At 33.5% G+C, this 109003-nt stretch overlaps 3 protein-coding genes across 4 annotated transcripts; 1 reads left to right on the forward strand and 2 right to left on the reverse strand.

Annotated features, from left to right (window-relative positions):
• Positions 1–282: 282 nt before the first annotated feature.
• Hs3st-B (Heparan sulfate 3-O sulfotransferase-B) lies at positions 283–6626 on the reverse strand. Its single transcript, XM_072525069.1, has 4 exons — positions 6365–6626; positions 6148–6307; positions 5412–5583; positions 283–4499 (listed from the first exon to the last, which is right to left on the reverse strand). Exons 2-4 carry the CDS (start codon positions 6268–6270, stop codon positions 3754–3756), a joined length of 1041 nt encoding a protein of 346 aa, XP_072381170.1. The 5' UTR covers positions 6271–6307; positions 6365–6626; the 3' UTR covers positions 283–3753.
• A 299-nt stretch (positions 6627–6925) lies between these two features.
• On the forward strand, positions 6926–61268 carry Fs(2)Ket (Importin subunit beta Fs(2)Ket). 2 transcript variants are annotated; one of them, XM_072525071.1, is made up of 10 exons: positions 6926–7327; positions 30160–30401; positions 35713–36356; positions 38817–39114; positions 41090–41348; positions 44484–44680; positions 44929–45118; positions 48422–49021; positions 56087–56264; positions 60812–61268. In XM_072525071.1, coding segments are annotated over exons 1-10 (2664 nt in total). In that variant the 5' UTR covers positions 6926–7272; the 3' UTR covers positions 60813–61268. The 2 variants fall into 2 exon arrangements, with proteins under 2 accessions (XP_072381172.1, XP_072381171.1); XM_072525070.1 differs by lacking the exon at positions 60812–61268 and having other exon boundaries at positions 56087–56268.
• An 8308-nt stretch (positions 61269–69576) lies between these two features.
• LOC140436344 (facilitated trehalose transporter Tret1-like) lies at positions 69577–104921 on the reverse strand. The gene is made up of 4 exons (XM_072525072.1): positions 104592–104921; positions 76588–76749; positions 74983–75192; positions 69577–74901 (listed from the first exon to the last, which is right to left on the reverse strand). Exons 1-4 carry the CDS (start codon positions 104653–104655, stop codon positions 73928–73930), a joined length of 1410 nt encoding a protein of 469 aa, XP_072381173.1. The 5' UTR covers positions 104656–104921; the 3' UTR covers positions 69577–73927.
• Between the last annotated feature and the right edge of the window lie 4082 nt (positions 104922–109003).

A 109003-nucleotide genomic window follows, 5' to 3' on the forward strand; every position in this document is an offset into this window, starting at 1 on the left:
CTTCCACCACAACCTATTTTAACGCGATGGGGAACATGGTTAGAAGCAGCTAATTTTTATGCAGATCATTTTGTTAAAATAAAGAACATAATTGATACGTTAACAGATGAAAGTTCCCAATATCTTTTGGATTCTAAACAAACTTTTCAGAGTAACTAGCTTCAACAAGAACTTTCATTTATAAAATCAAATTTTAGTTTTGTTCAAAAAACAATTACTCAGTTAGAATCACCAAAACTGTCATTGTTCGAAAGTACAGCATTAATAAAAGAATTTGCGTCATGTTGTCGGAACGTTAGAGGTAATATTGGAAAAGATATTTTAAAAAAATTTGAAGCTACTATGGAAAAAAATAAAGGTTACCATATTCTTCCTGAAGTAGTCAGTGTTCTAGCTGGAAATATTTCGGAAACAATTAATTTAGAACCAAATGTTTTGGTTAGTTTGAAAAATGCTCCCGTTACATCAGTTGATGTTGAACGAAGTTTTTCCATATATAAATATATGTACTCAGACAGAAGCCACAAGTTTTTGTTAGAAAATTTTGAACACCACTTGGTCATTTATTGTTACCATAATTCTAAATAAGTTTATTCATACTTAAAAATGATGTAGTTACTTAAAATAAATGTAAATATTAATGAATAGTAGGAAATATTTAGTTATGTACACTTTTTTTTTAAATAAAATTGTTACTATTTTACGATTTTTTTATTTATTTGTATGCATATTTTGTAAAATATTTGCATATTTTCGGGTAAACACGTGCATATTTATGCGCATATTTTCTACATTTTTATTTGCATATTTGCCGAAGTCTATATATATCTATATCTCATTCTACCCAACAGCTCAGTATCTCAGACTAAACCATTAGTTGGTAAAAAGGAAGATACGTACATCAACATTTTTAACCACAAATACTATGTAAGGAAGGTATGGGAAGTCATGTCAGTACAATACATTTTTTTAACAATCTAAAATAAAATAATTTAAAGAAAAAACGCTTAAATAAATAATTAGAATCAGCAGCAATATGACAGCTACGAAAAATAACTTTCTTTTTATATTTTTTCTCAAATCAGTAAACAAAAGTTACGTCAATCCGAGTTACTTTTCGAGTAAAAAAAAATAATAATTTCATGAAATTTTCGTATTCACTCTACAATTATGACGTACTAGAATATAAAAATAATAAAATGTATCTCGAAAACGATAACTCGTTAAACAAAATTTTGACTAGAACATTTTGGTATAGTGTATGAAAATTTTTCAAGTGACAAATATAATAAAACAAAAATAATCACTTACACCATTTTTCGTCCAGCAAAATAGTATCTCAGTACCTAATATTATTAACATAAGTAGTAAAAATCTAAATTTTTTAAACAACATCTATAAGAGTTGTTAGAAAGAATGGTACGGGGTTGTACCTCGTCCTTTTTTGTTGTAAATGTATATAAGTTATTTCAGTTTTTCGCTATTTTTGAATGTAAATTTTTCAGGAATGTAATGGAAAAGATAAATCATTTCTAATAGATAGATAGTTGATGACTTCTTCATGATATATGAATATTGTTTACTGCTGTTATGAAGAGCAGGTTAGATGAAAAATACATTATTGGCTGATATGGTTACCCAAGATATTTGTCCACTTTAAAACCATATTTTCCGATGATTTTTCCTTGGAAAATATCTTGTACTAGGTGGTATTATAGGTACTCCTCTCATTATGTACACCGATACGGCAATTCTGTTCCTTTATAACATTAAGTAGCTGTTCTTTTCGACAGGTGCATGTAAAATCGTCGGTCCAGGCTACGTAAGTACCACGTTCGTTAAGTAATGTTAAGGCGGGGTCCCACCAGTCGCGCTATTCTGCGCTGCGCCGCTCTGCTTCGAGCAGCGCGGAGCAGAACTACACAGAGCGGCGCAACTTTGCGCATGTGATTCTAGAGGAACAAATAAGTTCCAGTTTTTATTTACGCGCGCACGATAGAAACAAAATTAGCAATAGCAAGTGCTGCTGTTATAGTAATTAACCATTTTTTATAAGAAAAACAAAAGACCCAGAGGAAACGTCGTTATTGGGTTACACCAGTATTTAAAAGTAGACAAGTTTATAATGGAAATAATCTTTTAAGTGATTTAGTTGCAGGACAGTTTCAAATTTTTTATTCGTATGTCGTTACACGATTTCGAGTACCTGTTTACAATGATTGAACCAGTAATAAGAAAGAGATGAAACAAAGCATTTATCAATGTTTACTGAAATTAAAATGTAAAATTAGCTTTGCCTGTGTCCATTGACTTTTTCATTTTCACCTTTTCTCTTCTATATGAAGACAACAAAGACGTCATCTTTGTTTTAGCTTCAGCGACGGAACAACCGATATTGTCTGCAATAAATACCCATGCATCATATTTCTTACTTTTTATATGATAATTATTTCTTTTCGGATTCCACAATTCCGGTTTGTCTCTGTATGCCTAAATAAGTTTTTCAACTTCTTCATGATTCCACTCAAAACTCATTGCGGAGATAGTACAGAAACACAATAATCTGTAAAAATGGTCTTCAATCACAAACACCGTTCCAACTAAACGCGCACTTTTCTTTGATCTACACTACTTTACCGACAACCAACGGATAATGTTCGTTCTTGTTTGAACTTGCACGGCGCAGCGCTACTTGTCGTTCCCACTAGTCGCTCAAGCTCGCTCCGCGCACAAATGAACCAAAACAAACAGCGCGGCGCAGCGCAGCGCGACTGGTGGGACCCCGCCTTTAGAGACGCTTGTGCGAAATGAAAACCCTAACAATAGACTTAAGAGCGTAGGCGCAAAATTTTGGGCCAATACTTTTTAAATGCATTTATTTTTTTCGAATCCTGAGAAAACTAATAAGTATTTTTGAAAACTTTAAACGCGAAATAAAAGATTACATTATCACCGAAGGCTGAAAGTTCCTGAAAATTTCTATGTTTATATTAGTAAGTTAAGGCGAGTACAGGTGAAAAAGAAGAGAAAATTAAGTGTGATTTTTAATTTCAAATATCTCATTCAAAAGAAACTTTTTGTTTATTCTAAGAGACTTTCGGTCCTCGCTAATAACGTAATCTTTCATTCTGCGTTTAAATTTTTCAAAAATATTTATTAGTTTTCTCAGGATTCGAAAAAAATGAATACATTTAAAATACATTGGCCCGAAATTTTGCGCCTACGTTCTTAAGCTACATAGTTACACGCACATTACATTTTTTTATAGTCTTCGGAAGACTTCTTCATTGATAACTGTATCTACGTACGATATTTATGGCGCAGTCGTCCATACAACCACATCTCAAATGAATTTTAATTTTCTCTACTTTATGAATAAATTGTAGCAAAATACTAAAAATAACTCATATACTCTCCTAACCTTGCAGACAATTTATTAAGTCTGGATATCGATATCGATAGTAGCCTACACTCCAATTTAAAGAAGACAAATCATTGCTAGATCAAACCCATAAATTAAGGAGTTAAACAACAAAATAACATCCACCAAAAACATACATCAAAGCAGGTTCTTATTTGTCCAAAAAACAATCCCCTCTCCCAAAAAAGAACCCTAATGATGATGATGTAAATCAATAAGGTTAACAATTTAATTTCAACAATTCATTTTTTTTTAATTTAATCGGCGCTGATCTCGATTCTTCTACTACGATTTCTAAAAGAAAAAAAGTTAGTAGGTAACGCCGCCCTATTTCAAGCCCAACCGAAATTAATCCCCGTCATTTGGTAAAAGTGATTATTAAACGGGCGATAGAAATCCCTGAGCCGCTGCAGTACAACGGGATTAACGTAGGGGTGGCTGCGCCCTTTAGTCTTACCTAGGCAGTGAGGAGCCGAGTGCCCTTCGCTTTTAAACAGGCACGGAAAACCTTTGGTAGAGTTGAAATAAAAGTGTTTCTCGGTAACGACTCGTTTGAGACCCAGGAAGTCCTGTGCACGACGCAGCTCGATGGCCGGATCCAGAACGAGGCGTTCACCGCTGACGAAGAGAAACTGAGAGAGGGGGAAGAATTTTAACCACCTCGTGAGATACCTCGAATAGATTCCTAGTTTGATCGGACCCCAAGAAGTATCTATGATACTTCCGATGGATCCGTTAACAAAAACCAACTGTTCGAAAGGCTTCATATCAATTTTTTTCGAAATAGCTTGAGCATAATCAGATATGGCCCTTGTAACGGGATCTCTTACAACTACAAGTAACTTAGTGGATGGATTCATTAGTTGAACTCGATGGGGGGCTTCTCTGGTGATAAAATACGATGGGGTTTTTTCGATGGTGAGCTGTCCCTCCAGAGTGGCGGGCATGTGCGTTCGGTACCATTGGAAGCCCCTCACATAGTTCTTGTCGAAGAAATGGACTTCGCTGCCGGCCGCTCGCACATCCGGGTGAACTCGGATGAATTCCAGAAGGGCTCGAGTGCCTCCCTTCTTCACACCTACATCAAAAATTAAATTCTTTCGTTTATTGGTCAAAAAATTTTACCATCGCCATTATTAAATATGTTATAATATAATAACTTTGTTTTCAAAGGACAAAAAATAGGGAATAGCAAAATACAGCGAACTCTCTCTTGTAAGCTACATTAATGTCGATAATTAATTTTCAATTAGTGTTCTTGTAGCTTATTAAGTGTGTAAAGAAGCGTTATTTTAGACTTCTCAAAAAGTCATAAATTCGCCCTTCATAAACTTGTCAATAACCTTCATAAAATCATATTCGTCCCTCAACTACAGTAGATTTGGAATCAAAAAATCTCTAGAGTGTATTTTCAAACAAGTTCTAATCCCTTGATCCCATAGTATTCATAATTTCTTATTGTTATACTATTCCATAGGTAATTTTTTTACATGAAACCCTTGAAAAAAAGAGGGTAATTACTTTTTCCAATTACCAGTGATCTCTTTGCCTACTATAATATTGGTGAAATATTAAACTTGGTCACAATTGTGAGCATCTTTCGAAGCCTTCCCTTCAGCACACCCTTCTTCTCTCAGGCTATAAATTTTGTTGGGTACTTGAAGCTTTAAAAAATTATTCTGTCTCGTCCCCATTAAAAATGTTCTTCAGTCAGAAATCACTATTAAATCTGCAGCAGCTGCAAAATATCTTAACTCATCTACTAGAAACTCATCATATTAACACTTAGTTCCTGTGTAACTTCTAATGCGCTCTGTTGAATAATTTTAGCAAAATGTGTCCTTTAAAGGAAGATTTAAATGTACAGGTTCATATAATCTAATGATTTTTGTTTTAAAAACTGTCCATATAGAGGACATGTCTGTTGAGAGAGAGGGGGAGAGAGAGTTCACTGTACTAATAGATAAGGGTTACATAAAATCAGACTTACCAATAATTAAAGCACTTGGTAATTGTCTTTCTGGTCTTAGACCCTGTTCTCTAAAAAATTTGTATTTTGGAGATATGTCGGTTTCATTGCCTTCTAGTAAAGATACTACACGAACAGAGGCAGTGTAATGAACTAAGGGTATTTCATTTACTATCACTGGATGTGTTTGCCACTAAAATGTTTATAGAATTTAACAATTTTAATAAAAAAAATTCATTCACTTAAATCACAAGAGATACAGGTGATTTCAACTTTAAAGTATGACAGGGAGAAGCAATTCAAGGTGTTGCAGATTAGTTGAACATGTCTAATAAAATTCTGTGAGTTTGTATGGTAAATATAATAAATATATTTATTATATCAGTTATGAACATTATATTATTTTGTTAAACATACTGGTAATAGATCCTGTTTTGTTGATTTTAAGAGATTAATCACTAAAGCATTACTTTGATTAAAATATTGTCCATATATATGTATGCATATGAGATAATGGATTTAGTAGTTATATAAACATTCATTTTACAAGATAAAATAAACAAAACATTCCAGTTATTATAAATAATAATCTGATCTTCAGTAACATTCAAAGGGTCTTTGAGATGGATAGAATTATTTAAATGATGAAGAAGTTTTCCAAAAATCACTGATTTCTCAATAAATATATGATAAAATACTTTTCCTCAAAAATCTTAATAAAAGGTATCAATATATCAACATATTCGTCTCCACTTACCTTAGGTATTGCTTTGGATAGACTGGATATTACACAGGAATTAAACACAAAAGATACATACAAAGATATAGTAGCTAACAGTAACAAAGACAAAATTATTTTCTTGGAAATCAGAACTTCCATTTTTCTAAATTAATAAACATGACAGTAGATATCACATCTGAAAAAGTAATCATTAATGAATATTTCTATATTACATAAAAATCATTTTATTTACTTTGGGAAGTTTTCATTAACGTGCAGGAATTCGCGTTACATATTTTAGACCTGTTGTACATATGTAAAATTAATCCTTTTTAATGCGTTTTAAGATATTGAAAAGTATTAGAAATGAATTATTCATTTTAAAGCAATTCGAATTTGTTTATTATATACAAATTTGACAGTCTTAACGATTTTGAAGTGTTGAAGCACGAAGCACCGTTGAAGTCACATCTAATCTTCTTTTCTTTGAGAGTAATTTGAAATTGTCCCAGACATAAAACTTTAAGATATAATCACTACATAGGAAAGCTGTACACTAACACAAAAAAGAAGAATATGTAGAGATAGAGATAGAGCAAGTTGGGGAAAAAAATAAAAAGTTACATTTATATCTTCACATTTCCTTATTTGAAATTTCATTGTATAATTTATGTAAGTTACTCTTAAATTTACTTCATTGTATAAAATATTTGTAAAAAATAAATAAAAGTAATTTTCATTTCCCAATAATTTAAAACAACTGTCTAACATAGTCCCCCTTCAGTACTAGAGCACGACCAACCAACATAGCTTCTTTCGTGACGTAATAATGTCATCAATTTCACCTTCCCGCTAAAGCAAATACTATTTTTTGTTAATTCAAGTACTTATTGTATCCTCGCTAGTAAAAACAATTTAAATTTTAATGTTGTCCGAATTTAATACTTAATCAAATATTTAAATTAATGTGTTTTAAAGATTTCAATTTACAAAATAATTTTTTAAAGTGACAGTTGACACGTCAATTTGACAGAAGGCAGTAAATTTGTCTAGACTGCCGTGAAATTACATGTGGTGTAGAACCGTTTTGTGAAGCCGGTTAATTTTCTAGAACAAATAAATACAATTCTTGGCTTTTAGAAGGCGCAAAATAGTTTCAAAATGCATCAGGAGGCCATACAACTCATCCAGGTGCTAGAAAAAACAGTTTCACCGGGTAAGTGCCGTGTCCATTTCCTCCATTGATGTACCCTTAGGAATCTTTTTGTTTAATTATATTTGACAAGTATTGCTTACTGTGTGTACGCATCGGCGAGGATTTACTATCAGAAATTATTGTTAGGCCATGATTTATGGTTTGCATTGTCGTTTTTCGAAAATATCTCACATATAAATATACTGAGAATAATAGGTGGGCCCCAGGTTGACAGCAACAAGTTGTGGTTTACGATATTGGTGATATTTCAGCTTTGTGATGGTTTTTGATGTATTGGTTGTGAAACAGGACTGAAATATGCTTTTTTTGACATCAGTTATGTTTGTATCAGCTTGAAGGTGTAGTCCTATTGAAATAAAGTATTACTAGTTGCACAATTTTGATTAAAATTATAAAATAATACTTTAGAACACTTAAACCAGTAACTGGTTCCCACAGTTCATATTTTAACTGTTTATTTAACAGGAATACATAGGCTCTAGCTAATTGAAATATTACTAAATTGTATAAAGAGCCAAAACAAATTTTGTCAACAACTCTCATAGATTAACTGTTTATATCCTATTTTACACTTATTAGTAAAGCCTTTCAATTACAAATTAGTTAATTAAGACTTTCTTTACCACGAAACAATTTTTTTATGAGTACATGTTTGATCTATTAAAATAAAGTCATAAAAATATCAAGTTAAGTCTAATGTGGCATGGTCCCATTGTCATCATTGTTTCTGCTGTGTGTTTTGACATCTGGAACTGATTTTGTAACATTATTTTTAATATAATAGAGGGTTTTGTCAATAATTCTCATAGACAAACTGTTGTTATGCCACTAGGTATTTTATACATTTATTAGTAAAACCCTTTGGGTACAAAATAGTTATTTAAGACTGCCTTTATAATAAATAATCCTTTTCTTCTAAATTATTTGTTGTATCTAATAAAACAGCAAGAAATAAGGACATAGAAGCATCAACTCAGTCTAATGTTCATCATTCTGTTTTTCATCATTGTTTCTGCTATCTATTTCAGCAGCTGAACTGATTGTGTAGCAATATTTTTAATAGAATAAAGGATTTTAGTAGTGAAATATTTTTATGTTCGATATTTTTGTCGAAAATTTGTATAAACATTTTATAATAACATATTAACCATTACTTTAATAATTAAAATTGATGTTATTGTTAGTTTTTTTTCTGTAATTATGTGACCTAACAAAGGAAATGCATCAAAGTCGACAAAATATTGGTTTACAGTATTGTTTGTCACAGAATTATATGGAAAACTCTTGCCAAACAATGTTTTTAGGTTTAGAAATATATGACAATGGTTAGGGGGCAAGCCTATAAAAAGGGGCAAATGTGGGCACTAAATTAATTAATTTTAGCTATTCCAATTGAAGATTTATGAGCAGATGCATTTGGTAGATGGAATTTTTATTTTTTATTTACAAAATATGATTATTTGTCCTTGATTTTGTTGCCTGCTTGTGCTCCCTTTTTAAAGTAGTTGACTAAAATAGTTTATGAGAATCTGAAAACACAGTTGCCATAAACTTTCATATTATGAAAGTTGTTTTTATCTTCTTTGATACATGAAAACTTTTGTCTGTCATTTTAAATGTTACATTTGTTGTAAAAACAACCTATTTATAATATTGTAATCGTAATATAGTTATTTTATCAACTTGTACCTGCAACTTGTCAGCTCTAGTGTTAATGTGTTTGCATCCCTCTCTTTGCATAATAAGGACCGGGTGTGTTGTTGAAATGTGTGTCAGCCATGTATGCGCTAATGGGAACTGGTGTTCTGTGTTAAAATGTATACCAGTTTGTTTCTCTCAATTTTATGTATCTCTGTTACTGCCTCCTAGCACTCACTGTAAAGCTAATGATATTTGTATAGCTCTTTTTATTATTATCAGAATTGCGATAATTATCAATGTTGAATCAGCCCTTAAGTTCACTATAAAAAATCGAAGGAAAAATACATATTAAGTGTTTTATTGCTTCAGTGGTCTTTAATAAATATTTTGAAGCAATTATTTGTTCAACTAGCCTCTCTTAAATGTGGAAAGTTTGGTTATAAAGTTACCCTCTCCACATTAATACACTTTTTGCCAAGAAACGATTAGAAAAAATCCTGTAGATAGCAGTGAAAATGTGCAAAAGTATCATGAGTAACGAAATTTGAATTTTTGGCACTAACATCATATTTTAAATGAACATTTGGAAAATCTTAATTTAAAATTTATGCATACTATGCCTGTTATCTCTTACTCTTGGACTCTACATTCATTAAATATGATTTCTCACACTTTTTCAATTAAATTTCCAACAGTAGAACATAATTTTCTACAGTGGTGGTGTGTGATATTTGAGTTTGGGGAATACAAAAACTAATACCTATCTATTTATCACACAAATTTGAAAATGTGGGATGTTGAAAAATTGAAAAATCCCTTTTGGGATGTGGTGACACCATCAGGCCTTTACAGTTTTTGCATGATTTCTCTCCATCCTTCTCTGCCCTGGGCTAGTTGTTCGGCTTCATGTAACCCTTAATACAGGTTCTTGACAATGACCTGATATTTTAATTTTTACAGTCTCAGTAGACATCTTTTTTTATTTTCTTGTGAAACTCTGTTTTAACATGAAAGTTTATGCTGATACTTAAAATAAGACAATACATTTTGTACACATGAACATAAAAGAAATTTATATATATATATATATATATATATATATATATATATATATATATATATATATATATATATATATATACAGTAGACTCCCTCTATAACAAGAACTGAAATGACAGCCTAATTACCTCGTTATAAGCCGATCTCGTTATATCAGACAATGCATAATACTATGCATACATATGAATATGTAGTTTTCTAAAACATTAACTTAGCAATATAAGAAGCTTATAAATATTGTTTTAAATATGACGTTTTTGAAAAAAAGTTGTTCAGTTTTATCGTCAATGGAATACGTTAAAACAAAAAAGAGTTGTTTACTTTTATTGTCAATGATATACGTTAAAACAAAAAATCTGTACTTACATTTTTTCTAACTAAATAATGTATAAAGCGTATTTTGAAGGATAACATAAACCATTGCTTCTGCAATTGTAAAAAGTCTGTCATTTTTGACTGCTTTAAATTGTCCAGTATCATTCTATTTATCATATTTTCTAAAGATGTGAAACAGTTGTATTTATTGTAAAGAAGTTTATTGCGGGTGGCAGTTAAGTTTATTGCGGGGTAGTTAAAAAGGGTATTTATTTGTAACCACGGCCGGATCAAAAACGTAAAAAAACACGTTTTTAGATCTTATTTTCTCCCGTTATTACCAAATTTGCCTCCCTATAGAGGGTTATAGTTCAATAGAAATTTCACGGGACATATAATGTACCTCGTTATAAGCGAAACCTCGTAATAACCGTGTTCGTTATAGAGGGAGTATACTGTATATATATATATATATATATGTATATATACCTACGTTTTTTCTTAAAAACAAAATCGTCTCTACAATCTTTTACAGAGAGAAATTTGATTTGGTAATAACCCTTCATGGAAATTATTTGTATCATCATGGATCAAGGTTTTTATTTCTTGCTAGTACAGCTAGAGCATTTAGTTAATCATCTTGCTTATCAATCTATACCATATTGTTTCTTAAACTGTTTTTTATATGCAAAAATTTAATAATAATTCTCTGATTCTACTGTGGTCATTAGATTTGTTATAGTAATTTTTAATATTTTTAAAGGTTTACACAAATATTTTGCAGATATTTTTTTTTTAATGTAAATTTGGAATACACTTTGAAAACCACTTATAATATTCACACCTTCATATATTTGGAATATCAACAACAAATGGATCAATTTGATCTTTTTTGGAGAGTTGTTTATTTGTGTAAGTGTTATAACTTCTGTCTCTAATACAGCATACATTATTTTTGTCCATTATGTTTTTATATTTAGTTGACAAACTCATATTTAATGACTCACTTTCGAAGCCAATAAATTCACCTTCCGCCACTACTATATTTGCTCTTTATCTGGTTACCCTCATTATATGATCAAAGTACTCCAGTTACCTTTTTCACTGTTTCCATTATTTTCTGTTCTTTAGGTATTCTTGATTTCTTTATTTATAACACAATCTATCAGTGGTACATGAAAAATTCTTCACTAGCACCACCTTTTGAACATTTCTAATTTACATAGGCCTGATTTTTTCTAATATAATCTAATGTAATTTATAATATATTATAATCTAATGTTATATCTGTATTGGTTAGTAAATTCTTCATTTTCAAAGAAGATGACTTGTGCTATTTCTATATAGAGATGGACTGAATAATATAAATGAACTATTTTCTGACAATTGAAACCACATTCCACAAATAAAGAGTGTAACTGAGCCAGATATATTAAAAGAAGAAATAGAAAATGCAATAAAAAAATGCTAAAAATGGAAAAGCAAAGAAGCCCGACGAAATTGCTACAAAATTGTTAAAACTCATGAACAACAACTCGATTAATTTTAACTGTTTAAACAATTAATAATTTTATTTGCTAAAACTTTTGTTAAAAACTTTGATTTTTACCTCCTATAAAAATTTGGTTGATTTGGTTGCGGCAGCCACTAGAACTAGTCCGCTCTACCCCGGAGCCTGAGCAAGTGAGGATTCTGAAGGGAAATGGATGTGGCTGCATTCAGTCTCCGCTCACTTGTCGTGTCAACCAGACCCAGTGTTGCCAAAATGCATGATTAATCGTGAGATTACACGAATTCGGTAAAAGTCTCATGATTTCACGAATTATATGGGAATTTCCACGATTTTTACCCACTTTAGAGGAATAAGTAGTTTTATACATAATTTTGTAAAGAAATTATTTAGAGACAGAAAAACCCTGTTAACAAACCCGTTATATAACCCCGTTTGCAAACAAATTATTCTATCGGCAAATTTAAATCAACAGTAACCCGTTGATTTTTAAAACAGTATATTTTACTTAGTACGACGCTGACGTTAGTTAATGTTTGTCTGGGTGTGAGTGAGGACTTAGTGTCAAAAATGTTCACCAGTTCTTTGCTGTGGTAGTTTTGTGATTCAAAATGGCGAAAAGTATGCCGGGCGCTTCAAAGTGTGAAAAACAAGAAATATTCCTGCCTCCAAACATAGTTTTCAAAAAGTCCTATGGTTAATAAGGGGCGAACAAAGAGAAAGCGTTGCAAAATATGCTTCGAAAACAAAATTAGAAAGCAGTCAACATAATCACTGCGAAAAATGTCATGATCGACCCGGATTTTGTGTTGAATGCTGAATGCTTACCCCAAGAGTTTTCTGCAGACCATAAAATGAACCTTATTATAATTTTTACCTTCTTTTATAAATTTCAATTAAACACAAAAAAAATATCATACCACGTTAGAGAAGCTGATTGACTGAAATTTGTGGGGAGTGAATGTATGAAGTATAGCACAGATGCCATAGAAAATATATCTATGATGGAATTAGCTCTTCTGTCAACATTCTTCTTCTTCTTCTTCTGGTTCCTATCCGTTTCGGATGTTGGAAATCATATTGGCAATCATGACCTTGCTCGCTGCGGCTCGAAACAGCTCCGTTGAGGTTTTCTTAAACCATGTTCTTAAATTCCGCAGCCATGATATTCTCCTTCTACCGGGTCCTCGCTTACCTTTGACTTTACCTTGCAATATAGACTGCAGCAGGGAGTAACGGTGCTGATTTCTCATAACGTGTCCCAGATATTGCAATTTTATGCGTTTGATCGTAAACACAATCTCTGGTTCCTTCTTCATTTTTTCTAGAATCTGTCAACATAGAACAGAATATTTATTCTACCGAACAGAAAGAGAGAGGGCACCAATTATTTTTTGAAGAAAAAATAGTAAAAAAGAAACTAAAGGTTAAGGAATTAATAAATTAATAAAGAAATTAAAATAAAATAATTATTTAAATATAAAATCCACAAGGAATCTACGTTCCTGTATTTGGTTGTATACCATATATTAAAAAATTAATTAAAATCCTTTGTAAAAGGTATATATTGCCTTTAAATATATACCTTTAAATATATACCTTTTACAAAGGATTTTAATTAATTATTTAAATATAAATTAATAAAGATGTAATGTTTAGAACGTTACAATAGATCTCGTTTTTTCCCATTCTTATGTCCTAATAAGAATCTTTTATTGAATTCGGAAATTCTCACGATTTCTCACCAGACCTATTAACTGGCTGATATAACTGGCTACTCATAAGATGTTGGCTGCCGCAGACAGGCTGCCAAGTGCGCGGGGACCCTTGTTAATTAAAGCAACAGTGATTTAAAAAAAAAAGAACTACCTTGGCTCCTAAGGGTCCTACCTAGACCATTTGTTTTAGTTTTAAAAGTTGTATTTTTTAACCAGCTTTCCAAATATTTTTAGCCATTTAATTTAAATTAAATTCTACCATGTTATTGTAAATGTTTTAGTCCGGTAAAATAAGGATGCAACCTCGGAATGAAAGATAATAAGCTGAAAATTTGCATACGTCTTTATTTTGATGGTATAAAACTTACCTCAAAAGTCTCATATAATCACGTGTCCGCGACTTAAGATATTTAAGGTCAAAGGTCACGAAAATGAGTTTTCTGCAAATATCTCGTTTCCCTTACACTTTATGACATTTAAGGTGGTAAGAAAAATTGTAGAATGGAAAATTCTCTTCAATTTTTGTCTAAAGTACTTTTATGTACCTTCAACCCTTCTTAAGATAGAGCGCAAAGAGTGGGGGACCGCTTATCTGTGTATACAGTAACGCGAAGTCAGCCAGTAGGATTCAATAAATAATAAGTTATATAGTTAATTATTCACTTAAAATACTATTATTATCATTAAATTTTTATTATTTATTATTTAATAAACTATATTTATAGATATTAATTATAAAATATATATTTTTTATATAATATTTATTTTATTTTTAACAAACATACAATATTAAATGAAATATTTCAAATGAACTTTAATGATATTTTTAACAGCTGTATATACGATAAATTAAGATCAAGTGCAGAATTCAACAATAATCATTTTTATATTTAATTAAATACTGAAAAAATCATATTTATTATTTTTTTAAATTATATATTTATTTATTAATCCAATAATCGATTTATTAAAGTTACAAATATAATATATATTCTTTTATTATGTATGGTTAATATTTTTGTATTAATTTTCTTCTTCATCGTCTTCTTCTTCTTCTTCCTCTGACTGCTCAATATCAGATTCATCATCATCATCCTCGTTTATTAAAGTATCGGAATAAAAATATTCAAGAATATCAGGTGCATATTCACTTTCTTCATTGAAATCATCTGAAGTTGATGAAGCGTTTAGACATGATTGTCCATTACACTGCCCACAAATTAAAGTACATTGCAATCCTGATTTCCTGCATCCGCAATTAGAACCACAACCTTTCTTGCAATTGCAAAATATTGTATTCAGCAGTTCTTCTGGTGCTGGCGGTAATAATGTTGTTATTGGTTCCAGAAATTCATTTTGCATTACCCAGCCGAATTCTTGGGGTTCTAAATCATTTCCCAACCAAATTTGGATCTGATAATAGACACGAATGATATGCTGACGAGCTGCTGCACTTGAAGGTGGAAGACTTGATAACTGCACTGGTTTGTTGAGTCTTGTTGATTTGATGAACTGGGTGTATCGAAAAGAGTCTATATCGTCTTCTGATGTTGGAGCATTATACGCTGCTAAGAAAATACGTACTCCATTTTCAAATAATTCTTGTACAGAGCAGTTTTTTTGTTGAAATAGTTGAGGTGACTGATGTAAATGGTGATTTTTTTTCGAACATTTTAATAAACGGTATTTTACCTTTCCTATAAATCGCAGAAGTCGTATCACATCCACTAAACGCGTGTAAAAATAAGATGTGTTTCTTAGATTGAGGGTATTTATAATTAATATCTATAAATATAGTTTATTAAATAATAAATAATAAAAATTTAATGATAATAATAGTATTTTAAGTGAATAATTAACTATATAACTTATTATTTATTGAATCCTACTGGCTGACTTCGCGTTACCGTATACACAGGTAAGCGGTCCCCCACTCTTTGCGCTCTATCTTAAGAAGGGTTGAAGGTACATAAAAGTACTTGAGACAAAAATTGAAGAGAATTTTCCATTCTACAATTTTTCTTACCACCTTAAATGTCATAAAGTGTAAGGGAAACGAGATATTTGCAGAAAACTCATTTTCGTGACCTTTGACCTTTAATATCTTAAGTCGCGGACACGTGATTATATGAGACTTTTGAGGTAAGTTTTATACCATCAAAATAAAGACGTATGCAAATTTTCAGCTTATTATCTTTTATTCCGAGGTTTGCCCCCTTTTTTGCCTTATTTTACTGGATTATTTATATGCTTAAAAAGTGGTATTTATTATTAAATCATTTTGTGTACATAATTGTAATTTTTTTAAACTTTTTTTCCATAGGTTATTAGTATACGTCTTAAAGAAGAAAATAAGTCATAGATTATTGAGATCCATTCAGTCAAATTCCCTTAACTTTCATCCCTAAATGAAAGTCATTTTGTAGTATCCCCTACTACACATTTTTTTAAGCCCTTTTTTCTATTCGGATTGCCGAATACAGGCCTCTCCTAATTCTCGCCATTCATCTCTGTTGTTTCCACATTGTAAGACGTTTCCACATTGGCCTTGCAGTTCTTTTAATATCGTCGCTTCATCTCATTTGCGGTCTTTCTCGTGGTCTTTTGGCTTCATATGGCCGCCAATTCCCGATTTCTTTATTCCATCGGCCATCCGTAAGACGTTCGTTATGTCCAGTCCATTTCAGTTTAGCTGCAGCTTTACTACACATATCAACTGTCAAACCCGTGTATACAGTTTTGTCGGGTAAAAAACTAACTTAATTAGACTACTAATAGAGCAAGTATGTTTAACTCTCATCTTCGATTAAATATGTCATGTCGCTATGTCTAGAAAGACATATTAATGTTGAGTCATAAATGAACGTTTCAAAATATTCGGTCAAAGGTCATCATAATAAGTCTACGAGATGAATTTGTTTAAATTGTTTAAAATGTAAATATAAATTTATAAAGTTGAATGTAACGAAATTGTAAGAAGCTATTTTTGCAAACAAATTATCATGCGAATGTTTCATGTTTAGAAAACATCATTAATAAGAATCAATTTAAATTTAGACCCACAAAAAACCCGTATTTTACATTAATCACGAGATGTGGTACGACAAAATGATATAAACCATTGTAATGAATCAATGCAAATCAGGACGTTCAACTTTATCAACGTTAATTGTACTTTTATTGAGTTCGCTATTTCGTTTAACAATAATAATCATAAAGATTACTTTTTTCGGGGTTCTTGGTACAGTAGAATGTCACGAATGCGGCACTATTAAAAACCAGGATTGCCGGATTATTGGAATGTTCATAAAGGGAATAGGTACAATGCTGCCGTCCTAACATGAAAGGTCCTATCTGCAAAATTTAGGTTTTGAGAAAATCAAGTTTTTGTTTCTTTTCATTGTATAACGCTTGGTAATTTAAAGAAGTCTTTATGTTTTATTTTATATATTATGTCAGAGAATAGAATTTAATTGCTAGTCAGAATTTTGTTTTATTCTTTCCAGATTAGTCGATTTTTGATTAAATTGCCACTTAGGACAATTTAGCTTAGTGTATCTGAAGTACGTTTTTTTGTATTACTTACTAAAATTGTCCTAAATAAAACTAAAATTCAAATTAACTCAACACTTTTAATTTTATTATACTAAGTTTTATAAAATAATAGAACAAAAAATAGTATTCCTCAAGAATGGAGATCAAGGGAATGGGAATTAATTTATGAAACACAACACTAAAATTAACAACCAAAGTGATAACAAATAAACTGAATGAAATTATAACACAGCCAGAAGAACCACAAGGATTTAGGTCGGGAAGATTATGCATCGACGCTATATTTATAATGAGGCAAATGCAAGAGAAATCATTAGAATACAACAAACCGGCATATCTATGTTTCGTGAACCTTAAGAAGGCATTTGACTGGGTTAAACTAAAAGACGTTATCCACTTACTGTACGCAAGAGAGATACCTCCAGGAATAATCAAAACGATCAAAAATATCTACCAAAAAAACACAATAAAAGTAGAAGAACTAACCGACCCTATTGTAACTGGCAATGGGATAAGGCAGGGATATTCTATGAGTCCTTTATTATTTAACCTGATTATGGATGAAATAACTAAAAAAGGATACCAAATGGTAGAAAAACAACTTAAAATAATCTACTATGTAGACGACGCAATACTGATCTCTCAAAGTGAAGATGATTTACAACTTAAGCTGCACCAATTTAATATAATCGCCAGAAAAATGTTAATTTACCCAAAAAAGACAAAATGCATGCTTACAACAGCAAATTTACTAAGATGTAAATTGGAGCTGGAAGGTAAGATAATAGGAGAAGTGATGGAGTTTAAATATCTAGGCATCACATTATCTAGCTACGGAAAGCTCGAAACTGAAAAGGAAGTTCAAGTGAATAGAGCAAACAGTGCCGCATGCTGCCTGAATGAAACAATATGAAGAAATAAAAATATCGGAAAAGAAATGAACGACAAAATTTACAAAACAGTCATCAGACCAATAATGGCATACGCAGCAGAAACAAGACATGACACAGAGAGGACAAAGAGGATGTTAGAAACAGAAGAGATGAAAACACTTAGAAACATTGATGGCAAAACACTATGTGATAGAGCTAAGATAAGATACAGAGTACAGAGATACAATGTATATGCAAGGTGAGGTACATCAGACAAAGTAAGAACTGTGTAAGAAATAGAAGAGTAGAATGGAACGATCATACAAGCCGAATGACAACAAATAGAGTAGTAAATACGGCAAGAGACGGTTCCCCAATAAGAAGACAATCAGTTGGAAGACCACGAAATCGATGAGATCAGTAGGAAGACCACGAAAACAATGAAACGGCAACTTACTGGAGGTACATTGAAAAACAGACAGAGTCATGTCTATATAAAAAGAAGAAGAAGTTTTAAAACTTAGTACACAATTTACATCCTAATATATGTAACATAAATGATAATAGTTAGATTCGAAACTAGAATCCGACTCATTTCCATTTATATTATTGTCGAATTTATTGGACGTCCCAGGTGCATAATCTGGATCATTCTCGCTTTTGGCTAAATACCATACGTTTACACCTATCGCTGTTCTGGCTACTACATGCTGCATTGCTACAACCAGAAAATATAGACGCACGTGCGTCTATATATTTTGCTACTACTACAAACAATAATTACGATCAGTTATTGCTTATACCTAAGGTAACATTATTAAACTTACCCTTCATCCATTTCTCACAATATATTTACTTAAAATACCAAAAAGCATGAGAGTATTCCCAATGTCTGACAATAAAAAATTTTTGTTTCCCCTTTCCTTAAAATCCCCTTTTTAATTAATTATTTGAAGTTATGTTACACACATGCTTATATCATACTAGGCAAAAATTGTCCTAAATGATGCCGCTCAGTATAAAATACTAGCTTAAATAGTCCTAACTGCATTTTTAAAGTCAAAACGGACAATTTTTCTTAGTATATGTGAGATAGGACAATTTATATTAGTAAACATGGCTTTTTAGTCAGTTAGGACAAACCATTTAGGTATATAATAAGGCACTTAAGACGCTTATAGGACAATTTCATTTTGTACATACATAGATAATATGTTTACGAATGCCGTGAGCCAATAAAGTCATTTTACCAAATTTTGCAGATAGGACTTTTCATGTTAGGACGGCAGAATGGATATCGTTGTTTATGTTCTACAAGTTTTTTATAATTGTAACATTGCGTTGCACAAATGTTTTTGTGCAACTAGTCGTTGTTTAAAAATCTTTTCTCGCGCGTTTCGAGGAATTATAATATCTTAACAGATATGTATATATACGATACAGATACGAGAAGGCAGGGAGAATACCAGTAGAGTGGCTCAAATCGGAGTTCGTACCATTGCCCAAAAAACCAGGAGCAAAAGTTTGTGAAGACTATAGGACCATAAACCTAATAAGCGATCTGCTGAAGCTGTTTTTAAAAGTCATCCACAAAAGCATTTACCGGAAATGCGAGGAACAAATTGCGCCCAATCAGTTTGGATTTATGAACGCCGTTGCTACGAGGGAAGGTTTATTTAGCGTACAGGTATTGTTTTAGAAATGTAGAGATGTCAGCTGTGATGTTTTTGCATGCCTGATTGACTGCAAGAAAGCTTTCGATAGATTCGGGCTTGAACAACTGATGTAAGTGTTGAAGAAGACAGGAATTGACTCAAGAGACCTAAAAATAATAGCTAACCTGTATTGGAATCAATCAGCGGTGCTCCGAATAGATGGAGAATATACAGATCAGGTCAAAATCTTAAAGGGAGTCAGACAGGGGTGCATAATTTCACCGCTGATATTCAATCTGTAAATCATAAGAAGTACTACAGAGGATGAACACAACCGTGGATTTGGTCAACATTGTGAAGGGCCGTAAGCTGCAGTACTTGGGACATATAATGAGAAATCAAGGCAGATATGAGCTACTCCAATGCATTTTGCAAGGTAAAATTGAAGGAAAAAGGGCCCCAGGACGAAGAAGAATATCCTGGCTTGCTAACCTGGGAGCATGGTAATAGACAGACCTCAACACAGCTATTCCGTATAGCAACCAACAAAGTCATCATAGCCAGAATGATCGCCAACGTTTGAAACGGACAGGCACCCTAAGAAGAAGAACAGATACGTCGTTTTTTTCGGCTCATCTTATGCAGATATTGAAACAATTAAATGTATCTGGTTTTGCTTTCACAGTTGTCGTAGTTGGTGGCTCCAGTATTTCTACTATTCTATCTTCTGCTTGTCTTCTTCTTCTTCATGTGCCATCTCCTCTAAGAAGGTTGGCAACCATCATGGCAATTCGCACTTTCGATACCGCTGCTCTAAAGAGGTCAGCAGAAGTGCAGTTAAACCAAGCTCTCGAATTGTTTAACCAGGAGATGCGTCTTCTTCCGCGACTCCTTCTACCCTGTATTCTTCCTTGTATTATTAATTGCAGCAAGCTATAACGCTCGTCCTTCATTGCAATTTTCTGACTTTAATTGTATTTAAAACCTCTTTATCTTTTCCCATTCTTCTCAACACCTCGACATTCGTGACTCTATCCACCCAACTTATTCTTAATATCCTTCTGTAGGCCCATAACTCGAAGGCTTCTAATCTGTCCTTCTGCTTGTACTGGTTCACATATATCATGTGTCATAATTTGCTCGGTTTCTTCGGTTTCGTCAAACCAAGAATTTAAACCTTTTTCACTTGTCCCGAATTCTTTCTGAATTTTGAAACCAATCGGCAATAGGTAGATTATCTTCAGAATCACATTTTTCTGTTTCGTGTGATAGAGCATTCAATGTAGACTGTAGTTTTTTCCATATTGGTATATATGAGATTCACTTACCTTTTTGAATGAGGCCGATCTTATATACTAAAACGCTAAGCCCTTTTCTTGTCCACCACTTTACTCAAAAACCATATTAGATAATTAAAATATTTTTTCGGAATATTATTAGTATTACGTATGAGATTGTCAAGATATACTTTTGGTACAAAAATTCACTTCCGGTTTTGAGATGACCGGAAGTTAAAATTTACTTTAAGTTTTAGACCCCACAATGTATATATGGATCGAAAGGTCTCGTCGAGACGAATCTAAATATGTACTTCCGGTTGCGATCCGACACCGGAAGTGACCCGAAACGCGCATAAAACGTCAAGATAGAGCAAATCTGACACCGGATTCGTGATCAGCATACAAAATTAACTGCTAAATGATATCCATGTCGACATTTGATGAACTAAAAATTGCATTCCGGTTTTGAGGTCGACTTCCGGTTTCGTTTTTATTGGTCAAATCAATAGAGAATTCAACGTAGAGTTCAAAAATGTAAGTTCACGAAATTATCATTTATAGTTTTTGAGTTATTGATAAAAATATTTTTACTTCCGGTCATTGTATATATTGTATATTTTTCTCGCAAAATAAAAATTTCATTTAAAAAACTCAATGTCGAGTTGGTCCGCTAGTATCTACTACTAGACTGCGAACTGCGGAACTTTGGGTATGCTCGATACACACTTGATGCTGGTAGGAATCTTAGCTTCTTGGGATGTTAGCGCGAACACTCGTTGGTCCAGATAGTCCAGAGTGCCATCCATACGGATAAATACATTTGCACGAAAGTCAACTAAGGTGGTTGATTTGTTCTTAGGACCTCCTGTTTCTACCTGATCGTCTACTGAAATGTAGGAGTCAACATCAGTTCCAAACTCTCTATGGTTTACATTACGACTCCTTGGTCCATAGGCTGCAAGACATTCATGCAGTTGGCTGGTAAGAAAACTAGGTTGATATTGGTCAAATTAAGTTTGAAATGGGCTGCACAGTTGTCAACTAAGAGAAGTTTTTTTTTTGAAGAGAGTTCCTTGTCCCACTTTCTCAATTCTTCTTCAAAAATAGCAGAAATCATCCACGCTTTTTTGTTTTGTGTGTAGTTTACAGGCAGTGTTTTTATGTTTTTGAAACATCTAGGATGTAAACTTTTCCCAATAACCAAAAGCTTTCTTTTCTCTGTATCTGTCATGTTTACACACACAAAAACCGTGACTCTTTGTTTTAAAAGCTTTCCACCAACACATTTTTGATTTTTGAAATTTAAATTGTCTATCGTTAATTTTTAAAAGACACCAGTTTCATCGCCATTGAAGATATCTTCATCCTTGTATGGTTGCCTTAGTTGTGGCCATGTGTCACGTTCTCGTCCATACATTTTGCCTCTCGCAACAATTTTCGCGAAGGAAATTTAGTGCCGGGCTTTAAACCGATCTAGCCAGCCGTTAGAGCATGTTCGGAATTTTATGATTGACTTTGTCGATGATATTGAAAAACAAAGAGCGCGTCACAGTAAGTGTCCTAGTTGCTAGTAGAAAAACGTCACACCATGGTGAATTTTTCGGTCTTGAAAGTGAATTCGTCAATCTAGAGGACAAAACGTTTCCGTGGGGATATTTACGTTGAAAGAAAAAGTTTTTTTTTTGGTGTCTCAAATTTAAAAAACCGACACATCACATTTAAAAAATCTGCGGAGAGAGAGAGCTGGATATATCGATTTGTTCCCAATGGGTTGACGAACTAAACCAACTTTTGAATGGCTGTGACCCAATGAACATAGTCAACATGGACCAAATCGAGTTTTTTTTTTATAAATCTCTTCTCGATCGTACTGTGACGTCTTAGCAAAGATAGAACTGTTCTTCGGCAACGGACGGATTTCAAAAGTTGAAACTACTGACCATACAGAAATTTGCGAAATCACGCTGTTTCAAAGGAATAAAGTCACTGCCTTTGAACTTATCGATCAAAAATAAAATCATGGATAGCGATAGAGTTTTTCAATGAATGACTGACTATAGTTAACGGTGACATCAAAACGGAAAATTGCAAAATTTGACAGTTTTTGACAGTTCCTCCGTTTATAATAACTCACCACCATTAGACTACGTAAAAATGTTTTTTTTTTCGAGCAATCACGACATGGAGATTGCAGTCGAGATATTTACAATTTCTCTACAACAACCACTTTAGTTCTAAATCCTTAAAGATTGTCAATTTCTAAGTACATATTAATTTATTGATAGTAAAACGGATTTAATGTATTTGCACTTGATAATTTTTATAAAACATATCGTCACAATGTTTCAACAATTCTACGATAAATCAAAAATTATGAAAGCTACTTTTTAATTATCGTTAAAAAAATAAGTGACAAGGAGATACATAATAATTGAGTCTATTTATGTATACGAATGCATTACCCACATTTAATTTGAATCTTTGCGATCGTAGATGTCGTCAGTTATCATCTAACAAATTCACGACATCTTTGTCATAACCTTTTTTAGAACTTTTTATTTTTTCAGCACGATTTGTACTGTTTACAGTCACTCGACAATTGTGTATAAGCGGAAAATGGAATAAACTCGCAAAAATTTTCGGGCAATAAATTATAACTTTGGTACATTTTTAGCGATGGATCGAAATACTTTAAAGTCCTAGGTACCTCCAAACGATTATGTTTTTCTATTCGGCATTCGACACTCATTCAGTCCGATACTAAATCCGTGTCTAAATTATTTGTGTCCATACGACCATCTTATTCGGCCACCAGTTTGTGACCATTGAAGACAAACTAACGGGTTTCAAAATAAAAATACTTTTTGAATGTAACATAATGACGGTATTAGAGGTATGAGTTTCGCCAGGTAGGAGATCGTATGATTTCTTTTGTTACTTTTTGAATGCTTTCAAATTTTTGCCCTACTGGCAAAAACAGACTAATAGTTACATCGCTGTGGACTCCTATATTTAACCTTCTTCTTTTTGTAGTGTTTCGGATGTTGGCGATTATTAATCTGTACTTAGCACATTGTTGCTCTGAAAAGATATGTGGTAGTTGTGTTGAACTGTGATTGTGTTGTGTTAAAATTTTTCGGCATCCATTACGGAATCTCTTGTTCATCATTTCCCATCATACAACCTATCCTCGGACATGAAATCCCTAATCCTCTTAACATCCATGATTCTATTCAATGTCTTCTGAAAAGAGGAGTGACACTATCCGATACTTAAACAAAATATCCAATTCAATGTATGTGTATGCCATATCTACGTCCTGTTATAACAATTCCGTAAACCAAACCTTCACACAACTCCGCACATAAATACACAAATACTCTACAATCATCATCCATACATACACTTATTATTATTCACTCTCACAAGCTCACAAACCAATTAACATACAAACACCAAAACAAGAAACAAACCAATAACTATAAAACACACCAAACACAAAACAGTGGCACCTCGTACCCTCCTTAAGAGTCGCAATTCACATTACAAGGACAGGAGGAGATTGGTTTTCTGTGGTTTCCCAAACTCATTGCACAAGGATACCTGATCATAGGGGAGGACACAGCCACATCTATCCTCCATTCGTTTACACCAAACAAACAAAAGGCCAACAATCTGAAAAGGACCGTTTTTCCAATGAAATTTGTACTTAGTAGCGGGCTTGGTCCAATCGGCACCCACAAAGGCAGGAGATCCTTCTGACATTACTGCTTTGTAGCCACCACGTAACCTGGGAGAGGGGCAACATGCACAGATTGACGTTTCCCTTAACAAACCCCATCCTTGGAAGAGGCAACAGAGCCTAATCGAAGTAAAAACGTGATCATCCATCATCATTATTTAATCAACTTGATTCCTTATTACGTTTCCTGGTTGATCTTGCGAAGAGACCCAGGTATACAAGTGTCTTGCTGGTAGTCTGAAGTATTGCATTAGTAGTAACTATTAGTGTATGAACTTCTGGCTAATCAATGGTGATTGACCATATTCCTGATTCTATCATTTAGTAATAAAGTACATAAAAACTTCAATTATATAAGGAGACGTGTTTACCATTTTATTGCTGCATGAAAAGAGAGAGATATCAATCATAACAGGCTTGCCAAGTCTTTCACTACACAATTACCTAAATTTAATAAAATAAAATTTATGTCTAAACTTCTTCCCCACAAATATTTAACCTGTTAAGAGATGAATCTGCAGTATGTTGAATAAGTATATTCTTATAGAAAATTCCTCCTCCTAATTGGCGCCGTTTTTACTTAATGATAAAAATCTCATATTTTATTAAAATAAATTTTGTAAAAGAATCTGCCGTATGGTTCTCAATATTTCGTGCTGTTTACCCAAATTGTCACTAAATAGCAAATATGTAATGCCATTACAAATTTCACCAGTCGACATCTCTATGATAAACAGATTTCCTTTGTCAGTATTTTGATTACTCCTGTGTACGCATATACAGTGCTAGTCAAAAGTCCGTTCCTCATCTCGTATCTTTTGAACGGTTATTGTTATAATAGTGAAATTTGGAGGGAGGTAATAATCAGAGATAATTTTAAATGGGACCTTATGACAAGTGATACCTCGTTTGAAAGGTATTGAAAATACCTATTCAGTCATAATAATTTTGTTTGAGTTTAAGTTCATTTTGATGAATAAATTAAATAAATACTAAAATTGTAACTTCTCAGTTAATTAATAAATTTTTAACAAGCAGTTCTTATACCTGGGTCTCTTACTATAAGAACTGGTTTACTATATGAACTGGTGCTGGTGCACATTTTGTGCTCCATCTACTTCCTGACAGTAATGCATCCTATTTCTAAACTCTTGCAGTACTCGTTCAACTGTGTCAGGGGAAATTGCTCTACATACTTCAACAATTCGTTGTTTCAAAATGTCAACATTGTCGGGTGCTGTAGCGTAAACTTTAGATTTCAGGTATACCCATAGAAAATAATCTAATGGTGGGAAGTCCGGAGACCGAGCTGGCTATTCTATCGTACCTCGTCGTCCAATCCATCTACCACGATATTCCTCATCTTAGTAACGTCTTACTGTACCATAATGGTGTGCAGTAGTACCATCTTGTTAAAACGTTATTTCCAAGTTGCCGAATTCATCTGGATTATCCTCCAGAATTTCAAGTATTAACGGTTCAATAGGGATGTTCACTAATTTTTAAATATTGTTAAATTCAATAGGTTATAACATATATAAAAACATAGCAAACATAAAATTGTTTAAAAATATATATTTCTTAAGATAAATCAATTCTTAATTTCAATTCTGATGGAGGCTAGAAAAACGGCTCCTCGCAGCTAGGCTACGGTGTGTGACGTCAGCAGTCGTATCGACAACTGTTTTGTATACGTATTTACGAAGTGTGACCAGTTCTTTAAGTATTTAATCACTGATAATGAAGCCAAATAAGTGGTGTTTTGTTCCTGGGTGTCTAAATACATCTAAAAACAATTCTGAGAAGATTTTTATTACAGTTCCAAACAATTTAACACCATATTCACTTAAAATGGTCAAACCACAGGTTTTTATATTTGCATTTATTTTTTTTTTTAACTTGCATAATAACTGCCTTTTCTAGTTTTTTCCCTCTCTTTGTAGCAAACACCACTTATTTGGCTTCATTATCACTGTATAAATACTTAAAGAACTGGTTACACTTCGTAAATACGTATACACAACAAGTTGTCGATACGACTGCTGACGTCACACACCGTAGCCTCGCTGTTTTTCTAGCCTCCATCAAAATTAAAATTAAGAATTGATTTATCTTAAAAAATATATATTTTTAAATTCATGTTTGCTATATTTTTATATATTTTAAAATCTATTGAATTTAATTGAATTTAACTATATTTAAAAATTAGTGAACATCCCTATTGCATTTTGTAACATCTCCAGATACACTTCACCGGTTAAGTTAGTATTGCGAAAAACAGGCCCAACTATGTGTTCCCCAAAATACGTGCCCAAACATTTTTTTTTTTTTAATTGAGTATGTTTCACGAAAGACGTGAGGATTTGTGTCACTCCAATATCTCACATTGTGTGTATTAACATTTCCATTGAGAGAAAAAGTACTTTCGTCACTAAAACAAATTGTTTTTGTGTAATCGGGCTGATGGTTAATTTTATTGGACATATTTTCACAGAATTCTAGTTTTCGTTCGGGCTCATCATCTGAAAGTTGGTGCACAATTTTTAATTTGTATGGATGAAATTTGTTTTCAGCCAACACTCGGTGTACTGTCTTTTGACTGATTCCATAAATAGATGCAATTTGGGCTGTAGAAGAAGTAGGGTGCACTACCATTTTTGAAATTATGTCAATTTTTTTGTCATCACTAATTGTTGGTCGACCAGATCGTTTGACATCTTGAACACTATCTGTTTGTTTAAACTTCCGAAGAAGAAGATTCCTCAAATAAGCTTTCGATGTAGGACGATCAGGGTACCTCTCATTAAAAAGACGTTCCGCTGCATGGAAATTATTTCCACATTCACCAATTATTAACACAGCTGCTACTTTGTCGGCTACAGTACGTACCATTCTGCCTTTGTAAATATTTAAACGTCTCGTTAAACAATAATTAAACTAAATATTAACTAAGAACAACTTAAATAAACTTCAATTGACTAAACTAAGCAGAAACAGAATATTCTAAAAATTTAGGTATAAATAAATTGCAAACTAAAAATAACTAGAGAATTGACTAAGCTAAGCAGATACAGAAACTAAATATTGAACTATAAACGCTTTTGCAAACTATAAACAAATAAAGAATTGACAAACGTAAACTTTTTTGACAAATAACCAAAGGCGGACGTTAGAATTTTTATTAATTAAATGCCAAACTAAAATTTTAGTATTTATTTAATTTATTCGTCAAAATCATCATAAATCCAAACCAAATTAGTATAATTGAATAGGTATATTAAAATAATTGTAGTTTCGCATTTAATTAATAAATATTCTAACGTTCGCCTCTGGTTAATTGTCAAAAAAGTTGACGTTGACTTAAAAACAATTAGAGAATCGAAAAACGTCAACTTTTTCACAAGTAACCAGAGGCGGAGGTTTTAATATTTATTAATTAAATGCAAAACTACAATTTTAGTATTTATTTAATTTATTCATCAAAATAAGCTTAAGCTCAAACAGAATTAGTACGGTTAAATAGGTATTTTCAATACCTTTCAAACGGGTAGGTATCACTTGCCATAAGGTCCTATTTAAAATTATCTGTCACAGTGGCGCTGTAACGTCATCTGTCACTATTACGTCACTTGTTATGACTATATAGTTATAGTTAAGAAGCCTACGTCTGTTTATTACCTCCCTCCAAATTTCGCTATTATAAGTATAACTGTTGAAAAGGTACGGGGCGGAGGGGACGGACTTTTGACTAGTACCGTATATTATAATGCCTAAATAACCCACAGCTGTCAATATGTATAGTAATACCATTGAAAATTACACACAAATCTTGAAGCCGATTTTAAACAGAAGACTTTTATAGACATTGAAGAGAATAAGCTTTATAATCAGTTCAAAATATACTAAAATACACAGTACATTAATCACTTGAATAAGTGTACGAGAAGTTGTTGACCCGTACTGTGTTCCTTACCGACTGTATTACACACTTTTTTTATCACAACAATTTTACTGATAAATTTATTCAATGTCGAGAAGGTTATCCCCATGTTTTATAATTGGTTTTAGAGGTGCCAAACTAATTATAGACCCTGTTTATCATTGTTTTCTTTCATACTCGGTTAACAAGTGTTTACTTGGGTGATTAAATATATAGAATCAATAATGTCAAGAAATAAATGCTTTATTTAATTTTTCATTTACCACACATTTCCGAAAAATACATAGGACGTTGTACGTGAGATATGTCTAGAATTTTCAAAATATCCAAAAATTGAGTAATATATAAGATCCGTTGGTATCGGCCACTGTTACATCACACACCCTGTATAACAAGTTTTTGTTAAAAAAATGCGTAACTTCACTATTTACTGGGCTACTGCACTAGTGCTGTTTTTAGTCGGGGACGGTACATTTATATCGTCGATATCAACGTGATTCTCAGACGGGGCGTTTGCGTAAGAGGTGGCGCGAAGATTCTTGACGACGGAAGCTGAATTGATGGAATTAGCGGACGGTTTCTATTTTGATTCAGATGTTTCCATCTTGAGATAATTAGGGCGCTTTATTATTTTAATAGCTTCTCGGATTCCTCTTTTGTTATCATAGATTCTGTTTTGAATTCTTCAGTCGGTTTAAAATATGTAACACAGTCTGCACAAGGAATTTTAATTCTTCATTTCCTATTATATTTTCCGTAAGTCATACATACAGTTTGTTTTGTTAGTAATATAATTTGAGATTAACGATCAACAATTAATTATATTTATATTGATAACAAATTTATTTGGCGTCCCACTGACTGCTTATTATAAAATAAAACAAAACTTAAATAACTGCAGTGCTTTTTAAAGATCTTCCCAAAAAAATATTTCTATGAATGAACCTGATGCTAATCTTAATATTTTTCTTTTCAAGTTCTTTTTAAAATAGGCAAAATGCCTATTAAATTTTCGGTATCGTCTAAACATTTACTCGAGATTGGGGAAACCAAATTGAAAAACCAGGTGAAGGAATAAAAACTGGTGATACTTGTGATTTGATTTTTTATTACTGTTTCGTTTGGTAATTACGTGGTATTCAGTGAAGAAAAATCATGGTAACAGTTTTAGCCGTGACACAATTCTTCGGGTTGTGTACCGTGAATTACGTGAATGCCAAATTACTCATTCAATCATTGAACACTTATCTTAGTTTTAAAGGAGCCAAGATATCACGTATTCCAATTTTTTTCATTTTGTATCTAGTAAATAGAAATCTAGATGCTATAGGCATAGTTGAGCTACTGTGAGATACCGTAGTCTTTTTTGCCAGTCGTTTTTGACGATTGGCAATCCCCCGTATACAAGATAAAAAATCAATACATCGTTTTCTAAAATGCGTATCACACCGTAAGTATTTGACAAATAAACTGTAAACAAAAAAAAACGAACAAGACAGGCTAGCTATTTCGTTATCCTAATTTCTATATTTGTCTCTTTTTCAGACAAAAATGAATTGGAACAAGCGTCGTCGTTTCTGGAACAAGCTGCAGTGACTAACCTACTAGAATTCATCAAAACTCTATCAGATATATTGAGACATGGCGGAAATAGCCCTGTCGCCCGAATGGCTGCAGGTTTGCAGTTAAAAAATCAACTCACATCTAAAGACTCTAACATAAAGATCACTTACCAGCAGCGGTGGTTAGCTTTCCCAGAGGACGTTAGGGGGTATATTAAAAATAACGTAAGTGCCGCTGTATTTTCTTATTGCCACGTTTATTTCTATTTTTTCTTTCTATTATTTGTATAGTTTGTGACGGTAGTGAGTCAATTCTGCATTCAATATTTTTTACCTGAATTATTTTGTAAAGATAACTCCGGAGATATATCGCACGTAGCAAAAATTGGCTATAAATGAAAGTCGTAGTGAAACAACAAGTTTACGCTACAACAACACTGTCCTAACTTAATTTAATAGCAGTTCGAACTTTTACAAGAGTTTGTGGCATTAAAAACGCTTTCAACCATTCTTCAGTATGTATCAGGTCTGGTCATTAGAACGTTCTACTTGCGGCAATTATGGGCGTTCGGTCTAATACACACTGGCACATTAACTTTGTAGCAGTAATAGCGTTAATTATCTCACTAGTTACTCTTTTAAGTTATACTGATACTAGTGACAATCAAAGATGATCTCATATTATTTCTGGTCATTGGTAATGGTTCTTGTCGCACTCATTTCAATTACAATACGACCATTAGTGCGTCAGCTACGGGCTTCAGCAGAACATTATGTTAATAGTGCCTATGGGTGCTTTAGTTCTCGAAGTCGACGAAAATGGAATTTATTTGAATTTGTCAACGGGCGATACATATCTGGAGCTAACAATACAGCTTTCAGACCGAGAGGTTGACCACATATACGGTTTTAAAGCATTTCAACACATTATATGGATACTTTTAACACTTCTATTTAACACGTTTAGACTATTATGCGTCGAAAATGCGTCAAAAACATGCGTCGATTATGCGCCAAAAGTGTTGATTATGCGTCAAAAACGTCATAATTGTCGATTATGTGTCACAACGTCAAATATTTGACGCTTAATCGTCACAAATTTAAGCTTTTTGGCGCATTATTGGACTGATTTTGACACATAAGCCACTGGGTGGCTTATGTGTCAAAGAATCCGGAACTACTGTTTACAGTATTTAAACCAACACCATCGTCATCTTCTTCTTCATGTGCCTTGTCCGTTCCGAACGTTGGCAATCAACATGGCTATTCTGACTTTGTTTACGGCAGATCTGAATAGTTCAGCAGATGATAATCCGAACCATTGCCGCAAGTTTTGGAGCCACGAGTGTCTTCTCCTCCCTGGACCCCTTCTGCTGTCTATTTTCCCTTGAACGATCAGTTGTAGTACTCTATATTTATTATGTCTCATAACGTGACCCAAGTATTCCAACTTTCTTTTCTTTATACTTATTCCTACCTCTCTCTCTTTACCTATCCGGCTTAGTACCTCTTCGTTGGTCACGTGCTCAGTCCAGGATATACGTAATATACGTCGGTAAGCCCACATTTCGAAGGCCTCTACTTTTTTCATCAATGTTGCGGTCATTGTCCACGCCTCCATTCCATATAACAAAACCGGGAATACATAACATTTCAGAAGTCGAATTTTGAGAGGTAGGGTGAGGCTTTTAGAGGTGAAAATTTGCTTCATGCTAGTGAACGATGCTCTTGCCTTTTCTACTCTTATACGTATTTCCTTCGCTTGATCCCAATTTGAGTTAACTGTTGTTCCCAAGTAGATGTACGAATCCACGTGTTCAATTCTTTCATTGTCTAATATCTGCTGTTGTGGTTTCTGTTGGGTTTTGCTTACTAACATCCATTTGGTTTTTGTGATATTTAGTCTGAGTCCGTATTGTGCACTTGTTTTTTGTATCTTACTCATTAGGCAACTCAGTTCCTCCATGCTACTTGCTAGAATCACAGTGTCATCAGCATACCTTATGTTATTAATTATTTCTCCATTTATCTTTATGCCTTCTGTGCTTTCCTCCAGCGCTGTCTTAAATACTTCTTCTGAGTATATATTAAAGACAATAGGAGACAAGATACAGCCCTGTCGTACCCCTTTCTTGATCTCAATTTTATTGGTCAATGTAGATCCTACTTTCACTTTAGCTGTTTGGCCCCAATAGAGACTCGCTATTGTTCGAATGTCTCTGTAGTCGACTGCGATCTTATGGAGAACTTCAATTATCTTTTCGTGCTTTACGTTATCGAATGCTTTTGCGTAGTCTATAAAGCATATGTACACGTCTTTGTTCATATCTCTGCAGCGCTGGATGAGTACCTGCAGACTAAAAAGTGCTTCTCTTGTCCCAAGAGAATTCCGAAACCCAAACTGCGAATCTCCAATGTTATCCTCGCATTTTTTGCTTATTCTGTTGTAAATAACCTTGGTGTATGCCTTCGAAATGTGGTTAATTAGACTTATCATCCGATGTTGATCACAAGACTTTGCTTTTGGTTTTTTCGGTATGGCAACAAAAGTTGACTCTAGCCAGTCTTCAGGAAACTCCCCGCTGTTATAAATATTGTTAAAGAGTCTAACGAGTGAGTCTAGAAATTGACTGTTTGTTTCGCACAGCATTTTCAATACTTCCCCGTATACGTTATCGTTGCCTGGTCTTTTGTTATTTTTAAGACCCTTTATAGCATTCTCCACTTCTGATTTTAGAATAGAAGGGCCAGTATCATCATTGCTCAGTGTATACCCACTAGGACGGTCATCATTAAACAGTTGTTCCACATAAGTTTCCCAGATTCTAACTATTTTGTCGGGGTCTAGTTGTAGATTTCCATTATCATCGCATAGCCCTTTCGATAAAATATTGTAGCTTTTCTTTGTTGTGAGTTCCTTTATCTTATGCATATTGTGATAGTCGTATACCTTTTCGCACTGTTCGATTTCTTCGCATCTCTCCGAGAACCATTTCTCTTTAGTTTTTCTTATCTCAGCTCTAATTCGTCTATGGGTTTCGCGGTATTTGGCAGTATCTTTAGTTTTATATATCCGTCTCTCTTCCATCATGTCAAGGATTTCTGCAGTCATCCAGTCTTTCTTTTTTCTCTTATCAGGTAGTAAAAACTTAGTGCTTGAAGTCCTAATCTCTTCTTTAATTTCACTCCACTTTTCCAGCGGTTCATTGTTATTTTTAAGGATTTTTGATATTTCGGTATTTAATTTCTCCTGCATCTGTTGTTTAATATTATTGTTGGAAAGCTTCCTAATATCTAGCGTTTCGGGCCTGTTCTTTACATTTGGCTTTTTTAACTTTACTTCAAACTTACATACTACCGGATTGTGGTCTGATGCTACGTCCGCACCCGGGTAAGTTTTTCCCGGGCACCATCGTCATAAGCGACTACATTGGACAGAAAATAGCCTGTTATATGAGTTCCTCAGTTGTATTATTGACAGTGAACTGTAAGCTCTTTGTCAGAAAACATCTTTTATAACTTTTAAGGCGGTATTGTTTAAACATTTCGAATGTTTAATTTTTTAAAAAATATGTATAATGAATGTTTTGTGTACCATTTGTCGAATATGCATCTAATATGCGCAAAAAAGTGCTGATTGTGAGTCAGAAACGTAGTATGTGTCTATTATGCACTAAAAGTAAAAGATTCGAGGTTTTTAACGCTTTCGCCGCATGTTCGACTTTATTTGACGCATAATCGTCACATATTCGACGATTTTGGCGCATAATCGCCACGTATTCGACCTTTTGGTGCATAATCGTCACATATTCGAAGATTGTGGCGCATAATCTTTACGTATTCGACGTTTTTGATGCATAATCAATGTATATCCGACGTTATTTGACGCACAATCGTCACATATTCGACATTTTTGGCGCGTAATCGTCAGATATTTGACCTTTTTGGCTCATAATCGACGCATATCAGACGGTTTTTGACACCTAAGCCACTGGGCGGGGTCAAAGCATCCGGAACTGTCTTCCTTCTACTGTTTAGATTAGAGTATCTAAACCAGCACCACCATCGTAAGTGACTACATTGGACAGAAGATAGCTTGTTATGAGTCCCTTCATTGTATTATTGACAGTGAACTGTAAGCTATTTGTCAGAAAAATTTGTTTATAACTTTTAAGTCGTTATTACTACTACTAAGGATTTCCACAGTTTTCACTGTCTTCCTTCACTCAACCGTTTTCTCCAATTTTCCCTGTCATTCCAGTCTCCATCTCGCAGGGTTCTTTTCTCCATAGCCTCGTCGATTTCATCTCTGAATGACCTTCGGGGTCTTCCTCTCTTTCTTCTTCCAATCGGGCTCCATTCTGTGATTTTGTTTGTCCAGCGTCCTCTGTCCGCTCTTCTGACGTGGCCGTACCAGGATAGTCTCTTCTCCTCTATATAGTCGATTATGTCTGATTGCACTCCCATTCTCCGCTTAATCTCTGCGTTTTCAATTCTGTCTCTTTTTGTAAGTCTACAGCTTCTCCTCAGGAACTCCATTTCTACTGCTCTTATTCTACCTCTATTTCTCTTGTTTATGGTCCAGTTTTCGGACCCATATGTCAGGATACTTCTTGTCAGGGTGTTATATATTCTCTTTTTTGTCTTTATCGTAATGTTCTTATCCCACAACACTGACTTTAGTTGTCTTATACAGTTTCTTGTTTGTCTCAGTCTGTTGTTTATATCTTCTTCTGTTGTTCCCTGGTTCGATATTATGGTTTCTAAATACTTAAATTTATCTGTTCCATTTATTTGTCTTCCCTCGTCTATCTCTAGGTTTCTCATATCCTTTTTTCTGTTGTTAGGTATTCGGTTTTCTCTAAGTTTATTTCCATTCCGTTGTTTTTATATTCTTCTTCTAGTTTTCTGAGCATAAAGCTGAGATCTTCTTCATCTTGTGCGATGACTACTTGATCGTCGGCAAAACTTAAGGTGTATAGGTATTCGTCTCTTACTGGTATGCCCATTCCTTCGCACTTTCTCCTCCATGGTTTGAGTGTCTTTTCCAAGAATATTTTAAACAGAGTAGGGGACGTAGCACAGCCTTGTAGAAGTCCTTTTGTCGTCTTAAATGGATTGTAGGCTTTATTTCCACATTTAATAGCTACTTTGTTTTCTTTGTATAGTGCTTTAACTGCTTTTATTAGTGTTTGTCGGATTCCGAGATCATTCATTGCTTCCCATAATTTGACTCTAGGTATTGAGTCATATGCTTTCTTTAGATCAACAAAGGCCAGATGGACCGGTCTACCTTTTGCCATTTTCTTCTCTATCAGTTGTTCTAATGTGTACGTATGATCTAGTTAAGTTAAGTTAAGTCGTTATTATTTAAACATTTCCAATGTTTATTATTCTAAAAAACTCTATAATGAACGTTTTGTGTACCATTCTTGTATGGCTTTCCAAAGTTTTTTTTTGTTAACGACTGCGATGGTTCAGTACTACTTTTTAAAACTGTCGGTTTCTTGTTATTTTACCATTTCTGTCTGTCTAGGTTGTGTGCGCACTTGGAACCGAAACAAGCAGACCTTCCTCCGCCGCTCAGTGCGTAGCATACGTCGCAGTAACAGAACTACCACAAGGGCAATGGCCAGATCTCATAGCAACTTTGGTCAACAATGTATGCCACGCAAATTCCACAGAAATGCAAAAGGAAGCCACATTAGAAGCTATCGGTTATATATGCCAAGAAATCGACTCGGACGTTTTAGTATCTCAATCAAACGACATCTTAACAGCCATAGTTCATGGAATGAGAGCCTCGGAACCGAGCAATCACGTACGTTTAGCAGCTACACAGGCCCTACTAAACTCTCTAGAATTCACAAAGGCCAACTTTGACCAACCGACGGAACGGAACTATATCATGGAAGTCGTTTGTGAAGCCACACAGTCTCCAGATTCACAGATCAGAGTAGCCGCTTTGCAGTGTCTAGTTAAGATTATGTCTTTGTATTATCAACACATGGAACCGTATATGGCTCCTGCTCTATTCCCTATCACTCTCGAAGCCATGAAGTCCGAAAACGATGCCGTGGCTCTACAGGGTATCGAATTCTGGTCTAACGTTAGCGATGAAGAGGTTGATTTGGCCATCGAAGATACGGAAGCTACTGAAGCAGGTCGACCACCTACAAGGTAATCATTTGTTTATTATTTAACCTTTGTGTCTATACCCAGGTACCTGGGTATCCTTGGTAATTGTTTTATCTGAATCATTGACGATAGTATAAATATTTTTATTCGAGCTTCTAGTTATTCCTAAAATTATTTAGAACGAAGAGATTTATAATAAAAACCAAAGAAAAAAACGCATATAATATATTAAAATTACCTGTCAAAGTTTTTACACCATTACGTCCACACCCGTGGCACCTGGGTAACACTAATGTTTAGTAAATTATGAAGCTCTGTCTAGTTTTTTTTATAATAAAAGTGATATGGAAACGTAAATAAAAGTTACATTTTAAACACATTGTCCACACTTACTTATATTTACTGAGTGTTCGTTACATAGTGGACGATTACAAACATTACATGATTTTCGTGTCTTTCTTAGCCGCTTTTTCGCTAAAGACATACAAATGTAGCAGTTTCCAACAATTTTGAGGCGTCCAGTGAAATCTCGAAGTGGTAATGACTCTGCAGTATTACTTGAATCTGTAGGTAGAGGTTTTCCTAACATACACTCAATTCCTGACCTTGATGAAAAATTTCGGTATACATTTGGTACTTTAGATCTAGCAGAAATTGCAGGCATCACTAGTTGTTTCCCTAAGTCTTGTAGAAAAATTCTACGCTTACTGGTTTCAGTAGAACTCTGTGGATTATTCTCTGTATAAATTATATAGGTTGCTAGGCAAGCTACGTCTAGGATATTGTAAAAGAAGGCTACTGGCCAACGCAAAGTTCTGCGTTTAGTGGAATAATGAGAAACCATTTTGTCCATGTTGTCTACGCCTCCTTTAGTTGTATTATAGAACTGAATTATTTCAGGTTTATTTTTTGGGCCACTTAAATTATCGTTGTCATGCATTGTTGACAGCAAGATAACGTTTTTTTTCTTTTTTGGTACATATGAACAAATAGTAACACGATCTGCACTGAATCCGTGTAATGACGATTCAGGCTCACGCTCTGGCGAAGGCAGCATTTCTTGTGGAATATATGGTTTGTTTCTTTTCAAAGTACCAACTAATGATAAATTCCAAGACAACAGGAGACGGGCTAGTGGAAGAGTTGTGAAAAAATTATCCATTGTTATGTTTCGTCCAGAATTTTTGTATTGGTAACACAAACCTTTTACTACGCGTTCACCTTGATTAGTTTCACGTCCAGTCGAATTTTTTCCAGTATAAATTTGTCCAGTAAGTGGATACGAATTATTGGCGTCACAAACCCACCAAACCTTGATGCCATACTTGGCAGGTTTTGCTGGCATATATTGCGTGAAACGTGTCCCATCTCTAAAAGGAAATAACTGTTCATCCACAGTAAGAGAATCCGACGGTACATAGTTACGACGTAAATTATCATTGAGAAGATGGAATATATCTGTAATAGCTGCAGCTTTATCATTTTGCAAACGTGCAATCGCAAAAGCGATTTATGTCCATACTTGCTCGGTACAAAGGATGAGAGTCTGTTTTCCATAAATCTTTCGAGTGCTCTGAATTTGAATGCCGTACTCCTGCTGTAATAAGAATACCTAAGTATGCATCAAATTCTTCTGTTGTGAGTGACTTCCAAACATTTCGAGGTTTGTCGGGGTTTTCAACATTATACTTTTCACAAACGCTATTAGCTTTTCGATTGGTTTCGCGTATAATTATGTCACACATTACGTCACTGAAAACACATTTGAATGTATCTCTAATCGAAAGAGTTTAAGTAGAACGTACTGGGCCCGTTTTTTCACGCAAAATGTTACGTTTCAGTGTTCGACTTGCAGTAAACGGTTTTCGTTGCCAAATCGTTTTATCTTTTGCAACCAGAACATCACTTTGGGAAGAACTTTCTTGAAAATCGTCAAAATCTTCATCACTACTATCGTCGCCGTCGGTATCGATTTCAATCTTATTATTGATATCAGTAAAAACGTCCTCTACGTCAGAAGCTTCATCTCCATCCGGTTTGCTTTGCGAAATATAGTCCTCATCTGATTCCTGGTTTTCGATATTTTTGTCTACTTCCTCATCTATATCGTTTATAAATTGTTGCAAGTACTTCTATTGCTTTTCATACGTCATTCTAAAATTGAATGATCTATGTATAAAACATTGTAAAAATAAACAGTAATAACTTACCTTCTAAATTCGCTAGCACTCACTTCTCTTCTTGCCATTATTACAAGTAATTACAACATAAAACACGCATATAGTCACAAAAATATTAACAACTTGTAAGCACAGTTAAATAAACACTGATAGCAAACAAAGAAAAATCCCAATTGTCTGTTATTTTCGGAATGTACAAGCGAAGTTTACCGAAACAATGCCGGGTACCTGGGTAGCACGGGTATAGACTCCCGTATCAGGTACTTGGGTATTGACATAACGGTTAAGAGGTAATTTAAATTTAATTGACATTTCATTTCAGATGTTCACGGCACTACGCCAAAGGTGCACTTCAGTATATAGTACCGATTCTGCTGCAAAAATTAACGAAGCAAGAAGAGCTGGACGACGAAGACGATTGGAACCCTTGCAAAGCCGCCGGCGTTTGCTTAATGCTTCTCGCAACGTGTTGCGAAGACGAAATCGTTCCGCACGTTCTGCCATTCATTAAAGAAAATATTAAGTCTGATAATTGGCGTTTCCGGGATGCTTCGGTGATGGCTTTCGGATCTATTTTGGGCGGCTTGGAGAGTACTACGTTGAGACCGCTTGTTGAACAGGTACGTTTATAATTCAAAGTAGTAGTTTGACGCTTAAGTGATATCAAAACGGTTCTGTGTACAATTTTTTGTCCTGTACGAGTGTCAAAATTACCATTTTCAGATCGTAACATACTTAAAATTCGATAAAATCGATTTCCCGAATTTTTTCCGCGTTTTCGGCACAACTTTGAAAACCATTATTTTAAAAATTATCCCCGTACAATTTTTTGTTCTATACTTGCTCTAACATTAACATTTTTAGAATCTAATTTGCTCAAGATATAAAAATCTGATTCGCATGTTTTTCTTGTTTTGGCACATAACCTCAAAAAATGGCTTCAAACAACAATATATACAATTGAGGCGGTAGCTAAAAGAACACCTTTTTAAAATATATCCTTTTTTTCTTTTCAAATGAAGATTATTAAAACAAGTTTACATAAGCCCTTCTTCTGGAGAACACATTTGGCAAATTAAAACGTCTTCTGTAACATTTGAAATGCGAAAAAATGGATGTTCCTGCGTTTTCCAGTATTTTTGATACAACCTCAAAAACCAATATTTTAAAAATTGTCTGTACAATTATTTCCCATTTAACACTATTTCGCGAGCTTGACTTATAACACGTGGTCTATAAGTTCTTTTGGTGCACTAAGAAGACATTTTTAGAGTCGTTATTCAATATACTTTATATGGAGAATACATAATGAGGAACGCACTCGATGGATGGAGAGGCGGCATCTCCATTGCAGGAAAAAAGATCTCAAACTTAAGATTCGCAGACGATACAACACTGATAGCAACATCTGAAGAGGAGATGTCGAGACTGATAAAGAGAGTAGAAACCGAAAGCAACAAGTGTGGGCCCAAGATTAATAATCAGAAAACAAAAATCATGATTGTGGACCACGCGAATATCCTCCAAACAACAGGCGCCCTAAATCAATTCGAGAAAGTAGACGAGTTCACGTATCTAGGATCTTCCTTAAGCAATGCAGCCTCCTCCCATACGGACATTCGCAGAAGAATAGGGATGGCCAAGAACGCGATGAGTCGACTGTCAAAAATATGGAAGGACCGCTCTTTATCCAAAAAACTCAAAATGAGACTGGTACGGACACTCATTTTTTCAATCTTCAGTTACGGTGCCGAAACATGGACAATAAAATCAGAGGATAGGAAAAGGATTGACGCATTCGAAATGTGGTGCTGGAGACGAATGCTACGCGTCTCGTGGACGGAGCACAGATCCAATCAGTCGATTCTCTAAGAGCTAAACATTCAGACCAGACTCTCCTCTCAGTGTCTTGCAAATGTTTTAAAGTTTTTTGGCCACATTGCGAGAAGAGACAATGACAACTTAGAAAGACTAATTGTGTGCGGAAACGTAGAAGGACGTAGAGGCAGAGGACGCTCACCTATCCGATGGTCAGATCAAGTACAGAAAGCCACTGGAGAGACGTTTTCCGAGTCCATGAGAGCAGCCCAAAATCGCAAGAGATGGAGAGAATTGACAGCCCGCATTGTAGGAAATCACGATCCTCAGCAATGAGGAAACGACAAGAGAGAGAGAGAGAGACATAAGCCCTTCTTCTGGAGAACACATTTGGCAAATTAAAACGTCTTCTGTAACATTTGAAATGCAAAAAAATGGATGTTCCTGCGTTTTCCAGTATTTTTGATACAACCTCAAAAACCAATATTTTAAAAATTGTCTGTACAATTATTTCCCATTTAACACTATTTCGCGAGCTTGACTTATAACACGTGGTCTATAAGTTCTTTTGGTGCACTGAGAAGACATTTTTAGAGTCGTTATTTAATATTCATAAATATAGTTCTATTTCACTATAAAACTTTTCAGCGATTGACTTTTGTTGTATATAAAATGTTCGAAATGATGAAGTGTAGGTGCACTTTTTGTAAGAAAAATACATTACCGACTCTGTCAGTTAATAAGCAATTAAAATTTTGTCAAATAAACATTTTTCAGGCGATGCCAACCTTGATAGATCTGATGTATGACAATAGCGTTACCGTAAGAGACACAGCAGCTTGGAACTTCGGCAGAATTTGCGAAATCATTCCAGAAGCAGCGATCAACGAAACCTTCCTTAAACCGCTATTGGAAAGCTTGATCACAGGCCTCAAGGCTGAGCCTCGAGTTGCTGCCAATGTGTGTTGGGCATTCTCTGGATTGGTGGAGGCAGCTTACGAAAATGCCGATGTTAATGAAGAAACCGGTGCTCCAGGTAAGTCTGTCATGCTTTTTTGTGATTTTTAAAAGACTTATTTTGAATTAGTTAATATTTATATTAAATTCATTAAAATCTTTCATTTTTAACAATTTAAGATAACTTTTTTGTTAACCATTTCTTGTGTTTTAATCGGATCGGAATAACACTTTATACATTTGTTCTTTCATTTCGGAGAGAAAATTAAATAATGTTGATTTACTCGTAAACTATAAGAGGGTTTTCAGACAAGGATACTGTATGCGAGATACTGTATGCGAGATACAGAATTTTCGATGGCTACTGTATCGGATTCACGGGCATGCTCGTCAGTATGAAAATAGTAGCAGTGCAGTGCGGTTATATTTTTGGATTATGGATGTAGAAGAGTATGTTATGCTGTGGTATATATTAAATAAAAAGAAAAAGAAACTGAAAAGACGACGTAATTTGTGGGTTCATCCTATTGTAGAATTAAGAGAAACCAAGGGAACGTATAATTTGCTGTATCAAGATTTGTCGCAAGATCCATCGAAGTTTTTTAATTATTTTCGAATGTCTGTGAAGTCGTTTGAAGAACTTCATAAAATTTTAGAAATTCAATTGAGTAAAAAAGACACAACTATGCGTAAAAGTATTTCGTCAAAAAACGGCTTTCTATGACTTTAAGTTAAAGTTAAAGTCTATGACTTAAATTTAAAATAAATCTATGTACTTATCTCCAATTTGTAAATTGTTTACCTCGCCCTAAAAAAAATGACCGTATTCCTTTCACAATAATGTAGTTTTATATTCATTAAATAATCAAAATTTCAATTAGCAAACTTTTAAAACTAAACTATATACGTATGAAACAAAATACCTATGTATTTATAATAAAAACATATTTATTTTTTACCATATTCATTTTGCTGTACTGCAGTCATGTCCTCAAAATTGACGCACATTTGCTTAGAAATTTTGACCCAGCACTGCTGCTTTTTATTTCTATTGCAGTAATGTGGCGATGCTGTATTCCATAGACAGGGATTTGATTGTACCAAACAAATAAATTTGTCACTATCAAATACAGTACGCTCCATTATTTAACTATATTCAGAAAACACCGTCTTTCTTTCGTTGCTCATTCACAATTATTCGACAGAAAATCGCGTGTCTATGGAATGTGGTGCAAAAGTATTCGTGTCTGAAAGCGTTCATTTAACGTAATGTTTCTTCTGTATCTGGGATACGCATTCAGTCGTCGGCGACAGGAAGGTCCGAGATACTGAATTCGGTATCTCGCATACTGTATCTCTCGCGCGTCTCGTGTGAAAAGCTCCATTTGAGTCTATATAATATCTGCGTTTTGGATACGCGTATCTCGGATACAGTATCCTCGTCTGAAAGGGGGCTAATAGCTAGATATTGTCTACTATAAATCATCTTTCGTCAAGCTGCTGTGTCTGAGATCGGTGTAATATTTTAACCCGAATTTCATATCCCAACTTGTTCAAAATGCAAAAAAATCGTTTCCCTAGCATTTTTCATGTTTTTGGCATATAACTATGAAAACCTTTATACGAGGCGTATTTTTTAAGTAAGTACCGTTTTGGAATTAAAAAAAGACGTGCAAAGATATGGCAATAATTTTATTTTTACATGAAAACCTGTACCTTAATCTACTTTTCTACATAATTTCCGTGAATATTGAGGCACTTGTCATAACGTGGCACCAGTTTTTGAATACCCTCCTGATAAAATTCTGCCGCCTGACTTGTTAACCACTGCATCACAAATGTTTTGACTTCGTTATCGTCTTGAAGACGCTGACCGCCCAGGTGTTTCTTCAAGTGCTGGAACAAATGGTAGTCGCTGGGCGCCAGATCAGGGCTGTATGGAGGATGATCTAGAGTTTCCCATTTAAATGATTTGATGAGATCTTTGGTCTGATTAGCCACATGTGGACGGGCATTGTCATGCAGCAAAACGATACCCTTACTCAACTTGCCACGTCTTTTGTTCTGGATTGCACGACGCAGATTTTTCAATGTCTCACAATAAGACGCTGCATTGATTGTCTCATTACGAGGCAGAAACTCCACTAGCAATACTCCTTTTCTGTCCCAAAAAACTGTGCACATGATTTTCCGGGCAGAAATTGTTTGCTTATACTTCACTCTTTTGGGTGATGATGAATGTCGCCATTCCATGGATTGTTGTTTCGATTCTGGTGTGACGTAGGCCACCCACGTGTCGTCACCAGTAACAATTTGGTCTAAAAAATCTTCACCTTCACTGTGGTACCGCTCAAGGAAAGTCAATGCACTGCCTAAACGTTGGGTTTTGTGCAAATCCGTCAACATTTTTGGAACCCAACGTGAACACAATTTCCGGTAATTCAAGTTCTTGGTAACAATGCGATACAAAACACTACTAGAATACTGAGGAAAGCAGTCGGACAATGATGAAATTGTAAAGCGTCTGTTTTCTCTCATCTTTTCGTCCACTTTCTGCACCAAATTTTCATTAACGACCGAAGGACGCCCACTCCGTTCTTCATCATGCACATTTGTGCGGCCATCTTTAAATGCTCTCACCCATTTCCTTACCATTCCATCACTAATAATGTTTTGTCCGTAAACTTCAACGATCTCACGATGAATATCGATCGGTTTTACGCCTTTAGCACTAAGAAATCGTATAACAGCCCGTACTTCACAATCAGCGTGACTCACGATTGTTGGAGGCATCTTAAACACTAGAGTAAACAAGTATACAATGAAGAATCAGACTGTAATGGCGTCAGTGCGTAGACAAGAGATGTAGGTAACCAGCGCTCATGCGCGGAACGCCGACCGTACCGCTGCGGCGGCGGAATCGCAAAACGGTACTTACTTAAAAAACATGCCTCGTATTTGTTCAACCTTGTGGGTGGGGGTGGTTCCACACGACGTCACATATAACTACTTAATTTAGGGACAAGAATCCGCCTGAAATGCTAGTTTTGAAATTTCCACTTTCATGAAACAAAAAACCTCGTTTAAATGGTATATACAATGTTACGTACGGTAGTTTTACGTTGGTACAACAATATAGTCCCGTAGTTAAACTTTCTTAAAAGTCAATATCGCATCACGTTTCTATTCTGACTTTTTCGTTTGTCGTTTTCAGATACTTACGTCTTGTCACAATACTTCGAGTTCATTATACAAAGACTGCTTGAAACAACGGACCGACCCGATGGCAGCCAACATAATCTACGACCTGCCGCTTACGAAGCTCTCATGGAAATGGTGAAAAACTCACCGAAAGATTGCTACGTCACCGTGCAAAAGACTACAATGGTTATTTTGGACAGATTACATCAGGTAATACCTAAAAAAGTTTATGTAAGTTACTTGATATTAAATTTTTTTTGCTGTTAAATTCACATTTCAAATACTCATATTTTCTACCTTTAAAAAAAAACAAAATGTGTCTCTGGGTCGGGATTTGAACCCACAACTTTCAAATTGCGAATCGTCAACCTAAACATTACAGCCACAATAACAATATATATTGAATGCCGTTTATATTTGCCCGAACATACCTTTAATTATGTTATCTATGACAACAGGTCTTACAGATGGAAAATCACATAAGCAGCCACAACGATAGGTCGCAGTTCAACGATCTCCAGAGTCTTTTGTGCGCCACCCTTCAGTCCGTACTCAGAAAAGTTACTCCGGAAGACGCGCCGCACATCTCAGACGCCATAATGACCGCCATGTTGACCATGTTCAATTCCAATTCGTGTAAGAGTGGAGGTATGTATTAAAAATATCTGTTCTAATTGCAATATTACAAGATTTCTTTTGCGTTTCTCTGTAAAAAGAAACAATATGTGAAGCTCTTACTTGAGTAAATATTAAAAAAGAAGAATCTTAAGAAAAAAATTATCCTGAACCAAGTCACAGGACATCGTGTTCTGTGAACGAAGTATTTTGACAGTGGCGTAATAAAATAAGTTTCATATTGAAGAAAAATAAAACACCAGCATCAGAGAGTTGTGTTTTCGTTTACATGAACATTATAAATACTGGTACGTATCTTAAAAAGTGCTTTTATAGAGATTTCTTGCTGAAACTGCTGTCATTACTGACTGAGAACGTTCTGAAGTCGAAGTCTGACATTCCAATAGTCAGGGAGATTGTTATGGTATTACATTAAGTCGACACTCCAATAGTAGGGGAGCTTGTTATAATTTCATACTAAAATATTACAATATATCGTCGGCTGTATGCAATAGTGGCAAAACACAAAAACTGGTAATTTTTCAAATCAGGGGTTTAAAGTTTGTGTGTCAATAGTTTTGTCTTATTTGTTTTACTACATGGATTGGGATTTTTGAAAGAAAAAATAAATTTTGGTGTATTTGGGAGAGCGTTAGGCAGCCTTTAATGAATTGTAATACATACTTTTAAATTCAAACCTTATTTTGAGTTGTGCCACTATTGCACATCAACATTTTGTCTTTCAAGACTAATTAAGACAAAGACAAAACTGGCATTTTAAAATTCAAACCTTATTTTGAGTTGTGCCACCATTGTACATCAACATTTTGTCTTTCAAGACTAATTAAGGCAAAGACAAAACTGGCATTTTTTTTTGGTATTTTCGTCGACTGAAATAAAGGTTCAATAAAGAATACTACAAGTTACTTGAATGAGAAAATGTGTTTATTAACAACTATAAGAAGAACGAAATAAAAAAGTATATATTGATAATAATAGGAAAAGTTATGATTAACAATGCTTTAAATGTCGGTATAAATTAGCGTGAATTGGTGGATCTTGTCTTCACAAAGGCTAGTAAGGTCTTTTTTCTCCTTTTCAGTTATTAACAGGTTGCCAGTCTAAGCCTTTTCTAGTTCTGTATTTCTATAGAAAAGTATTTCCTTGGACATACTCATTGAAAATTGTCGCTGTTTTAGTATTTAACTTTTTCAGGTCAAAAATATCTTTATGACGTAATTCGTGTACATCGAATAGTTGTTTGCAACGAGCAGTTCGGATTAGTATAGTGAAATGAGTCGGTAGATAAATAGGCCCTCCTTTTAAAGCTTTAGTGATTTTTTTTTTCTATTAAAGAGTGGCAGCTGTCGCCTTCATTTTGAGTATGGCTGACAACTAAATAGCGATGAGTTATAGAAGAAATTTTGAAAAGAGTAACAGCGTACGGATACATTGAAATTAGGTGCTTGTTTTTTCCTTGGCCACCACAATTTTCTGAGGAAAATATGAATTTCAAATCGTCAGAATCAATAAGTTTTTATAGATGTTTGTTCCAAATACATCAGCATGCACGAACCAATTTCTATGGCACCTTTACTGCCTTCTCCTTCGTGTCAAACATAGCTGTGCACATTTCTCAGTCCCTTTTTCTGAAGTTCTATATAGAGAAATGATATCTTGACAGCTTAGATTTATAATAGAAAGCGGAAACGTCTCCTTTTGGTGTCGGTAGAGCAGCTTGTAGGTCAAAACAAGTCATATTCTCTTTGTCAAACGTTTTTAGCTCTCGGCTTAAGTTTTTCTCCTTATGATAGTTATTATAAGCATCTTTTAGGGCTATTTTTTCTACACTGCTCGAATTTTTGTATTTTTCACAATACTGACATTGATCTTTTTTGGGAGAAAAGAATGCATAGTTAAATTCATAATTAAAAAGTTTACGATATAAACCAACTTCACCAACAAATTCATCATTGTCTCTTTTGGCAATTAGCTTTATAATCATTGTACAGATCTGTCAATGTTTTACCTCCTTCTATATATATATATATATATATATATATATATATATATATATATATATATATATATATATATTTTTTTTTTGAGGTACTACTTCGACAATAGCGGCTCTCCATTGTCGAAATTGAAGAAATATGTTTAAGAATCCTGTTCATAGTTTCGTTACAAAATGTTTTATGCATGCTATGTTTACCTCTTTGATCGCTGCTTATAAAGCCACTTTCCGTCTTCCCAATAACAGTTCGAATAGATGTATTAGTAACTCCAATGGTGGATATAAAAATCTTTTGCACTCTTTATTTTTTTCTGATCACGGTTTTCCAAATTAAATGTATGATTATAACCACGGCTTGATGTGTTACCTTTATTTGCATATCGATATGTTGGTTTAATTATAGACATGGATCTCAGAACATAACTTCGTTGTTCATTTATATTTCCCATTGACCAATATTTTTCAAAGATCTGTGTTCTTTCTTGTCACGTGAATTTTTCATCATATTTCAGTTTACATGGATTGAAAGATGGACCTTAACTGCGAGCCTGTACAAGATTATCGTTAACATTGGTCTATTGTTGACCTAAATTTCTAAGAAACTTTCTGACATTTCTTTTCCATTGGTCCGGATAAGCCTTCCTTTTCCTACTTTTATTTAGATTTATTAATCGTCACGTCTTCTATCACCAAAAATGACCTAAAATAGACGATCCTCACTTTGCGAACCGGTTAGTGTGAATTAAAATGGGTTTATTTTTTGTTTGAAACGGTAGATGTAAACAAAAAATCGTCTAAAGTTTTCTATTAAATCGATTATTTGGAATTATACATTAAAATAATATTGATATTACTTACGTTACTCCTGCTCGAGATAGGGTTAATTCACTTCTTTTCTGATAACCCTTAAAACAATAAATTTATTCCTTTTATTGAATGTGACACCACTCCAAAATTCTCACTGATATAGTTTGAAAATATCTAAAACTTTCTGCTATAGTGGCACAACTCAAATGTCGGTATTGCATAGAAACTTAGTGGCAGAAATAATTTATCTCAACCGACATGTCATAGCGACACTAGGAACGTCTAGCGGACACTTTTGCTATTATTATTGTGCCAGTTTTACATGTCATAAATGTTTTTCAAACCCTTTAGTGATGTTAACTAAATTTTTATCAATTTTTGAGTTAAGTCACTATTGCATACAGCCGACGATATATAATACTTAATGCTAGCGCCACCTGCTGTCAAGTTTTTACTTTAATGTTATGTAGTGCCATCCGCCTAGGACTAATTAAGGACTTTTCTTTTGCTAGGTGTTCAAGAAGATGCTATTATGGCCGTCTCGACGCTGGTGGAAGTCCTGGGAGAAAACTTCATAAAATACATGGACGCGTTCAAACCGTTCCTCTACCTCGGATTGAAGAACCACCAAGAATACCAAGTGTGCGTTACAGCAGTAGGCTTAACTGGCGATATTTTCAGAGCCCTCAAACTAAAAGCGCTACCGTACTGTGATGAAATAATGACCTTATTACTAGAAGATCTCCGCGATCAGTCGGTTCATCGTAGCGTAAAGCCAGAAATTTTGGGCGTATTCGGAGACATCGGTCTTAGCATCGGCTCCGAATTCAAGAAGTACCTCGACGTGGTTCTGTCCACTTTGGCTCAGGCTTCGCAGGCCCAAGTCGATCGCAACGACTTCGATATGGTCGACTATCTCAACGAGCTAAGAGAAGGAGTTTTAGAAGCTTATACGGGCATCTTACAAGGTCTCAAAGGCGACGGTCCCACTCCACATCCTGACGTTTTGATACTTGAACCCCACATTCCATTTATTGTTCAATTTATTACTGTCGTAGCACAAGATACGGAACATTCTGATAGTATTATAGCTGCCGCAGCTGGTATTGTAGGTGAGTAAGCTTACATTTCTATTTTATTAAATTAGGTACGAAATAGTTGTCAGTGACGTCACTTGACATTCAAAAACAATTTTTTGGGAGCAATCTTAATTATTTTTGAGATTAATCAGGAATTTGGAGCTCTGAAAAATTAAAATCGGTTAAGTTAGTCGGGGGTCTTTTTAAAGGAACTATAAAAGCTATTATTGGTTCTAACGATATTAATATTTGAATTTAATAAATAATACTCTGATTCTTTGATTTTTTTTAAAACCGGCATCGTCGAATATCATTTATGTAATAATTCCAATTTTTAATTACCTTTACCTTTGGAACAATGAGCAGTTTATTATAAACATTTATTTATAATGCCAAAATATACTATCGAATCCAAATAAAATTGATTACGCTATAGGTTTATTTCTGCAGTGGTTTGCTTACCTTTTGTAAACTACGCACCCGTCCAGACGTGAAATTAGACTGTTTGACCTGACCTTAGTCAAAATTTATGCTGCACGAAAGATTTGCTGTGTACCATTTTTGTATACGCATGCCCGATTCTGGTTGTTTAACTGTCAAAAACACGTGCTTATTCTTTAATTCTGGTTGTTTTCTATAGTCCGTAGGCGTCTATGGTAAATACTCGACACAAGTGCATTTGACCATTTATATAATTTATTTATTGTTAAAAGGTTATAGTTATAGTTAAATATATAAGTTTATAGTTATAGTTTATAGTTAAAAGTTTAATTTATATTTAAAATGTCTGGATATATTTGTGCGATTCGCGGATGTTCATCTGTGACAGGAAAAGGAATAAGTTTATTTAGATTTCCTAAGAATAATAACAGGTAATTACTATTGCTTTGTAATTATTATTAGTTATTACATAATAGTATTGGTTGGACTTTCGAACAGTAAGCCGACGCCGACGTGTCTGTCCGAGCTATAAAAAATAAACTTTGGTCTGCCAAGGGATAGTTCAAAATGAAAACATTAAATTTGGTGTCAGTGCTATTTCTTTTATTAAAAAACGCAAGTCTCTGAAGGCTCAGGTCAAAAAATCAACAGATGGTGGCCGGGTGTCAGCGCGCTCGAAGACAACAATACGAATATAGTATTTTTAGGAAATAAAAATATATAGAGGGTTTTATAAACGAGAATATTTGATTTAAGAGCGTAGGCGCAAAATTTCGGGCAAATGTTTTTTAAATGTATTCATTTTTTTCGAATCCTGAAAAAACTAATAAGTATTTTTGAAAAATTTAAACGCAGAATGAAAGACCACATTATTACTGAGGGACAAAAGTCTCCGAAAACTTCTATAATGTTTATTTTAATAAGTTACAGGGGTGAAAAAAAAAGGGAAAATTTAGTGTGATTTTTAATTTCAAATATCTCATTCAAAAAAACTTTTTGTTTATTCTAAGGGACTTTCGGCCCTCGGTAATAATGTAATCTTTCATTCTGTGTATAAATTTTTCAAAAATATTTGTTAGTTTTCTCAGGATTCCAAAAAAATGTAGCGTAGGCGCAAAATTTCGGGCATTGGCCCGAAATTTTGCGCCTACGCTCTTAAACGAAACAAAGAAATTACTAAAATGCTCAAACTAAAAATTGTTGGAAACATAATTAGACCGATAATTGGGAAAATCTTAAAATTACAACAGAACAAGACTTCAAAATTGCAAAAACATGGTTGCAAATAAACAAACTTACATTAAATTATGAAAAAACTAAATAGGTACTCATCTACTTTTTGCTATATACAAAAGTTGTCTGCCAATTTTTAATTCGTTAAATATAAATAAAAAAGATCAAATATATGGATCGAAGTACATAAAATATTTAGGAGTTTTAAATGGGAATTACAAATAAAAAATATTAAAACTTTATTTGTTGCATATCTCAATATTTAGTGACATTTTTGTGATTTAGTCAGGAGAAAACTGTAAATTTATTAAGATTAGATATTGACAAAAGTTAAATATTTCATTACTTACAATATACTTAGAATATACTAATACTCTTATAGTTGTAAGTAATAAAGTATTATTTATAAATACAGAAAAAGTTCTTTGTTTAAAATTTGTTCTGTTAAAAATTTGTAGTGCCAAAGTGTGGATAGAAGCTTGCAGACGAGAAGATTTGTTATTCAAAATGGATTCACTTTATAATAATTATAGGATTTGTGAACTGCATTTTGAAGATAATGTTATTGTAAAAGGAAATAGAAGAAAAACATTGGCGCATGACGCAGTACCTTCAATGATCTTTGTTATTTATATTTAACGAATTAAAAATTGGCAGACAACTTTTGTATATAGCAAAAAGTAGATGAGTACCTATTTAGTTTTTTCATAATTTAATGTAAGTTTGTTTATTTGCAACTATGTTTTTGCAATTTTGAAGTCTTGTTCTGTTGTAATTTTAAGATTTTTAGTAATTTCTTTGTTTCGCTTAAGAGCGTAGGCGCAAAATTTCGGGCCAATGCTTTTTAAATACAATCATTTTTTTCGAATCCTGAGAAAACTAACAAATATTTTTGAAAAATTTAAACACAAAATGAAAGATTACAATATTACCGAGGGCCGAAAGTCCATTAGAATAAACAAAAAGTTTTTTTGAATGAGATATTTGAAACTAAAAATCACACTAAATTTTCTTTTTTTTTTCACCCCTGTAACTTATTAAAATAAACATTATAGAAGTTGTCAGGGACTTTCGGCCCTCAGTAATAATGTAGTCCTTCATTCTGCGTTTAAATTTTTTAAAAATACTTATTAGTTTTTTCAGGATTCGAAAAAAATGAATGCATTTAAAAAACATTGGCCCGAAATTTTGCGCCTACGCTCTTTGGAGCATTGGAGAATTTATATTGTGTGATATGCCCACTGACTATTAATTTTCTGGTTGTTAACTGTCATTGGCGGCTTGGCCACGTAACTTCAAAGGACTGTCGCTTCTCTGTGTTCGGTTGTTCTCTGGCGGAACTAAAATGGAATTGGGCAGGCCATGTAGCGAGAATGTATGATTCACGATGGACGAGCAAAATTACACATTGGAGGCCAAGAGCAGACAAACGTAGTAGATGAAGACCACCTACACGTTGGACTGACGACATCAGGCGTATCACCAAAAATTGGCAACAAAGACCACAAAATCGCAAAGAATGGAGGGTTTTAAGGAGGCCTATGTCCAGCAGTGGAAGTGATAAATGAAGGCTGGATGATGATGATGATGATGATTTAAAGGTTACATTTGTTTCAGATTTACAGGAGTTTATAATTGTAAACCAAAGCCAATAGACAAGTGTTTCAGTCAGTATATCTTGTACCCACAAACAGACACTCTCATTGGTAGATTTTTATAAAAAATATAGAGATAGGGTAGGGAGTTTCCAAATGAAATCCATGAAAATAATGTGGGCAAAGGTAACAGAACAACTAAATGACTTACATAATGTTAATTTGAATGCATGTCGCTGCGAAAATAGATAGCGAGTAATTGAAAGAAATTATAAGAAATATATAGATGAGAGTAAAAAACAGGAAGAGGCCGCAAAACATTTGAATATAGTAATGAACTGGATGAGATATTTGGACAAAAAAGAAATGTCAATCCTGAATTGCTCTTATCTAAGGAAACAGTTGCACATCACATAGATGAAAAGCCTGCAGATGTAGCAACAGTTAAAGCCAATGTTCTTAGTTCTACACCACAATCACTTAAAAGAACGAGAGAGAAACCAGTCAGCAAAAACAATATTCTCCAAAAAATGTGTGAACACAAAAAGGAATTTTATACAGAAATGCTAAAAATTCACAAAGATAAATTTGAAGTGAAAGAGAAAAACAAAACAAAGTAACTATTTGAAACAGAAAGACTTTCAGAAATAAGAAAACAAAATAAACTGAAAGAGAAGACGAACGAAATACTAAGCAAATATTTAGTATCAAAAGAATCTTTACCTACTGAAATACTTTAATTTTAATACTTTAATAAGTAAATTTAAGTAATTAATTTTATTTTTTTTTTAACCCTTCTCTCTATTCGGATTGCCGAGTATAGGCCTCTCCCAATTCTCGTCATTCATCTCTGTAAGAGATGACACATTAGTCCTGAAGTTCTTTTAATATCGTCGCTCCAGCGCATTTACTGTCTTCCTCGTGGTCTTTTGGCTTCATATGGCCGCCAATTCCCGATTTCTTTATTCCATCTGCCATCCTTAAGACGTTCGTTATGTCCAGTCCATTTCTACTTCAGTTTAGCTGTCTGTTCGGCAGCATCTTTTACTTTTGTTCTATTACGAATGTCTTCATTGGTTTTATCATCTTTGAGTGACCCAGATATGGATCTGTCGTTCCATAGCTCTCTGAGTTTTTCTTATTTTCTCCATGTTTATTTTAGTGAATGTCCAGGTTTGAGCTCCATATGTAAGTACACTTTTGTTCGCAGTCTTTGAGGTATATTTTTATTTTTAAATACGCATGAGAGTCTTCCGAATGCTTACCTTGACATTTTGACCCAGATATGTATATTCATCTACGTGTAACATCTCTGTCCCTTGGATGTTTATCATAGATTTGTCATCTTTGACATTAGTTTAGTTTTGCTGAAATTCATTTTCAGTCCTTTTTTTAGGGATTCTGTGTGTAGCTCGTCAATCATCGTATTCACTGCATTCCACGTGTCGGCTATTAGTACTACATCATCTGCGTATCTAAGATGGTTCAAGTATCTTCCGTTAATAGGGATTCCCTTATTTTCCCAGTCTATTGACTTAAAGATATCTTCTAGGGCAGCTGTAAATAATTTTGGAAATATTGTATCTCATTGTTTTATGCCTCGGTTGATTTTTACTGGTCTTGTTTCGATTTCATTGCCCAACGTCACTATCAATTCAGCTTGTTCGTAAATATTATGTATTAATATTCTGTAATTGGAGTCGATCCGGTTGTTGACTAATGCTTCTTCTATTGCCCACAGTTCTACACTATCAAAAGCTTTTTCATAATCTATAAAAGCCAGACATAATGGGAGATTGTATTCGTTAGTCTTTTCTATTAGAATTTTCAAAGTATATAGATGGTCACAGGTGCTGTACCCTTTTCTAAATCCGGCTTGTTCTACTGGTCAAATTTAATTGTTAACCTGTTTGTAATCATCTTTGTAAAGGTTTTGTAAAGTTGTGAAAGAAGTGAAATTGGTTGATAATTTTTCAGGTCTGTGGTGTCTCCCTTTTTGTGTATTAGTATTGTTTTAGCAGTATTCCATTGTTCGGGTATGTTGTCTTCGAATAGACATTTATTAAATAGTATTTTTAGATATGTGATGGCTCCTTCCCCGCCTTCAGCATTTCTGCTAGGATTCCATCGCTTCCAGGAGGTTTATTCCTTTTTATTTATTTTACTGCTCTTACATTTCTTTACATGCTCTTATAAAATCTATTATATCTGGTACAGCTCTTAATTTTACCTGGTACAACTGCCGAAATTTCTGCTTAATTAGACCAAAACGGTGTTCAACTACATATCTATTTTTGCTTAGTTTCATATTGTAATTTAGCTGTCTTCTTGTTAAATTACCTCTATCTTTAAAAGGAGTTCGGTAATTGGGCAAACATGGATAACCCCTATCCCCTAACATGAAATCATCTGCGCACTTTACAACTATAGTCTCAGCAAGCGGTGAAGTTCTGAAAACTTTGCTGTCATGTACTGATCCTGGATAACCGACAAATAGATCTCTTATTCTTCTTTGGTGGTCATAAACTACTTGCAACTAAAAATATATATAAAAATTCTAGTCAGTTTTTAAGATTATAAGCTTTGTATTAGTATGCGATTACCTGAATAGAATAATAACGTTTTCTGTTTAAGTATGAGTCTGGATCATTTGTTGGATTTTCTATTTTAATGTGGCTCCCATCAATTACTCCAATAACACCTGGAAAATTGTTTTGCCTAAAGTTTCTTTTAATTTTTATTTTCTCTTCATTTGATGGCTATTTAATTACTTGATTTATTGGTTAGGAAATATGTTAACTTTCTAATTAATTTAAAGAGTGCTGATACCAATATCGAATTTATCAGTTACATATCTGAAAGATGCAGTCTTGTGACTAACGAACAATAAATATATTAATGTTTGTTCATATTCTCCAAGCTTTCCATTGCCTCCCGCTTGGTAATGAAAATATTGTGAATATCTGAAGTAGTTCGCAATATCTTCAGCAACAGTACGACAAATACGAAAGTGTTCAATAAATTCACAATCATTGTAACTTGACACTGTTTCGGCAAGATAATAATTCTTATTTTTAGGTCTTATACATTCATCTAGAATTTGTAATCAATGTCAAACAATTCTTCATCAGAGGAAGAACTTTCAGAAGATTCCTGAAATATATTTTGTTCACTTCATAAGTTAATTATTTAATCATAGTTATATCACTTATAATTACTATTTTGGATGTTTAGTCCAAAAATTTATTAATATCAATGTAAATACACCAAACGTTGGAATTGAACAATAACCAATAAATAATCAGTTCAATATAACTTAAAAATATTTAAAATATATATATATATATATATATATATATATATATATATATATATATATAGGTTAAGAATAAGAAACTATTTATACTAGTATAAATATTTATTTATACTTAGTACGCCTGCGTCAAACTATTAGTTGGAAAATAATCTTCAAACCGGAATGACTATTTGAAAACGGTCGACAAATCTGCAAGAACATATGACCAAACAGTTGAAGTTTGAAATTAAATGTGTACGAACACAATTATTCTACTGCGCAAACGCGTGCGTTGTAAAACCGTTTCCAACGACTGCAGAAACAAACCTTTTATTTTTAGCTTCTTTTTTCACACTACACTTAAGGTTCTACATCTACTTATGCTTTGTTTCACTATTAATTTATTTTCCACTATTTTACTCCTACAAACGGGTTTGAAATAAACTTCCAATAAATTGTTTTTGGCATTTAGTGTGCAAGGTAATTTTTTAGGATCGTTTGCGAAATTGGTATTAATCGTTGCATTATTTCTAGGTGATATGTGTAATGTTTTCGGAGCTCCAATGGTTCAATTCTTAGATCTGGATCCTATTAATGAAATGTTAGCACAAGGTAGACGTAGTAGAGTAAATAGGACTAAGACTTTGGCCAATTGGGCCGTTAAAGAATTAAAGAAGCTGAAGGCCGTAAACACCGCGGCTGCTGCTAGCTGGTAAGTATTATTTACACGAAAGATATTTTATATGAAGGTGAATGAAACAGTTTTTAAATGCAGGTAAAATATTTGAGTGTGAAACGGACTATTTTTCTATTTTAAATTAGCTCGACAAAAAACTGTCCAAGGCAGTTCTTCCTCCCTTTCAGAATATTGCGGAAGCAAGTTTCGTTGAACAACACCGATGCACGACCAGTTGTAACTTTTTCGGGGTGATTTTTATCCACGAACGCTGCAACTTTCTCCTACATTCCCAGGATCTCCTTTATATCTCTTGTAGAGACAACGTCTTCCAATTCTGGCTCCTCTTCAAAACTAATTTTTCGTTGAACCACCGTATGCTGCTGCCATTGTAGTTCGTCTAACTCCTCGATTGTAAGCCCCCTGAGACTGTTCCTCGACAAGTTCGTTCACATCTCTTTCATCCACCTCCAGACCTATGGATTTTCCAAGTGAAACAATCTCATCTACCACTGACCTTCAGGTTCCAGTCCTTGGCAGGCCCTTTCATCTACAGCCTCAGGCCACAGCTTCTTAGATGCAGAGGTTAAGGTCCTTGTTGTAACACCTAGCCAGTCCTGCTCAATAATTCTTAGGTATATTGGGCTATGTTAAAGTGGTCCTTCCAGAACTCTCGAAGGGTAAGGTTTGTGTTCTCCGTCACCTCAAAGCAGCGCCGAAAAATGTGCTTGGTATACAACTTCTTAAAATTGGAAATCACTTGCTGATTTATGGGCTGCAAGATAGGAGTGGTGTTGGCTGGTAGGTAGAGAATCTTCATAAACTTAAACTCTTGGAGTAAATCATCTTCGAGATTTGGTGGGTGAGAAGGGACATTATCGAGGACAAGAAGGATTTGCATGGGTAGGTTGTTTTGCTGTAGATATTTTTTAACAGAAGGAGCAAACACCAGGTTTATCCACTTCACAAAGAATTTCCTGGTTACCCACGTCTTTAGATTTACCCTCCATATAACTGGCAGTTTTTCTTTGAAAATCTCATGTGACACAGGCTCTGGAATTTTCTGAATGGTACACTAGAAGTTTGATTTTACAGTCGCCACTCGCATTGGCGCAAAGTAGTAGAGTTAGTATATCTTTCAAACGTTTGTGACCTAGCATCGTCTTCTCCTCTGTCGTTATGTAGGTCCTAGTCGGCATCTTTTTCCAGAAAAGCACTGTCTCGTCACAGTTGAAGACTTGCTGGGGGATGTATCCTTTGGCTTCTATCAGTTCGCAAAACGTTTTGATGTAAACCTCAGCTGCTTTCAAACCACTCGTATATTAGTGCGCTTGTATATCGAGGTACCACTGTATTTTGAAACAAATTTCCTATAACCGCACGCTTGTTTTATGCCACGTGGTCTTAAGATGTTCTCTTACGCTCTTGTTAAACTTTTCCGAATGTGTGGCGAACATAAACTCCCACTAAAGCGAAACTACGTTTTGAAAAATGTGTTTTTGTTTAGTTATAAATATTATTCCCTTCAAATTTGAATGTGCCTGGTAAAATTTTAAACTCAATATGATGATCTGTATTATCTATTTTCTATTTTATCGAAAACTAAATGAATGGATTAAAATTTCTAAATGCCTCAGAGCATTTTTTTAAACTTTAAAATTTATAGGTTTATAATGTTCGGCCAGATTTGTGATTTTGTCTTCAGACATTTTTATATTATTCTGATACATACATGTCAAAATTTGGCCAGCTCTCTGGCTATAAACTTTTGCGGCGTTGTAAGTTTTCGAAAGACCTGAAAAACGTTTTTTTTTAACTTAACGATTTAAGTGTTGAAAAAGTTTCACTGCCTTTTGGCAGATTTTGGATTTTTTGTCCAGGCATTGCTAAAAGATGTTTCATACAAATTTCCATACTGATCTAATACGTACCTGTTCAAAATTACCCATCTCTCGGAATATAAGCAATGGTATTTTTATCAACTTCTCTGTTCTTTTTTCTTAGAGTTCTTTCGACCATCACCAGACATAGTCTCAGGTTTTTTTCTTAGAGTTCTTCAAAGTTTGGAAGTTTACAATTGAAGTTTTTCAATGCCGAACAATTTGAGACAAATCTGAAAATTGCAAGGATTGTATTTAGTCAAATTGTAGCTATCTAACAATAAATAGTCACTAAAGTGACCTGTATTTTAAAAATGTATTTTCTTAGTTATAAATATGATTTAAAAAGCATTTTTAAAACAGTATGTTGCTGCACTTTTGTATATTATAAACTTAGCTGTTGATTTTCTCTGTGGAATTAACATTTATCATTTAACATTATCTTCAGATCAACCAAACAAAATATTGTATGTAGAAGTAGATTAGATTAACAGAGGTGGCCTTTCGGCCTATTCCACTGCGACCTTTTCAGATCTATTGTGGTCCTCTAGTCCTAGATAACATTCTCTAGCCTGACCCTTTTTATAAAGTCTAGTAGCTTCGAGACTGTACCTTCCATGTAGCTATTTGCCGGTGGATTTTCTTCTCCTAATGCAAAGTATTGTATATGTAGAAGTAAGTAAAAACAGAAATTTTGTTTTTGTTTTGTGAAAGCTGCAATAAAATATCCGTATAATTCTATAATTCCATAAAATTTTAAAAATTGGCTGAATATAGTCCTGGCATTTGTCTGATTTGTCAAGAATTACATGCAATACTTCTCGACATGGCTAAAACACAACTAGTAGAGGCAGTTGGAAAGGACTGTATGTGAATGATGCTTTCTGTTGATTTTTTCTGGGAAATAATAAAACAATTTTTCAAGGCACAAGAATTACATATATTTAGAAACCCCTTTAGCCAAATTTTTAACTCCCTGGGTGGCCTCTATCTTAAAAAATGTGCTTTGATCCTAAGCGAACCTTTGATTTAAAAAATCTGAAAAAATTCACGAACATAGATTTTAATGCCCAAAAACACTCAGAATTTTTCAGATTTTTTGGATCAAAATTGAGTTCAGGAAAAATATTTGAATTTTTCAAAAATTTTTAGATTATGTAGGTAATTTTTGGCAAACTTCTAAATAATTATCGTTCTTTTGAATGCCGGGGTTAGGTTTTCAATTTTCACTCCGAAAAATTCTACAAATTTGAAAAAAAACTTACGTTTTTATGGGTTTTTCCGAATTTTGAAGATTGTTGATAAAATCTTCAAAATTTGAGTCAAATTCAAAGTATTTTTTTTTTAATTTTAACCCTATTTTGATGATTTTTTTAGCACACTGTGTAAAAATTTATAAATTTTAATTTAGTCTAGTGAGTTTTTAATAAAATTTTGTATTTGACTTATTATACGATGTTAATCGTAAGGTGGTTTTTTATTATAACTTTAAAACATCCTGTGGAATAATTCTGTTTGGTTTATTTTTAGGAGCGAAATGACCTTGCTACCCACAATTTACGACTTTTCCTATTATTACCATTTTCTTTTGTAATAATTTGTAATGCGACGATGGGGGCTTTGGTGACAGATATCGAAGGAATGTCATCGACATCCCGGAAGCACTGTATTTAAATAATTATTAAAACAACGAAATGACCTTGGTTTTAATGAACAATAATAACAACTTAAATTTGACTTACCTAAGTACTCAAATAACAAAGAAGAACTGATAAAAAATAACTTTATACTTTGTATTACCTCCACTAGCCTCTATAACTGCTTGTACACGTCGGCTCATGCTGTCTATGAGGTTGCGAATATCATCTTGCTGGATGTTTTGCCATTCCTCTTCTAGAGCCAAGCGACGTTCGTTAATTGAGGCTGGTGAGACTTCGCGACCTCTAATATTTCTACCAAGAATGTCCCAAACGTGCTCTATTGGGTTTAGATCTGGCGAACACGCTGGCCAGTTCATTTTATTAATACCAACTTCCTCTAAATATTGCGTGTCACACATTGCAGAGTGGGGTCGCGCATTATCTTGCATTCCTAGAAAAGCATCGCCGATATATTGAGAAAAGAGTACTATGTGATTCGCTAAAATTTTCTCAATGTACTGGTGTGCAGTCAACGAACTCTCAATAAATATGTGGAGTCAATATGACATAATGATAACAGTCACCAAAGCCACCTCGACGTATTACGAAATAACTCCAAAATAATCATAATTAAAAAAGTCCTAAATTGTGGGTGGCAAATTCATTTGGCTCTAAAAAACGAACCAAGGCATATTTTGACATGAAACAAAAAACACAATGCTTAGGAGACATGATTGCAACCGAAAAATAAGGTTTTACGAAAATTCGCAAACGGAGTTATTCCACAGAATGTTTCAAATTTAGGGTAATAAAACCACGTTTTAATTAACCCCATACAATAAGTCAAATATAAAATTTTATCAAAAACTGACTAAACCAAATTAAAATTTATAAATTTATACACAGTGTGCTAAAAAAATCATCAAAATAGGGCTAAAAAAAATTGAAATTGAATTCTAGGAATAAGAGCATTTTGCCTATCTTAACGGGGTACCCATTCTGTTCCCCCTATCTGATTATTATGCATTATAATTTGTTTGTAATTTAATATTTTTTGTTTTAGATTCTTCTTGGCTGTTTAGAAACACCAAAGAGAGATCTACATCATCATAAAAAAATTTTCATGTTGATTTTTATTCAAAAATTTACAAAAAAAATCGTTTTAAATTGGTTTAATTAATTATTAAAAAAAATATTGCAAACATACGTGGCCCGTCTCAGGTATATTTTAAAAAATGTCAAAAATCATCCAACATGAGAATTTGTCATAATAACTTTCAGATTAACTGATACTGAGTGATCATCTATCTGTGCAGTGCAAAAAAGGAACTCCGGAACTGTTTGGTGATATAAAATAGCAAAATGAACGCTTGTAAATAGTGTCTGTTCTAGTGCGCGTCAGCAGACCTTTCAGCTCAAGACTGATGAAAAGTGATGGCATTTCAGTATCACTTGGTGCGTCAGTTCATCATTTTTAAGTAATGTAACATGATAAAAATAAAGAATTTTTTCTATATTTATTTACGAATTGGTCATGGAATCCCTTCGAACCACCTTTTTTCCTATATCAATCGATAGCCCTATCGACTCAACTAATTATATTTAATGTAATTTTGGAATGTACGCGCTATATTAACTCATTAGAATCGCAATGTTGTTTGTTTGGAGTGTATTACAAGCACACATGGGAGAGAGATGCCTGCATAGGAGATGGGCGTGCATATTAATATTTTATAGATCATTCTGTAATAATTATAAATATTGGTATAGACTTTAATATCCAAGGTAAAAGCATCAACTGTTACACTTTTTTTGCCCACGATTTTTTTGTTCTGGCAAATTCTTTTCTTTTATATTTAATTTTTCCATGATTGTTGAAATTTCAAATGAAAAAATAGTTAAAAAAAGCTGTTTGTTATGTAGAAAAAGTGCATGTTTCCAAAAATAACCTAAAAATCAATATTAACACGTTAAGTGCCGTGAGAGGCCAACTCGGACTCTCACATAAAAGTTATATACGGTCCACGTGGCGAATTATAGCTTTTCATTTGATCTGATATATCGATGAACCTTTTATATTTATTACATTCGGTGACATTCTTTGTGTTTAAATTCAAATATGGTTGTGTAAATTAATCGATACATTTGTCCTCCCTGTATCGCTTAGATTCCTATAGTACCGCTCGAGGAATACATCTCGCGAGCCACAAGAGCGTGATCGTCGATAACAGGGACAGACGCAACCCGACAGTGAACCAATGCACATATATTAAATTCGTTTTGTTCGTTGTTTCGTAAAATAGTGTAAACCATAGTTATCAACTTCAATGACCGGTAAGCCATACCTAGTTTTACCTGAACATATATATTGTTTTGATTGTTTATTGCAACCATTTAAAATTTCATGATTATTTGCACCTATGAGTTGAAGTTCATTCATCTCGCCAGGGCTATCGAAGGAAATATAGTTGTTAATTTAACTATTATTAATTCTCGCAATAGTTCGTTGTTTGTTTAATTCGCCACACTTTGGATTTACAACATCACCGCGTGCCTTCTGCATGGTCACCATTTCTTCAACGAATTTGGTACTAATCAAAAGCACATCTCGCTTGTCCCTCCACTTCTGAACAACGATGCCCGAATTATTTTGTTCAGCTACATGTTCATCTACTTTTAATTTTTTAGAAATGACGTTTTTGGGATTATTTGCGGTTTGCACGTATCGTACTAATCATATTAGTTTTTCTGTGTAGGAGTTCACGTGCATGTGTGACAGAACTGTAGTTTTTATGAATCGCACGTGTTCGTCCTTTGTCAAGCAGTCCATCCATAAGTTTCATCACTACATTTGTTAGTACAGTGCTACCTTCAGCGTGTTGTTTTCCAGAATATGCGTTAAAATCGTAGGTATAACCACCTTCCAGACAAAGTTTGGAAAGTAGTACCGTCTACTGCAATTGATTGTCCAGGGAAAAATAGACAGTAAGCGAGGGCCAGGCAGGAGAAGACACTCGTGGCTCCAAAATCTGAGGAAGTGGTTCGGGCTCACATCGGTCGATCTATTCAGAAGCGCCGCAAACAAGATCAGAATTGCCATGTTGATAGCCAACATTCGCAACGGACAGGGCACTTGAAGAAGAAGAAGACAAAGTTTGAATAATTTTATGCCAAATTTGTGCCTCTTGTTGGCAATATAATGCTTGAATTTTAGTCGCTTTTGAGAAGACACTAAGTTTCGTCAATGCATACGTTTTCCTTTGGAACGATGGCAGCCTTGAATTTAACCTTCAGTCTGCTAACCAAGGGAAGGATCTATTGCAAACGGTCATCTGTCGTTACTGAATTATCGTTGAAATGCAGCATTTTCCACAATAACTGGAAGCGATTCCTTGATATTATTCACATAAAGATCATTATTTGACCAGTACGAATGAAAAGATGGAAAATGACATAATCCCATCCATATAACTATACCCAGGAATCGTTGTATTTCGGCGACATTTCTTTCCTGACACTGCAGGACATAACGATTTGTTTCTTCGACCTAAAAAAAAATCAAAATCAGTTGAACAAAATAAATTAGATATTTACCATCATAGATAAAAAACCATCGTCTACAAAATATTCGTAGAATAGAAAGAGCGATTTGTTGTAGAAGTTTTCGTATAATTGTGTATGAAAACCTGCAGAATTATAGTCCTCAAATGTAAATTTTCGCTGTTGACCGGTCCCCAGACAATAGCTTCATTCATTGTATTGGATACTATTGGTTCTTCTAAAATTTCCTGTTCGGAGACTTCAGAATGTTGGGCAATGACAAATTCTATAGCATTATCAACATGTCCGAAATTCGTATATTCTTTTTCTTTTAGAGTTACAGTAGTCTTTACAAAGGTTTGGTATTTCCGGCAACACGTTTTCTTTTTTTATTCTGTTCCAGAGTACTCAATTCATTTTCACTGTCACTAGAATCAGTTGGTTGGTACTCGTCCGAAAGATACGTGTCGCCAAACTCATCCGATTCTTCATCTGACGTAATTTCTTGCCAATATTTTTCAAGTTTTTGTACTGAGAAGAATTACAAGAAATACGCTGAGAGATCGAAAGAGAAGTGAAGACAGAAGAAAATGTAACGTACAGTGTATAAGTGAATGGACACAAAATAGAAAAAAAGAATGGAATAACCACATAAGCAGCATGGAGGAGACCCGTGTCGTCAAAATCGGCAGAAGAAGTATCGGACGACCGCGCCAAAGACGGAGTGAACCATCTGAGAGAAGAAGATCACCAACAACCGAAACGAATAGATACGCTATCTAGAAGTAGAAATTATATGAGATATTTCATCTGGTATCTTCGGATTGTGGAGGATAAGTAGAGGACTCACCGCTTGCGATAAGACTCCGTATACAAGCGCACTCAAAAAAATGTTCATACAAATTTATTCCTGAGGACAACGAAAGGGCGTAATTAACGACGGTTATGGGGACATTTAACGCCGAAATTGTAAATACCCAATACAAGACTGGCTGAGTGACAAGTCCTTAGATGGATTATGAGAGGAAGATTAGTTAGGATTACAATTGTTATGGTCAGGAAATAACAATATATTTTCCAAATTAAAAAGTAACACGAAATTTAATTAGGCAAGCTGTATCATAGAGAATAAAAACTAAAGAAATTATGATAAACACCGTTTGTAGTAATCGGTAATCGTTTTGTAAATGAATAAACTATTTTATATTTTTTGTCAAATATGTAACCTACATAATCACTTGTACAATAATCACTTTGATTTAGCAATTCAAAAAGAAATTTCGATAAACCGAAGAATTTATAGGAAATAAGCAACTGTAATATTTTTTTTTTCACAAGGAAAATGAAATGAAATTCCTCTAGCTCGCTGTATACCGTCAATCACAAAAGTTTTATTCAAATTTCTGTATAAAAGGTATATAGCTAAAAGAAAAAAGACGTAATTAAATTAATTATATACCTTTTACAAAGTATTTATAAATAAAATTTTATTTTAATTTCTTTGGAATCTATGACAGTGGCAGCTGGTGTGGTAAAATTTTGGGTAGGCCAAGCCAGCAAAAAACATATAGCCGTGGTAACCAGTGACGGATCCAGAGGGTGGGGTCACGGGGTCATGACCCCCCCCCCTCCTAACTAATTTTTTAATGATTTCTCTGTTAATTTTAACTTCTGCGTTGTATCTAATTTTTGCGATTTTTGATTTTTCATCTAGCAAATCGCGAACAGAAAACGCCCTCTTCTGTACATCCTTAAAGGACAGGAAATTACTTAAATGTTCCTTGCAACTGGAATGTTTTTTTTTAAGGAGGCAGACATATTTTTTAATCAATGTATCCTTCACAATTCCATACACATTTCATATTAGAAAATAACAAACACGGCCAACAATATAGTCTGTTTTTTGTAATACTTCCAGACAACCATTTGTAGACATCATACCAAGAGCAATTAAAAGTATGTACCTTTTTCCCATCTTTTTGGTCAATACGCAATGTTGGAGTAGGCCTTTCATTCATAATAATTTTTTTCTATCAATTTCAGTTCTAGATAATGGCGATTCCAATAGTGAAACAACAATGTCCAAACACTCACTATCAACATTACTATTACTGCAACCTGGTAAAGCGTCATAAAAACTCATTTTTATGTATCAGTTATAAAACAATCTCACATATAAGTTGCATACAATCAGGCGATATAGAAATCATGCAAATGTGATTTTTTTCTTCGAATTTTAAGAATTTCTTAAAATTTATTTGGGCAACCGTGCACTTGTTTGCAATTGTGTTGTTTGTTTAAAAATATGTTACAATTATAGATTATGTTACATATTTTTTTATCATAATTTAAAAGAAAATTTATATTACAATTCGATAATTACGTTACAAGTGACAACGATGGTCGTCGTAGGCCCGATCGTCTGGTGCCTAAACAGCAAACATAAACACGACTATATAAATCGTTGTCTGGCAAGCTGCTTAACTTCAAACGCTTTTTGTACGGGGATCTTATGTGAGCTGGGTCGGCCAGTTCCGATCGGGCCTATTAATGATATTTAAAATGCCTGAATACGATTCGATGCTTACTGTGGTAATATAACAACTTAGTTGTTTTAACGGACGCTAATTTATTGAGTGATTTAGTACATTTAAAAGTTATTTACATGCATTAACATAATTTTTGAATATATGTTTTTCAATGTTAAAGCTCTTAAAATCATTGGGTAGGCCCGGCCTATCCTGCCTACCCCCAAAAGCCGCCACTGATCTATGACATAATTTCAAGATAGTTTATAGATATAGATTCAAGATAGTTTATTTTACAAACTACATAGTTTTGAAGATGGAAGAATATTTTTCATGGTATGTAGCATATTTTATGCAAAACAAAATACAATAACAACTCTATGTTCATTGTATCAACATTTTATTAATTCAATATTTTGAAAAAAAAAATGTGATAATGTAGGACCACAGGCACTAGTGAATGTTGCAGGTAAGTAACAATGTGTTTTAAATGTGTCTTAGTTCTATTAAAAGTCTCTGGCTCTATTTGTCTTTTAAATTTTTCCGTTTAATATTTTTTAGAGAAAACTATATAAATGAAACGAAAAATGACGCCATCTAGCGTAAATTTTACTTATTAAATTCCATCAAAATTACCTTTTTATTATTAGAAACGAGCCGTTTTTAAATAAGACCAATTTTGCAAAGATCGGTTAAGTAGAACATGAGTTTTTCTATAACAAGGTTCATCTAAACTAATAGTGATGCAGAAACTTATTAGATATTCTTATTCCCGAGCCTGCATTACAACCTATTTCCGAGATTTAGTTTAAAAATATTGATAAACTATGTAACAAAACGCTGTTTTTATAAAGAATTTTTTTGTGAAGGCCCTAAGTCGATCTAATTTGCAATTCAAGTTGCATATCTGCAGATTCAGATTATATATACATTTTGACACATGGTTACAATAATTAATAAATGGAAAAGTGGTTATGTAAAGTCTGTTATGAATTCAAACTAATTTCATCTAAACTAATGGTGATGTAGAAACTTAATATATTATTATTCCCGAGCCTGCATTATAATTCATTTCCGAGATATAGTCGAAGGCCGTTATTAAAAAGCTTTAGGTTTTTTAAGAATATTTATAAATTACCTATCTCATGATACAGTCATGACCTATCCTATAACAAAACTATTGCTCGGTGAACAAAACACTGTACAAGTTTTTAAAAGAACATAATTTGCGAATAACCTGTATATTATTCGATTCAACTTGTAATTCAAGTTGCATACCTATAGGTTATCCATTTTAACACATGTTAATATTTTAATAAATAGAAAAGTGTGGTTATGTACAATCTGTTATGAATTCAAACTAATTTTATAACAATTTGAACAAAAGTAGGTACGTTCGAATAATTTAAACTTTTTAAATACCTGCATTCGTTCTTTTTATTGCAGAAATAAAATGTTTCCGATTCTGGTAAACTCTGTTATTACGCTTTCTAAAAGGATACCGTCGTTCACAAAAGCCTCATTTTCTCAGCTTAGTACACCGATTGCATCAAGTTTAATACAAAGTACATTTTTAAAACCAGTATCTTTAAATATAGTTCCGTCGTGCGGCTTTAAAATTGTCGGAAGAGTTAAAAGAAGATGTAAAGATTGTTTCATGATCATGAGGGAACAAAGAATGTACAACCTTTGTAAAACACATCCGAGACACAAGCAGATGTCGATGGCGAAAGATCCCAAAAATACATGGATTCTTACCCATGCAACACAGTCAAAAGTTAGACCATGGTAAAAATTAAAGTCTTAGTGATATATTTTAATTTAAACAGAATATTTTAAGTACCTGTAAGTATGTATATTCTAATGAGAGTAACAGGCAGTTCGTAATTTAGTGTTTTTTTATTATTTATATACCTTATTTTCCTCTTATTTTTCCATAAGTCCTCTGCTTCAATTTATTGTTAGCATTCTTACCAAAACATCATGCTCATGAGCTGTTTTTTTTATTGTAATGGTATGATTTTTACAAACAACATCAAAAATTCTGAGGCCGTAGTAGGACATCTCTATATTAAAGAATGTTATGAAGCTGTTAACAAAATTTACAATCAGAAGACAATAGGTGAATATGTTATCCAGACGAAAGAAAAGGCAGGCGTAGAACAAATCCTGGAACATAAATGATTAAAAAAATCACACAGACATTCAGACCAAGGCTGACATTCAAGACAACAAGAAAGGAAGTTTAGTAGAGGAGAAAGAAACAATTATGAGAGACCTGGTGTGTAGAGCACAATTCATTACTTGATAACCATAATATTGACGGAAGAACAAATGCCTGACGAATATTCAGTTGTAATTATATAGTCAAATTACACTGCTTGATGTAGTATACAAATTATTCCTGGTATTATTTATAACAAGAATATTCTGGACTAGGAACTAGGGGTGTTCTTCCAAGATCTCGAACTGTAGAATAGTCCTCTCCAGTCCCTCTAATGAAAACAGCAGATGAGCTCTAGTTATTTAGATTTGAGAAAGATGGCCAATATCAATGTGTTACTTTGTTGTAGCGAAGTCGCTTTATTTATGACGTAGCATTAGGCACTTTTCTCTCATAATATTTTATTTTTTTGTCATTAGTGTGTGCACAGTCTTGTGCGGTCCAGGATGTATAAAGGATAGGACCTAGAATGGAATACCAGAGATCCTCTCCCTTGGATAGTTTTTGTATAAGTTTTTTGATTTTTTGCTCCACAAAAGTCATTTTTCTGTTATTTTAATTTTTTAATTATGTAGAGGTCGCACCATTATTTATTTTTGTTATTGCTTTATTTCTTCGTCCGTTGCCATGTCTTCTTCTTTTAGTATTGGATTAAAATATTTTTTCTATTTGGCAAATGTTTAATCAACATCTTCTTTAAGTTCCATCTTCTATCGAAGGTTGGAAATCATCATGGCTATGCGGACTCTGTTGACTAATCAAGATCAGATTACTTTTTTTGACTTCTATGAAATTTTTTTTATTGTTTTTCTCTGCTCCACTCCTTATTTCTTGATTGAAATTTTACTGTTATATTCTCTGAAATAGGCATGTAATTTTTAATATTTTGTCATTCAGTAACTTAAGTTTTCATTTTTCTCTTCCTTTCCTGTTTGTAGCATCTTTAGTTTAGCATATTTCTTGCAGCTTTTGTATGTTAAAAATTTCTGTGTTTTTTGCCATGTTTTTCCTATTTTTTTGTCCCATGCTTTTGATTAATTTTTTCAATTACTAACAAATCATCACTATCTAGCTTCTCAGCCTTTCTCTTTGCTCTAAACCTACTAAAGACTTTTTTGAGAAAGATGTGGAGAGTTTGGAACAAGTTCTAAACAAAATCATCATTTTGGATTTATAAACTTAGTACATGTCTTCTAGCCTCCTCAGGAATTTTCTTTCAGTTTTCAGTATTCTTTTGATTTTGTGTGTTATGTCTGACCGAGGAGGCTTTGCATTCTGATGGTTATCGTCCCTTTCTGGATTTTGGTCTCCGATTACCATTAACAGAAGATCATGTACAGATGCAGTAATCATCCTAAAGTAGTTAACGAGAAATCTAGAGTATCATAGTCCAGCGTTTCTATGTCTGATCGTCTCAAAGTAAGACCCAAAGATGTAATTAATCTTTTGTGTAATAAAGAAGTTTTCTCATCGTTCAAAATTCGACCAAATGGAACCAACTTTAAAGCTAAAATAAACATTAAAACTTCATTTTGTGAGTTTAAAATTTTATATAAACAAACATTATTAAATAATCACAGGTTCACAGTCTTTTATCCATAAAAATATTTAAAACAAGTAAATTATTTGCATATGGAAATGTCCATCCTACATTTTTAGTGATGTTTTACCATATAAAAGTAAAACACCATACAACATTATTTTTACAAGTGTTTTAAAGGATTTCTGTAGTAAAGTTTATAAATATTGAAATATTAGCACAATTTTAATAATGTGCAAAGCTACATTTCATGTGTAGGTAAGTAGGTACTTGTTCCTCAAATATATTTTTTAATAATTTTTCATTATTCATATCCATATCTTTTATGCGAACACTCCAGAATAATTAGCCTAATGATCCACTTACTTAAAAAAGTGATACACAGAAGAACATACAAAAAAGTGCGAAGAAAAAGTGTCATGGACACAAACACCAACAAAGGTTTTCTGTTAGATCTCTGTCACGGCTTTTTAGGCCCGTGGAAGTCTATTTTGTAAATAAAATATTAGGGAGGTTATTTTTAGCGGGTTTTTTGAAATTTTTATTGGAACTGTTTTCCTGTCGTCAAAAAATAAGTACTTTGCATTGAACCAACGTCTTGGAAAACCTTTTTTTATTTTTAAATTTAAAATGGTGGCGAATATATGGCAGATCTTCCATTTTTTACATTTCAAAGTATATCTCAAGATCTAATAATTATTTTGAACTTCAACAGGATCAACAGGATCATGTAGGAAGAGCACGAGTTGCAACATTTTTAAACAGTTTTGGCGTTATTTTGGTTGCCTACTTTTAAGGAATCAAATATAGACAACTTTTAAAAATTCAACTTCTCAAAAACCCTTTTTTATACCAGAGATCTGGTGGTGTCTGTTTTTTTATTAATGCAAAACTATACTAGATATATATGAGAGTATTTTTAGCATCAATTGATGCAAACTTGTTTTATTTGCTTAGAAAATTCATCAATTTGGTTAAAAGACCAGTCTTCGAGTAATTTGCAGTTAAAGATCAACAAAAAAAAATTAATTTTGGTGTTTGATTTCACATTTAAGGAATATTCTCACACGATGCTTTCTAAAATTCTCGAAGCCGCATGTATTTAGAAAAAGAAAACATCGTGATGAAATATAAGATACAGGAAAACGAATGAGTAGCTGGAAACTGAGTTTATTTGAGTTTGTAAGAAACTTAAATAAATTCTCAGCAGTAACATTCGGCAGGGAAATTTGCATCAAGAATAACAATCTCAGAAAGCTCACACGTGTTATACTTCTTATGTATGACAATACTGGACCCCATATGAAATATATAGCGCAATATTTGTTTTGCTATATAAATTATAAAGTACTAAAACATCCTCTCTACAGTCCCTACTTATTACCAAGAACAAAATGGAAAAAAATGTAGGATGGACAGTTATAAAAAATATATAACTTTTGAATTTAAAATTAGACAAATGATTTAAACACTAATTTGTCTGATTAAAATTTGAAATATACAACGTTATAAATAAAAATTATCTAAAATAATAATTATTCACATTCTATCTAATAAATTATATACATATATAAACGACATCGATGCAGTCAAATTGAAATCAAAAGTGGATATGTGTCCGTCATATCGAACAGGCTTGAAAAACCTCTCCAGACTTTTAAGGGTAAAACAATCTTTGTAAAATTATAATTTAATATATGGCGTCTGCGTATTTTTAATAATTTTACTCAAAAATGTCTGGTACGTCACTGCTATGACCATTACCTATAATGGGTTTCACGTTAAGAACGGAACGTTGTGTAGATAGAAAATTGTTAACTACATTTACATAGTACTGAATACGGCTCTGATTAGAATGTATAACGGCAGTCTAGTAGCAACACGTGCCTGAGAGTTTTGGCAACACTGATCTTCATAAGCCAAACCAAAAGTTCCGTTCTTAACTTGAAATAAAGTTTAGTTATCCCATTGTCTATGCTATAAACATTTTTCGACACTATTTCACACGCTATAAATCATTTACTGTAATGGAAATGTAGACAAAATTAGAAAAGGAACTTTGAGACCAAAGGTACTGATTATACGGAAGGGAGATGTAAAAAGCCAAAAAAAAAGGGAACGAAAAGAATATAACCTAGAAAAATATCGACAAAATAGACGAATATTATGGCTTTTGAAAATCAATACACTATAAGAACAAGTTGGCGATGATTCGAGAGAAGAAGTGTGGCATGACGGTGTTGGAAAATATAGGGACATTTATCACAAAGTTAATAGGTTTCAGAATATAATGCAGAACAGTTCACGAAAAATTGAAGAATAAGACAAGGAACGAAATAATGATAAATCTTTAAGAGACAATGATAATATCTAGAGAGACTTCTCAAAAGAGTGAAAGCATTATACAACTTGATATACCGAGAATCGAAGACGTAGGACCAGAAATAAACCTCTACTCAATCAATAAGAAATAAAAACAGTACAAAATGGACAAAAACTAACTAAAACATCCATTTTCAAAAGGTGAAAAAGAAAAAGACTAACAATTAGTTTTATAAACTGGATTAACAGTTTTGGGATCTAATATTATAGCTCATCATCAGGTCCAAGATAACAGGTTACTTAACCACCAAAAGAAGAAAAGAAATGTTACAGTTGTTATAGGTTGCTAAAGTATAAATTATGCCAATACAAGCCTATAATAAACAAAATTTAATATAAGTGTAATTAAAACTCTTTTTTTAACTTTTTACCTATTAACCGTTTAAAATCACAAATGTAGATGGACCATGCAATAAATTGCTGACTTATTGGTAAGGAACTAGGAGATATTAGAAAAATGATGTCACACAAAAAGGATGATTTGGAGTTTGTACAGTCTGGTCTCTTTTTATGCGGATTATTTTTGTGCGTTTTTAAAGATATGCGGTTTGTATATCTTCCAAAAATTTATCCAAAAATTTCTCTTATTAACTATAATAATTAAATATTAACTATTCACATCCAGATGACAGTAAAGTGAGCGTCTGCACTTCTGGGATTCCCTTGTTACACTATCAGATGGAATAATTAATTTGGCACATGAAATTGGTAGATATGGTTTTATTACCTTCAACCACGATGATATAGATGAATTGCTTGTGGATGAATCTAGAAGATGATAATGATGAGAAAAAAACCAACCCTCCTCATTGTCAAATTAATTCGAAAAAGTCTTCAACTTTGCAGTAAATTAGATAATCATTTTCTTATTAATTGCCCCAACTTTGAACTAGCCTTTAAATTATAACGTGAACTGCAGAACTGCTTGTCAGGATATCATGAGCTACATAAAAAATTACTAGCATCATCATCGTAAAGTTTAATTACCGATTATGTTGTCAGAAAAAGAAGAGCTACACAGAACGAGAACTTTCTGAGAGCTACACTGACGATGAAGATGATTTTGAGCCACTTCGCAAACGGTGTAAACTATTATCAGATAGCGATATGATTAAAAATGTAAATGTAAAACTATATGTACCTATTACTTTTTCATAAAATAAAATTAATTAGGTTTTGAATACAAGTTTTTTTTAAGCTTTTGTATGAATTTCTTTCAAATATTCGAAGTAATTTATCATGAAGCCTATTTCTTTTAATTTTTGCAAACTTTTTTGTTTTTCTCTTGGTTTTATGTAATTTTAGAAGGCTACGGATCATATTCCTAGTTTTTCAAGGCAAGTAATGCATATCCACTACATAAAAAGAGACCTTACTGTACTTGGACCTCACGAATATGGCGATAGAAATGAAAGGGATCAAACTCTTATAGAATTTCTTCTGCAACAGAGACTATATGTCATGAACACTTATTTTAAAAAAGCCCCCAAAGAAAATGGAGTTGACAATCACCAAAAGGTTTAAAAAAGAACGAAATTGACTTCATATTTACCAATAAAATAGACGCTGTTCGAGAAATCAAATTTTAACCGGAAGTGACCACAGAAGGAGCCAAGATTGTCTTGAACTTAAAGAAGGAAAGAAGAAATCTGGTAACAAGGACTAAAAATGTCACATACAATGCGGTTACTAACACAAGGGTATACCAGGAAAAAATAGGGAGCAACCTACAGAAAGACGTGCAAAATGAAAACAATATTGAGCAGCTTAACGAAATGTTGGTGGACACCCTAAAGAAGACACAGATGAATTGCCAAGCCAAGCAAGAAGATAGAGACTTAAACAACCCTCACTCCAGTGAGGCACACAAATAGCGGAATGAAGATGATGTGAGTACTAATCGAAAGTACCTTTGAACAATAAACTTGGTACTCATTTTATACACTTTCAACTGAATTTTCTCAATTATATAACACAATTTGTCTCCAGTTTCTTTATTTTATTGGATCTCATCTCAAGTTGTACATCTTCCAAAGTTTTACCCTTGGTTTCGGGTAGAAATATAGAAAGGATTATTATACTAGCAAAACTGAAAATACCGAACGTGAAGAAAGGTACAGCTAGGCTGAAAGTGCTGGCAGTCCAGCTGAAATATTTGATAACGCTGGTGGAGACGACGCTGTAGCACAAGTTGATAACGCAGAAGGCTTTACTTTTGATATGAGAGGGAAATATCTCGCTACTAACTAATATAGGTACGCAATTTAATCCTATGCTGTAGCCGGATATATATACCAGTATTGCTACTATCTGAATAAATTCATATCCAGATAAATCTATATGTGTTGAATTTTTAATATAAGAATAAGCACCTATTGTAAATAATGTGATACATACTACTACTGCGGAAAAGAGAACCAAAGGTTTTCTTCCTGAAATATCAATTAAAATTAAGGCAATCAAAGTTGCCAGAAAGTACATTAAATAGTATATCAAATTTGCTACTTTTGGATCAATAATGTTGCTGGTTTCTTCAAATACGTCCTGACAATAGGACTGTATTCCTAAAATACCACTCAGTTGTTGTAAACTTGTCATAGAAAGCGCTAGGAACAAACAATTGCGGTATTGCGGTTTTACCAGTAGTTCTTTAAGACCTCCTTTTGCGTACTTCTCCTCCTCCATAATACCCTTGGAGATTCTTCCTATTTCGTCGTCGACTTCTCCTTTTCCTCTGAACTTTTGTAAACTCTCTTTTGCCGATGCGACTTCACTCCTCATTAGATAAAAGTATGGACTCTCTGGAAGGAACGGTAAAATGATCATCATTATTAAACTAACACTAGCTGCAATGTAAGCTGCCGCTGGAATCGATATGAAGTATAGCATCACGTTGGACATCAGCATTCCAAAGACCAGAGTTACCAAATATGTCGTACCTGTAAAAAACAAGTTAATATAATGGCTTTTTGTATTTAGTGCATTTATAATGGACATATTATTTATTTACGTAAACTTACCTAAGAATCCTCTTATTTCTGGATCCGATATTTCGGCTAGATATGGTGGAATTGCTGTAAATAACAATCCATCTACAATTCCAGCTATTATTCGGCCACCGAATAAATATCCAGAAGAATTTGCAACTGCAACTAGTATCCACGATACAGTTAGGGGTATAGCAGAAAACCATATCATCTTTTTTCTGCCGAATATATTCATACTAAAGCCTAAAATACATAAAAAATTAATAAGATTTTATAAGTTTTAAATTATCATATGTATTGACGAAGGCAAATATTAAAAGCAAGTATTTTTTGTGGTAAACACTTCTTCTTTTGACTTTAATGTCAAGTAGGTCTTAGCCTGTATGGCAATTTACTTCAACTCTGATACCTCTTGTGCTCTTCTGGATAATCTTACCTCAATCTCTAAGTTCTCAAGTCATTCTGCACATCGTCCGACTATCCTCTTTTTGTTTATATGTTGGTTTCCATTACACTTTTGTGTCTTCTAACTATTCGACAGGTCCTAGTCATGTTAGTGTCTGATGAATGGCGCTAAGTGCTTCTGTATGGAATTCTCTTGATTATTTTCTGTATTCATACGTAAAGGTTATTATTACTGGTTACGAAGAAGAGTCAGAAAACAGACATGGTTAACACAGCCCTGTGTCGTATTATTAGGTGGATTAGAGAGAATGATTTACAGCTAGCAACTCAGAAAACTAAGGTGGTAGCTCTCAAAGGGAGCCAGGAAAAATCCTGTCTTCGCTTTATATGAAAGTGGTAGAAGTTATATCAGTTAAATTGGTTAAGTAGATTGGAGTCTGGCCGTCTAAAGAACTGAGGTTCGGAATACACATCCTAAAGACAGTGGAGAAGGCGAACCGAAGTCTGGAGGCATTGGTATAGTTAATATCGAACATTGGAGACCCAGGTAGCACCAAAAGGAGGGTGCTAAACAAAATTTTCCAGTTGGTGGTGACATACGCTGCTCCCGTGCTGAACACTGCAAGCTAATGGAGAATTCGCAAATGCGAATGCGAATGCTCCAGTATAGTATAGATGAGGAAGAGAGAGAGAGAGAGAGAGAGAGAGAGAGAGAGAAAGATAACGATAGAGTGGCAGGGGAAATGGGCGAATGAAAGCGGAAAGGCAAGGTGGACGAAGGAGCTTATACTTCCTGACGCAGTTTTTGACCAGACATGGTAGTTTTGGCACCTTCAAAAATAGGATAGGCAAATCTGCCTCGACGTACTGTACTGTTTGTGGGGTGCCAGACGCTTTCGCTTACCTTTTCAACTACCAGAGGTGGGCAAATGAGAAAGAAGACTTCGAGAGGCGAATGGGTTTCAAGCTAGATGAAAAAAACGTGGTAAACATAACGATAAGAGGAGAGAGAATGGAGAGAAGTACACTGTCAGATATCTAGGGTGACGAAGAAGAAGGAGCAGGAGGACAGAGGAGAAAATTGAAAAAGGGATCTGAATCTGGCTTCTTTTTTTTCGAGAACCAGTAAGTACCAAAATTAATTTATGGCCTCACGGAAATATTTGCACTCTTTTGCTTTCTTTTGGTAATAGACAGTTTTAATATATGGATTTAAGGACTAATTTTAATTACCTGCTATAACGTCTCCAATCACAGAACCCATTGGCGTTACGGCTATCATCCACGACACTTCTTCTTCGGTCATTTTAAACGAATATTCTCCACTTTTAAGTACTGAAATAGCAGACGAGGGCCATCCATAGTGAAGACCTATGGACAACATTCCCAAATTGGCTAAAAAAGAAAAATGTATTAGTCTATGTAAAAAGTTTACAGAAAATACAAAAATATACGTATAGGTAGGTACTAATAAACAAAATAATAAACCTATACAAGAAAATATCGAAGTGGTAAAAGAATTCTTCAACGTTACTTGTTTTAATCACTCTGTTTACCGAAAACAAACCAACAAATTAATTCAATCATTATTATTCTTGTTTCCAGATATGGAAATTTAAAAAAATAAAAAGTTGTTTCAAGATAATTTGAGACTAAGTTAGTCCATTTTTTCCATGCAGCAGCTTTTTTCATAAAATTAAGAGATCTAATTGGTGCCATTTGAAATAACAATTTTAAAATTTTGAGCCCTTTCAAGGCTAAAAAGCACAAGTACCGATTTGATTTTAAGACATTGTTTTTTAATATTTAATGAAGCGCTTGTGACAGCACTAGCGCTTGAGCTGTGGCGTGTATAAGAGAGAGAAACAAGATCTAGGGCACACATTTTTGCTGGTTTAAATTCTCATTGGTCAAATGAGCGCCCGCCCTGCCATACGCGCTTCGTTATCACCACCAAGGGTGCTAACACGCCAAGTGTGTTATTAAGATTATTACGCCCGGAGAGCAATATAATCCAGCCAGAGGGTCTCTGGTCCAAGGTATATTCATATTTTCTTTAAAATGATCCGAAAAAATAAAAAAAAAATTGTCTGAGCCGAAAAAAATTGTGTTTGCTAAGTGTTTGTCTATTTTTGTAATAAAAGTGTTTACTTATAGGTGCGGCTCATATATACAATTCTTATCTGTAAATACTTCTTGTTTATCATGTTTTGGACATTTAATTTAATTAAGTACATTTAATCAAAGTTTTTAAACTAATTAAAATGAAACAGGTCACGCGTAGCTAACAGTGGCTTCTGATCTCACGAATGTTTTTATTTCAACATTTTTTTCTATTTCAATAATTTGAAACTAGATTTTATTTGTTATTAATAATTTAATGAGGTTTCAAAACGTGCCAAAGTAATTAAGAATTTTAGTACATTTTTACGCACTCGTCAATGATTTTAATCATAATATTATAAATACATAAGCACATTATACACAAGCGTCTCCAAACAAGTATAGTATCACTAAAGAAATTTTCCACAAGAGTGATTTCAAATTGAATGCAAGGCATAATATGAAAATAATAAAGGTTTATGCACTAACAACAGACCATGATGAAGAAGAAGTTAATCTATTCTATGATGATATCGAAGCTGCTCTTAAAGACCATCAAGGACATTTTACTTTTATATGTGGTGATTCTAATGCCAAAACAGAAATGAAATCCAATCCTACCGAAACACCACTGGGAAACTTTGGCTTGGATGGTAGAAATGAACGTAGCGAACTGCTGTTATGGTTCATTCTGCAATATGATCTATTCCAAATGAACAGTTTTTTCAAAAAGAAACCACAGAGAAGGCAAAATCTCAATGGAAAAACTCAAAAGGAATTATCACGGACAAAAAACACATTGGTAAATACATTACGGTTCTTAACAGATTTGATCAAAAATTAAATAAAGAAATATCTAAAGCTCTTAGACAAGACACTTAAAAATACAACCACGAACAAATCGAACATAACATTGAGAACAATAGAAGTATGAAAATATTGAGAAAAAGACTAAGAACGGGGACAAGGTATATAATAAAGATTAAAGATAGAAATGGTCATCTTACAACCAATAGAGAGGAAACTCTTAAAATGGTTGAAGACTTCTACAAATTGCTGTACACAATCCAACCAAAAAGCAAATAGCAGAGAAGATCAGGTACCAGAAATATTGACAAGGAAAAAGGGCATGTCAACCAAGGATCAGAACGACTACCGAAAATCACAATAGAAGAAATAAAAAGCCCTAAGAAAAGCTAAGAATAACCAATCTTCAGGCTAAGATTGTGTAAATAAATAAATAAATAAATAATAGCTTTATTACCCAACAGTTTCCCATTTCTAGGGTAAAAATTTAAGATACATTTTTAATTAGTATACAATCATTAGTAGGTGATACAAAAATATCAAGTAAAAAAATAAGTGCAAAAAATAAGTAGGTGAAAAACAAAATAAAGAGTGAGAACAATATTAAACCAATCACTACGTATATAAGAAATAAAAAAAAATACACAAAAAAAATTAACAATCTAATGTACTCCATAAACCAGTGCGGTATCAACCAGATGATTAATTAAGCATGAGAAAATATCACAATGGTTGCATATTTTGTTATAATTATTGCACATAATATAAATGGGTGACTTCAGTAACATATTTGTTTTCGCACGTGGACAAGTAAACACTATAGTCGACCTGGAAGTAATTCTTGGCACATTAAGTCTAATTTGACCTAAAATATCACTGCAGTCAATACAGTTGTGTAACAACTTATATAAAAATGAAACCGAAAATAATAATATAATTCTTCTTAACTCTAAACTTACAATATTAAACCTGTTACATAACAAATCGTAATCATAACCATGGACAGGATATACTCCATCAACCTTAAAAGCTAAATATTTTAAAAGTTTCCGTTGTACCTTTTCAATCTGTTGCATATAACATTTATAAATGGGATATCAAATTAAGCTACAATATTCTAGTTTTGTTCGCACCAGCGATAGATACAGCAGTTTAGTCGGTCTTATATCGCTAAAATTTCTACAGTTTCTGATGATAAAACCGTACATTTTCATAGCATCGGATACTTTCTGCTCAATATGGTTGTTAAAGGTTAATTTTGAATCAAATATAACTCCTAAATCTTTAATGCTATTACATTTTTCAAGATCTGGCCCCTGAATTAAATAATTAAAATCAACCTTATTTTCTCTTCTAGAGTAACTTACTAGTTTACACTTATTGACATTAAGAAAAAGTTTGTTTTTTACACACCAAGTATCTATATAATTTAGATCGTTCTGTAAATCTATACAGTTAGCAATTGTTTTAATTTCACAGTATATTTTAAGATCATCCGCAAAACACAATTTTCTGTTATTGATATCTAAAAATAAATCATTGATATATAATAGGAACAACAATGGACCTAAATTTGATCCCTGTGGAACACCGGATGTAGTACAGATTAATTCTGATATAAAACCATTATATGATACAAAATGGTTCCTACCTTAAAAATAGCTTTCCAGTAACTTTAAAATGTTTTCAGCAAATCCCAAATTTTGATAATTTAAAGACAAGGTATTTGTTATCAACCTTATCAAACGCTTTAGAAAAATCAGTATATATCACATCTACTTGACCTTGTACATCCAAAACATCTGAAATATATTGAGTTATTACAGCCGAGTTTGATACAGTAGAACGTTTATCTATAAAGTCATGTTGATAAGGTGATATCCATCCCCTAACAGAAGGGTAAATACGGTTATATACAGTTACTTTGAAAACCTTTGAAAAATTGGATAACAAAGATACCGGTCTGTAATTGGATACATCAGATTTCGATCCGTTTTTGAATACAGGGCATATTTTCGCATTTTTCCATAACTCGGGATAAGTTCCCGTTTTTATTGATAAGTTTAAAATTTTTTGAAGTGGCTTTACAAATACCCGAGAACAATCTTTCACTAAAAATGCTGGAATATTATCCGGTCCGGACGTCATTTTATTTTTAATTCTTTTAAAGGCTACTAAAATTTCGTTTTCTTGAAATTCGTTAAAATTAATAGTGGGTAAGTAGATATCACTACATTCTCGATTATTTAATACATTGTTGTCGACAGGTAAATAAACTTTTTCAAAAAACACCTGAGATTCTAGAAGTTTTATTCTTTGCATGAACATATGCCCAGAAATTATTAGATTCGTTAGAAATACTATTCTGAATTTTTTCAAGATAAACGTTATATTTAGCTTTAATCATTTGTTTAATTATTTTTCGCAACCTTTTAAATTCATGCATATAAAGTATATTACCTGTTTTCTTATAATTTGTGATATTTTTTGATTTCAACTTTATCATTCTAATTATTTCCGCATTGTAGGATATTGATGTTTATAATTTCTGTATATTGGTACACACATATCAAATAATTCATATATCTTAGCATAAAATAATTCTAGGACTGTATTTACATCATCAGACATATCTAAAAAATTACAGTCGCAATTAAGTGTAGTTACTAATGGAATCAAAATCGGAGACACTTTCCTACTTAAAAAAAAATAAAAAACTTTTTAAACATGTGCCTTTTGGACAGTAATATACCCGACAAATGGCACAATGCTCAGGTAATTCTATTGTACAAAAAATGAGATCCCCATGAATTAGAAAACTACAGATCTATAAGTCTTCTTAGTCACCTATACAAATTCCTTACAAGAATAGTAACGAATCGTCTTGAGAAAAAAATTTATATCTACCAGCCATTAGAGCAAGCGGGATTTCGTACCAGATTCCATACAAATTAAAATATTGCACCAACTTTCAGATGATGACCCCGACCGAAGACTAGAATTCTGTGAAAATATGTCCAATAAAATTAACTAACAGCCCGATTACAACAATTTGTTTTAGTGACGAAAGTACTTTTTCTCTCAATGGAAATATTAACACACACAATGTGAGGTATTGGAGTGACACAAATGGTTACGTCTTTCGTGGAACACATACTCAATTTCCAAAAAAAATAAATGTTTGGTCAGGTATTTTGGGAAATCACATAGTTGGGCCTGTTTTTCTCAATACTAACTTAACCGATGAACTATATATGGAGATGCTACAAAATGCAATTGAACTGTTAATACTTGAAATTCTGGAGAATAATCCAGATAAATTCAGTAACTTGGAAATAACGTTTCAACAAGATGGTGCTCCTGCACACCATTATAGTGCAGTAAGACGTTACCTAGATGAGGAATATCGTGATAGATGGATTGGACGACGAGGTACCTCACACCATTAGATTTTTTTCTGTGGGGATACTTGAACTTTAAAGTATCTACAGTACCCAATAATATTGACATTTTAAAACAACGAATTATTGAAGAATGTAGGGCAATTTCCCCTGACACATTTGAACGAGTACGGCAAGGGTTTAGAAATAGGATGCATTACTGTCAAGAAGTAGATGGAGCACATTTTGAACACTTACTATTAGAACTGGTTGTTAAATATTTATTAATTAAATGAGAAGCTTTATTACCTTTCAAACGAGGTATCACTTGCCATAAGGTTCCATTTAAAATTATCAGTCACAGTGGCGCTGTAACGTCATCTGTCACTGTTACGTCACTTGTCATGACTAGTTGAGAAGCCTACATCTGTTTATTACTTCCCACCAAATTTCACTAGTATAACAATAACCGTTCAAATGATACTATGGGGGAACGGGCTTTTGACTAGCGCACTGTATAAGAAATGAATATTCGGGCACGTCCAGCCCCGAGGAGCACGGAGAATCTGGCTTCTACTTATATAATCACTTTAATATTTCCAATCCGTAAGACCACATATTTAATCAGAGATAAATAAAACAAAACAAGATTTGTTGTTTGTATTACAGTGATAATTTCCTTAGATAAAATAAAGGTGACAGTTCAGGATGACCGGGCTTGCATTTGATTGTTATATACCATTTATATTTTAATATCGATAAACCAAAATGTTTGGAAGGCAAATGTCATCACCATAATAAATTCTATTTAATCCGACTATTGAAACAGAGCTTTTAATTAAATTGTTTATGAATTAAATATTATTTCCTGCGACATATTTTTTAAGTATTCTTTATTTCACTGATTCACTGATATCTATTAATGTTTATCGGTTAAATAAAGGTTTGGAACGAAAAAAAAAAAGAAAAAAGGACATTAAAAAATTCCATAGCTTCTCTTTCGTCTCCTTGTAGTTGTAGCTCACCTTCGAGGATCTAGGATTATCAACAGATCTTCGGAAAATTTTTAGAATGATTATATGATGAACACACTGTTTAAACATCATCCGTGAAGATTATCAACATGCACTTCCCCTGGAGGACGATACAACAACCAAATATATTATATTCTTGTCACTAAACGATGGAGGAGCTAGTAATCAATGTTATGACAAAAACAGGTGCATACTGTGGTTCCGAGGACAAAGTGTTACAAGCAGAATTCATTAAGCTACAGAATTAGACAATTATAAATAAAACACAAAAATTAAATACTCAGAAAATTTTAGAGAAGCAGTAGCAAAAGCTGACCTACGAGTGACCACCAGGGATCCTAAAAAACGTGAGAACAGACAAAGAAATGGATCACTGATACAATCAACAATACAAACTCCAAAGAAAAGATATATAGGAAAAAACATTGGATGACTAAAGAGACTCTCATCATTAATAGACATAATAAATGCAACTAAAATAGAGTTTAACAACATTAATGTTTGTATTTTGAAAACGATTTCCAAAGTGGAAATTGAAACGTCAAGAAACTTATTTTAACCTTCAATTGTGGCGTATTCCCTTTTATAATAGTAATTACTTCAAGATGTCACAAGAAAATAGCTTCAGAACAATGTGCATAACTAGAAAAATAGTTAAACGGATGGCACGATACTACTAAATTAGTACGAAGGCAAAAAGGGAGGGAGGAAGATTACCAAAAATGTTCTTCAGTGTTCAATTATATTCGTGAAAATGGCAAGTTTCCTATTTCAAACATTATTGAACATTAGGAAAGGCGGTACATAAATGTTGGAAATAACATTGTTAAAATAATCCACAAGTAAATTGAAAAAAAGTTAGTTATGTTTTAAATGCAATACATTGCATATGCAGTGCAATACATACATGCAATATAGATTGAACAAATACCTGTGATTTCGACCAAGATTTCAACCCTGTAGATTACTGCCTCCCAAGATATTTACAGTTTTCTCTGTAGTCACATGAAATAAATAATAGAGAGGAACTTGTTCGTCGTATTAAAGATGCATTGAGATTAAAAATAACACACATGGTTAGAAAAACAATTACAGAGTAAGAAAATGCGTAAGTTGATTTTTTATTCATCTATTGCAAAACTAAAGAGAGCATATTTCCGTTTAAAAATGCTCAAGCTTGTTTTCGGTTTTATATATTTTAATGCACTTTATGTCAAGATGTTTATTTTTATTAATGACTAATAAGTTGACATAGTTTTCAACTTAAAGATAAGTACCTATTATTGTTTTTTTTTTCGAAATGTGTTGCTGGTTTTTCAAAATAGTGATGACGCAAACTATGCAACAACACATTGATTAAAAAAATAGAGATTGTAATCAGTGTACTTTTTTTTTAAATAAGATAGAAACAAGTGATACTGGATAGCGCACATTATTTAAATTGTTGCAAAATAAACAATTTTAAATATGTTATATTATAATATGTCAGAAAATAACGAAATATTCAAACAATAAGACATCTCCTCAAGAAATCAACGAACTAATTAAAAATCGCTCACCGAGAAAAGCACCATGATTAAATTTCAAATGGAGCTCTGAAGTATCTACCAGCAAAAGCAATAGTACTTTTAACGAACATAACGAACGCGATCCTTAGCTACAGGCTCTTCCCAAATCGATGGAATTAAGTCCACGTTATCATGAGCCCGAAGACAGGAAAGAATAACATGTTTCCGCAAAACTACAGGCTGATAAGCTTACTGCCAGCAGTCAGCAAGATTGTAGAAAGAGTAATACTAAGAAAAAAAATTTTTATTTAAATCCTTTATAAAAGATATATAATTAAAATAATAAGGCTCGTAAAAACAACTATGAGTAAAGTGATCTGCAGAGTGCAAATACAAGGCGATATGTCACAAGCGTTTGAAACATATGCAGGGTTAAGGCAGGGAGACGCGCTGGCGTGCCTTCTCTTTAATATAGCGTTAGAAAAGACTATAAGAGATGCCGAGTTACACAATAGGGGAACAATCTTTAATAAATCAACGCAGATTATGGCTTACGCTGACGATCTGGATTTGATCGCACGTACTACACGAGGACTTAAAGAGATGACTTCCACCTTCTTGACAGCCGCACAAAATATGGGCCTTAAAATAAACGAGGAAAAAACCAAAATGTTAGCATCTATTCCAAATAACAGTGATAGAGCTAGAAACGCCGAAGAAAACTTCAGTATAGACCAATATAATTTTGAGGTAGTAAATAAGTTTACATATTTGGGTTCTCTCATAACAAACGATAATGACACATCTGAAGAAGTAAAACGAAGAGTACTGCTAGCAAACAAATGTTATTTTGGACTAAGCAAGCAGCTAAAAAACAGAAATTTAAGCCAGAAAACCAAACTAATAATATATAGAACACTCATCCTACCAGTGCTGACATATGGGTCAGAAACATGGACCATCTCCAAAACAGACGCAAATCTTCTGCTCGTCTTCGAAAGGAAGATACTAAGAAGAATCATGGGCGCATTCTGTGAGAATGGTATTTGGAGAAGGCGATATAATTTCGAATTGTACGAGAAGTATAAAAAAATAGTAAATGGTAGAGATGTAATATCCTTCATAAAAATAGGTAGGCTTAGATGGGCTGGACATGTGTCAAGAGCAAATGAAAATTACCCACCCAGACGAACTCTATTATCGGTCCCAGTGGGAAATAGGAGTAGAGGCAGACCACGACTGAGATGGAGGGACGGTGTGGACGAGGACGCAAGGAAAATCGGCGCGGCAAATTGGCAACGGTTGGCGATGAACAGAAACGACTGGCGAAATAGACTGGGGAAGGTCAAGGCTCAACTAGAGCTGTAGCACCACTGATGATGATGATATAATTAAAAAACCCAATCGGGCTAATCACAACAACAAAACGTTTTCGGAATCCATATTCCATCATCAGCGTCTAGGTGTACATGTTTTGAGCCACTAAATATCTGGTTAAAAACCCGTTAAAAGTTATTGGTATAAATTTATTTTACCTTATTCGATCTTATATGTTAAGATGTTAAAGTTACCAGTGGATTTGATAACATGGCAACGTAAGACGTTACATGAAGTTGCTGGTCCTGAGACAAAGTGTCTACGAGAACTTGATGATAGCAACTCTAGAGTATTGTCTGGAGCATTGGAGTGCGGGGGAATGACTTCTGTTTTTAACTCGAGTTAATTCACCTCGCCTCAATAAATTGTGACACCTAAACGTAATTCTTGGGGGTAAACATGTCCCACAGGCTGGGTTTGCTTAAATTGCTTGCTTGCTTACCAAACCCTTAGATGAAGAAGAAGAAAAGCAAGACATGTCTAAAATTTTAATACATACCAACAAATTAGATTATTAACACTAAAGCTCAATCAAAATAAAAAAAATGTATTGTTTTAAGTTTCGCATTGGGACCTCTTCGATATCAAAGTTTAGGTGACAAGACATGACTTTTTCATGAGAGTATTAGTTTAGTTTTACGGAACAATTCTTTAAATATTGATTAAAATGTCACAATATATTTCATTTTTCGATTAAAAGATAATTTCGAACAATAATAATTATTAACACTTTTTGTGTAGAATGAACCATTCTCGATAAAGGCTTGAAGCGACCGGCAATTTTGAATGTCAGTTCCGCGCACGAAATCAATGTTAAATCAAATTTGTATCAACTCGACAGTAAAAACTCGATATCTTTTGATCTGAGTGACCGATCGACAAAAATCAAAATGCGTGAATGTGAATCAAAAAGGTGAAGAGTAAATCTTTCAAATATTCGTACAAGTGTTGTATTTTGCCGCAAATGAAGTCAGTCTGAATAAAGGTGTTAAATAAACAAACGTTGCGTGATTTTTGCCATTTTTTATGGTAGTATGGTATAGGGATGGGAAAAACCTACCGGTTTTAACCGAAAGCCGGTTTTTTTACTTCGCAATAACCGGTTTTATCGGTTGTTTTTTTGTCCTGGTTATAACCGGTTTTTTATTTTTAAAGTAAAAACCGGTTATTAGGTTTTTACGGTGTTTAGGATTAGGTATTATATTGTAACCCAATCATAATTATTATTCTCAAGTAATTATTCCAAACAAAACCATAATTCAAATTTTATTTTATTTTATAAATACAGAAGCAAACTGAAAGTACAAACTCACATCAGCCAGAAACAATAATTAAGTTTTATTATAATATTCCTTCTTTTGCATTATTTTGCCGGTTATTAGAGTGCTCATCACTGTATCAAGTTTCTGCGTTACACACAATTTGTATTGCAATTATTTTATATTCATTAACAGATTCTCAAGAACATAACAGCCTTGAGACAATGATGTTGGGTGTGCGACGCCTTCGGGAACGGTATACCGGGGATTATATCTGCCAAACCATGAATGAGGTCCTCGATGAATTTGGTATCCCTTTGTCTAGGGTTGTTGGCACCTGCACGGATGGTGGAGCAAACATGCTGGCTGCAGTGAAGAAGTTACTTGGAGAGGGCACAAATTTACATTGTTTTGCACACATATTAAATTTAGTTGTCACAGATAGCCTAGAAGATATAAATAATGTAGCATTAAAAAATTTAATAAACCAAATAAAAGCCATAGTCACTTTCGCTAGGCACAGCAATATCTTTATGGAAAGGTTAAGGATGGAGCAGGAACGGAAGGGGAATTTAGAGGGTGAAGTGAAGCTTTGGTACAATTCGTACCAACCAGATGGAATTCTGTCTACCATATGCTTAAAAGATTCACACTATTGTCCCCATATATAGCTGCAATATTGGCAGATCCCTTGATTAAAAAAGCACCAAGGATAATTTCTAGTTCAGATATAAAACTAATTACTGAAATTGTAACCATTTTATCGCCTTTCGATGAGGCCACAAAGGAGATCTCGGGTTCCCAGTACATTACTACTAGCCTTGTTATTCCCTTTGTGTCTACTATCGAAAGATCTTTAAAAAACCTCAAGCCAAACCTTAGTACAGCCCAAGAGTTATGCCAAAAAACTTATAGTAGCCTTCAAGAGAGAGGCACTAAGCTTTTACGAAACCTCCTGCTTTGCCATGATACAATCACGGAGCCGAGGTTCAAAAAACTATATCTGAATCCGTCTATAGCGGAGACAGTAACGTCCAATTTAGGCTCGGAAGTTAGGGCGTACCTTACCGAAATCGGAAAACTTTCTCCTTCCTGCTTCTTCCAGAATGAAGAAGCCAAAGTGAGTTTAAAATCAAACCCTCTTTGGCCTTCACAAGTTCCGGAGTTGGTGAACAGTGGTTCCAGTTCAAGATCTCACGACACACGGATTCAAAGTTTTTTTCCAAATGAACTGACTCTATATCTGCAGCAGCCTTTGCTGCCAAGAATAAGTGATCCGTTTTCATTCTGGGAGCAGAACAGAACCTATATGTCAATCCTGGTTTTTATAGCTAAAAAATACATGTCGTTGGTCGGAAGTTCGGTGGCATCAGAGAGACTGGTGTCATCATTGAATGGTATTGTGTCAGATGAGAGAAGCCGCTTAACCGACCAACATATACATGAACGAGTTTTTCTGAATAGGCTTCATGGAAAATACTGACCAACATAATGCTAAATCCATTTCATATAATATAACCTATTTGTAACCTTCTAATCTATACTTTTTTACTTAAAATATTACTTCATTCTACTTATAATTTTATTGTATATTATTGCAATATGTATATATTAATCTTACGCTATATTATATTTAATGATAATCAATAAATATATAATAATAATAAAATAATAAATAAATATAATAATTAATAGAATAAAATGGTTTTATTAAAAATTGTGATTTATTTATATCGATATAGATGTTATTTCGATAGTACTAATTTTGATCATATTGATGATCAATGATCTAAAGTGCATTGTAAATGTAGCTTTGTATTTTTTAACCTATTGGATTAAAAAAACCGAAAACCGGTTTTTGCGAAAACCGGTTTTTTTTGGCCGGTTATAACCGCCAGGTTAAACCGTATGCAAAAAAAAACCGGTATAAGCGAAAACCGGTGTTTTGTCAAAAACCGCTATCCCTAGTATGGTACACTGATGATGAATGATAATGAGAATGTCTGCTGAAGATGTAGATGAAATATGACGAAAAAACAAAAATTCCAGATCTGTAAAATCCGAATACGATGTACTACCTGCAGGTACTATGTGCAGTTGTTTAACCGCCTGTTGCTATTACAATGTAAGACTACACCTATTAAAATGGATGTACATACCGTTATGGAATGTTGTAAAAAATACATATTTGACTTGAGCGAGAATATATGTTTTATTATACGAATTGTGTAATCACTATTTCATAGTCAAGGTTATATTGAATATGTCCAAACAACCTAACAATTTATGATACATACATTCTTCTTGTAATTTCAGAATAAGTACCTATAACAATTCGTTCTAAAATAATTGTTGTTATTATTGTTGCATGTTTCAAAACATTTTTATCAAGCTAATGAGTAATTTTACGCACCAGGTACCGTATTTGCTTATTAAAATTATTATTTCTACTATAAAATTGCTTGAAAAAATCTATTTACTTTATGTTCATTTGAAAATGCATTTTTAATTGTCTAATGAACTGTTTGTTTTATTAAGGAAGGTAATCTAAAGACCGATACTGACCAAATATTGGAAACATGGCGAAGCTACTATAGCGAGCTACTTAAAAATAACGAGGTACCAGCAGGAAATCAGTGGCCCTTTGACTACCCTAGAAAACCTACTGTCCTACTCGCTAAAGTCAAAGATTCAATGAAATCGCTAACGAGAAATAAATGCCCAGGCATTGATTCAATACCAGGTGAAATATTACAGTTACTTGGCAACAAAGGATTACATATCATCCATTCTATCTGTGTCGCTGTTTGGAATTCAGAAAATGGCCATCTAATTGGTGTACCTCAATTTATATCCCGCTACACAAAAAAAGAACTACTACCAGCTGTGAAAACTACACTACAAATGCTAGTAAAATCTTATTGCATATCATCAAAAACAGATTAAAAACCTATCTACATTACCAAATACCAAAGGTACACGGAAACAAATCCATACCTGAGATAACTCATTGAAAAGTCTAGAGAATTTCAAGTACCTATGATTATATGCTTCGTAGACTACCTAAAGGCATTTGATTGTGTAAGCTGGATAAATCTGTGGTCCATTTTAATAGAAATGGGCACACCAATGCACCTGGTGACACTTATTAAAAATCTGTACCAGTCCAATATAGCAACAGTACGACTAGATCAGATGTTCTCAAACCAATTCAAGACCGAAAGAGGTGTTAGACAACGATTCGTGTTGACGTCACCTGACTTATTCAACATTTAAGGCAAACATGTCATCAGGATGGCTTTAGATGGATCGGCCGGTGGAATAACAGTGGCTGGAAGGAAAATCTCCAATTTAAGATTTGCCGATGACACTACACTTATAGCAGCAAATGAACAAGAAATGTTTATTCTCCTGCGAAGAGTTGAGTACGAAAGCAATAAAGTTGTTCTGAAAATCAATAAAGTTAAAACAAAAATAATGGTGGTCGACAGATTCCACCCTATTCAACTGACTAATATGTTACAGGAATACCAGATAGTGGACAGTTTTGTCTATCTCGGATCTAGTATAACTAACTATGGTAACTGTGAAGCAGAAGTTCGGAGACGTATTGGTATGGCAAAAACGCGATGAGTCGCCCAACTAAAGTTTGGAAAGACAAATCTATCTCTCAAAATATCAAGGTGAATGGCCTTGTATTCTTAATATTTCTATACAGAGCAGAGACTTGGATTCTTCGTGGACGCGAGCGCCAAAAAATTGATGCCTTTAAATGTGGTGCTGGAGAAGAATGCTGCGCATACCTTGGACAGCTCATAGAACAAACGTTTCCATGCTAAACTAATTCGAGGGTGAAAAAAGGCTGTCCACAATATGTCTGCAATGTATTCTGCAATTTTTCGGTTACGTGGTTCGCAGAGGTAACGATAGTTTGGAGAGATGTTTCTGGAAATGTTTCGGGGAGAAGATCAAGAGGACGATCACCAACTAGATGGTCTGACCAAATTAAGAATTTAGCTGGAAACTCATTCTGCGAAGCTCTCAGAGCAGCTGAAGATAGAGACCAATGGAGAAAAATTGTTAGGAATATTGGAAGAAATCACGATCCTCAGTAACGGGGAAACGAAAAGAGAGAGAGAGAGAGAGAGACGAGAGAGAAAGAGAATGGAAATATTTGTACAATCGCACAAAATAAAAGTCCTTATTTATTCTTTAAACAATTAAAAAAACCAATATTTCCAACTTCTTATGGAACGAATACACACAAATTAGAAATGTTTGGAAGGGTTTTTAAAACCCCCGCCCATTGTGACGTCAGAGCTTAGGTAGTCCATTGCATCCAAACATACACTAGTCACTATCCGGTGTTGCCAGTAAGTGCCATTCGTAACGTTATTTAATAATTTCTTGAAAAATATTTGAATATACTGAAAAAAATAAATTTTAGATTTTACAGGATGCAATGTTTCCTTTGCATCCATGGACGCCCTTGATCTATGGTAATTTGGCCAAACCTACTGAAGAAATGACAGCTAATTTGACAGATGTAGCTTTAACGGTATGGCCATTACCTACGGTTCGTAGACTTACTACGGTTGGCTCTTCCGCCTAACCAATGAACATTAAGCCCGAAACTGTACTCTCGTGACGTAATTCTTCCCCTTCAACCAATCAACACTGCAATCGACCTGCCCTTTACATTCAGTTTCAATCGCGAATAAATGGGTTTTGTATTCTTGTGTACTCTGGTGACGTAACTCAAGCATCCCCACCCCAGTCGGAAGAGGCAACCGTAGTTAGTCTACGAACCGTGGCCATTACCAACTGCCAAGGTGTTCTTAACGCCATCTTTTGTGTTGAACGCGCACATGCACTTGTTTCGTTGATCACAAACCATACATAATATGGTATGTCTATGGTCTGTGTCGTTGATTATAAAACCTTTTGAAAATAATACAGTACTTCAAGTCTAGGAATATTTAGAGGAAATACGACTGTAGAGTGTAGGAAAAGCATGCAAGTAGTTGCTTACTTATATCGGAACTAGTATTTTTTCATTTGAATTGATAAAAAAGTGTCATTAGGCTCTTTTATTTTGTCTACACATTTTATTTAGTAAAAATAATTCGTTACGTTTATATATAGTTGTAGTTATTAAAAATTCGCTGATAATAAAGTTTTGTGTCGATTTAATTAATTTTAATTACAGTTTTTATCATAACATAATAACAAAGACCTACAAATTAGTAACCAGTAATATTAAAATGATACCATCTGATGCAAACGTGTCTTATTTGGTTTTAGAAAACCAACTAATTAGTTTGTGATATTTAGAAGCGTCTTATCACGACAACTAGTGTATCGATACAATAGTTTTTGCCGTGTTCAAGTTCAAATTAAATACATTTTAACATCAAATTGCCTCATTATCTATCACTAATGATGACAAAAAAGGCGCGAAGGAAAAAAGCCACTAAAATATATTCGACAAGAAATCCTTAAATCAAGAGGAATAAAGATAATATTTATCCCCAAAAAAAACTTTCATCTCTTGTCCGATGAATCATAGACAACACTCCAAATGAACAAGACGGAGTTTATGAAATTTCTTGTGCAGACTGCCCCCGATCCTATATAGGTCTAACAAATTGTAGAATCCAAATTGGGATTTATGAACATTCCATTTCTGTTCGCAATTCTGACTTAATTTCAGCTCTAGGTCAACACCATCTTCGTACAGGTCACAAAATTGATTTTGAAAACTCCAGAATAATAGCCCGGATCTGCTTCTATAAACCAAGAATTATCCGAGAAGCCATAGAAATTGTCTCAATAAAAGAGATGACGGCATCCGGTTACCTTCGACATAAAGACCTTTCATAAAAAAAATATCGTCTGATCCGTCCTTTAATCAAAATATCGCCATCAGAAATGTTCGCGCCAACCCCCACGCATACCATGTCACCATCAACAGTATAAAGAAACCGTCCGCTGTTCCCAGTAGCAGAGCAGTAGTGAAGTGATTAGTGACCAGTAAAGTAATGTCTGGGGGCTTGGAAAATTGAGATACCGGAAGCCCAGAAATAAATAAATAATAGCTTTATTACCCAACAGTTTCCCATTTCTAGAGTAAAAATTTAAGATACATTTTTAATTAGTATACAATCATTAGTAGGTGATACAAAAATATCAAGTAAAAAAATAAGTGCAAAAAATAGGTAGGTAAAAAACAAAATAAAGAGTGAGAACAATATAATTAAACAAATCACTACGTATATAAGAAATAAAAAATATAAAATACACAAAAAAAATTAACAATCTAATGTACTTTATACACCAGTGCGGTATCAACCAGATGATTAATTGAGCATGAGAAAATATCACAATGGTTGCATATTTTGTTATAATTATTGCACATAATATAAATGGGTGACTTCAGTAACATATTTGTTTTCGCACGTGGACAAGTAAACACGATAGTCGACCTGGAAGTAATTCTTGGCACATTAAATCTAATTTGACCTAATATATCACTGCAGTCAATACAGTTATGTAACAACTTATATAAAATTAAAACCGAAAATATAATTCTTCTTAACTCTAAACTTACAATATTCAGAAGAAGACATCAGAGAAGATGTCGAAACCTCGGCACGGTGATAATCGACGCGGTTCAACCCGGAAGTCTGTTAAGTTTAATATTAATTCTTGTAATAGTTTTAGGTTTAATTGTACTAAGCGCGGAAATCTCGTATATATATATATATATATATATATATATATATACATACATATATATATATATATATATATATATATATATATATATATATATATATATATATATATATATTAATTGAAAAAATTCTTTAATGTTGAAAAAAGTCATGTTATTGTAGTGTCCTTAATAATGTCAGATGCTTCTTTGGTAGTTGTTGATGCCTGGACTGGTAAAACAAATAATTGTCACTGACGTAACTCCGCTCCACGCATTGTCTAAAAACGGAACTACATCAAACATGGTGATGTTCACAGGCTCCCCAATGGGCTGCAAGACACTCGTGCAGTTGGCTGGTAAGAAAACTAGGTTGATATTGATCAAATTAAGCTTGGGATGGGCTGCACAGTTGTCAACTAAGAGAAGGATTTTTCTTTTTTTTGGAAGAAAGTTCCTTGTGCCACTTTTTCAATTTTTTTTCAAAAATAGCAAAAGTCATCTACGCTTTTTTGTTGGCTGTAGTTTACAGGCAGTGTTTTTATGTTTTTAAAACATCTAGGATGTAAACTTTTCCCAATAACCAAAAGCTTTCTTGTCTTTGTACTTGTCATGTTCGCACAAACAAAAGCCGTGACTCTTTGTTTTGAAAGCTTTCCACGGACACATTTTTGATTTTTAAAATTTAAAGTTTTGTCTGGCGGTAATTTGTAAAGACACCAGTTTCATCGCAATTAAAGATATCTTCATCCTTATATGGTTTCCTTAGTTGTGGCCATGTGTTTTGTAACCAATCACCTGCCACGTTCTCGTCCACACATTTTGCCTCTACAACAATTTTCTCGGAGGAAATTGTGTGCCGGGCTTTAAACTGATCTAGCCAGCCGTTAGAGCATGTGAAATCTTCACCACACAGTTTTCCGAACTCTGTAGCTTTTTCTTTTTAAGATGGCTCGGACACAGGAACATCAGAACTGCGACACTGCTTGAACTATTTGAGTAGATCTGAATCTACATCACTACGAATGCACTTCCTAATGTTTTTAACATTTTATCCCTCCTCATTAAAGGCTTTTAAAATTTTTTCCTTGTTTTTTGGGATTGAGCGGACAGTCGAATTAACAAGTCCAAATTGCCGACATACATCAGATATTTTTCGACCACTTTCAAATGCTCTTGTAACACGCACTTTATCTTTAATAAGCAAGGCTTTCCTTTTGGTACTAAATAAAAAGTTAATTACTAAATTAAAATCTAAAAACAAAACTGTAACGTAATATTTTGCCTACCACATAGGGTATTACTATGGGGGGTTTAAAATTGGAGACAGAAGTTACTGGGGGTGGAGATAGGGCAAGCAAAATAAACGAAACTTATGCGAACTGCGCTCAGGGTTTATTTGGAGTAGCTGGGTCGGCTCAGGGTATTTGGTAAGAGTTAGTTAAGAGAAATAAACAAAATGGTTTAGGAAAAAAAATTAAACATTTATTGTTGTCTCATCACAAACAGTTACAAAAATAGACAATACAAAAATACTATATTAATAGTCACAAAAGTAAATACAAAAATAACAAAGAGAAACATTTATCTTACAAACTCTTATGAAAGCAATTATTAATAAAAATATTTATTCTTATTTTTCCTTTAAAATTTAAACACAAAAGTTACCTTGATTTCACTAAAATTTCTGGGGGTGGAAAGTAGACTTCAACTAAACTGGAATTCCTGGGGGTAGAACTGGGCTTACACTTTCTGCCACATGAACAAATTCATCTCCATACTATGAAAAGTATTTTGAAACGGCTCCTTAGGAACATACAAATTTGAGGTTGAAATTGGGCCACAAACTTTAAACAGGGTTTCTTAAAAAACAGTAAAATGGAACATGTGGATATCTTTTAAAACCTCACTATAACTGTAGCTATTAACTGCCACAATACACTACATATTTTTCATGAAAAGGGACGAAAAACAAGAAAACATTACAAATTTGACGTAAAATTTGGGCAAACGCTGAAGCAAACTGATATTGACAACGCCTCAGCGAGAGTGTCGCAATTATCTTTGAAATTCATTCGCTCAACTTGGTATAAACAAAACACCAAACGGAAATATTTATTTGAAACGCAGAATATCCTAAAAGCGGCTTTCGATCAAAGAAAATTACCAAAGGATATGCGCCCGTGATATAAACAAACTTAAAATGTTTTTATATCAAGTCGGCGACGCAAAGAGGATTGAAAATACTTTTTGGTATTTTAACACATACGAGGGGATTTCAATAATAATATATACCAAAGAATTTGCAAATGCTACAAAACGAGCCGAACACAATTTCACCGTAGCGAAAATTTCTTAAAATAACTGTTCTAAAACAGAAAATTTGACTGTTAGGATGGCACTGATAAATGAAAAATCATAGAACTGTCAAGGGCACATAACTGTACACAGAAGGGATAATCGGACTTTCTCACATTCTTGGAAGGAACAATGCAGGAAAGCCGGAAACGCACTGCACTTTGTTCTTCATAAAATAAAAAACGACAACCTACTGTAAAATTTTATGACGCTATAGACAAGGCTTACTTTATTTTTAGCCGATAAAACCGAGGTTTTAATGTTACCGAATAGTTTTTGGCCGGACCTATTAAAAATTGACGTTACAACCAAGATGACGTAACTACCCAGGTCGTAATATCCAAGTTACACTGTATATTCTACAACTAGTTGTAAAAGAAAAAGGGGTAACTAAAAAATTTAAATCTAACTATTGATTTTATCCTACGCAGGTTTATAATTGTTTAAACAGTAGAATAATTTACAATTTATCTATAATTTACAATTTTCGACCGTTTTCTTCTATATATGTACAAAAGAATATTTAAACAAATAACACAATAGACTCGTTCGGCACATATCTTGAACAGGAAGTATAATTTAAATCTCAATAACGGTATTGCAATTTTACTTCAGTGAGAGTTTTACAATGAAGGTGGGTGCATTGTTATTGATTTTAGCCAATTGCGAATGTTTAGATACCAAATTTAAATTCGTAAAAGATTTCATCAATAAGAAAAATGTTTTTCTCAGTATTTATACCTGCGAAAAGGACGGTAAGACATTTTTTCCTGTTTTGTCAACTTATATACAATAATGACGGCCTATGTACTATTGTACTAAAAATAGAAAAATACTTTTCTTTAAAAATACGCTAAATATTATACCTTATTTGTCTTTGTCCTTAGGCCCTCGTTAAAGATGGGCTTCTTTTCAACTATATTTTGAATAACATTCACCTATCTTAGTCCTATTTTTACGCATTTATGTCTTCAGAATATCTTGTATCCCAACTAATTTTCGAATATCATCCACCTATGGTATAATTTCACTATTTGAGAGAGTGAGTCATCGTGTAAAGGCCCAGAAATGCAGAAAGCTGTTTGGAAATCCAGTGACGTACACTTACTTTTATTTTAACGTTAATTATATTTTATTTTTCAAATATTAATGTTCGAAATAGGCCACAATATATTTATTTACAAGTTTTTACTGACGTTTCGATCTCTATATCCAAAGACCGCTTTCAAAGATATAAATGATAGTTATATTTATTTTATTTGTTTATTATTATATAGTTTTATAATCTTATATTGTTTATTTTTTTTTCTATCTTTAAAAACGGAATAGAGATCGAAACGTCAATGTATTAAACATGTAAATAGATATATTGTGGCTTATGTCCAACCTTCTCCCTAAAAATACAGAATGCCACAAACAAGCAGCTATAGAAAAATAAATATATCTGTCATTTGTATGTTTGAAAACGGTCTCTTTATAGAGATCGAAACGTCCGTAAATTAAACATTTGAATAAATATATTGTGGCTTATTCCCAACATCATTTCTAAAAATACAGAACGACAAGCGAAAAGCCATAGAAAATAAATAGTACTATCATTTGTATAATTGAAAACGGTCTCTGGATATAGAGATCGAAACGTCAATAAATAAACATATGAATAAATATTTTGTGGCTCATTCCCTACATTCCCCTAAAAATACAGAATGCCACAAACAAAAAGCTATAAAAAAGAAGTAATTTTGCAGAAAGTTTACTGATACCAACCGGCTGTCGCGGAAGTTACGCTAAAACGCCTTTTGACGTGACCCGTCCTTAAATAGTTACACAATGAAATTTTTTTAAAACAAATTTTAAGACAGTTTCCACACCACCCCAGAGTTATGTCTTGTGGCGCGATTCCTTTTATAAATGGGGGTTCGCCAAGAGCCATATTGTCTTATTAAATAAAATGAACAAAACACTTAAACAGTATAAAACAAAACAAAATAAAATCCTATAAAACAAAATAAAATTCTATAAAAACAAAATAAAAAAAATGTTTGATGTGTTTAAACACAAACACACACTTACTATGTTCTTCTCGTTTTTTTTTTGTTTTTGGTTTTTTTTATGCTGATGTTCTTATTAAACTATTAGAAAATATTATTCGCTGTCTAAACCTGAAGATGCAGTGCTGCTATCGCTGTCATTATCTTCACCACCTGGTGTAATTATAATTGGCTCTAGTAAAACTTTTATATAAGTGTCAAGTTCCCACATACGATGTTCTTCTTTAATTATGTGGCCTATACATTTAGCCCATTTCTCTGGAGTTACATGGAGGATTGCTTGAATCAAAAGTTTCTTAATTTCGTTTAATTTAAACGTTTTGTTATTGCGTGCTACTTCTCCTTTCACTTGCTCCCAGATAAGTTCAATGGGATTAAGTTCGCAATGATAAGGTGGTAGACGCAGAACTTTGACACCATAATCATTTGCAGTTTCATCTACAGCATATTTAAGATATTCAATTTTCCTTAACCGTGCAATGTCAAGGAGCTAAATTCTGAGCATTGATGGTTCGTATGCAATCCCCTTTTCTGTAAGCCATTGTTGAATCCTCCCTTTCAATTTCTTTAATAATCACCTGTTTTTTTTGACTCAAATTGAAGAAAACCATCATCAAGAAACCCTGTATCACTTCCTATATGGGTGACGATTAAACGCCGTCCCTTTCCTGATGGAGCTTTTAATCCTGTATATCAGCCTTCTATAAATGCTTCGCGTTTACTTTTGACATTTAAATCTTGCCAAACTTTTCCAACTGTATGACCTTTTCCAACCTTCGTTAATCCAGGTTTCATCCAAATAATATATTTTGCATCCAGTGCTGCGAATTTCTCGTATTTCTTCTAAATATTTTCTTCTGCACAAAATAATTTCATTTTTTTCTAATAGCATACTTTTTCTGTTGTGTTTTACGTATCGAAAGTTCATTTCGTGCATGGTCCTGATTAAGACCCTACGAGATATCTTGGGTAAAGAGTCATCATTTTCGAGCTCTTGAGAAATTTTTTTCAGTGTTGGAATTTCACTCCGAAAATAAAATGAATGAATTTTTCGACGTATAATATTCCTTGTCTCGTCATCCAAAACAATGCTTTTCATACCTCTAGTTTTACCTTTTTCTTGCTTTTTATTTTCCGATGTATTTTTAAGTACACGATAAATACAGCTAACGGATACTTTTGTTAAACTGCTACAAATATCGACCACTTGGCTAACGTTTAATGCCATTTTTCTGCCGACAATTCCTTCATAAACGTTTCGTATCATTACCTTCTCTTCGGACGTTAACATTTTCCGTCTCTTTTGCGGCTTTTCATTCTTGGAATCAACATCAGAATTTTGCTGTCTTCTCTTGGAACAACTCGGTTTTTTGTCCATTGTATTTCAATAATCTGGATATATACTGTATATACAATAATTTCAAAGAATATAACTAAATATTTACTATACAACGACAAACTATAACACTCTTATTATCAATAACACGTTTTATCAATACTACAATACAGTATTGATAAAACAGTATTGACAACAATAAGTTTACAAACTTATCACATAAAATATACTCACAAAAACACATGCACTATTTACCCATAGAAACACCAATGTTTTCTTCGTTCATTTCTTCGGCAAAAAATAATAAAAACTAGTTTTACTGCATATCTGGATCCGAATTGTAAAACCGAGTTCCCTCGCTAATTCCAACATTGCCAAACGATTGAAAAATAATGTTTTAAAATATCGATTTTTATTTTATAAATTTAAATACGTAACGAAACGGAACATATAAATAAAATTTATTTTATTACAATTTTGTGCTTAATTTTTACTATTGAAAAAATCATGTTTTTTGGTATTTTTATGACGGTAATAATCGCTGCGTGGAAGAATACAGGTTTTGTATGACCATAATTACTACTTGTGAACAAGATTTGGCTACACTGTACGACAACTCCTGGTCAGTTTTTCTATAGAGAAGCACAAATAAATATACTACTTTATATATTCTGTAATTTCTTATGAGGAAACGCAAATTGCAATCGAGAAAACAGGCAGTTTTCGAGGGCCGCTGTGTACATTTAAATTTGAGGATATTCCGCGTTTAAACTATGATATCACTCTTCTGAATTGAGGGTTTCTACTTTAATGACCATCGCCATCGAATCCGATTTTGATGAGGAGGTGGGGTACACCCCAACATTACGCCAATCACCTAATGTTTTAACTTCCTCCTCAATTCGAAATATCAGTATAAATCACATTAGCGATGAGTTTTCTGGATATTCAGATGATAGAGTAGCAGATCCTGACTATAAGAAAGAAGTTAGTTCATGAAAAATACGTATTAGTACACTTGAATCGTCTGACATAGAAAGCGATTCTGATGAAGAGATGCAGTCACCTGTCACAAAATATGACTGGACCAAAAATTCTTGCCAACCAATAAAATTCTCCCACGTTCAGTACTAGTAAAATTAGACCTAACCTTGAAATTGATACAATCAGTCTCATATCAGTTTTAAGCTTATTCCTAATGAAAGAATATTTACCGAGAATAGTGACACAAACTAAATGGTAAGCTCGTCAAAAAAACACCGATTTGGAATTTTTATTAGAAGAGGTTAAAGCATTTCTAGGCATGATTTTATACGTGACATTCAATTACCATCCTAGTATAAAACTATATTGGCCAAATGATAAAAACTTTCATTTTGAAAGAATTGGAAGAGTAATTATGCCCCCAAAGACATTTCTGAATATTATGAGGTTTATACACCTAAACGACAACACGAAGATGCCACAGAAAGCCTCTAAACGATTCGACAAACTAGAGATTACGTCCACTCATAAATTACTTGAAGGAGACACTTGCACGTGTCCACAATCCATCGCAGAATATAGCAATAGATAATTGGTTTCGAGGGACGCTCGTCAATGAGACAATACCTTCCTGTAAAGCCCATCAAACGGGGATTTAAAATTTGGGTTTTTTGTTGCGCTTAAACAGGTTTCCTTCTAGATTTTGATGTGTATATCGGAAGGCAAGATAATAATAATGGGCTTAAGAGAAAAAGTTGTTCTTAAATTGTCGAAGAAGTTTCGCGGAAAAAATTATTGTCTGTATTTTTTTAGCAGCATAAGGCTTGTAGAGAGGTTGCTCATTGATATATCTAATTATTCCTGAGAAATAATTGGACAAAATAAAAAAGACTATCCTAAATGCCTAAAGCTTGACAAAGAAATACATCAGAGTGATTACGTCTTTACACATGCAGGTGATGGTGGAATTGTGAAGTGGAAAGACCGGGGTACTAAAAGTGTTTCTGTAATATCTTCTTTGCACGATTCATCTGAAGAGACTTCTAAACTGCGCAAAAATTAAAAAGGAAAAGGATTCCAGTTATTTGTTCCTGGATGATAGACACATGTAATAAGTACATGGGAGGGGTAGATATGCTTGACTAGAATATATCATTTTACTGCGTAAAATAAAAATCACGTACATGGTGGATAAAGATTTTTATTACCTCTTTGAGATTTGCATTTTAAACAGTTGCATAGTATACAAGATTATAATGAAAGAAGAGCGAAAGAAGCCTTTATCACATCCAAAATACTAGTCAATTATAGTCAACCAACTGATTGGTAATTTCAGTTGTCAACAAAAAAGGGTACGCTCTACGTACAACAAAAGGGAGAAAACGTTAAAGTTCTAATGGGTCCTCAACTTTAGAAAATTCTGTTAGACTTTCAAACGTAGGTCCTTATATCACAGAGAAGACTATTGGGCAAATACCGTCGATGTGGCCTATGCAGTACGAAGAAAAAGGAACACAGAAAAAATATGATTTATGTTAAGTGTAATGTGGTTCTATGGAATGGGTGCTTTGCACAGTTTGATACACCTTAAAGCATAGTGACATACAATTGCCAAGTATAAATATTTGTGATTTTTAATATATCGTTGTATGTATAGCTTTAAAATTTTTTATTAGCGGGAAATTATTATCCCACTAAAATTTCTGTGAAAGCAGAAAGCGTTTTAGTTTATTGGGATAAATATTTCCCACCTCAAAAAACGTTTTTTTGTAATGAATTGCGTATACAACCGTTGTTTTATATTTCTTGTAATCTCATTTCATAATTCAAGACAAAATATCTTAAAAAATTTAATTGCCAGTGTCTTGCCGTCTAAAGGGTGTAATACACTTAGTTTTATATTTATATTTTCCATTATATATTTGAGTATTGCCTTTAATATTTATATTTACTTTTGTCTATATTTATATTTGACTTGTAAATGTACTTTTTGTATTATAATTACCAATAAACTATCTATCGAATTGATAAAATCAGACCAACTAATCCCAGCACTCTTTAAAGTTGAACAGAATTGAGAACAGTGCCAGAATTATTGAGAATACGGAGACCGAACAAGGTACATAAAAAACAATAAAGCAATACTAAATCATAAAGAAAGAGAAATATGTAAACACTTTTTATAATAAGAAAGCTATGATCATTCTTAGGAATATAAAAGACGAAATCCAAACGAGAATAAGGGCTGTTAATCGATGTATCTTTGCTCTAAACAACTTATTAAGAAGTAAAAACATATCTTGAAGAACTAAAATAAGAATTTATAAGACAGTGATATGACCTATAGTTTTATATGCCAGTGAAACATGGACGATAATTAAATCGAAACAAGCCATGGTAGAGAAAAGTCTGCAGGAAAATATTTGGAGGAAAGCTATGGAATGGAATATGGATAAAAAACTAAATATGAAACTCAAGATGATGCATGGAGAATATTGTAGCAATCATACAGTCACAAAGACTGCCAAAGGATGCCAAACAAGAGACTACCTAAAAGAATACTAATGAAAAGAATCGTTGTAAGCGGTTATATTATATTTTACCTCTCAAGCACAACAGTTAGAAAGTTTCTGTCATATTGATCAGAACTCAGTATATTGTAATTCAAACGTGTGATTTTAAGTGACCATCATGCCTAGACGTAAGTAGGATATTAATGAATTAATTGCAAATGTGCATAAATACTTTATCATGGAAAGAGACAATGGTGGACCTTTAAAGTCATTATTATGTATAAAGCTACGGGTTTTTGACGCACTCGGGATAAGTGAAAGTAAGCTAAAAACTGTATTAAAGACTGTCAGAGATTCTCAAGAAGATCTCACTGTGACTGAGTATCAAGAAGACAGGAAAACAACTCGTAAACATTCTAGGAGCATTGATTTCCTGATGCAGAAAAATTTGAAATTCGCAATATTTTGTATCGAATGCGTGAAAACAATCAACCTGTCAGTTTAGATACTTTACTGGCCAAAATAAGAGAAAGACAAGTTTTTGAAATTAAGAGAACTAGCCTTTGGAAAGTGTTGAGAGATTTAGGATTTAATTTCACAAAAGAAAATAATAGGTTACTTTTATGCGAAAGGAGTAGTGTGGTCCAGAAAAGAATTAAATTTTTAAGAGAATACACTAGACTTAAATCTGAAATACATTCGTATACTTAGAGGGAACATGGATATTTGCAAAGAGTGGAATTAAAAGAATTTGGCAAGACGACAGCATAAAATCAATAAAACACAAAGATAGAGAAGACAAAAAACACATCATTCTTCATGTAGGAGGGAAAGAAGGCTTTATAAAAAACGCAGATTTGATTTTTTCTTTAAAATCAAAATCTGCTGATACCATGAAAACGTGAATGCAGATATGTTTGGAGATCTACATTCGGAGATTTTGGAGAAACAAACAAAACCGTCGTGGAACGTACCGAGCATAAAAAATTGGTTAGTTAAAAATAATATAATATAATATAATATATAATAAAATTAGTGAAATTATCCAGTGATTATAGATTTACATAATGATAGCGGTAGTGAATTTAGTTACGATGATGATGATTTATAAATTTAAATAATCAGTAAGTACACTATTATAATGTTATTTACAAAATAATTGTACAGCAGTGTATTATATTTATACATTCATTATTAGCCAAATAAACAATAACATTTAAAATTCCATTTAAATTTTTGCTTCTAATTTTATACAAATTAATTCTAACTGATAATACAGGCAAACATATTCTATACAAAGTAAGTAATGAAAAAGATTATGGAGAATTCCAGTGCAGTTTACCGTGCCTTTTACTACAACTAAAAGTTTTCTGCGAATTCCATTAATCGTTTAGAGGCGTAAGTTGGTTGAATGTACTGTAGTATTAATCTTAGCTCTAGGTTTAATTGTACTAACCGCGGTAATCTTTCGGAACATTTATGTGGAAACAATAACATGACTCACACTGTACCTACAACAAAGTATCCAACTTTTCTAAATTTACGTTTTTTGAAATTTAACTTTTGTGACATTCACCGTTTTTTTCCCTGTACCCTTCATATATAAAATAGTAACAATCTTATTTCTATTCAGTAGGCTAATTTTAAATTGAAAAGTATCAATAAAAGACTGACTAATTTATACCTGCGAAGTCCGCATAAACAGTAATAATTACTTGCAAATTAACAATCATTAGCGAACTTGCCTTGACATATTATATATGATATTCATGGTCAGTAATAAGTAATAAAATAATTGAAGAAGAAACTCACCTGCCAGCGCCGCCAAATATTGAAAAATCCTGGATTTAAATTTAGAAAAATCCAACAACTTCATTGTCACAGCAATCAAAACGCGCGTTACAATTTCACTAGTCCCAATCAACGAATGGATGAATACGTTCAAAATGATAAAGGTAGCTGCAGTTCAGACTTCACTAGTTAACTCTTATCAATGCTACTTTTAAAAACTAGTCGTAATGGATATAATGTTTAAAATGACCCGTTATGGTTTTATTAATCGAGAGCGACGTGAAGTACCGAGTGCCGCAATATTTTTATTTTATAAAAATTTTAAAGTGTAGAATATCTACTAAAACCACAACAAGGTAATTAGAGATAAATTTACAAGGGTCTGGAAGGGGAACTATCGAAACAAAGCTTACTTTAATATCTGCGTGGAGATTGACGAGATATTTATATTCGGAGTACTTCTGGGTCTTTATGATAATATATTTATTTACTGTACGGAACTTGTAGGCCTCGAGCCATGAACATTTTTTATAATAATATATAATACATAACATTAAAATGATACTTAAACTCAGGGCCGAGACTAGATGTTTTGCCGCTCGGGTGCAAGGACCAAATTTACCGCCACATCAGGAGTTTTGGAAAACGTGTTTAAGAAAACATCGCAAATTAGGGAAAATTAATAAAAATACAATTTTGAATATTTAAATCATAAAAATATATTTATTAAGTCAACGAATATATACATACCTATAATATAAATATGAGCTTATACAACATAATATGTACATAAATATAATTTGGTATAACCAAATTACAAAAATTTACATAGTTATTTTACGAAAAATAAAGAAAAAAGAAATACAACACAAGGTAGGTATACACGTCTAAATACTAAAATCGACTTTTCTTGCATTTTTAAGTGCAAATTCCCTAACTTGGTCAGTCACATCTAAATTAAAACAAATATCCTCCTCGATACTACTACCTCGATATATATATATATATATATATATATATATATATATATATATATATATATATATATATATATATATATGAAGAGTGGCCGAGCTAAGTGATCTAAGTACCAAAATTAACAATTGCCAGAAATAAAAAAAACTTTATTAACCAAAAAAATAAAACAAATATATAATTGTTTATGGAAATTCCGCTTCCTTAACAAGTACCTAAAAAACGTATAACAAATTTTCGGTGTTAATATACTAAACAAACTTAGTAATACTTAATAAATGAAGAAAAAATGGAAATAATCCAAGTCCACAGGAATAATATTTGACTAAATATCTAAAATAGAGGTGAAAAATGCTCTATTTTCGTGGTTAATGAATTCTAGCATGGCGCGAAGGTCTTTTTTCTTACTTTCGTTTATTTGCTGAACACCAGAAAAACCCAAGAGCTCTGTCGACTTTAAGTTTTGGACAGTCACACCTTTTTTCAATACACGACACTTCTCCCATCCAATTAAGTCACTAAAATTTTTCTTGTACCACACTGTTCCCGGCTCTTCTTTCGTCACACGTAACCACGATGCTTGAGTAATACCAAGTTTAGATGTATCTATACATTCTGATGATATTTTATCGAAATCAAAGAAAGTACATTCTCCCATATCTAAAAGTTTGTAAGGTTTGGAAGGTCTAGCAGCAGCAAATACAGTTTTTAAATCGTTTACTGTTTGAAGCTTGGAACATTTTGCTCGTTTCTCTATAAGAGCAAAATCTCTATCTGAAGATGAAAAGCTATGACCGGAAACTAAAAATTTATGATCAATGGTATCAAAATGTCCATTAGCTACTAAGAAAATGTATAAGAAGATAAACATTCGGTTTTTCAGTTGACCTGCACAGTTGTCGCTCCATATACATAGTTTTCGCTTATAAGTTGAAAGCTCTCCTGTATTCAAGGCTTGTAAAAGACATGATGCCATATTTGGTTCCCACCACGACCCGATTGTCCTTCATGCCAGATGCACATTATCCCATCTGCAGTATCTTGCATGTGTATTCCAAAATTGTAGCATGACAATTGGCGGCTGTAATACATACTACTATGCGTCAATTTGGGAAGCGAAAATACTTTTTGTAGATCCATGGTAATGGTACAGGTATCGCTACCTGGAAGAGTACTGCTCGTACTATCTTCTTGAAAAACATTAAGAGCTTTATCTGTTTTTCTATGATGTAATTCCAACTCATTTTTAGCTTTTCTGGATATACTAAGGTCTTTTGTCCTTGCCTCTTAAAAAAAGTTAATCACAAGTCTTACAGGTGTCAACTCTAGGTTTTCTAAAAGAAAGATTCGGAAAATCCTTCATAAAAACTTTCCTATAGAATTTGTATGTTGTGGTGCTGTCAGGATGTTTTATTTTAAAAGAGTTGTATAGCTTATTAACATTGAGGTCTGGACTGAGATATTCCTTTTCACTTTTTGAACGACTGTAGTGGCTCTCGTCCCTCGGGAAGCTATTGATGTGATTATTTACCATCTGTCTGTCATGAAGAGTATACTTAAATTTTCTAACACCTCCTCGTTTATCCTTAAAGGTTGTATGTCCCTCCTTTTTACGCCTAACAAGCGTAGTAATCTTTTGCGGACTTATAGCAAATATTTCCAAAAACGTTTTTTTACAAACTCTTTTCACATTACCTTCCCCATTTGGAACAAAAAAAGCTACGGTACACTGTCGACTACTTTCTGATGAATCACCAGAACTACCATTGCGGCGACGTTGGATTGGTAAAACTTGCAATAATCCCATGAGATAGCTGGCTTGCTCGTTGAGTTCAAGGCCATGATACAAGTCGAAAAGCTTAATTTTCATATTAACCACGTCTCTACAGCTGAATTTACATTTGCACGTGATCTAAAATAGAAAAATCTCATGATAATATATCATATCAACAAAGCCAAAGTAGCAATAAAAAAAGTTTTAGGTAGCTATTCACAAATTTCAAGCGAAATATCTGTTAAAAATCTCGTACTAACCTCATTTTTTGGAATGGCCTTTCCAAGTTTTTGCAGCTTACATTTTTGTGTAATGTAGGGTTTTCCACTCAATCTAGCTTCACTCTGTTTTTTTCTTGACGATATTGTTTTGTTTTTATCATCAAACGCACTAGAATCCATTGTATTTACTTTAAAACACAAATTCATCAATCGATTCTAACGACAATACGTTAACCTGCAAATGGCACTTAGATCAATTAGCATAGCACAGCACATGATCTCGGACTTACAGGCGGCTCCATCTTTGGGCTTCGTTTGCAATCACTAGAGTGAAGTTAGCACGTAGATCTCATAGGGGGACATTGGCATAGGAACATAGATCATATTGATTGAATAAAAACAAAATTTTATGTTTTGGCACTTAGATCACTTAGCTTGGACACTCTTCATATATATATATATATATATATATATATATATATATATATATATATATATATATATATATATACAAGGCTTTCCACAGTTTTCACTGTATTCCTTCACTCAACCGTTTTCTCCAATTTTTCCTGTTTAGCCAGTCCCCTTCCTGTAGGTTTCTTCTACTCATTGCTTCGTCCACTTCATCTCTAAAAGATCTTCGGGGTCTGCCTCTCTTTCTTCTTCCTATCGGGCTCCACTTTGTTATTCTATTTATCCACCGATTTTGGTCTGCTCTTCTGACATGTCCGTACCAGGTTAACCTCTTCTGTTCGATGTAGTCTATTATGTAGGAGTTCATTCCCATTCTCTTCTTAATCTCCATGTTATTTATTCTATCTCTTCTTGTTACTCTGCAGCTTCTCTTTAGGAATTCCATCTCTATTGCTCTTATTTTGTTTTTAGTTTTCTTATTTATTGTCCAATTTTCACACCCATAAGTGGGTGTGAAACCCATCCTCGATACTTATTATAGCTAAATTTGTAAGCTTGGATTGGCTCATGGTAGATCTTAGGTAGTTTAAGTTTTGAAAATGATTGCTTCCCATGAGCTACAGTGACTGGCATAGTTAAAAATAATATTCTAAGCGCAACAAATAAATTAGGAAATATTCCTTTTAACTCGTTAGCAAAGAGATAGGCTAACACTGCTAACGAGTGATATAGATAGAGATAGAGATATTTGGCCAACATATTATTTTTATTAGTAATGTAGATAGACAATATATCAATCGCATTGTATAGATCTATTGCATTTATATCTAAATTTATTGTTTCCGAGTCAGTTAGTTTACACTTAAGTTGTTAAACAACCAAAAGATTCAACATGTGTTTCTAAATTTTGAAATCGCTCATCTAATTTTGAAATGGCAATATCAAGAATATAAAAATACAAATTTACTTTAAAATGTAATTCTGGAAATTGAATTGGTTCATCTTTATGTTCATATTCATAAAAAGTCTTCTTTCTTCTTGGTCGAACA

Source organism: Diabrotica undecimpunctata, chromosome 3, assembly GCF_040954645.1.
Source record: "Diabrotica undecimpunctata isolate CICGRU chromosome 3, icDiaUnde3, whole genome shotgun sequence".
NCBI classification, from domain to species: Eukaryota; Metazoa; Arthropoda; class Insecta; order Coleoptera; family Chrysomelidae; genus Diabrotica; species Diabrotica undecimpunctata.

Coding starts and splice junctions, on each gene's coding strand:
- Hs3st-B (XM_072525069.1), bottom strand. CDS start 6,270: ATGGAAGTTCTGATTTCCAAGAAAATAATTTTGTCTTTGTTACTGTTA. Junction 5,584..6,147: donor TATCCAAAGCAATACCTAAG/GTAAGTGGAGAC, acceptor TAAACATTTTAG/TGGCAAACACATCCAGTGAT. Junction 4,500..5,411: donor ACCAAGTGCTTTAATTATTG/GTAAGTCTGATT, acceptor TTTTTGATGTAG/GTGTGAAGAAGGGAGGCACT.
- LOC140436344 (XM_072525072.1), bottom strand. CDS start 104,655: ATGAAGTTGTTGGATTTTTCTAAATTTAAATCCAGGATTTTTCAATAT. Junction 75,193..76,587: donor GATTGGAGACGTTATAGCAG/GTAATTAAAATT, acceptor TATGTATTTTAG/GCTTTAGTATGAATATATTC. Junction 74,902..74,982: donor AGAAATAAGAGGATTCTTAG/GTAAGTTTACGT, acceptor TGTTTTTTACAG/GTACGACATATTTGGTAACT.